Source organism: Myzus persicae, unplaced genomic scaffold (genome assembly GCF_001856785.1).
Source record: "Myzus persicae strain clone G006 unplaced genomic scaffold, MPER_G0061.0, whole genome shotgun sequence".
Classification (NCBI taxonomy): domain Eukaryota; kingdom Metazoa; phylum Arthropoda; class Insecta; order Hemiptera; family Aphididae; genus Myzus; species Myzus persicae.
The window spans coordinates 75,039-219,217 of record NW_019100626.1 but is presented as its reverse complement, the minus strand read 5'-3'; the positions used below and the strand labels follow the sequence as shown (position 1 = coordinate 219,217).

At 28.8% G+C, this 144,179-nt stretch overlaps 17 protein-coding genes and 1 long non-coding RNA gene across 30 annotated transcripts in view; 12 read left to right on the top strand and 6 right to left on the bottom strand.

The window, feature by feature from the left end:
* LOC111037546 (putative mediator of RNA polymerase II transcription subunit 12) overlaps positions 1-730 on the top strand; it is a 13,978-nt gene extending 13,248 nt beyond the window's left edge. For all 3 annotated transcript variants that reach the window (XM_022320189.1, XM_022320206.1, XM_022320198.1), the window contains one exon: positions 1-730. This exon is cut by the window's left edge and continues 628 nt beyond it. In XM_022320189.1, the coding sequence (XP_022175881.1) occupies positions 1-597 (597 nt within the window). In that variant the 3' untranslated portion in view covers positions 598-730.
* Positions 731-5,755: 5,025 nt separating this feature from the next.
* On the top strand, positions 5,756-8,241 carry LOC111037530 (cuticle protein 19-like). Its single transcript, XM_022320164.1, has 4 exons — positions 5,756-5,887; positions 5,970-6,080; positions 6,374-6,614; positions 8,101-8,241. The coding sequence occupies exons 1-3, from the start codon at positions 5,876-5,878 to the stop codon at positions 6,602-6,604; spliced, it is 354 nt and encodes a 117-aa protein (XP_022175856.1). The 5' UTR covers positions 5,756-5,875; the 3' UTR covers positions 6,605-6,614; positions 8,101-8,241.
* A 20,618-nt stretch (positions 8,242-28,859) lies between these two features.
* On the top strand, positions 28,860-38,812 carry LOC111037520. Its single transcript, XM_022320152.1, has 3 exons — positions 28,860-29,089; positions 32,055-32,201; positions 36,966-38,812. Exons 1-3 carry the CDS (start codon positions 29,075-29,077, stop codon positions 38,040-38,042), a joined length of 1,239 nt encoding a protein of 412 aa, XP_022175844.1. The 5' UTR covers positions 28,860-29,074; the 3' UTR covers positions 38,043-38,812.
* Positions 38,813-43,778: 4,966 nt separating this feature from the next.
* On the top strand, positions 43,779-45,032 carry LOC111037467. The gene has a single exon (XM_022320065.1). It carries the CDS (start codon positions 43,779-43,781, stop codon positions 44,124-44,126), a length of 348 nt encoding a protein of 115 aa, XP_022175757.1. The 3' UTR covers positions 44,127-45,032.
* Positions 45,033-45,049: 17 nt separating this feature from the next.
* LOC111037461 (nucleolar protein of 40 kDa-like) lies at positions 45,050-47,162 on the bottom strand. Its single transcript, XM_022320050.1, has 6 exons — positions 46,906-47,162; positions 45,959-46,114; positions 45,816-45,898; positions 45,610-45,739; positions 45,341-45,553; positions 45,050-45,115 (listed from the first exon to the last, which is right to left on the bottom strand). The coding sequence occupies exons 1-6, from the start codon at positions 46,939-46,941 to the stop codon at positions 45,050-45,052; spliced, it is 684 nt and encodes a 227-aa protein (XP_022175742.1). The 5' UTR covers positions 46,942-47,162.
* Positions 47,163-47,270: 108 nt separating this feature from the next.
* On the top strand, positions 47,271-51,802 carry LOC111037443 (zinc finger FYVE domain-containing protein 1-like). 3 transcript variants are annotated; one of them, XM_022320032.1, is made up of 12 exons: positions 47,271-47,550; positions 47,628-47,877; positions 48,020-48,304; positions 48,365-48,587; positions 48,652-48,863; positions 48,925-49,091; positions 49,649-49,777; positions 49,859-49,976; positions 50,675-50,845; positions 50,939-51,104; positions 51,169-51,297; positions 51,370-51,802. In XM_022320032.1, the coding sequence occupies exons 1-12, from the start codon at positions 47,537-47,539 to the stop codon at positions 51,594-51,596; spliced, it is 2,091 nt and encodes a 696-aa protein (XP_022175724.1). In that variant the 5' UTR covers positions 47,271-47,536; the 3' UTR covers positions 51,597-51,802. The 3 variants fall into 3 exon arrangements, with proteins under 3 accessions (XP_022175724.1, XP_022175715.1, XP_022175732.1); XM_022320023.1 differs by having other exon boundaries at positions 48,365-48,593; XM_022320040.1 differs by having other exon boundaries at positions 47,272-47,465; positions 48,365-48,593.
* A 4,984-nt stretch (positions 51,803-56,786) lies between these two features.
* LOC111037616 (lipoma HMGIC fusion partner-like 2 protein) lies at positions 56,787-71,491 on the bottom strand. 4 transcript variants are annotated; one of them, XR_002604896.1, is made up of 6 exons: positions 71,222-71,491; positions 60,429-60,588; positions 59,632-59,925; positions 58,369-58,482; positions 57,879-58,007; positions 56,898-57,007 (listed from the first exon to the last, which is right to left on the bottom strand). XR_002604896.1 is itself a non-coding variant. In XM_022320285.1 (5 exons), exons 2-5 carry the CDS (start codon positions 60,577-60,579, stop codon positions 56,865-56,867), a joined length of 702 nt encoding a protein of 233 aa, XP_022175977.1. In that variant the 5' UTR covers positions 60,580-60,588; positions 71,222-71,491; the 3' UTR covers positions 56,851-56,864. The 4 variants fall into 4 exon arrangements, 3 of the variants coding, with proteins under 3 accessions (XP_022175994.1, XP_022175977.1, XP_022175986.1); XM_022320285.1 differs by lacking the exon at positions 57,879-58,007 and having other exon boundaries at positions 56,851-57,007; XM_022320294.1 differs by lacking the exons at positions 57,879-58,007; positions 71,222-71,491 and adding an exon at positions 61,725-61,856 and having other exon boundaries at positions 56,851-57,007.
* Positions 71,492-76,664: 5,173 nt separating this feature from the next.
* Positions 76,665-83,477, top strand: LOC111037647 (leucine-rich repeat-containing protein 71-like). Its single transcript, XM_022320331.1, has 9 exons — positions 76,665-76,689; positions 77,111-77,195; positions 79,969-80,115; positions 80,215-80,371; positions 80,518-80,688; positions 81,803-81,887; positions 82,982-83,116; positions 83,178-83,281; positions 83,344-83,477. The coding sequence occupies exons 1-9, from the start codon at positions 76,665-76,667 to the stop codon at positions 83,449-83,451; spliced, it is 1,017 nt and encodes a 338-aa protein (XP_022176023.1). The 3' UTR covers positions 83,452-83,477.
* Positions 83,478-83,571: 94 nt separating this feature from the next.
* LOC111037696 (high mobility group protein 20A-like) lies at positions 83,572-87,826 on the bottom strand. 2 transcript variants are annotated; one of them, XM_022320417.1, is made up of 7 exons: positions 87,557-87,826; positions 87,001-87,120; positions 86,816-86,940; positions 85,535-85,666; positions 85,066-85,162; positions 84,792-85,007; positions 83,572-83,882 (listed from the first exon to the last, which is right to left on the bottom strand). In XM_022320417.1, the coding sequence occupies exons 1-7, from the start codon at positions 87,567-87,569 to the stop codon at positions 83,734-83,736; spliced, it is 852 nt and encodes a 283-aa protein (XP_022176109.1). In that variant the 5' UTR covers positions 87,570-87,826; the 3' UTR covers positions 83,572-83,733. The 2 variants fall into 2 exon arrangements, with proteins under 2 accessions (XP_022176109.1, XP_022176100.1); XM_022320408.1 differs by lacking the exon at positions 87,557-87,826 and adding an exon at positions 87,239-87,528.
* Positions 87,827-88,209: 383 nt separating this feature from the next.
* Positions 88,210-90,561, top strand: LOC111037714 (transmembrane protein 35A). Its single transcript, XM_022320440.1, has 3 exons — positions 88,210-88,454; positions 89,907-90,045; positions 90,146-90,561. The coding sequence occupies exons 1-3, from the start codon at positions 88,344-88,346 to the stop codon at positions 90,352-90,354; spliced, it is 459 nt and encodes a 152-aa protein (XP_022176132.1). The 5' UTR covers positions 88,210-88,343; the 3' UTR covers positions 90,355-90,561.
* On the bottom strand, positions 90,379-92,115 carry LOC111037706 (vacuolar protein sorting-associated protein VTA1 homolog). The gene is made up of 5 exons (XM_022320428.1): positions 91,818-92,115; positions 91,537-91,759; positions 91,204-91,478; positions 91,004-91,111; positions 90,379-90,826 (listed from the first exon to the last, which is right to left on the bottom strand). Exons 1-5 carry the CDS (start codon positions 91,918-91,920, stop codon positions 90,678-90,680), a joined length of 858 nt encoding a protein of 285 aa, XP_022176120.1. The 5' UTR covers positions 91,921-92,115; the 3' UTR covers positions 90,379-90,677.
* A 221-nt stretch (positions 92,116-92,336) lies between these two features.
* On the top strand, positions 92,337-94,718 carry LOC111037689 (protein FAM76A). Its single transcript, XM_022320396.1, has 6 exons — positions 92,337-92,674; positions 92,766-92,830; positions 93,010-93,223; positions 93,286-93,398; positions 93,482-93,707; positions 93,793-94,718. Exons 1-6 carry the CDS (start codon positions 92,579-92,581, stop codon positions 94,015-94,017), a joined length of 939 nt encoding a protein of 312 aa, XP_022176088.1. The 5' UTR covers positions 92,337-92,578; the 3' UTR covers positions 94,018-94,718.
* An 81-nt stretch (positions 94,719-94,799) lies between these two features.
* LOC111037680 (popeye domain-containing protein 3-like) lies at positions 94,800-101,641 on the top strand. 2 transcript variants are annotated; one of them, XR_002604902.1, is made up of 8 exons: positions 94,800-95,254; positions 95,354-95,482; positions 95,774-95,955; positions 96,380-96,616; positions 96,674-96,826; positions 96,886-97,036; positions 101,097-101,241; positions 101,384-101,401. XR_002604902.1 is itself a non-coding variant. In XM_022320378.1 (7 exons), exons 1-7 carry the CDS (start codon positions 95,161-95,163, stop codon positions 101,545-101,547), a joined length of 1,110 nt encoding a protein of 369 aa, XP_022176070.1. In that variant the 5' UTR covers positions 94,800-95,160; the 3' UTR covers positions 101,548-101,641. The 2 variants fall into 2 exon arrangements, 1 of the variants encoding a protein (XP_022176070.1); XM_022320378.1 differs by lacking the exon at positions 101,097-101,241 and having other exon boundaries at positions 101,384-101,641.
* A 4,593-nt stretch (positions 101,642-106,234) lies between these two features.
* Positions 106,235-118,044, top strand: LOC111037573. Its single transcript, XM_022320231.1, has 7 exons — positions 106,235-106,796; positions 111,757-112,455; positions 114,756-115,082; positions 115,585-115,696; positions 115,774-115,885; positions 116,027-116,251; positions 116,914-118,044. Exons 2-7 carry the CDS (start codon positions 111,974-111,976, stop codon positions 117,258-117,260), a joined length of 1,605 nt encoding a protein of 534 aa, XP_022175923.1. The 5' UTR covers positions 106,235-106,796; positions 111,757-111,973; the 3' UTR covers positions 117,261-118,044.
* A 2,579-nt stretch (positions 118,045-120,623) lies between these two features.
* Positions 120,624-130,696, bottom strand: LOC111037399 (putative ATP-dependent RNA helicase Pl10). Of its 3 annotated transcripts, none has more exons than XM_022319962.1 (14): positions 130,523-130,696; positions 130,225-130,333; positions 126,592-126,639; positions 126,294-126,513; positions 126,038-126,230; positions 125,725-125,946; positions 125,533-125,654; positions 125,189-125,459; positions 124,965-125,121; positions 124,599-124,901; positions 124,341-124,500; positions 124,137-124,255; positions 123,930-124,040; positions 120,624-120,737 (listed from the first exon to the last, which is right to left on the bottom strand). In XM_022319962.1, exons 1-13 carry the CDS (start codon positions 130,565-130,567, stop codon positions 123,937-123,939), a joined length of 2,073 nt encoding a protein of 690 aa, XP_022175654.1. In that variant the 5' UTR covers positions 130,568-130,696; the 3' UTR covers positions 120,624-120,737; positions 123,930-123,936. The 3 variants fall into 3 exon arrangements, with proteins under 3 accessions (XP_022175654.1, XP_022175647.1, XP_022175640.1); XM_022319955.1 differs by lacking the exon at positions 120,624-120,737 and adding an exon at positions 123,360-123,686; XM_022319948.1 differs by lacking the exon at positions 120,624-120,737 and having other exon boundaries at positions 123,804-124,040.
* On the bottom strand, positions 127,410-129,840 carry LOC111037422. Its single transcript, XR_002604881.1, has 2 exons — positions 129,643-129,840; positions 127,410-129,467 (listed from the first exon to the last, which is right to left on the bottom strand). It is a non-coding gene; the product is annotated as an uncharacterized LOC111037422 (long non-coding RNA).
* A 214-nt stretch (positions 130,697-130,910) lies between the features above and the next one.
* Positions 130,911-133,342, top strand: LOC111037411 (60S ribosomal protein L8). Of its 2 annotated transcripts, none has more exons than XM_022319976.1 (6): positions 130,911-131,041; positions 131,355-131,500; positions 131,771-131,912; positions 131,992-132,210; positions 132,945-133,147; positions 133,207-133,342. In XM_022319976.1, the coding sequence occupies exons 2-6, from the start codon at positions 131,363-131,365 to the stop codon at positions 133,279-133,281; spliced, it is 777 nt and encodes a 258-aa protein (XP_022175668.1). In that variant the 5' UTR covers positions 130,911-131,041; positions 131,355-131,362; the 3' UTR covers positions 133,282-133,342. The 2 variants fall into 2 exon arrangements, with proteins under 2 accessions (XP_022175668.1, XP_022175678.1); XM_022319986.1 differs by lacking the exon at positions 130,911-131,041 and adding an exon at positions 131,118-131,270.
* A 650-nt stretch (positions 133,343-133,992) lies between these two features.
* On the top strand, positions 133,993-141,862 carry LOC111037389 (protein PIH1D3). The gene is made up of 3 exons (XM_022319935.1): positions 133,993-134,808; positions 137,848-138,092; positions 141,542-141,862. The coding sequence occupies exons 1-3, from the start codon at positions 134,703-134,705 to the stop codon at positions 141,797-141,799; spliced, it is 609 nt and encodes a 202-aa protein (XP_022175627.1). The 5' UTR covers positions 133,993-134,702; the 3' UTR covers positions 141,800-141,862.
* Positions 141,863-144,179: the final 2,317 nt, after the last annotated feature.

Below are 144,179 nucleotides of genomic sequence, written 5' to 3'. Positions count from 1 at the left end.
TTGCAGTATCAGCCCACTCAGGTGCACCAACAACAGTTGAGATTGCCTCAGGGCCAACAGCAGTTGCTCCATCCTAGTCAAGTGCAGCAATACCAACAACAGCCGGTAAGGGTACAGCCGCCAGTGCACTTGCAGCAACACGTCCAGTTGACGCCGAACCAGCAGCAAACAGTCCAATATCAGCCACAACAGGCCAGAGTGGTGTCGCAGCAGGCGTTACCACCTCAATACATTCAGCAGCAGCATCAGCAGCAACTGCAGCAACAGCAACTGCAACAGCAGCAGCAGCAGCAACAGCTACAGCAACAGCAACAACAGCAAAAAGTCCCGTACCAGCAGTCCGTCATGCAACAGCAGTACCCGCAACAGGTCAACATACCGGCACATCCGTCGCAGCTGCAGATCAGGGGCAACGTACAGCAGCATCACGCGGTGGTACCGATGCAATATTTCCACCAACCAAATCCGGCAACCACAGTGGAACAGTACCGTCAACAGTTGCAGCTTCAGGCGGCTGAATCGCAGATATTCCCGGTATTTGTGTTGCCACCGACCAATAGCGTTTTCGATTTCGAAAGAAAACGTTTAAGGTTTTAAGGACATTTTCTAATGTAATATCATTGTTCCAATTGCAAAAACTCATATTTTGTTTAGGTTTGATTTTTTTTTCATATTGTCCCGCTGTGCATGAATATCATAAATCATAATTATATAATATGTACAAATGAATTTTTACAAAATATGTAATATAAATTAAAAACCTATAATGTATTTTAATTTGATGAATATAAATCTACATTTTGTATAACTGTAATTTTATTATTATATTATTACCTATGTATTATATTTTAAGACGACGCGATGATGCACGATAGTCGCGTTTCTCGCTACCAAGCAGTAGTTGTTATTCGTGAAAATGAACATATTTTTTGTCAACGGATCTACTGAATGTTTCGTTCAGTACAAGTTACGTTATGTATAGGGTACATAAATGGTAAAATCGCGAAAACAAACAGAACCTAGACGAATCAAAATAACAACAACGACCAAGTCGACGGCGTCCGTCAAAAAAATAAACAAATAATATTTCTACGATCTCGTGAATGTTTATAAAATAATATGACATGACGTCCCCGTGCGGCCCACTACATAATTAGATGATTTCGTCTGGCTTGAGAAAATCGAGATATTACGTAAAAACAAAAAAAACACCCCATTCTCGTCCGTCCCTAGCTAGCTCTACCCTCTAAGCTCCTCTTTTTACCCAACCCATTACCGACGGTACATACTGTTGCACGTTCCCCGTCGATGGGAGACTCACCTGCATCTACGCACTGCAATGGTACAATGCGTACAACGTGTGTGCGTGTGTGTGTTATCAATCATTGCGTGATGTGTTATAGGTTTCCGCGGAATAACACAAGGCCGCCGTGCTCAATCACGCCTTGTTAAATATATTTTGGCGGTTTGCACAACCCAGACGCAGTATAATATAACACAGTCGATGTGTATAGTTGTCGCGATTAGCCATGGCGTGCGGCGAATGATCCGTTCACAGTCAAGACGGCAGTTTCGACACATTTTCCTATCGTTGTTCTCTCTCTCGTTCGCCGAACTTGTCATGCCGAATTTATATTAGTCCGCAATTTGGAAACGCCGTGCCCGAATTTAATACTAATGCGCGTTTACGCCGCCGCGGCACGTTTATTAACGATGCCGTTAAACAAATCTAACCTAATTATAAATATCGAACAGTGTTACACACTTCCACGTTATATAAATTTGTGTGTGTGCGTGTATGTATGGGTAGGCTACAATAATATAATACAGTGCGTGTCTGTGTGATTGGTTTTTATTTAAATAAAAGAAGATTTCTTCGACCACACTACAATAATTTATTTAATAAATACATTTATTATGACTTATTAGCCTATAGGCTAGTGTCTCACCACTGAGAGTCCATAGAAAAAAAGAATACATATACGAGTACGCTGTTTAGCCATCCGTTTGGTCAAAACCAACACTACAACCATGCAAAAGTTTTGGTCGTAAAAATCTCATGAAGCGTGTTATATGTAAAGAGTGGATCATTAGGTTCTTAAAAGCTTATAATATGATTCCAATATATTATGCTCTAAAAAAACCTTAAAATATTATCTTAACAATCATCAAACTAGTATTATATGCTTTCTTTACTTTAAATAATTTAAAAATCTGTATACCAGTTATAGGTATGATAGAAACATATTATGAAAAATATATAGTATAAATTAACATTCAATTTTAAAAATTTATAATATTTACATTTTTATCATTCATTTATTGCACGCCCTGTAATAATAAGTTTAAATATAAAAATAATTATTTATTTATTTATTTTTATTTGGATTAAGGCTTCAACTACTTAGATTATTAGCCTGGTATTGTGATGGGGAGGGAAAGGTTGGTTGGAATACGTTTGTATGCGTGGCAAGAACGTATTGCTAAAACCCTGGGTGGTCACCCATCAGAGTGACGGCCGGAACGTACTCTCGGAGCGTTGTCGTAGATTGAGAGCACTACTACGCATCACCAAGCCAAGGAAAAAAATGATGCATATTATCTTTTCTTTAGTAAATTATTTAAATGCAGTCACACTTAAAACAATCAAAAAAATTAGGACATTTTCAATTCAATTACAAACAAATTATACACCAATTTCCATAATTTTTCATTTTTGAATTGTAAACCTTTTTTTTCGCGTGATGAAATATTTGTACTATAGAGAAATAAACAAATATGACTTTTTTATGAACAAATAACACAATACATTCTTAAATATGAAATTTTTAAAATATGCTATAATATGCAAAATACATTTTTTTTACGAACTATTCAACCCCTAGTACTTTTCCCTAGTACTTTTCCTCCTATTTTCTACTTAATAAATTGCTCAAATTATTTACCCCTGTTGGCCTGTTGAGCTGAATATAGGCAAAAAATGTATGCAATAACTTTTAAAAATCTGCTCTCTATAGTTGTATGTATATTGTATATTTACGCAATTTATTTTGATCATAAAATAATCAAATCATACATAGAATTGCTATCAACATACAGTATTTGCCATTTGAAGCTACTATTATTCAGTTGAAGTTAATTTTTATATGAAGTCAAACTTTCAAATAAAAAATAATGTTATTTTTTTAGGAATGCAGTGATTAAATATTTCATTAGAATATATTCAAATGTGAAAAATAATTCATATTTTAGTAATTAATTATACATTTATACATTTCTCCTACCGTCTTTATTAAATTTTTTCATCTAAGTACAATTAACATTTTTAATAATTTTGGTTGTTATTATAAAAATAAACAATATTCATCAATAAACTATCAAATTATATAAATCTTTAAAATCTATCTTTTTATCAATTCTTTTTTTTTGTGTAACTCGTATTGCAGATTTTTGATCAAAGAACTATCAGTATCAAATAATTGATATAGGGCGCATTTAAAACTGCATTAAACGTATCCTTGGAGAATATCTTTGGATGAATAAAGCTTGAAATTGCCCAGTATAGGTTAAAATTGTCTGCCCAAATGTAAAATAGTATGACTTTCAAAATGTTTAATCAAAACCAATTTCATCAATGATATTTAAGGATGTTGTAAAAATAAAATATAAATGTTATACATTTCTTACCTACTCCCTGTATGTGATTATATTTTATAAAAAGTTAATGGACGCCAAAGCATATTGTTCAGTATTAATAACAAGAAAAATATTGGTAAATCGTACCTATTGATTTCATCGATTTAAAATGTGAAGTGTTGACAAGTAATGAGACGCCTATAAGGTTTATTGCATTCGTGATAATATATATAATATATATACATTATACCTAATTAACAATTGTATATGGTTGAATGGTTATGCTTGTCAATATGAGTAATAGGTATACGTAGTCATTTACTACATTCAATAAATAGTAATTTTTTCATCATTGTCAAGAGTTTATAAGTTTTATTATCAATTTAAACGATATTATTGAAAAATTAATGAGAAAATGACAATGTAATTTTGAAGAAGAAAAATATATGTAGGCCGTTCAATTTTATCGAAGGTCACTAAATTACAACATCAAGCACCCTAATTTAAAATGTATACTAGAGTTATAATTACTAATTATCATAGAAGAATTATTTATTTACGTACACGTATTATATATTATATTAATTAACTGTTGATATTTATTTATTAGCCAATCGTCAAAACTCAAAATAAATTTTGCTATAATAGGTATTTATTTATTAAATTTCTTACACTATTCAATTTTTAATATAAACTGAATTAAATTGTTCAAGTTTTTTTCTCAAGTTTCAAATCCAAATTAGTTTTCAGTTAAAAACAAATTAAGTTGGGGTATAGTAAAATACTGAAATATGAGTAAAATGCCTACTGGTGATATTATGAGAGTGAGTACTTGATAGTTAATACATGCCTTAACATTTAAAACAAATGAATTAGTTAATTAATTATTACATTTCATTTTAAAGTTCAGATCGTATATCATCTGAGTATAGATAGCAAAGATTATTATTTGATCTTTACTCAATAATAATTTGGCAAACGATAACTATAGCTATAAAAAAAACGCCTTATCTGTAGTTGGCCTCTGTCACTAACGTGTTCTGAGGTCAGGTTTCGGTTAACATCTAGTTCCCAGATAGATGACCAACCCAGTTTTAGTGACCAATCCTCGCCCCACATACACGTGTTCCTCAACAAAACCGCAGCCTCCCAAAAAATGCTAATAGCCCATAGTTACTGATGCTTATGATCAATAATAATAATAAAAAACTTTATTTTGTTTTAAAATAATAAATTAATACAAATGTTCATCGCAATATCCATACATTTGTCATTATTATAATTTTAAATATAAACAATGACAGTTGATGATCAAAATATGCTGATTTCATATTAAAAATTATTATTTTAAAAGTAAGTAGTCGAATAGAAAATTTTACTGCAAACACTTAACTATCAGAAGATGCAGGTAAGTAGTATGGTAAATATTTAAGTTTAACACAAAAATGTATAACGAATACATGTTTTTCACTAACCAAAATGTACTCACTATAAATATATTAATTAATAAGTATTTTTTTTCTAATAAACCTATCATAGTATAGAATGTAAATATTATTTTGTGGTTCAACTGTTTTTTTGTTTAACTTTCAATATATCGTAATAACTTACGAGCAGTTCATAATAATGTTACATAAAATATCGGTTGATAACTATCACAATTTATTTTTAACTAGAAATGAATTACTTTATAATATGCTTGTGCAATGCAATATGACGACCCTACTTGCACGATGACATACATTTTACCCATACATACAGACGCACCCCGAATGGGGTGGATATATTGCTGCTGTGCCATACAATATTAATCTATTTTGAAAACCTTTATAAGCCTCACTATACTGCTCACAAACAAAAAAGAACAAAAAACATAATGAATAAAAAATAATAATGACTACAACTATAGTGAACAGTGAACACATCCTATGGACCGTTTCGCCATGTAAACAAAATACTGTGCGTTTATTGTACAGGTATATATTATACCTATAATATAATATTATATCGTTATGCAATGTTTGCGTTTGCAACACGAACCGATCGTGTGAAAAGAAGTGGAAGACTGCCTGGAACGACGTAGTTATATATAGTGTTGATCGCAGGACGGAATACAATAGATTCTCGCCATCAATCGATCTAGAACGTGTGTACAGTTCTTAGCCGTTTTTCGATCATCCTCTGTAATACGTTTATTATAATTTATAGTTACCTATCGTTTGTTTCAACGTCAAGAAAAATGTTGTCCAAGGTACAGCGTCAGATCATGTTCATTTGAGATAAATTTTGTTCGTCTATTAAACTATTTCTCTTTGATTTTTTTCTCGCCAAAGGTTATTGTCGGTTCTTGCGTCCTGTTGTACGTCAGTTTTACGGTCCAATCGTATCCTCAAGGTTACGGCGGCGGTGGCGGACACGACGACGACGACCACGTGGACTACTATGTGGGTATCACCATTATAATATGGTGTTGTAGTAAAAAGTGTAAAATCAAATATGCGGTTCACCAACCTTTTCCTATTTACCTATAATACAATATCATAATTATTCATAATAATGTGCATCGTGTCTACTGTCGGTCGTTCTAGTGCGAAAATCCGACATAGTTTTATCATTATATTATAATTTTTTTCGTTTCCTTTTCAAAACACCGAGCGTCAGACGGCGACGACTTCACGACTTACGACATAATTGCAAGATTCCCTAACGTGAGTGTGCATGTGTGTGTTTTCGGCAGGCTCATCCAAAGTACTCTTACAAGTACGGCGTACAGGACCCGCATACAGGCGACTACAAGACCGCGCACGAGTACAGAGATGGCGATGTGGTAAAGGGCTCGTACAGCGTGCATGATCCCGATGGTACTCTGAGGACCGTCGAGTACGTGGCCGACAAGGAAAACGGTTTTAACGCGGTCGTCCACAATTCCGGTCACGCCAACCATCCAGACCACTACGAACACTATTAAACAGCCAAAGGTGATGATACCAACAATTGTTACCTAAACTAAGTCCTCATATTGGCTCCCAGTAGTTGTTTTATTGTTTTTATTGCTTTTTCACGAGGGTTCTCCTCTTAATTTCCCGGGAAAACGCTTTAAAATTCGTTTCAGACTAATCGTCGTTCTTCGTTGCTTCGAGAAGAATATTTCAGTTTAGTCGGTCGTGTTTTAGACGTATTTATATTTATATTTTATAAACTCTCGAATTCAATTGGTAATTAATCGATTATTTTTGATTTGTTGTATAGCATACTGTATAATTAGTATAAATCGTTACTCATATAATGGAGGCTCGTCTAAAAATAGGTTTAAAGATGCGATTTCGTAATGAATTTTAACAATTTTAATAGATACTAGAATACAATCCCGGAATGAATGATATAAAATGGTTAACGGGAACTTAAGTGTTTAACATGATTTTATACTGTGTCTGTGTATTCGTAATCTATTAATCTATACCATAGTTTTGAAAAATGGCTAAGTATTTTATATGGGAAATGCCAATTGGGTTATTACTTATTACAATTAAAGTTTAAAATTATAATATTAATTTATTATAACTCTTCTTCTTAGAGTCCATCTGCTATTAAGACCATACCGTCACACATCCAACCCTTCAATTTTTTTTATCAGCAGCTCATGTTTTCTAGCCTAGTCCTGTGGTCCTCTACTCAGTGACTCTAGGTCCTTTTTAATTATATCACACCATCTCAAATTATTAAAGTTTTAATGTATGATTTACTATTTACTTAGGTAAGAAAGTTTCTTTGTTTATATTTGCAAAGTCTATTTTAATGCTATAATAAATAAAAGTCATCAGAGAATTTATTGTACTATTATTGATAGTAATTGGTCAACAATTAACGACCCGTAACTGTAAACTATATTTTTTTTATTTACTGTTTATAGTTACTTGAAACTAAAATTAATACTAATCAACTTTCAAACTATAATTATTATGATCATTTTTATTTTAAATATTTCGAACTTTCGAACTTTAAAGAATATATTTTTACCATTTGATTCAATAATTAATATAACTCAAGTACACTTTTCATAAGGGTTTTATATTCAAAGTCCATAAGCCTTCTAAGTTAGAATATAAAAATCTTTTTTTTTTTGTGTAATGTACCTTAAACAAGTTTTGAGTTAGTTAATAATATCTAATTTTAAAACACATTTTATTATGCCTGGTTCAATATAATGTTATGCTTTAAAAAAAATATTATTATGTGTTCCATAAATTCAATGTTTAAAATTAAATTGACTAAACTTGTTCATAATTATTTATTACATCATGAAAATATTTAAAATATAAAATTATTACTATGAGTTGTACATAATTATGTCTGTTATTGAATAAAAAATATAAACAAACATTAATATTTATGAAAAATACATCAAATAGGTACATTTAATCATTAATTTAAAAAAAAATCCTCATTAATAGATTTTACTTTCAGATGATCTACTCCGAGGTAATTATATGGTTTATAACTTCCGATAACTATACTCATTTTCCAACATAAAGGACACAGGAAAACAATTTATTATATAACAGTCTAGTCTTTAATTTAACATATTTGCTTTGACATATTTGTCAGCAAAATTATCACACATATTATACTTTTATACATATTATAATCATTATCATTATATTATTATTTTTATATTATTATTTATATTTTTTTTTACATATAACTTATAACTTAGTATCCTTAAGTACCTATGTTGGTATGTTAAAGTGATAGTATAATACACAATTATTATTACTATTACTCATTGTATTTATATAATGGCTGATATATAGGTAATACACCAATATTGTAATTAATATATGTTATTTTATAATTTTATTACCACAAATATATAACACATTTATTTTCAAAGATCTACTTTTTTTTCTTAACGAATTCATGTGTGACCGTTTTACTGAGAACTAGTTACGTTTATTTTAGAAAATTACTATTGTTATATAAGTAAAATAAATAAATGTTTGAGAGAAATATATTGGCTATATCTAATTGGGTCTTCACGCATGAAAGATAAAAATCGAAGACAGATTGGATAAACCAATATTCTGGTTATGAAATAATCACATAGTTCAACATAATAATGCTGGTTAAATAAAACCCCGGAAAACGTTGGTAAAAAGTACTTAACTGTATAGATATTAAGGCAAGTATGACACATCATGTGCTATGTGTAATTTTATTCCCATGTTATATTATTTTATATTATATTGTAATGGAATTATTTTATTTCGATACATATAATTTACTATACACATTACACATGCATAGTATAACTATGACACGTAAATAGTTTAAACACTTTTAAAGCGATTTATATAATTTAAAATAATTTTGATACAATTTCAATCGGATTATAACAATGTTTTTAATTTTTTTTTCTAGTTTCCCCGACTTAGTCATCTGAATTTATTGTTAAGTTTGTACAATACAATTTTTAATGTCAGAAACAATAGATGTCAATTTATATAATTCGAATAAATAAAGACAATAACATAATTACAACATTACAACAGTAACTTAAACAGTGATTTAGTAGATATAATAATATATTAATAGTGTATAAAATAACAAGGAATTAGAGGGGTATCTTATTATTTACACATGATTTTAAAATGTTGATCAATAAATATAATATTATAATTACTATTTTATTAGAGGTAACCCACGGCAATATAGGTTATTGGGTGTAAGATTGTATAGTAGGAGTTATTTTTTTATATTTTTTTGGTGGGTTTTTGAGTCGGTAGGGTACCAACCAAGGGTATGTATGTGTGCCATGTTTTGTCTCTAAAAACCCTGGTGGTCACCCATCTGAGAGCTAGCTAGCGTAGCGTAGCGTCAGAAATCTTACGTGATTGCAGTCAGTCACTGGGCCACCACCATGGCACATAATAATAATAATAATAATAAATATTATTATTATTAATTATATAGATAATAATAAAACACTAGGACAATGCGTAGTATGAATGAGTATAATATTATAATAATATGTTGTAAGAAATGGTGGCTTGAGAGAAGTGTCAACAAGTCTCAGTGAGAATATACTTCAAAGATATAAACTTGGCCAAGTTATAATATCTATATATAGATAGCAGCCTCTGCATGTAGTCCGTACTAGTGCGCCCTTGCAGAACCCAAACTGATTTGGAACTTTCCTCCATCCCTTGTGGGTTGCGTGGTATAACTCAAGTCACTGCAGTTGTAGCTTTTTCCAAAAACTCATTTGGTGTGTCCAATAGATTAAGATAGGTAAAATTAGAAAACACCACATAGGTATAACTATTTTTGATTACTTTTCGAAATTCTTAATAATAATCCTTCGGCTTTATATGCATATTGTACGTGTGTCGAAACAACAATTTACGCTACAGTATCAGTGTTAAGCCCCCTTTATCAGTTGCGTATAAAAACTGTGATGGATACTTTTTGGCTTTTGCCGTTAAGTTTATTACAATTTACTATACAAATGTAAATGAATTAAGTAATGTCCATTTGGATTTTACACGAGTTAATGCTACGAAAGTAGTTTTAATAACTATTCGATACTAGAATACCTATACACTTACGTGGTATGCAAATTGCAGATATGAATTCAAAGTTTATAACGTACTGCAGTTCTTCAAGCATATACGCCACGATACAAGGTAAGTACACAATACACACTTAGAAATCTGAAGTAGATTTAACACCCAGCGGTACCAGCTTAGGTCCAATTGGTGCAAATGCAATACCAGTTTGATGATAGTTGGGTTATTATTAATAAGCGTTCTACTTCTACACCTAACGAAAGTTATTGGGGCTAACTTGAAATACGTCATGTCGCTACTGGTTAAATCTTCCGGTATATCCAAACCTACGTTCTCTTTTTCACCAGTTAATATTTTTGAAATATTACACATAATTTGAAATCCTTTGTTTTTATTGAGAATTGTTTGTTATTTGTTATTAAAAGCAGTTCCAGCTGTACCTGTTAATTAACTAAACTTTGTCGAAGTATCTTGTACAATTTCAGTCAATAATACACGTTAAATACCCAAGTAAAAATAGAATAGTTTCCATGAAACTATACAAGTCATAGCTTATACAAATATATTTAATATTTTAATGTCAATTTAGAACAGATTGACCGAAATAATATAAATATTACGAAAAAAAGCATTTATACAAAAAAATTATTAAAAACATGCATTTATATGCTCTAGCCCATGAAGTAGGTATGCAAAAATATGCAAAATAAGATTTGATATTTGGATTATAAATAAGTCAAAACAAATTTTGGCCGAATCTATTTTATTATACAGTGTAGCAAAAAAACATGCAAATGCATTAAATTCACAGCCTGTTTATTAAGAATCAACACTCTATTAATGTTGTATTAACCAACACACTTGGTTAAATTAACAACTTCTGATGTTGCAATTCAAAATAAATAAATATTTTTGTTAAATAGATTAAAATATTATATGTCAATATTAAGTACCTATATATCAATTAATATGAAGTTTTATTGTTTAGTATATAATATATATAGCCCAGACAGTACGTATTCGAACACATTTATTTACAAATTCTACACCAAATGTAATTAGACAAATGAAATTACAAATATTTGGTATTCTTGTAAATATAATATTTTTATTGAAAATAAAATGTACATAAACATATATTTTCAGTGGTACAAAAAAAATGTATAATGATTATAACAGTATAGATACATACTTGTACTCTAAATATAATACAATAAAATAACTTAATGGGCTTAATGTTTCATATAATTAACTGTACAAGTATTTATAAGTACCTAATTTATAATAAAATACAAATTATAGTGCATATCGTAATGTTTACAATTTGCCATGTTCACTAAGAACTCTAATAAATGTAGTCTTCAATTCAGACAAATCATTTATATAATACCCAAAAAGATTTGTTTCAGTCTCATCATATTTCTATGTTATATTTATATTCGCATTTTCTATACACCAAAATATTTTGACTTGTGTTTAACTATTTATAGGCATATGAAATGTTCGATTATTATTATTATTTTTTTAAACCAATGTTGATAAAAAATGTTTCACTCTGTCAAAAAACTTGAAAATTGAATACAAGGTTCTTCGTTAGTGGTGTTTTATAAAAATTACAAAAAAAAGTTGAGCGTAAATCTACAATTATTTTTTATGAACGTTTGAATTTAGAATTTCGACAATATTAATAAAAATCACTAAAATTTTCAAATTATTTTAAGTTAGAAATTCGTAAAAAAAATTTTTTATACCTTAGATTTTAAAAATTGAGTACAAGATTCCTTATAAGTTTGTCTACCTTTATCAAAAAAAACTCCTACCCAAAAGTTAAATTAAATTTTACGAGCGTTTAAAGAACAAATTTTTACAAAATTCAAATCATTCATAGTTTACAAATAATTTTAGAGTTAAGAATTTTTTTTATTTTCAATCTAGTTGATTTGTTAAGACATAGATAAATTGGTGCTCTCTAAATAATAATTCTTTAATGAAATACCGTTTTCGATTTAAGAATTCATACGACATAATTGCGTGTTCAAATATTCAATTAATTAGAATTAATGTAAGTCGTATAGGTACATTTTTTTTTATATCAAAATATTATTTTTTATTGATTACAATTTAAACTCAACAAATACAAAAAAAAAATTAATTGTGATCCCTTCAAGACTCTCTCTCTCAGTCGTAAGATGTGAGACCTTTTTAGTGGCCTGCCTCACGTTGGTACTATAGTGAAAGACGGACTTAAAAGGCATCCCAATCGAATGGCAATTTGATTCCGCTTAGTATAGTCAGATAGCCAGTAGCCACCACTCTTATGATAAGATACGGCAGTATATATACATATAAGGCGGTCAGCTTAAGGAATTTATTATTATTCTGACAATTCAACGACAGTCTAGGTCACAACACTATTCTGTAATCTTTAAAAATAGTGTAAATTTTTATGTTTTATACCTATTGCCAGACATTTAACAATTAAATTATATAAATATTTGCATATCGATACTAACGTCTGTCGTCTAACACTCTAACACATGCCGTATTCATAATTTTTCGCTGAACCATAATAGCAACAGGTCGGTAAAAAACCAAATTTTGTATCAGGTGTCAGATGTATAACAAAGAAGTCGAGAGTAGAATTGAAATCTTGTTTTGCGTTGTACAATATTATTTTGAATCTTACTATTTTCGATAGTTATATCATTTAATTTTAAACGTATCTATTGAAGTACTATACCTACGTACTATACACCACACGGATTTTCAAAACCTCTATTTTGAAAAAAACATTTTTCTAAAAATAAAATTACTTAATCATTAATAAAAATAAAAGTAATTAGGATATAGGTAATTTCTAATTTCGCCAAAATTTTAGGGCTGAAAAAACTCATATTCACAAAAAGAAAAATGAAAAATGTTATTTTTTGGTACTATAAACTAAAAAAAATGTTGAAATTTTAAAGTTGTCGACCATAACTTTTAAATAAAATTAGATTGGATTTGTATGAAACATGTAAAAACTCATATAAGCGTTTAATGGTTTTTTTAAGTGAATAACTTCTTTCGGTGCTGTAGCGTAAGTCGGATTCATGGGCTTAACCATTGCGACCAAAATGCGTTACGGGCTTGGCTTACTCGATACAAGGGTCCAAGACTATCGGATTTTGATAGCCAGTCACCGTGTTCCTACTAGCTCAGTAAATATTCCGTAAAAGGCAAACTGGGCGAACTGGGCAAACTGGTCTTTCGACCGTCCGTCGAAAAACATCACTGTCGGTTTACCGCAATTCAACTCTGCATATACATATACATTTGTACAAATGCAAACAAAACCAGACGACAGAAGCCGGCTGCAATATCCAGTCGTCGATTTGGACCTTAAGTTTTCTATGGTAATAATAATTAATTCATCTTATCTTTGTATAATAATAATTAATTTTAATTGAATATTTTTTTTTTATCTTTCCATTATAAACTTAATACTTGGCCATGATGAATCTCATACCCTCTGTAAAGAAGTTTCACTTCATCAGCGATAACTATTGCAACTCTCACGATTTTTTAAATTATAACTGTTTGAACAACGGTACGATAATATTAAAATATTACTATTGCAATTACAATTAACAACTAAGCGTATTTGATAGCGATCAGTATAGAACATTGAAATTTATGTATATGTCACAGCTAAAGTGTTGAATTCCGTTATTTTATGAAATAACTAGGTAGTTCATGAACTACCTACGAATGTTAGTTGAAGTATGAAATAATACATGAAAATTGTACTTTAACTAGTTATTTCATAGAATATCTATATTTATTCAATACAATTTCAGTTTGATATCCGTCAAAGTATAAAATACATTAAAATTTAAAATATATATTAAAATATTTTATTTTACTGAATTAATTATAGTTATATTATTTATTTATTTGTTCGTGTAAGGCTATTATGGCATTTAGAGTTGCACAATACCTCTTTTTCTACAAACACATTGCTTTGTGCCACATTTTTTGGTACAAGTGCACTTAAAAAAACCCTGACCAGTTCCCAGTGACTGCGCAGTTGCCGCAGACCTTAATTTAATACTTTTATTTGGAACAGCTTCTACAGCTAACAAATTTTCTGAACATACTGTGAGCTGGGATCGAGCGTATAGTTGTAATAACACTCCTGTAACTATAATGTATAGATAGGTATCAAATAAATAAAAAATAAAAAATAAACGGACGTCAATCTTATATGATTTAATATGTTGTATTAAATTGTTGAAAATGTTAGAACAATATTTATTTATCATGATATTTTGTTATTTACAATTTGACACATTAACGAAGTGATGCCAGGGAATGTATAAAATAACTAGTTAAAGTATAAATTATGTACATTACCTATAAGCTTTGGTTATTTTATAAATTACCAGGTATTTCATAAACTAACTGATTCAACACTTTAACTGTAGCATATATTATATACCACAATATAGTAATGAAATAATCACCTTTACCAAATTAATTTTTGGAACGTCATAGTCGACGACCTTTCTCTTTGTCATTACTTCCCTAAAAATCAAGATAAGCATTAGATTAAAATAAATGATTATCCTATGTTGAATACAATTTTTTGGTATCAAAATTTTTTTAAGTAATATTTTTATACAGCATTAGACTACAATTTTTTACTCTATAAATTGTTATGCACAAGGTGGGTAATGACCTATGGTTTTCAACTATACCTGGTCAAATTAATTAAACCACATCTGGTCAAAAATGTGTGCTATTTATTTTACCTACATATTACTTACACAACCCTACACTATCCACGTTCTATATGTAAGCAAGTTAATAATATAAAAGTTGAGACCAAGTCCTTTCTGTTAGTATATAAAATTTATACTTTCATTGTGCAGCCGTAAATTAGTATCATTTCTACCCACTAGAGTATTCATTTTTGCCTACTTTAAACGCCGTTTTAGTTATTTATAAATTATCATATTCTGGGTTACCTATACCTTGTTCCAAATGAGAAAACACCAGGCGGCCACAGGCAAACCCGATTTTGCTACGTAAGTCTAGTATCTCCTCGTTTGGAATAAGGTATAGGTGTTTTCTATTGTATTTATCATTATTATAATTATATTCGTTTGTCTTAAATGTATAATGATGGATAATATAATGGATGTAACTATGTATAATGAAATATATTAGTGATGTTTTAATATAATAGAATATTTAAAAAAAAATTACATATTATGATAGTTTAAATCAATAAGTTTCAAAGTTAAACTATTTAAAAAATAACAACTTTTTCTCATTATTCACTAACCACATAATATAATAATATATGAGTTCAGACTGGGATATAACTATAATAGAAAAACCACCGATGTTTCGCCCTTATATAAAACTAGAAATATATGTTATTTTGTAATTTTAGTTAGATAGCAATTAATGGATAAGCTAGAACAATCAATAATATGTATGGATAATGGATATTACAGAAATAAATTAATAGTATACTAACAGAGTATGCTTGGCTTATAGCATTATGAATTTATATGAGGGGCCTATATCCTATAATTTTACAGTTTTACAACATAAATTCTAAAAATGTCACTAAAAAAATATGTAAATTAGACTGAACGATATGCTTTTAGCTTTGTTAAATTGATTGAACGAAAAAAAGTAATCACGGCAAATAAATGAAGAATGTTTTTAAATATATATTAATTTACCAGAATTCTAGATAATAGTGGATATTCTACAAAATAATAATAGTATATAATATTACACCATTATACTTTTTTAGTTTATTTATAAATACATAAATAAGTGGGACAAGTGGAAAACAAACAAAAAAGATCTTCTCTTCCCCAAATTTTTTTTCTCAAACCCTCGACGAATTTAAGTATGTGGAAGTGGACGGACGACTGACTTCATGTAAAAATATTATTAGTTTGTAGTATGAAAAATGTTTTTGTATACATATTATATACAATAAACAGGGCTCATGAGTTCATGTCCTAACAAATGACTAAATATGTATGCACTCATGTACTAAAACAGTCAAAATATACATTGAAATATGCCTTAAAAATTTCAGAAATTGTTAATTGAATTAACGCACTCGCACACACGTCGCGATAACTAATTGCTTAACACGGGCTACAAGTTTTATTTATAATAATTCTACGTCTCAAAAAATATATATATATTATACAATGCAAGAATATAAATTATTGTATTTTCATCAAATGATGCCCAATCAAATAGAAAAACGCATATATATTCAAAACAAAATTTCAAATACTCAACCATAGTAGCTTGAAATGGATTTCTATGTCACCTATCATTAATCCGACTTAACAAGATTGTTATGCAAATGCATTAACTCACAAACCCTGATTATGTATACATTCATATGTCAATGTAAATACTTCTTTGAACATGCTACATTGTGATTAAAGGAAAAATACTTTATAACCATCATCAGGGTTGATTATTTTAATAGAATTTTCGGTATAGATTATAAAATATAAGCCTCTTGTTTCATTTTTTGATTTATTTATTGTATTACTATTAGATTGTTGTAAAAATTATAATTTATTAATCTGATTTCAAAGAAAACTCTTATCAATCAGCTATAGCAGTGAAAAGATACTTAATGTCACTAATATTGACTTATAAGCACGGACTAAGATATCTTAGTCCATGCTTATAAGTATAGCAGAGAACGGGATTTCAGGAATTCTTTATAGTGTACAACTATAATTGGTTATTAAAAAAGTAATATTGCAATATTTTAGACATTTAAATTAAAAAAACAAGGCACACGTCTACTGTTTTTTTTTACAATGTGTCATATTGATAAGATATGAACATTACACATTCTAATATTCGTTGAATATTATATAAACTATAAATAGTATATATATTTTATAAATATTGCCTCTAGTCAATAATAATTATATAAGATCGAATTTGTTCAAGACGCTTATAATATACAGTATGCAAATTAATAAATGGACAATAGTATAATAATAAAGAAAATTAATACCATATTGATGCCTTGTATCGAGATTATATATCCAAATCTACCACATCCAAATGTAATAAAATACATACCTATACGATATACTTATGGCTATTAACTAAAGAGTTAAATTAATATTATTTTACAACAATAAAACACCGAAACAAACTATATTACAACATCGTCAACAGTATATTAAATATATTATAATATATTATATAATATTATACATTTTTTATGTTATTTAAATGTCTAGTCATTCAAGCGCATAATTTTGAAGTATCATTCGACATAAATTTTCATCTTAAAAGATGAATAATTATAAGCTAGTATAAAGATAAAATACAGATTGCAAAACATCTTACAAAATCTGTAACATTTGTTTCATCTATTTACAGACATTTGAAATTTAAAAAATTGTTTAGGCAAAAAAACTGATTTATTAGGTCTAAAAATTTAGTACAATATGTTTCTCTTAATTTGTTCTTAAAGTAATTAAAAAGTATAATAAAAAGTAATATAAAAGTATATCATATACGGGAGCAAAATTTAGTTAAATTTTGATGAAATTATTTATAATTAAACTTTTATGGAGTTTTGTAATATTTGTTTTAATAAAAATTTTTAGCTATTCCGTATTTAATGATTGTGCATACATAATGCAATATTCATAATATTTAACCTAATATTAAGCACGACCATTTTAATATCATTTTACGGTAGGTACGTTGGTAGGTATTGGCTTATAACTTATAAATTAAAAACAATAATATATAGTATAATAAGTAATATCTTAAAAGTATTATAATAATTATGTATTATATTATTATGCAATGTGTTTAGCAAAAATTAGTTCAACCTACGATATAAGGTACTATAGTATTTAGTATTATATTATGTATATATAAGTAATTTATAAAATATCCTTAGAAATAGAGACACACTATTACTGCTCACAATCGTTTTTCATGGATGCAATACATTTATAATTGAATTCAAACGTAATTCATTCATTACAGTGTCCTATTCAATGACAATTAACTAGGTATCTAGTATCAAACTCTACTACCTATAGACAGCGACTACACAGGTTTTTTTTAAAAATATTTATATAATATATTTATAATATTATGCACTTGTATTTCATTTTATGGAAATTATTACAACATAACATGTCATTTTATATAAAAACATTTTAACAAAGTAATTTATTGTTAAAATTATAATGAATGTATAGAGAAAATATATATTTTTAAGCGTAATAATTGATTAAATATTAAATTATTTGTAGTTTATACTTTTACTCTATAGTATAAACTCTATATAATAAATACCCACTAATATTTTTTTTGTCACATTAAATGACCATATTTAAAATTTAAATACATTTATGGGTTATGTTTATTTTTTAAGCAAATACATAGATATTTACCATATTTTTTTCATTTTTAACATAGACTTCCTTCGATTATACATAAACATTTATTTAATTTAAAAATAAACATTGTAAATTAAATTAAAAATAATTAATTCTACGCACATATTATACAATAACAATATATTTGTGTATCGATTATTTCAATATATTGAATACATAAATAATAAAGAATAAGTATAATATAAACTATATAATAAATATACTATGATCGTATTATTATGTATCACTAATACAAACAATATCTAAAAGTATTGTGTTCACTTTAAAGTTTAAGTGATTATTTGTTTCTTAATAGTTAATATAGGTGATGGACGATAGAATCAATAAGTCGATAGACAGATAGATCATAAATAAGCAAATAACCATACCTTATAGGTATGATGTGTACATAGTCAAAAACTTGCAAAGATAGATTTAAATATAAACATCAGTACCAAGCACCATTATTGGCTGTCTGCAACAGTGTTCATATGATAATCTTATGAAAAAGAGTTCAAGGAAAAATGTCATAACAAAATCAATCTAAACTCTAAATTTATAATTTATTTTGATCATTATTCATCTAAAAAGATAGCCAAACAAAAGTTTAATTTGAAATGTGTGGGCTTACTTGTATTTTTTGATGTCAAGATAAAAACGTAGAAATTAATCCAATGACCTACTATAATTATGACAGTAATACACGCAGGTAATAGTACACAATTTGTTATTAAAATATTTTGTCTAAAATAAAAAAACGTCAACTACAAGTCCGTCACTTATATTAAGTTATGACACTAGTTTTTAGTTATACTAAAATATATTATCAATGACCAATATTACTACGTTAAATTTATTAAATTTACTACTATAAATTCAATATTACTACGTTTAAATCATAGATTGTCACTTAGCTTTGTGAGAATTAAATTAGTCTTACACTCCAATGAGATGATCAATGCTATATGCACCTTCTGAAGATAACCATTAACAGTAATCTATATCAAATTCATCTCTTATATAAACTCACAAGTCACAACTAATATTCAAATACAATAATATTTTGAATATTGATACACATAAATTGGTTTTGGTATACATACACATACATATACGCTATATGGATATGCAATATGCTAAATAAATCGTACATAGATATATCAATAATAAAAATATTTGGTTATACGAATGAGAAAAACCATTCATCCGTATTTCAAAAGAGCGGAAAAGTAGAGCATAATAAATACTACTAACAAATAAATATGAGGCGCCTTAAAGGCGATGACAAAAAATGGTGCAAGTTGAAACATAATATACTATATAGTAATTGAAATATAGAAATTTTAAAAGTTATCAAGGAAAATAATGACTATGGATTTTAATTATTAAGTTAATTAAATCAACACACGAATATATTGGTACAAAACCAATACTTTCATGGCATATGAACAAATAATAAAAAATTAAATAATACCATGTAGGCTAATTAAGTCCTATACCTATTACCTATGTATATTAGTCTATACACAAGGAGTTTTAACCATTTACTTATGTGATTAATGTAAAACTAGTGCATATTGCCACAAGGAAATACTATCCGACATTGTTTATCTAGTAATTAGTATCTAATAATTATTACTAATTAATCTGTAACAAATTTGTATAACAAGTTTTGTTTTATCATTTTTTATTTATTACTTATATTACCTATACTATACTGGTACAGCTCGAAAATAAAATGATAGCTTTTTCATAATTTTATTGGATTTCTATAAAAATTTCAATTTTATTATTTTTAATTCTTCAATATTTGTCTTGACATTTTTTGAAATCTATTGAAAAATTCGATCAGTCTGAGTTATCATATATTTTTGAATGTTGTAAAATATTCCAATGTTTAATTAAAAATCTATACTTCGGGAATAATAAGAAAACTTGTTTAAAATACCTATCTCAAGTAATGAAGTCTTAACTATGAGACAAAACGAAAAATTAACAATCTTTAATTTTAAGTTTCTATGCTATAAGATAAGCTGATTAAAGCTTAACTTGCTCAAAACACTGTCAATATATTATATATGTTATATATGCTCGCAGCATAATATTATTCCCAATACGAAACTCGATCATCCTACTCTTATCCGACGCAACATTGCAGCTCAAAATTTAAAATGTCAAGCGGACAGGATGGTAACCAGAGGCAAAAGCATCCTCCCTCCTTTAAAAGTTGGTGACAATGTGCTGGTGTCAATCCCGTCGATGGATCAAGGGCGAGGAAATGCAGCAAACCGTCTTGCAGTTATTATAGAAGAAAAATATGACAAATTTCGTATCGGGACTAAAGAAGGGATTCTAAGCACATGCCGAACAGTTTGGTAGCTACCGAGTACTATTCTCTGACGATAGCAGACGTTCAACAAAATTAATATTCATTACGGGAACTTGTTAGATTGGGGTCCGTTGGTACCGGACAAGGCTATTGACGTTGTACTTGTCGTAAAAATTGTTCATCTACAAATTGCACATGTAAAAAAATGGTATGATGTGCAATTTGGCTGCCAGCCCGGCCATATACTTGCCAAAATATAAAATACAATACAAGTTTTTTTAAATTTTTTTACATGGTTTTTATTTCCAGTGTTTTACACACTTATTTAAATTCAATTATGTTTTATAGTTTTGGGTCTTGAAGATTTAACTCAATCAGCGGTTTGAGTTGCCGATTTCACGCATTCGGTAACAACATTGCTGATTTCACAAATTCGGCGTAACATATATACTATATTAATTATAATATCAAATATGTATTAATATAATAATATGCAGAAAGAATAAAATATAATTAAAACAAATTAAGTAGGTACAATGTACCTGGTACATTATCTTATTCCATTTAACTATCAATTTTATTCAAAACTAACATTAATATTTAATACGCAGTTGATATAGTACATAAAATAGAATATGATTCCATTTTTATAAATAAGTCCATTTTTAATCCTAATTACAGTTAATAAAATTTCAATTAGTATTGTAATAATAGTACTAACTACAATTACTGAAAACTTTATGTGTAATAGTAGTACCTAACTACTTAACTTATGTAATTTTTGTAAACTGTATTTTTTTAAAATTAAGTAGGTAGTAGATACATAGTACAATAGGTATATATAGGTTGTATGAAGATAATAATTAATAATTGAATAGCTTTAATTTGAAAAATAATAATTTATCATACTTATAATTATACTCGGTATGTTTGATAGTATTAAGTTTACCTATACAAAAAAAACTAATAATTATAACTTATTAAATCTTTTAGATATATTTCTAGTAGGTAATTGAAGGTTATTTACTTATTTATGTTCCAAAGTCACCGGAACCAATTTTAAACATTCAATTATTTTTAATTATTACATTATATATATTTACATTTATATGTAATTATTAGAAGTTTATAATTTTCAAAAACATTCTCAGTGGACTTAAACTTTCCAAGTAAGTATAGTATACGTATAATGCTTTATTTTTGTGAAAAATAATAATATCTCATTATACCTAGTACCTACATAGCTACATAATAATTCATAATTTTTAGGTGAGAATAAATATTTTTAAAAATGATTAAAATTAATGTAATGCAAATAGCTTGAACAATTATAAAATAACATTACAATCTATTATTATGTAATTCTTACAAATTCTATAACAACATGCACCATTGCATCAACATGAATTATTACGTATATTATAAATAAAATTAACATAATATAATAAATATTACGTGGTAAAACGCTATGTTGAATATTTTAACATAAGTATGTTTTTGGGCTGGGTTCAGATATTTTGATTTTCTGACTCAACCCGATTTTGGGTAACGTTTTCGTTGCCATGGTTACTTATTAACAAAAACAAATTTATGGTTCATGTATTTTCAATGTAGAGAAAAATCATCGAAAGCGTGCTATGGTCTTAAGGTAGAACCTACTACTTAATAATTTTTATGAGATTATACTACCTCAATATTTTCAAAATTATAAAATATCAGTGATTTGATGTGTTTTGGTTGTGGGAGTGTGATACATTCACGTGCATGAAGCTACCCTCATTCCCGACCAATAACAAGACCAATTTATTTAAAAATTATGTAGATAGTAATTTTGTAAATCATTTGAAAATATTGCAAATCATTACTGAGTCAAATATAAAGGAAATATGATCGATAGGGGCCAGATTCACGTAGCACCCACGTTTTGAAGTGCATAATATATCTATAGGTGTGATTGGCATTTTTCAATTAAATTGATCAGGGGGAGAGTCACCTTCACGAGCGTTCATGTGTCTTCAACTTCTATTAAAAATAAAGTGATATTATAGAGTCTAGTCTAGTCCATCATAAAATAACGGTACCCACATACTACATACATGATTATTTGTTGACAAAAAACCGTTGTGGTTATTGTTGAGTTGAAAATAGCGGTGCAGTCCGTTCATCGTTTTATCCATAATAATATAATATAATTAACTATAACTAATTACTTTATTTTACTATTCAAAGTCAGCGGGTACAACATATTAAAAATTAAATCTAGATCATGTGATTATTAAAAAATTAAACAGCTATTTGAAGTGTTGAGTAATAATTGAGTGAACTAGGTAAAATCATTTTGTCCTAATATTGTTATTTATTAATTATTACCTTAACAATTTAAAATCATAGATTCCAGAGAGTTGTTTAGACGCTGCTGAGTCCCACAAAGAAAAGCCACTCGTGTATATACAACTAAATATCAAATTTCAATACGATAATTATACATGTATATTTTATTATTATTGTAAGATATGAATTGTTTGTTTAAACTGATATTGTTTATTTTTCATCAAATAAATCATATTTTATGATAATGTTTAAAATATCCAAGGATTATTTTACACAAAGCTATGCGTTGAAGAACATTGAATGATAGGTGTATAAAATATTTTATTTTTAAAGTGATAAATTCGATACGAGTATTTAAAATAAGTCATAGTGTGAAAATTAGTTCAGGGTTTTGCTAGGTAGTAAGAGTATTTTCTGGTGACAAACTCATTATTTTACTGTTCTTCGTCTATATGATATTACCTAGGTATAAACTGTACCTATATGAAAAAAAGTGAAACCATGTACAATATCAATGAGTCGGACCAGGATGACCTTATCATCGATTTTGATGTGTTGTGAAACTTGTGCAGACTACTTAGTTATACGATTACTCAAACATTTTCAGGAAAGGTTAGCCACGAACCCACGGTCATAAATTACCCTCATAATTCAATTTGATTGGATTTATTTATCAGTGAAATATTAAGTAATAAAGGTATATTATTTTTGTTCAAACAGTACAATTAAACATATTTTATTCACAATATTTAAACTAATTACTTCCTTTTGTTTGTATAAAATATTTCAAACTTAATAATTTTTATTGGATATTATGAGTATTACTACTTTAATCAATATTAAAAATAACCAACTAAAACAAAAGCATAACTTTTTAACAAATAGTCTTGTATATAATTGTATTAATTATATGTTAATATCTATGTACAACAAGCCTGCATACATTTTAATATTGATAACATTGTACACATTGAAATAATTTAATATTATTATTATTTTTTTTTTGAAATTAATATGTCATAAGTAATAAGTTACAAGGCTTTATACATACTTTATACATAATCTATCATAATACGTGTAGTGCACGAATATTTGGTGTGTAATAATTGAACATCTGCAACTATCATAATTTACAATACACTATTAGCTGTAGGTATCTATTTCTAAACAAAATCAATATAGGTATAGAACCTGTTAATATTATAAAGTCATTTTTTAGTCTCACAAGTATAATTATTATATTATTACACTAATATACAAATGTGTATTTATCGTTAATCACTGAACATAATTTTGGATCAGTATTTCGCTAAGTTTTCTATGTGACTAATTCGGTAATTTTTTATAATTTATATTCGAAGCTATATACCTACTAATCAGACATGCCGTTCTTTGTCCACTGTGACAAAACGATAATATTTTGATTGATGAATGTGTAAAATAGCCCTCCTATGGAGTAGGACAATTACATTGTTTTTAAACATGGCTATCAGGCCGACCACCTTAGTTGAATGATAGGATACGAATACAGTCATAAAAAATTATATTTCTTAAAAGTCCATTAGACACGATGTTCATCAAATCGATACAGAATTCATGATTCATATTCATTATAGGGTACAACCTAAATATTAACTGGGCTAACCTTATAATAGCAATTCAAAAAATTGCCGTTCGAATAAATATTATTTTTAAAAATGAGTTTTACGCATTATTTTTATATTAAATATACAAATATTTATATCAATTTTAAATTTTAAATTTTGTAAAATATTCGATAAAATGTATTATTTAAAATATGGTTCAATTTTATTTTTTCATAACAACTTACACTTAAAAATTATTAAAACAGGATATTAATGAGGCAATGAACATAATGGTTTGTGTTGACAATATAGTTATTAACTATGAATGCTCACTACTTTTTTCTTCTTCAATAATGCAGTTATTCAACATTTAATTTTTATAATTTTTAAATAGCTATACTTCAAGAACATATTTTGAATTTTTGAAATTTTTTTTGTTTTACTTAAGAAATATTATATGAGGATACAAACTTCTGTTTTTAAAATGATAATCTCCCTTTTCTGAAATATGTAAATTATTTAGCAGATTATTTTCTTGAAAATGTTAACTTATCAAAACCAAAGTTCCTATGAGTAGTTCTTTAGTTACTGAACTGACTGTGTCGTCCTGACCATGGCCTCAGGCCGCAAACTCGCACTGAGCTAACTGTTTTTTTTGGGGGGGTCTAGTAAATATTTTTTTCACTTGGCGTGATCCTGATCAAGTGGTCTTATAGAGAGTAGAGACTTCATAAAAGTATCTTTTGAATTTATTGAATTAAGTAAGTATACATAGGTGGAGATCTTGTGAAATATTAAGGGGGGCTCAAATATTTGATGACAAACAGACCAGTGGGGGCATTGCCCCCACACCCCCAACAAACTAATTTTTACATTAGATTTTACATTAGATCACTCATAAAAAATTGTTCTCGTTGACTCGTTATCATAACAACTTAAATAGTTACAAACATAAAAAAAAGAATAATTAATAAACGATTTAAATTTAAATATTTCAAACATATTTGAACTAAATTATTTATTAAAAATCTAAATCACAATCTCAAAAGAAATGTATTCCCAAGAACATAAGTAAAATATAATTTAGTATAAAATGGTCAATACGGTTAACGATTCATTCAATCGCGATAGACTTTACGATAGGTTTAATACAGCTATAGCGATAGTCCTATAATAGCTATCTTTTCTCGAGAATTAACAAAAATTAGGAAAAGAAATAATATTTTTCCCATCTAAAATAGAATGGTATAATATGTTATTCTATACAGATGGCCAATTGGTACACAACATTTACAATATTAGGTATATAAACACAATATAATATTATTGTGAATTGTGACTTAATTGTTCGGTATTTTACCGTAAATAATAAATTTGTAAATAGTGTGTATGTAATGTACTAGGTACACTTATATAATTGTGGATATAAGAATATAAAATGATGAAAAAAGTTCTGCAAACTGTACAAAATTACGGTATTGTTTGTTTATATTCTTAGGAGGTCTTTAACTTCAAATAATTTATTTTGGAGGGACTAAGCCCCCGTAAGCCCCCCCCCCGATCTTCGCCTATGTAAGTATACAAACATTTTTAAAAAAATGACCCACTAAATTCAGAAGTTTGCAAGCCAAAAGATAGGAAGAACTACTAAAAATCTCAAGAATTTGAAAATATGGTCTTCTGATTATTTTGTTAAAAATCGTGTAACTTTAAACAGCTCTATTTTTTTACCAAAATACTTGATGATAAATAAATGATTTATGTATTTTTAAGTGTAGAGAATATATTCAAATTAAGAGTGTGTAATGAAGAATATGTTTCTATGATTAGTCTAATAACTAATAAGTTGCTCTCCGTGTGTAACTTATGTTATGACGATCCCAAAATATAATTTAAAAAAACACGATTTTCTTATTATAATCAGATTATTAATAGATATAGTAGGTAGGTACTTACATTTAAAATAAAACCCAAGTGAATTGTACACAGTATTTTATTGTTGTTATTATAATTAACTATTAATTCTTTATTAGTTACCTATCTAATTATGTTCCAAAATAAATAACAATTAAAATTGATTACTAGGTTTGTATGTTTTCACGATGGTTCGTGTCTGAGGTTAAATAGATGACATTATGATCCCGAGAAAGCGGGCTAGGTTTTCGCAATATGTATATAATTTTTTTTTTTTGATAAGTACCTAAGACTTACTCGGCCATTCAATCGACCTTCAGATTTGTTGATCCGGAAAGCAATATTGCCTTGACGTCATAATTGTTATGTCATTGAAAAACGGACAAGGACATTAGAAATCTGCAGGGTACTGACTTAAGCAGGGAGTATATGCATACATAGGATCTGAGAAAATTGAGTCTTAAGTCTACCAAAAATATTATTTGAACATTCTAATGGAATGTCAACAAATGACTAAATTTGAAAAAAATTTAGTTCGTATATCATACTGTATTACATTAATCTTCAAGTTCTAATTTTTAATAAAAACGTTAAATTTAAATGCGTTTCACACGTTACGAAAACTAGAACAATACTCATAATAATCTCCACCATCCAAGTTATATTATAGTTTTGAAGTATTAACTAAAAAAATCTCGCACACGAAGAATTAATTAATTATTTTAATTTAATATAATATTATTATTCACTATATAAATAAACAATATGATTCATCAATGAATCCTTTACTTCAAATTAAAAAAGATGAGCAATGCACTCTGCTGTAAATAAGGTCTCATAATAATATGAGACATATTATGGGCAACTGCAATGTATAGGTTAAATTCGAATTCAATGGTATAAAATCATTGTGTATACGTTTCTGAGTGAAGACGGTCGGTCAGCCTATAATACTGAGTATATTTTACCATAATATTGTTATTTAAGCCCCCCCCCCTCTGGAATATCTAACTTCATATATTATAAAAATCCGGCAGTACCCTAACCTTAGCAATACAATATTGTAGCTCCCTACCCCCGAAACAAAATTATGGCTATAGTACTCCAGTAGGTTGAATTAATTTTTCTCGAAAACATTGCATTTTAAAAACAACTAAAACTTGATTCTTTGTTAAAATTTATAATTTCGCCCAAATTGTAAATTTAAATGTCAATAAAAAAATTATGTTACATTGAAAATTATAAAATAAACTTTTGATGGAAATTTCAAGTACCTTTTTAAGGGGTTATTCATTTTTGAATTATTACAATAAAATAAAAATATATTTTGATGAGAAATATTTAATTTATGGCTGAATATCCAATGTCAATTTTTTTTTACTATAGGCGCTTATAACATTTTTTTTTTTTGAATTTAAGCTCAACATTATTTTAAAATTCTTCTTCTTCTTCTTTGTATTCTACCATTACGATCACACATTCAAACATATCTATCGTTCAACCTTTTCATTTTATTTTTTAAAAATTTTTTTAAATTATACTACTCAAAACTTATGAGAAACTTAGTATTATACTAAATCTTTCAGAAGTACCAACTAGATCCACTTTTCACAAATAACTATCAAACTATCGGTTATGCTTCTGCAGGTTACGATGTAGAAAAAAATACGAATCAACCTATTCATTTTAAAAGCTCTAAGCGATTGTATTTAGTATTTAATAAGTTTTTAAAACGTAATAGCGGCCTACATATTTGGATATAGAACTGATATCCCTCATGGGCGATAAAGTTATTGATTAGCTGAAATGTTACACGCATCAATACGAAATTGATCATCCACATCAGTCATCATTGTCTCAACACATCGCTCTCATCTGTCCTAACTCCTAAGAGCATTCAACCGATAGATAGACCATTTAAGAATTGAGTACTTCATCATAGCGGGTCATCGTTTTTTGTTCTTTCATTTTATTGTTGTTTGGGTGCCAATATTTGGTAGGAGCAAGGACGTGAAAACAAGCTAAGAAGGAGAACTATATATTAGTGTCGGCGGGAAATAACGTCATGAATAGTCGCGTGGAAGTGATTGGACGTTTGGTTTGAATAATTTATTACATTGTTATTATTTTTTTACACGTGTTTTTGATTTGATTTCATATTGGTTAAAAAGTACTTCTCAAACCGTTTATTTTCTTTAAAATGTTATAAGATTTTAAAATTATTTGTTATACTTTTATACATTCCGGAGACGTGGAGATATGAGAGACCCTAAGGTTTGTAAAATCGTTTTCGTATATTTAGTTGTATATTAAAAATAAAAACAAAATAAAAAGTTACGTATATAAATTTATAATATACAATAATTGTTGTATAAGTTAAAAACTATAAAATATTTATACTATAGGTACATTCAATCAAGTAACTTTTTTTATTGTAAATTATCAAATAACATAAATTTAAATATTTTATTTTATTTTAGGTACCAGCTATTTTAAGTTTTAAATTTTATTCATCGATATTATATTATTATAACATTTTTTGATTATTCTGTGACTTATTAACACTATATTTGTTTCTGACAAAGAACCTATGTATTTTGGTAGGTACATTGTATAATTTAATTTAATATTAATAACTAGAATAAATAAATAACAAATATACTAACAATTTCTATATGGATCATATGTTGATAATGCTTCGTAGAAAATAAATTAGTGTTACTCTTTATTAAGAAGCTAATGAGTTAAGTAAATAAATATATCTACGTCCTACATAGTAATTCTTCATTTTGTTATATATTTCTTGAATTATTACTATAACTATAAACATAATTATTTATTTTATAATTATTACTAAGCTACTTTTTGGGTACATTGTATATACAAACATACAGTAACAATTGCATTATTTCTATTCGACAAGTGATAATTTTGTTACAAATCAAATTAGGAGGCAACTACTAGACATAAAATAGTAAAATAATATATAAAGCTAATTCTTATAATTTGTTAACAAGTTATCTGATGTGAATCGATATAACACGAATTATACAATTCAACGAATAATAGTTAGGTAATTTGATAATAGTATAAAATATAGATACTTATCTAACTAATAATAAAAAGAAAAAATGCCAATTGTAAAATATAATTAAACATTTTTGATATGGTTGCATATGATGAAAATATGAGTTTTGATTTGTTGATAACAAATCAATTTTAAGGGTAACTGTAACTAAACATATCTATGTTTACGATTATATCGTGTATTGCACATTAAATAACCTTACAATCGTATACATACATTCCTATAAATAATTGTTTAGGTCCACACTTGTTGATAATATGTTAATTCGATACAGTGTTTGTGAAATATTTTAATACAAATGTGTTGCTTAATAAGTTTGTTAATTATATTATTACTAACTTAAATACTTTGAAATACTTCGAAATTAAAATAAAATCCATTTAAATGTTTACTTAAGGAATAATAGGCCCGGAGCCAAATTTTCAAATTTTCTGCAATTCTATACAATTTGAAAATTATATTTTATATAATAACTTAATTATAATGCTTTTCTATTAATCTACTGTCCGGTGCTAATTTAGAGGGGATTGATACGATCTATTTCATCGAAAAAATGACTTCCCAGGAAAAATTCTAAGGCCTTGTAGATTTTCAGATTTTGATAATGATTTTATTTATCTGAAATAAGAAGACTTCTTATAGGCCCCATTGAACTCCCTTTTTTTATTTTATTTCAAATAATGGTATGTAACCATCTTTATACATAGGTTAATTGCAACTGTCCATGAGCTAAAAAAATAAAATAACCAAATTTGGTTGATTTTACAGAACAGAATCATTTTTGATCCATCTATTTTTGTGGACAAAAATATGAAATTATTAATATAAATAGGTTTATGATAGAAATCTAAGATAAAAGTGTTTTATATAAAACATCAAATTATAATTGTGTCTTGAGTATACAATGGATAATACTTTCAAAATCATTGTTTGAATTTACACAGCCACAGTGTGAATAATGTAAATCAAATTACAGTAATAAATAAATGCTACTCATACAACTATAAAAATAAAAACTGACACAGAACATAGTTATTTAAATTTGTCGGATTTAATATAAAGTGTTGATATCAAAATACTTTAATCGGTTAAGATTTAACTAGGCCATAATGGTATTAAATAGAGTACAGTATGCCAGTATGATAATACAATAATATAATAATTATATTTATTCTTAATTAGATTTATTAAAATAGGAATCAAATTGTATTGGCATTGCGTATTGTTTTGTGGGATGCCAATCAAAAATTTAGGCTTCAGGTACTATATTACCTAATCACCAACTGTCAAAAAATAAAATAAAATGCTGCTTGTTACTATTATAATTATTAAGATATCATTCAGTCAGTTATAGCTTCTATAATAATTATATCGCAAAAAAAAACTTTTCCAAATTGTATGATACTACAGCCTATATTACAGAGATCTGATGATCTGTACTCGTGTTCAATTGTCGTTGTGTACCTAACCTAACACAATACAGTAGTTTTTACTCTAGTCATTGTGAAATATATATTTCTTGCCTTGCTTAGAATCTTATATCTGAATTAAAAATTAAATCAAACGAGAAAATGTTTAAACTTAGATTTCAAATATAGATGATTAATACGTAATAGGTTCGACTACTTTATGTTTGATTTACTGAACTGTGCACAATTTACAATATATAGAAAAACTAATAATTTAAGTCTGTAATTTCTAAACTGAATGCAAAATTAAAACATATCTTAGATACCTACAATAAATTTTTAAATGTATCAAAAAACAAGGTTATTGACAATAGCAAGAGTTATTAAATCAGATATGGTTTTTTTAACAGCACACAGACGATTTGAATTTTGAATCTAACTTAGCGGAACTGTTATTAATCTATAATTGACCATCATTGACCTTATAGCTACGTAGGTGAATTATTAATTTCGTTATTATTATCAAAATATTTTTTTTTATTTCCATGGACGTACAAACGTTACGGATTAATTCAATTATTTTTATAAATGAAGAAACGTAGGCCAATAAAAATACTTTACATTTCATTTGTTGCAAAATAAAAAATATTGATTGAATCATCGATCACAATTATTTTGCGACATTAAAAAAACTATGCAAATTGAAAAAAACATATATTAATTTGATGATTATTTATTTCAGACGTTATTATTTGTTTTTGGGCTATTCTTACAAACATGTTTAGCGGAAAACGTAGAAACCACTAAACATGGATATAACACCGATTCAAGTGATAAGAAGGTGTCAAAAAGAGATTATTACGCACCAGAATACAACCATGATCATTATGTAAGTCTATACAAAATAAAAATAAACACCACATAATATGAACATTTATTTCAGGTATTGTACTAAATATATCATATTATATCTAATGCAGGAGCCATTAGGGAGCATAATATTTTCCCATAAAGTTACGATAAAACGACACGGTAGTCAGATCTATATACTTTTATAATTTATAAATGCATTATTAATACACTAGAAAAGAATAATTTTATACTTTTATGAAGTTGTAAAAATACTCAAATACCTACGATGGAGTAACCAAGTACTTAAAAGTTACTTAGGTCTAATGAACCTAAAGGTTCGGACTCGAATGAATTATTGTCCTAACAAAAACCTATAAAATGTACTTATATACTTGAGTAAATAATAAATATTATGTTTTTATTAAAATATTTTTTTTAACGTGTTCCTTATTCAGAACCAAAATAGTTTACAAATAAAAATATTTGTCATTAAATAAGTACTATTAAACTATTAAACTATTAAATATAATTAAATCAAAATCAAAATTCAAATATTATTAAAACAGTTTGAATAGTCGGATAGACTATTTTTACTATACTCATCTACTTCCATTAACTAAAAACCATACATAAATTAGTACTTACCTATAAATTTGTATAGTAGAAATGTATTTTATCGAAATATTCAAAATTATGATTAGAGGTACCTATTCATTATTGCATTGAATAATTATCAATCATCTTTTGATATTGTCTATTTTTAATGAATTATGATTATTATATCTCAAGTAGGTACTTTACTAGTTGTCAACAGGTATCTGCAGAATGATCATTAGACATCCACAAAAATTATTGGCGCATACCTTAGTAACCATTTCACTTACGAGCACATCTTCTGATAATTTCTCCTGCAATTGTCTTACTCTTCTCCCCTCGTTACTATGTTTTATATTCGGATTGGTTTCTAATGTCCGTGATTTTCTACCAATATATAATATCATATTCATATAAATCGTTTCTCGGAAATTAAGTTTAAAATAGATTTTAGCATTACTTTATTAGTTATTAAATACTATTATTATTCATTATCGCATGTAGTTGTAGTGCCCTCAATCTGCAGTATATAGATTATAGGTACATGCAAATGTATTATAGAACAGCTAATTGTGATTGGCGTTGTGACAATTTAATGATTTGATTTCACAATCATGTATAGTCATAGGAAAATAATGTATCGATCGCTCAAAAATTAAATATGAATAAAATCTTTGGAAAAAAATGTGCGAATTATGTTTTAGTAGTTTTACGAACCGAAGTTGCGTGAAAGAGCGTGAAATTGATGTGTTTCAACATTTTGTAACGACTACTAATTTACGCGTATCGAAAACATAATAATCGTCAAGTTAAGCATTTAGGTGCATTTTATTACTGTATACAATAATAATATTTACGAATAAGTTAATATTAAACTAAACAATTTAACAACCTATCAAAGTAAGCACGCCAAGACTCACATGTGTCGTAAAAGTAAAACATACACATAGTATGTATAGTTGTTAGGTACTTGGTACGTAGGTAGGTGAACTGGTACATAATAACAATGTATACATATACAAACGGCTAATATAATAGGTTTAATAATATAGTATATAATAATATATATAGGTAAAATCTTTTGTTCACTAAAAGCGTGTATTTTACCGGATGGCGTCGCTTATTAAAAAGCATTTTGAACGGATTATAATTATTATTACAATACATTTAAAACCCTGAACGGCTGAACGTACTATATAATATCGTATATGATACACAGTACATAATATAATATATAATCCGTCGTCACGCCATATAATAACATAATACATACAATAATTCAAATGGACGTGTGTTTCGCGGGTAGGTACATAAAAAAAAGTAGACATCCGTTTGACTAAAATAATATAGAACATAGTAATATTAATCGTTGTACATGGATAAAATATACATATGTTAGTTTACACATATTAGCTAATAATAATAATAATTTAGTATTATGTAAAAATACACGGATTTTTTTTTCGTATTGACCTGGCCGATATTGTGATTAAAAAACTTACTCAAAATATAAAAAAATAAAATGTATGGTATAATATTATGATATGTTTGCCGTTATCCAACCCATAGTACCCCTACCCATAAACTAGTACCTCACCTATAGTTGGCTCAGCGGAGGTGACATTTTTTTTTAACGAAGTAAAACAGCAGTTTTTGAAATTCCCGACGGAACATACGCAGACAAGTGGGTACAATAATATAATAAGATACACTTTGTACATTCGAAACGCACAACAAAACGACGTCCCCGCGGAGACAGAACACAATGTATGATAATATAATGATATAGATGTGTGAGCACAATACACCCATATAATTTAATATTTTATATAGGTAGGTATACACTCGCACGAGCCGGTGCCTATATAATATTATTGTTAATAATAGTAATATTGTAATGAATAATGATATTATACAGGTGTAATTGAATTATTAGCACGCGTTCTACTTGAGTACTTGACGCGATTTACCAGTCACACCATCGTCGTCCGCATTTCGTATAATATAATATCAGCTATATAGGTATCTCTTGTAGTTCGTACCTATACATGCATTTCACACGCACGACACGTGAATATTGTGAGACAAGTCACTAGTCGGTGACGGATTAAGACAAAATACATTACATACCTACTACTCACACTATAGTCACACTACCTCTATTATGCGTAATATTTAAAGCGTCCGCGTGCTTGTATATTATTTATCTAATATAATATATTTTGTTTACATATTATGACACGTTATACTGCCCTAGTTGTGAAATTGTCATATTCACAAATTGGTCAATTTTTGAATACTATCCTGTCAAATTAATTACTTATAATATCGTGCTACCGTGCATAGATAATATTTGTAACGTAAAAAAAGTATAATATTATTCAAGCGTTGCGCATTTGAAATGCTTAAAAAACAAATTTTAATGATAATTCTAACTAAAAAATATAGGTTTATATTACGCATAATAAATAATATAGATACTGATATCTGGTATAGATACATATAATCATCAAACATAGTATTGGTTTTCTTCTTCTTCCTTTTCTTAGATTAATCTATGTCAAGTAAAGATAAAATATAAGCAGTAGGCACCTTTAGCTTTTTGGGAATGTTTATTGGCGACAATAGTTATGCTAATTACTCCTCCCATTTTAGTGGTTCATATTTTTTTTTTAATTTAAATTAATATCAGTGAAATTACTGGGCCACACTTAAAGAAACTCTTGTAGAGGCCCAGGCTTATATTATTTTGTATATATTCTTAATAATATAGGTCCATATTGGAAAAGAAAATACGAAGAAAGATTAAAAATAAACAATCTTTTTATTTTTAAATTATATTATACTAGGGACTCCTCGAGTTTCGGAGATTCACTAACCGTGTTATCCCCGTCACATTTAATTACGTCAAAACAACAATGTAATATTATAAATGTAGCCATATAGGTACCTAACAATATAATTGTTTTATTAAATAAATAGATTAAAGATGCTTTTTCAAAGGTAGTTATAATTTAGAAAAATATTAGGTATGATTTATGTTGGATGGTTCATTAGGTCATCGTTGACTGGGTGCCCTAACAATCTATAGATGCTTCTGGGCCTAGAGACTAGGTAAAACCATAATATCTGTGCCTGACCAATGACCGTTATATTATACCGTATGGTATACCTATTTATTATAATTTATAATATTATTGGCATGGCTTCTACGGGTGTTATCTATGGTTTGTATTTTTGTAAGGTTCTTAGTATAGTTTGGTGGAACGACCATATTTACCTATATAGGAGTATACCATGTTAATGGTTTTGCAGTATAAAGGAAAACGTTTAGGTGTCTAAATTCTAATTCTAAAGCACAGTTTAAAAACAATCACAATATGGCAGTTTAAAGGTTTAAACTTCAAACACTATAATATAGTCTGACATATAAAATTTTCCGAAAAAAAACTTATTGCAACATATTATTTTTATAGTAGATATTTATTTCAATAACCGTGAAATTTAATACATTAAAATTGACTGATAGAATTATATCGAATTTAAAAATGGCTCGCCCAGTCGTGCCATGCATATAGGCACATATGCAGTGTAATACATTATATTTATAAAATACCTTTTTATTGTGTAGTGCGGATCGAAAATATAAAATTACCTATGTGCCATTATCAGTGGTACCGGACGTCCAGGCCAATTTTCTAAAAGATCTGACCAACCGAAAAACTAGTCCCAATACACCATAGTACATGTAGGACTATAGGTATACAATTTTTTCCTGTTTTTAGTGGTCATTGTTTAGTGGGCGGTAAAACTCGAATTAGGCAATTGCCAATTAGAAATATCGACTTGACATGTTTCTGGTGAGAAAGAAGAATGTATTCCTAATTCATAGTATATGTAACTACATATAAGTACCTACCTATATCGCATTATAATACCGACAACCTACCTATAAATAATATTATTAAATATTAATGTTTGATTTTAAAACATACCTTTACACGCTCCATCCTCGACCACCAGAAACAGAGTTATTAAAAGTCTGTAACATACTCAAGGCATTAAAGAAATATTCTCAGAAAAATAGGTCTGAAGTTGTGGCCGTCGCCACAGATTCACCATGCCAATAACATATATATCGCCTAAAAATATAAATAATAATGTTTATGGTTTTTTTTTTGATTTTCACATTGTCCGCACCGCGCAGTCGTATCCGGCTTACCGCTTCGAGTACGGAGTCCACGACCCTCAAACCGGCGACATAAAAAAACAGTACGAGGAAAGGGACGGGGACACGGTGCGCGGCTACTACAGCCTGGTGGAACCGGACGGCTCGATCAGGTTGGTCGAGTATACGGCCGACGCGAAAAACGGTTTCCAGGCCACGGTTAAGAAGATCGGAAGTTCGCATCACCCGACCACGGTGACCCATCACCTCAACACCGCTAATAGCCACCACAGCGGCGAAGGCGGTTATGCGCCCAACTACCACGGAAGTGATCTGGACTATAATCACCATCTGCAGCAGCCGTCGTTACCGACCGTCCACGACAGTCATCAGTACGAGCCGCCAGCTTACTTGAATCACTACGAACCGCCACAGTCGCCAGCTTACAACGGTCACTACGAACCGCCGGTGCACGGTTACGACAATCAGTACCAACAACTGCCAGTGCACGGTTACGACAATCATCAGTATCACCATCAGCAGCAGCAATTGCCGCCGTCCGCTTACAATCATTACGAACCGCCGCTGGTGCCTGCCGTGCACAATCACTTCCAGCACCCGCCGTCGCCCAGCCCGGCTTACGATCACTACGTACCACCGCTGCAGGTGGTTGTACCGGCCGGTCACGGCGATCATCACTTTGAACAGCCGGCGGTGCATCCGGAACCGACAGACTTCGAACACGGTTCTCCGCTGCCACCGCTCTTCGCCGCTGGTCTGCCCACCGCCCACGGCGACTACGGCAGCGCGTCACCGGAAGAATACTATCCCGCGCCCCTGCAGTTTCCGGCCACGTCTCACGAGACCCACTTCGAGTGGCCCGCCAAGAGTGGTAGCGACGACGACGACGACGGCCATGCCGACGGTGACCTAAATCATCGCGGTCACCTGCAGGACGAATACCGATTTCCGATCGCCAAAGAGCATAGTCATCTGCAGGGCGCCGCGGCCAAAGTGGCATCCGGCGAACGGCCCGAGTATCTGAGAAAGTATTTCGAACCCAACTACCGAGGTCACGCCGCCGGCGTCAACAATTTTTACGACGACGACGAATGAAGTAATGTATTGAAGTGTAAGTTTGCTCGTAGTATAATATTATAGGCGAGCTCACAACTTACCAGCATAATGTACGTATGTGAAATGGTACGTCAATGGTTAAGTGCACACATTTTTTCATTTTTCGGAAATCTCATTTGAAATTTGTTGGGAATTTAATATTAAATATGTTTTCACTACAAAATTTATGTTGTAATTAATTTGAAAAAAACTTCTTGTAGAAGAAAGGAATACAAATATACAATACAATAAAATTAAATTAAAATTACACCAAATACCTACCTATTCTACATGTGCGCGCTTAACCGTCGAAATAATAATTAGGTACCTACAGTAGTTGTTAAATATATAAATAGTGCAACATATTGCCCGACCCAATAATTTCTTTTCGTTTCAAGTACTTGTCTATATTAATTTACCAACGCTGTCTCGTTTTTCTTACCAGTCCGTTGTATACGATTCGTATCTAAAAACGTACACTAATAAGTGATATTTCTAAAATATAACACTAGTACATGAGTACATTAATTTTCATAGAAACAATTTCATAGAATTGCATACGAATTATTATCCAGTAATTATTTTGCAACATGAATTAAATACAAGCTCTTACTTTTTATTAATTATGAAAATTGTCAAAAATAGCCAACCAATGATCCGTAAAATACTGTAAGAAAAAAAAATTGTGGACGTTGAATTGAAACGTCTCATTTAGACGTTATGATATATATTATATTATTATATTATTCCAAGATATATCGATTGCTCCAAATAATTGTATAATAATATAAATTAAAATAGTATTAAGTATTAAGTAATGTAATCAAGTCCGACTTACGTGAATGAAAAACCGGAGAAAAACATTATTCTGGAGGAAGGCAATGGCCATGATGTTAATTTGTTGCTTTTTTGGAAAATAAAAACCTGTTAGTCCTATTCTCTGGATCTCATATTTTATATACTATATACGACTCGAAGAAAATGTTGTATAAATATATTTATATCATATTCTGAAATCTATGTATACAAGCCCAAGTGCGGTTTTTGCACCTCAAATATAAAACACTACCTAGTTGGTAATTAATCATAATGTGATCATTTTTTTATTGCACTCGACATTTTTTTAAAATTAATTTCAACTATATTCTCTCATTCGAATCTGACACCACTGAGTAATTACCTATGTCTATATCATAATGTACTATAATTTCTAGCAATATTAGGTTTTGTAACAAATATTTATCAATTTTTCATGGGAAAAATCATTATTGACGAGAGATGATAATACAATAATGTAATTAATAATTATTTTAATATAATATTTTAATTTATTGTAAGTGATGGGGACAAGATGTCAAGATAACTAGTATACAGAATACAGATGTGTATTCCAATGTTAAATAATTTGTGATACAATTGATTGCTGTAGTTATTTTATTAAAACTGCATTTAAAAGATGCAACATACCTAATAATATCATAGACAAACACAAACTTTTACATGCTGTATTTGAGTACCATTTCGGCATTTCCTATCAACTGTTTGTACAATTAACTATATGAAAATTTCTACATTTTACTACCTCTTGTAAGTAGGTAATAACTGTTAACTTATATTATGTTCGTCGCAGGGTTAAATAAAACATTTACATTTAAATATTTAATACTATATGCATATACATTATATTATGATAATTTTAATTCGTATAAATTTTAATTATTTATAATAAGAATTTTATTAACACTATAAATTATATATTATGATGTATCATATTACAATTTATATTGGTATCATAAAAAGTTGACTGTGGAATGGAAATCGGACAAATCGGTCTTGTCCTCTGTTGTACCTATTATTAAACATTTATTTTATTTTATTTTTTTTTTTTTTATTTTAATCGTGTTACATGTTCAATATATCGATAACATAGGTAGTACATTATATTATTATTATGTACATGTATATTACACTATAAATAGTATATAACCAATATATGGGACGTTTGTTTGTTTTTTATTATATTATTATTGTTACTGGTACTTAAAATTTAAATACCTACCCTTATGTATTAGGTACCTTAATTAATAAACAATTTTTCTATGTATATATTATTAGTATTTTTGTACACATTATTGAAGTTATTAATAAATTGACTATAGTCGAAATAATTTTGTTGGACTAGCCCGGCTAGGTAACCTAACCTAACCTACCTTAAAAGCGGATTTCTACTATACTCGGGTGCCGCGTACACGAAAAATGTTCAGGTATGCCCAAAAGCACGTTAATGTTAATCGTGTGGTAAGTTAACCAAACCAATCAATCACAGCAAAAGGATTTGTATGAACGTACTCGCGTACCGGAAACACGCCTTTACTGTTTATAAATCCTCTACCAAGGTAGTAGGAACCTATTTAACAGTTCAACCACCTTTCTTAGATAGTTTATACGTAACGAGGTCAACCCGACCACGTGTTACTTTACTAATCACATAAAATATTTTCGCCGTTCCCAATATGACAATGATTACTGCCAATACTTATGACTTATCAATAGTGTCGCCGAAATTACAAATGTAATAACTAATAATACCATGTCCAATTTCAATTATTATAATAATTATAATGATTTGTTTGTGGGATTATAAATTTTTTTTATTGGTACAATGAATGTATTCAACAATATTATTTTGTTCGCAGCGTGACATTAAAAGGAAAATTTAATTATATTAATCCGTTTGTCGAGTTGAACTATTCAACAATTGAATGCATCATCACTTTACACCTATACTCATTACTCGATATGAGTGGAAATCAGACATCGAAAATATAATTACCTATATTACATATATTGAGTATAAAGGATAAATGATTTTTAAAAATATCTTCATAAAATCCGTAATTCAAATTTAATAATAATATTATGGTGTACTAAACAAGTATCCGGAACCGATAGAAGTATAGAACCTGATTTATGTATTTATCCTCCGTTAAATACCTAATGTATTTACAAAAAATGACACCTTATGGCTTAATCTAATTGGTTCACATTGTGTCGGTTAGTAAATAAAATATACTGAAAATAAACTATAGGTACTTTATAATATTTTGCTGTATAGTGTATATATTATATTATTATCCTTTTTAAAAAATAAAAAATTTGTTGGAGTTTGGCTCAAAGCAATTACATATTATTAAACCGAACATGGATCCTACAAATATTCGGGTAAAAAAGTAACAGGTCTTTGGAGAATCCTCATCCGGCGGAACTCACTAATTCGTATATACATATTTCACAATAACTCAGGCTCCATGAAGTCATAATTGCCTTGATGTTAGAGGTTAGACTGAACCAATATTTTGAATCAAAAATTAAATAATTAAATCTTGATTTTGGTTTGTTATTTCTACCTATATAATCAATACTTATTTTGCGTAAAATAGGTACTCTTTAAAAACAAATCTAATAATTCAACGAATCTCATGGAAATCATACAGTTACTACCAATACACAAGTCTCCTTACTATAACGCATAAGTCTACAACCACTTCTTGAAAGTCCGCGTAAGTTTGTACTTGTAATTCTTCATAGAATAATTAGTGTGCCAAATCTATCATAAAGAACATTGATACCAATAACTAACCAATATGTTAGACTTGGTGCTATACATTTTTTCAAACCGGGAAAGCTTAATATGCTGGTGTATAAAAATAAGGATTATATCTTAAACTGTCAGAATAAATTGTTGGGGTACTTTCAAAGTAATTTTTGATTGATTTGGCACACGAAGTTAAACAAATATATGATGTATGAAACCTTAACCACGAATCAACGAATTACAACAAACAAAAATGTTCTATGAAATACTAAAGGGCCAAGGTGGACTAGGTAGTTATGTAAAATGTTTAATTATTGATTTAGTTACATATAAATAAGTTAATGCCTATTGCTCCTACTACCTATACTACTTAGTACAGGCTACAAGCAAGTTCTTCAGGTAATAACGAATGTAATTGTATTATTGAAAAATTACTATTAAAATCGTTTAGATCAAATACTTTTATTGAAAAGCAAAATATTATAAATAAAGGGAGACCTACACCAACACTTCAGGATTTGAAATCAAAATGTAAAAACAATTTTCGTTACTTTAATCCTTCTTATTATAATACTAACAAATGGTTGTCTGGTTGTCAAAAAACGCAAAAATTATATTGCTGACCGTGTATTTTATTTTCGCATGAATCAAATACTTGGTCTAAGTATGGCTGTAGTGATTTAAACAACTATCACAATTTAAAACATCGTCATGAAACAAACCGCTCTCATATTCAATCATTAATTACTTTAAAGAAATTTGGTAATATTAGAATAGAAACATGTCTTAGTGATGCATATAAACAAAGCATCGAAAAACATAATGATTCTGTTAAAAATAATAGGTACGTTTTAAGTCGATTAATTGATGCTACATGTTTTTTGGCAAAACAAGAGCTCTCATTTCGCGGACATGAGGAACAAGTCACCTCTATCAACAGTGAAAATTATGTTGAGTTAATACACTTAATGGGTACACTCAATCCAAAATTAAGTGGACACCTATCGACGTCTACGGTTTTTTCTGGACTCTCTGGGGACATACAAAATGATCTCATTCAATCGATTTCTAATATTTTATTAAAAACTATCAAAAACGAAATTGAACATACAAATTGCATTTCTATAATTATGGACTAAACAACAGATATTATGTCCAAATCTCAGTTATCTACAATTTTACGATATGTGACTAACGAAGGGGTAGAAGAAAGATTTTTGGGATTTGTAGATGTCAGTCATGATCGCTCTGCTAAGTGTTTAGCTGAGCATGTTTTTCGTTTATTACATGAATATAAATGCATAGATAAATTGGTTGCACAGACTTATGACGAGGCTGCCGTCATGTCAGGACAACATAACGGTTTACAGACATTAGTTCGCTCAAAATGTAAAAACGCGATATTTGTACATTGTTATGCTCATAAATTAAATTTAATATTAAAACAATCTGTTATTCTGTTGATTATATAAAAGAATGTAAAATATTTTTCACCACGCTCTCTGGACTTTCATCATTTTTCTCAAAATCAACAAAAATAATTCATGCACTTGATCAAGAAGTCAAAAAGAGATTTCCGTCTGTGGCTCCAACACATTGGAATTATAATAGTAGACTTATTGAAATGATGTCTGAGTACAGAGAAGAAGTTTTAAATCTCATGAACTCAATCATAGAAAACGGTGAAAAATGGGATAGTGAAACGTTATTATGCGCTAAAGGATTTTTTCATATAATTCAAGATTTTGACTTCAATTTTTTTCTTTTAATATTTGGAAACATTTTACCTCAAGCAACAATACTTTTGAATATAATACAAACAAAAATATTTGATATGACTTATTGTAATAAAAAAGTATTTGATTTTTTAAACTATTTAAAAAATATGAAAAATGATTTTGAACATATTTGGTTGAAATCGAAACAGTATCATACAGATTTGCTGTTAAGATCAAAAAGGCAAAGAGTGACTGAAGTATCTGTAGATAGAAAAACTAATTACCAAAGACTCTATTTTGAAATCATCGAAATTGATTTCAAAAATTAATGAAAGATTTACAGAATTAACTCAACTAACATTTTTTTCTTTATTAGATTTTTCAAAATTTGAACAGTATATCAGCAAATTTCCTACAATTGCAATGGACTCGTTGAAAAATAAATATGGTGAACATTTTGATTTTGCAATTCTACGTAGTGAGCTTTCTGTTATATACTCATCAACTGAATTTCATAAGGTTATAAACATTCATGAACTTTGGATGTATCTCAAATCTACTGGCTTATCAGATAGCCTACCTCAGGTTACAAAATTAGCATCATTGATTGTAACCATTCCAGCAACAAATGCAGGTGCTGAAAGCTCATTTTCCTGTTTAAAAAGAATAAAGACACATCTCAGAAACTCCCAGTCCCAAAATAGACTTTCAGATCTGTCTCTTTTGACAATTGAGAAACGATTGTTGACAACAATTCAAAACCAAAATTAATTTTATGATAATGTAATTGACGATTTCACTAAAAAAATAAGAATCAATTTGATGTATAAATAAAATATTTTTATTATTTATGATATGTTTTTTTTAAGTAAAATTGTAAAATGTATAACTAAATTAACTGCATGTACCAGTGTAGAAGGAGGGAGGGTAATTAATATGTACCAGTGCTTACGCTCACTCACAACCCACGCCACGCCACTGCTGAGTAGTATTAGTATACCTACTACTTATTAGTCTGTACTCCGTATTCATTATATGGACTGATTTTGTAAAAAAAGGAACATTATTTGTAACACGCCCACTTATTGAATGAAAATGTATGTAACGTGATAAAAGTTATGTCAGGTAATGTAAATGTAATTTAAATAAAAATATTTAATATAACGTGTAACGTAATTTTATTAATTTTGAAAAGTAATTACCCAACACTCCACTTAGTAATATAACATTATTCTCAAGAACCATTGAATTATAAGAAAAGTTATCGATGAGTGTTATAAAAAACACAAGTATTGATTATACAGATGGGAGGACGACAACAAATAAGAATGGCATCTGGTTGAGTTATAAAAATTATTAACGAACAATTACCCAAATTATTTATTAAAATAAACGTAAATTAGGCGTATGACAATGGATAAACTAGATTAGGCTATTTATTGAAAGACAAAATCTAAAACAACGATTTGTGATCAGACACTTTAAAAACTGTTAGGTTTGATTGGTTAAATTTAAAAATTTAAATTTAAATTCAATTAAAAGATGGGGAAATTAATGAGTCAACTACTTAGCTTATTCACTAATAAAAATACATTAATAAATAGAATAAATATTAGCTTTTTAAGATAAAATAAAATAAACTAAATTATTAATCAATAAATTATATGAAAATTTGTAGTATAAAAAGTATTTTCTTAATTCTTTTTTCTTTTTTTGTGTTTCTTTGATTTTTTTTTTGAACTTTCATCAGAACTGGAACTCTAAAAAAACGATATTTTTTTTAAACAGTTCAATTGAATTAAATCTCAAATCATCAATTCTCTGGAGCATGGCCAATAGGAGTTAGATAAGATTTTAGGAGATCAATCTGACTAATAAAGGGAAAGATTGCCAAAAATGGGGTAATCTTTAGATCAGATTTTTTTAAAACTACAAAATCTGACTTAACTCCATTTTGACAACGCAACAGTGAATTGATGGCTTACATTTGACGAAGATGACGATAAATGTCTTTTCCTCTTCTTTTTTTTCTTTGATTCGCTAGATTTTTTCTTTTTTTTCTTTTTCTTGTTTTTTTCATTTGTTGATAAGACATCTTTGTTCACTACTTCAGACTTTTCAGATTGGATAGGTACTATGTGTAATGCCTCAGCCTCATCATCTTCTGGCAAAAGGTCATATATTTTCCCAGATGTACCCTGCAATTAACATATTATTGATAATATATTTAACTAACTATAATTAAATGTCATACTTTAAAACAATCTTTGGCTAAATGTCCACCAGTCCCACATCTCACACACTTTGTGTTGTAAACTGCATCTAATTGAATTGTTCTTTTACCCTTGGAATTGGGTTGAATCTTTCTTCTTTGTTCATCTTGACTAAATGATAAGGCATAAATAATAGAAAGTATTATCATTATTTCTTAATTTGATCATTAATAAAGTTATAACTCACAACATTTGAACTCCATTGGGATCTAAATCTCTGCCGCTACCTTGATCAACGAGTTTCATAGAAAGAGAAATCTTTCCATCATCCTACATCATAATTTATAAAATTATTAATAAAATACTTGCATAACAAATTAATTAACTTACTGTTCCAATAACTTTAGCCCATATTTTATCACCTTTCGATAAAACATCTGTGGCATCATCCACAGGCACTCTAGACAATTGTGTGCGATGTACAAGACCTTGTTGCTTATTTCCTGGTATTCTAATAAATGCCCCATAATTTTGGACAGAGGCAACCTAAAATTACAATTAAAAAATACTTAATATACTATATATTTTAAGTTTCTTATCTCTCAACTATTAATAGTATTTTAATATATTATTTTAAAGTTACGTAGTAAGTACCTAAATTCCTAAAATAAAGTAAAATAATACCAGGTTAAAATATTATTTGTAATATTACAATAACAAAATTATGAGTGATTGTAGTATAAGTAGTATAAGTACTAGGATACCAGTATATACTATATATTATTACAATACTCTTATAAATAATGCCTTTTCTCTGTTTGCACCACATTTTATTTATTATAATTTATACAAAGCGAATTCTTTATTATTTGTACCTATTGAATAATAATATAAATTTAGATTACAACTTATAAGTATGGTGATTTGCAATATTTTTATTCAATACTTTTTTTTAATTTGCTGTAGGTTTTAAATCATGAGTACCTATAGCTTGGTTTTTGATATTGTGAAAAAATTTCAAAAATGCCCTTAAGACCTGGCTCCAAAAAATTAATTTTGATAGATAACATGCAATACAAATAATAAAAAATAATTTTATACAAAAAAAAAAAAATGGGTTTACCAGTGTTCAATTAATCAAATAAAATTTACATCCATATGTAATAGACTAGTAATCGTGTGATTACCAGGTTATTTCTGGAATTATTTTCATTCAAATTGGTCCCAAAAAAAGTGATTAATTTGATGCATAACATGATTTATAGAACTAACTATACTGAAACTGAAATTAAAATTTATAATTTAATTTCCAGATTCAAACTGTTTTAAAAACTTACTTCTCCTATAAATATGTCATTTATGTTTAAAGACATTATTATTATTATTATATAGCATTAGTAACACACCAATACTAATAAATAATAAATAGCAATTAAAACATAAGAATATCCAACTATTTCAACATTTTCAACCATTTCAATTATCAGCAAGATCCAAGAAGCCAAGAACCGTTTGTTAATTGTTTAGTGTTAACGATTTTTATTATCTTACTTTATATTACTTAATAATAATTAATATTTATTTGGAACATTCAAATAATCAAAACATGTTATCATGGTAGATAACATGATTCAGAGATTCACCTTGGTTCTTATTATAAGTGATAACACAAGACTATGATAATCTGATAAGAATATTTTTTTTACGCAGAATTTATATTTCATTGTTTATTTTAATTTTTGTTGTTCCTTTGTTGCCTGAAATGTAGCTCTTCATATTATGATTAAAATAGTTTATACCTCATAATTCATCATCACTTAACATAATTTACTTTGTTACCTGAGCGTTATCGTTAAACATTAAACTGCAAGTGCACGACAATAAATGCATTCATAAGGTAAACATTTTAATATATTTTCTCAATGATGATAATATTTACACTTACTTTTACCTGTGTCGTGTGTAGCCATGAACGTATATAGGTAAAAAATACTGCGTAATTTAGCAATATATAATGTTGAAAACCTATGTTTTACCTTACAAAATTCAATTATTTTAGAGATGTCTTGTCAATGGATGACAATTGTTATGGTCGTTCAGGCCATTTGAAGAACCAACACAAGTTACCAGCCATTATGACCCCTGTCAGTACGATTTCTTCGGCTCACAGTGATTTTGGTCTACCAGATGTGACTCTAACTTCACATTTTACATCATTAAAACTTACTCCCGATTACAATGACAGTGACGAGGAAGGTGATGGTCATTGTCATAGCTTTTTACTTCTCGATGAGAAAGAAAGACTGAAGGTATGATTAACAACAATAAGGAAAATGTTGATATAATTAACAGATTTTTATATCACATCTTATTTAATCCCATATTACCGTTCTCATTTTATTAGATATTAATTAAACATTTAATATATTTTTATGATATTCATTTGCATAGGTGTCTAGTGTTGAAGCGTTTGTAAAACGTCTCAATGGATATAAAAGTACTAGTCCAGTTAAAGTAATATCTATATTTGGAAATACTGGGGATGGAAAGTCGTACACATTGAACCAATGTTTTTTTAGAGGTGCAGAGGTATTTCGCACATCTTCTGAACAAAAAGCGTGTACAGTAGGAGTTTGGGCAGCATTTGATCCATCCTTAAATGTTGTGTGTTTAGATACAGAAGGATTTTCTGGATCAACTGCCCATAATAAACAAAGGACAAGACTTTTGCTCAAGGTAAATTAAAACTAAATAATAATTTGCATTGAAATATTAAATATTATTTAATTGTTCTAGGTCTTAGCAGTATCAGATGTAGTTATATACAGAGTTAAGGGTGAAAGATTACAAGATGATATGTTTAACTTTCTTGGTTCAGCATCTAAGTCATATATAAAACATTTTCAAAAAGCCTTACTTACTGTTTGTAATAGATCAATTGATCCAATTAAATGTGCTGATTCTGTAAAAGGACCAACATTATGTATTTTTCATGAAACTAGAAACACTGAACCATTAGGTTGTTGTAAGTTTTATGTTAACCTTTAAATATATACCAATATTAAGATCTATGTGTTTCAAAGATAATGGTAAAGATGTCTCAGAGCAGATACAAGATAGATTTCATGAGTTACAACTTGATATTGATGGATTTGCATCTCTTCGTTACGTGGGAATTCAAACTATAATTCCACCAACAGATTTTGGTCAAATTAGAGAAGTACTTAATGAAGAAATTAAAAAAAACTGTAATCGACCTCAGAGGTCTCCTCATATTGTTTATCTCACTCTTAAGGTATTGTAATATATTAAATTATACATGTTGTAACTATAGTTAAAGTGTGTTGTTTTTCTAGGCATTGAACGACAAATTTACTGGCGTTATTAAAACTTCAATTGAACCGCTCTTTCCAGACCAACATTTAACATGTCCAACTGTATGCCAATCTTGTGAACAGCGGTGTTCAAATAGTGTTGGACATTTAAAAGATAACATTCCCCATTCTAACAATTCTAAATGCAGGTAATTATACTGTGTTTCAAGTTCTATTATGTGTTTGTTTACTCTAACTGTTCATTATTATGTTTAATATTTGTATGTTTGAATTATTGTCAGAGAAAGATTAACTAATAGAATGTAAAAATAATAGTGTTAACACATTAACCTTGGCCTCGAACACAAACATTTTGTAACTTAGCTTTTTATATATTATTTATTTATAGTTATTTGATACAATTTTAATTGTTATAAAATATGATTATTCTGTCTTAATTATTAAGTTATAACTTTATATTTATAGTAAATGTATGTCGTATAAGTCATATATATATATATTTATATTAATGTTAGTTGCTAATTTTAGCTGAAAAATCAGTGATAGTTTTAAATAATAATGTATTGGTTAAGAAATGATTCAGTTTTGTTCAGTTGTGATGTTCAGTGAAATTTAGTTTCTAGAATAACTGATTTGATCCTAGAGAAATGGGGGGGGGGGGGAAGGAAGGAATTTACAAGTTCGGTTTATTTGTATTATATCAATTATAAATTATTATATTAAAAAAAAATATATTATGTTTCAGGTATCAGTCACAATTTGAAAATTCTGTTTATGTTTGTAAAGTTTGTGCAGACAATGGAACACCTGTTGTTGTTACAACAAATTATACTAACGATAATCAAAATTCTTGGCTTAAATATGCCTTGTCTGGGTAAATATTCCTCAAATTTGAAGGATGATAAACTAAATATACTTAATTTTATTGTACATTATATTGTATTATACAATTTAGGTATACCATTGATTGTCCAGTATGTGGTTTAATTTATCGTAGTAAACAGTATTGGTATGGAAATAATGATCCAGAAAAATCTGTTGTTTATACAGAAACAAAACATATCTGGCCTGGTGTAAGTGTTAATATTTGTACATAAATTATATTAATATACTTTTTTTGTGTATTTTTTCCAATTATTTAATTTTTTTCGATACCTACTGAATAAACTGACAATTGTCAATAACAGAACTGTAATTTACGTGTACCATGAAAATGTTCAAATACTCAAGTAATTTTCAAGTACTCAAACTCAAAGAATTTATTGTTCCACTAAAATTATTTTCAAAGAAATACTAGCCCAACTCTATTTAAATTATAACTGAAGACCAGATTTAACTCCGTTAAAAATATATCAAAGTTACAATAAAAATGTATTAAAATTTGTTTATATATTTGATCAGATTTAATGTTTCTAATATCATTAAAAAGTTACAATATTTGTTGCATATATATATACTTAACACATGAGTACTTGACAGTTAAATGTATTCTTTTCCACTTGGTTACTACTTTACTAGACTTATATAATTAATAATAGAAAGTTTAAACTCTGTGATATATTATTTAGTGTACAACAAACAAATAAATGTATAGACTACGAATTGAGGTTTATTCATTTATTTGACTACATACATTTTAACAGTTTTAGTTAATAATGTGAATTCCTAGTTTGTCGAATTTCCAAACTATCCTTCTATAAATCTATATCTATTTTTTATATCAAACTAACTGAGATCATTCTTTAAATTATGTATATATGTATTTGTTTAGATGGATTTACCTTCTTCGTTAAGTATGAATCCCGCTAGAAAAGTGTTAGATGGAGTAACTTACCTTTCTGAAACAGTTGCTAGTGTTAGTTATGAACCATCCCGCTTGTTGTCTTCTTGGGTTGCTGATCAATTTGCACCTAAATACTGGAAACCAAATGCTGAAATAAAGGTACTATTTATGTTGCATAAACAACTTTCATTATTATTTTTTACCTATTCTCATATAAATTAATTATAATTAGAGTAATTGATATGGTATTAGGAATGTATTGTCTGTAAATTACAATTTTCTTCAACATCGATAAAACATCATTGTCGAGCTTGTGGAGAAGGAGTTTGTGACGAATGTTCTAAGCGAACATTGTGTGTTCCTGAAAGAGGATGGAATACACCTGTTCGTGTGTGCAATTTTTGTTATAAACGATCTGGTTTGTTCACTATATTGTCTTAAGTTATAAACTATAAAATTCTATTATTTTAAAACATTCATAGGAAGTATAAGTAGTAATTGTTCAGATTCATCTAGTCGAGGTGATGAGAACGAAGTTGGGGCACGTAAGTTTAGTGAAGCTGTAGTTCAAACATTATCTTCTGTTGCTTCTGTTCTAGAATATCCAAAAAGTTAGTGTAATATGTTATTATTATTATTTTTATTGTTTAATAGTGCGGTGTTTAATTAATCTTGTTTTTTAGATCTTATTAAAGATACAGCTAGACCATCTTATTGGGTACCTGATAGTGAGGCATTGGAGTGTTATATATGTAAATCAGAATTCGGATCTACTTTAATATTGCATCATTGTCGTGATTGTGGCCATGGAGTTTGTTCCAGTTGTTCCAACCATCGGAAACCAGTCCCACACCGAGGTTGGCCTAACCCTGTTCGAGTTTGTGATTTATGTTCTAACCAAGACACATAAGTACATTTCAATTTTTTTCTTTTTTGCAATACCTTATATAATATTTTTTTATTACCTTTATTTAATTAAATAATGTGCATATTTTGGTATTCCAAACTGGTTAGTGACTTAAGAAATTGACAATTTGAAATGCTAATTGCCAGTGAATTATTATTATTCCTTATGTATTGTTCATTTTTTTTTTCATTGCCAAAAATACATAAACAAATTACTGTGATAGGTATGATTTAAGCTAGTCCTAAGTGGTTTCCTTAATTTCTTGGTGGTTCTATTAGTTTTACTCATTGTTATGATAGCTCCATTATGAATAATTAGTATTAACTACCATAATATAATATATTGTTTGTTTTATTTTATTAAATATTCGTTTATTGACCAATTTACCAATTTGTACTTTTTATGATATTCTAAAAGACAAAGTCTGTGTTCAACAAAATTGTAATTACTTAGATAATTAGTTATATTATTATAAATTACCAATTATTTATAATATTAATAAATCATTGAAAAACAAAGTTGTATAATGTATATTCTGTTCTATTGCTATCTTTGTAACATCAAACCAATCTAAAAAAGTAGTTAAGTGGGTAACGCTCTGCTGTACGTTAGGTGTCTATAGTGTCATTGTAATGGATGTGTTAAATTTGAATTCAATAACCATTGTTATGAAAAACAATTTTAAGTGATGACAGTCTATCAGCCTAATTATATTACTAAATAAATGTTATGATATTAAATTTGAAAAAATTGCGAAAAATTTGATATCGACATTAGTTAATTAAAAAAAAGTAATATGAATCAAAAATTTCATATGCCTATTAACGCAACTAGGGGGAGGGAGGGGTGCAAAAGGGGTCTCTAGCTCTCCCAAGTCCTAATTTAGAACCCCTTGTTTTTTAGGTATAACTATTATAAAAGTAAAATACCATAAATTTTTTGTTTTTAAAATATGAAATAATTACCGAAAAAAATCAAAAACCATTTTATTATATATTTCATATATTTATTCGTTAGGTGCCTACCTATAAATGATAACATTTTCCACATAATTGATATGGATGATAAACATAATGATACATGGAAAAATGGATTGCCGACAATAGGTGTAGGTCCATCAAAAAGGTCTAAATATATATTGTATGCTATGGTTGACTGCAGTGACGTAGCGAGAAACTACCTGATAGTCCTTGGGCCATAGGAGTAGACAGAGGCCCTCTTTTACATAAAAATTCAATCAGAATACAAATATTGATTATTAAGGGCTCAAAGTCCGGACTTTGTTGGTCGGCATTCGCAGTCTGGCTTTTTTTTATATATAAAGTTAAATTGTGATAATCAGAAAGTCACGTTTCTCGCCGGCTCCTATTTTCCGCACAAGGAGTAACACAGTGACCGCCCGTCAAAATCAGATTGTCTATTTCGGTGACGTAATTGAGAACTAATAATAAATTTAAGGATTGTAAGGAGACGACAACATATGACGTATAAATCACAATATTTTCATCAATAGGTTATAGAGCTGCTGTGAAGCCTGCACATGTTAGTGGCTGCCTCGGAAAAAATATTCTTAGAATAGCTGTGTATGAGTTATGATAATTTATTTGTATAGCTATGGCCACCAGTTTGAAAAACCCACGACGTACATATTATATTATTAGATAGTAAACAAGATAATAAGCGCTACCTTATTTTTTTACGTATTTCAAATCAAATCATTTTTTAACAAATATAATGTAAATAAAAAAAAAATGTTCATTATTTTTTTTATGTTATGCTAAAGGTCCTGTGCCCCCCCCCCCCCCAACTTGAACATACTTTGGGGCCCGGTGGCTAGATACTCCACCGGTTGGTCGTCTGTGTATTACTGGGATAACCTCCCCCCCCCATACGTTGTAGATATAGGTAATATCTTAATAATACCTAAGTATATTAATAAAAATCGTATTATATACATATATTTGGTTCTTACCCAACAATTTGAAGTATTGAACATTGTAGATTTGTAACTTGTAATGTGTGTGATTATGAAATTTTGATGATAGAGGGTGTGGGGGAGACAAAGCATTCCACGGCTCTGGGAGGCATTTACAATTACCTATATAGCATACCCCACATTTTAGGGGTCTTGTTGCGCCTATACGCTGATATGCCTATATAGTGTATATAGCTCAACATGAGTGAAAATATTTTTTACTATACTAAATTCCATTTATCTCCAATAATTTTTTTTAGAGTTAGTGTTATACCAAAAACCAAAATTAATATTGTCGAAAATCGATCATACATTTTTTTTTTTCATTTTTGAAATCTTCTATAGGAATTTCAAATGTTGACCTCCCAAATGTCCGATTGCACCAACTAGATTTACTGTCCCATCAGAAAATACTGTGGTTGGAAGTCGAAGCAATATTTTGACTTCTCATCGTGTAGGCAATAGGTACTCGGGCACAAAAAAAAACATATATCATTGTAAAATCAATAAATACATTCATCCCCAGAATCTAAAATCCAATACATTATACGAGTAGTTAATGATTAATAGCTGAACTCAGCATATAAAATGTATTTCTATTTTCTATGTATGGGTCTATGGGTTTTCGCACGTAGCTAAATCCAACCATTTACCCCTTCATATTAATTTAAATTAGTAATTAATTACTATAGTGCATTAGTACCTACCTTGAAAAAGCTACATAGGTACGATAAACTAGATAAGTCAGTATTAAGCATAATATTAATAGTATTGTAGGGTACTGGTCTATTGGTATGTAGTTCAGACAGTTCAGTGCACCACTGCACAATGTGCTGCACTACTGCATGTTTTCATGTCGTATAAACATTAGGTACTTCTACTATAATCTTGTCTGCATAAGCATATTATATATTATTATTTGAAATTGTGTAATGTACTTTTTTTTAAATATTGCAGCTGCATAATAAAAATTAATGTAATGTTATTTAACTTCAATGAAAGAAGTAGGTAAATGACAAAAAAATCACATTTTATAATCTTGTGCAACACACAGTATTACAGTTAATATAATATATTATAATATATACCTACAATGTATTAAATAGGTAGGTTTTTATTATGTAATAAAAGCGATCTAATATAACATTATACATAATATAATGTACATTATAATATTGCACATTTATTATAAATTATAATATACGAAAATATCGCCAGAAATTATTTATTTCATTATAACTTAAATCCCGTAGCTGTATGTGGGTACTTGTGTTACCATATATTATACATTTATACATTAAGTATACAGGATGATGATTTTTTTATTAGGTCACTTAATATTTCGGAAACATTTTTGTCAATTTTTACATAATTTTAAGTAATTTCAAAATAACATTTTCCATAGAAATCGTATATTTACTATTTTAACAATCATCTTTTTTAATTTTGTTACTTTTTAGAATGAAATCGCACATTTTTAATTTCATATTCCAAAAGAGAATATTTTTGGCGTATTTTGATGTACCTACCGAGGTTATGGGATAGACCTAGGGGTCTTGCTTAAAACCTAATTAGATTTTATATTATTTTATTATATCATCATCGTCCTTCGATTTTCATAAATACAACGGTTGTGTGTTTGTGTCTAATAGTTAGCATTCTGGTCAACGTCGTTGTTATTATTATTAGAATAAATGAGTTAAATTTTGTTTCCTTATGTTTTCCGAATTTATAAAATATAAAATAAACGAAACTGAATAAAACTCAGAAAATTGGGTTAGATAATCAACTTTTAGAAAATATTAATAATTAAAAACGGCTAATTTTCCAAATGTATATAAAATGCTTCATATATCACATTCTGTTTCAACAAGTTCTGCATCTTGTGATAGAACATTTTTAGCAACGCCAGATCGATTCTCTAAGTTAATTATTATAGGTATCTAAAGAGATTTTTTTTTTTTTTATTAAGCTTCGGCAACTGAGGCCATTAGCTGTAGTAGAATTTGTATTGTAGGTTTGTATTGTATATTTTTTGGGACGGTAGGGGGGAACACGTGTGTGTTTGTTTTTGGCAGAATTTCGAATGGGGCACCCGTAGGTTTCTGCCATGCCCCGGGGGTGGGGGATGGCTTAAAGAGATTTATCAAATGTTCTAAATAAAGAGGATTTTTAAAACGATTTACTTATTCTGAGCGGATGCTTAAACTGTATTGACTATAGTTATATTATAATAATGTTGCCCACATAAATGTTTTAACTTTCACTTATATTTTAAGAAAATTAAAATAAAAACTTGAATAACATATTTTAATAATTTAATGTTTACCTAATCTTTCCACTTTTTAAGATTCGTATTATACACACAAAATACCATAATAATAAAATAAAATATTAATCGTATTTATTGTCAATTAATGAAACAGGTTTTGGTGGTGTAGGGAGTGGAGCCCCACACTTAATTTACTAATTATAAAAATGCTAGGGCTAGAGCCCTCCTAATTTTAAGGTCTAGTTATGGCTATGCTTATTAGTTAAAACTTATAACTTACTTTAATTATAAGCTAATTAACAGCTGATTAGAAATTCGATTAATATACATTTGAACATTTCATAATATAAAAGTACCTACATTGTAAATTTTCTTCGACATAATATGAAATCAAAAATGTATGTTGTCATTCCAATACCTAAGTTCAAAACTTAAAAAGATGTTGATGAGAAATGAAAAAACATTATTTTTTAATAACTTAAATTGGGTAAAGAAATATTTTGAAAAATGTTAAGTTTTAGAAACAATAAGTACTTATGTTCAAAAAATCACCTTATATAATACCATGGTTAGGCATTACAAAAATGTCTATGGTAAATAAGTATTTATTATAATAATATATCATTAATAAGTTTAATTCATATAAATATTAAATAGTACCAAAATATAATGCGATTCAAATATGTGGGCAGAAATGCAGAATTCTACAGTATCATCATAGCTACATAACCACGTACCTATAGGAAATTGTAAAAAATATTAAAACGACAGGATTAGATTAAAAAAAAATAACAGAGTTGGTTCGCTAAAAATGTGAGTAAAATTATTTTTATAAATATGAAAAAATAAAAATACAATATCGCTTACAAATATTTATCGTTAGAAAATATAAAAAAATTGTTGACGTAACAAAAGCATTAAGTAGGTATAATAAGTATAATGTTGATACCTATTTATTATAATTAAAATATTATTATGTACATATGCATGGAGTATAAAATAAACATTTATAAAACAACGTTATCTATAGTAAAAAGACAATATTTTCTCCTTGTTCGAGTTGAAGTGCTACTTTGTCGCTGGACGTTGCTCGGTCCGCTGGCCCCGACAACATGGCCGTGGCGAAAGTGAGAACAATACCAAAAGCTGCAGTGTACAAACCTGATCCTATAACATCGCATAGCAAAATATATTATTTTAAACGTAACGATAAGGTAAAATCACAGTTGGCTATTTTCTATAAAAACCGTTCACATATATTATGTTTTTTTATATGAAGAGTGTCTGCATATTCAGACACGGATCCAGAAGAAACACCTAAGGGGGGGGGGGGCAACAGTTTTTTTAAAATAAAAATTACAATATGGAATCTCTTTCCACCATGAACCAAGTTAGTACTACCTTAGTTTGTGCACCCCAAAATGATACATATAATAATATATTATATTAACAGACATACATGTGATTTGAAATATAGTAATACCAGGATATGTAGATTTATTAAAAAAATTGATATAATATGTTTGGGTAGGGGGGGGGGGCTGAACCCTTACATCTCCCCCCTGGATCCGCGCCTGTTCATATTATTATATCATGTATTCATTTCTGCCACAAGTATTGTTTCAGCGTGACAAAATAAAATCACACCACAAATGCAACTAGAACAGCTCAACCACACAGAACTATGCTAAGAGTCTTCAAAATTAAAATAATATATATATATTAATATTATTAATTGGCTCATTTCGCAGTGTAGGAACATCTTACCTCCCACTCCCCTTAAAATGTAATAAAATCTCTACCCGTGAGGTAGACGCATGAATGCATATGAATTTATAGTAGTAGTCCGGGATCAGGAAATGAAAACATTTTTTTTTTTTATTAATAAAAAACATTATTACTGCTACGACGTTCTTGGCAGAAAAGGCTTTATAAAAAAGGTATGTCAGTTATTTGTGTTTCACTGTCGTTTAATCATAATACATATTCGAACGATTAGGAGATAAGATACAGTAGGTACCGCGCGGCGCGCACCCACCTGATTCAATCTGCAGTACTCTGTATGACTGTATATGTATCTCGTATCTTCATCATAGATGATTTAGCTTAAAATATTACCTCCGACATCTGGGTAGATTCAATATTCAAGACGTTCAAGTACAGTATTCTGAATTCAAAAAGTAAAAAATGAGATGTTTGGGAAAACTTCAGGAACCCTAGCGGTCTGTTGTAAATATAATGAAATAAACAATCGTATTTTTAGTTTTTACGCTCCATGGACCAGGGAATTCGTGGAACATCGCGGTTGTGACGTAAGAGACAATTTGATTTTTTTTTTAAATACTTATATCTATTTATGAAATGATAGACACCTATATAGGTGGTGCTCGTGTTTATGCTAATTTGTACAACTTAGGGATAATTTCCTAGTAATTCGTTTTCTACATAATATGTGTTATCCAATGTTCTCGAGTTTTGATAACCAGCTAGTTGTTTAAATTTATTATTAAACTCGTTATAATTCATACCATTCGTGCAGTCAGCAGAGACAAAAGGCACAGATTGAGTTCCGCACAGCAGCACCACGCGTTCCGATCCCCAACCAGCGGCGAAACAAATTACTCCTATCAGATAGAGTAAAACTGAAAGACAAAAATAAACAATTCGTCACACGTAATTATACATTATAATATACATTATAAATTCTATACTCTTATATCTATAAATTCAGCAAATATATACACAATACACACGAATTCATATGTTATTAATGTGAGGTTCGCATGATATATTTATAAATATTGCCTATTCGAAGCAGTCTGTCGAGTTTTTCGCAGGATTATTTTATACTGGAAACGTGAAAAGGCTAGTCTAATAAACAGTCAGTAAGTTAAGATAATTTCAACTTATCAACTTAACTTACTAGTTTGATGTTTTAATTAATTCATTTGCCTCTATTTTCTTATTTGCCAATAAAGTCATTTTGAATTATCATATTATCCGGAAAAATATTTTGTTTATAATAGTATTTTATCACCGTTTATAATTATTATAAGCCCGTAGAATATAAAAAATATTAAGAATATTATTTTTTATTTTTTATTTATTTTTATTGAACTTAAGCCCAGCGACTAGGGCCATTAGCTGTTGTAGGGGTAAGGTTGGTTGGTTTTTTTTACGATTGTTACGGTAGCTAGCAAACACGTGTATGTGTGGCAAGGCTTTTAACTACTATGAACCCGGGTGGTCACCCATCCGGGAAGTGGGAACTAGTAGCTCAAGTAGCTGTGGCCATTACTTACTCCCAGACCCCAGTCGTATTCCGCGACTGGCAGCAGCCAACGCGCCACTCCGAGCCATATTAAGAATATCAATATATAATATATTATACTCGTATGTTTAATTATTTACAAAGAATTTCGTGTTTATATTCATAGGTAAGACTAATTCATTATCATATTATAAAATGAGAATAAGACTAACAATATAGGGGAACTTGACGTCTTGACGTCGACGTCAGAAAGACAAGGTGGTAGTAAAGGTATATAAGTATATTTATAAATGACAATACTTTATAGCTTATAATATCTTCGAGATGTAATAGGTACGCCGTCTGTAATATATAGTCACCACTAGGTATCTTAGGTATGGCTGCACGCGAAATACGGAAATTTATATAATATTACACATAACGCGTGTGCCATATGCCCACATGCGCTATGTTCGAATACGAAATACTTTCTGATAGTTCTACGATAACCAGACAATATATTATTATATTTGATTATTACCGGAGAGTCCTTGTCCGGAACCAGCTATCCCGAACACGCTTTTCTTGCTTATCGATTGTTTGCAAAAGCTGCCCACGGCCATGGCAGACATTAAAAAGCTGACGAAAACGCCAGCGGACATCAACACCAGACCGACCTTCCACACGAAAGGGAACATCGACGTATCCGTGGCCAGTCCTTCGACGGCGAACGAACCGCAGTGCTGGTTGCCGTTGATTTTCGTACACCGGTAGTAGATGCCGACGGATGGACGGCAACGCACTTCGTAGTATGGCGAGTCCGAGCTGTTATTTGCTGCGAACAAAACAATCCGACGGGCGACGGTTATCAATAATTGCACTGAAATGATGCAGTACGCAAGCCAATATTTGTGAATGCACCTATATCGTGCGTATGTCGTGTGCGCATTATTACAATGTCGTAGGACATGTAAGTAGTTTAATGATATAACATTTTAGGCGCGTGTGGTATAGATTATTCATTTTAATGCTATCGGGTAAAATTTAGAAAGGTTTAAAGATATTAATTAAATAGTAATATTAATACTTAATAGCTACAACGTAATATATATATATATACTGTTATAAAATGTTATAAAATGTTTTAAACGATTAACTCCTAAAGTCTACTTGCTGTTTCAGTGTTTCCCAAATATTGAATATAGTAACTTGGAAATATTGGGAAAAATGTGGCCTAGATGAACAAACATGTATCCAAGGCCGTCCATGTGGTTGGATACTGTATATTTAAGCATACTAATATTAAATGCAATGCGTGTTTAATTCTCATGGACTTACATTCAATGGACAGCGATTTGTTCGATAGACAGTTGTAATCAGTAGGTCCGACGAGCCATTTTGGAGAGTAGATGGCCGTGAATAGAGTAATGGTGGACACCACACTCAACGTAGCCCACAGTAGGCTTTTGGCGGTTAGAATGAAATACATCTTCTCGGCCTGCACATACAGATTAACAATATATATTATATACTTTGTATTTTATTAATTTGGTAATCTAAAAATTAACATTTTTTTTTCTACCGAGCGAATATTTTATCTTTAAAAAATAAAAATAATATGTATAGTAAATAGAGTATAACAATATTATTATACAAAATGCAAATAAACATGAATAATATTAGTAATTAGTGTTGAGTTCACTTTGTATTATCTCTGATATGGCAGACAATAAATTGGGTATCGCACAAACGCCGCGGTCTTGCTCATATATACAGTATACACAATATATATATCATGTACTATATGTATACATAGACATGTACTGCAAACAAAGCATATGCGAGGTAAAGGGCCTCGGGTTATTTTACCAAATTAAAAACGTTAAAACCAACGTCACAACTATATTGTACGAGTATATAATATAGCGGCTCTCGTTTGATTACTGCGGCGAAACCGCCTTATTTTATAATACTACACAGTACATAGATATAAATATAGGAGGTGTGCGCTGCACGAAACCGGCCCCTCCGATATAATAATAATATTATATGGTCTACACGTGTTCGTGGTGCCAAAGTGACGTTTGCTACACATCGACTACAACAATTCACGTCTATAACTGTATATAAGTTTAATACTTTTATAACAAACGATGACGTTATAATGAAATATATCGGAGACCCTCTAATAGATAGAAAAAAAAGGTTTTCGCCGTTGTACCGTCTGCGCACATAACAACAATAATAATAATAATATAACCTATTGCATCGTATACAACCCATACATAGGTACATTTGTATTATTTGTATTAAAATGTGTGTGTCGAGTGACTCATGTCTCGTAATATATATATATATTTATGTACTTTCTGTCGTGTGTAATATTATATACCCTCTTATTGCGTTTACCTCCATTCGTCTTAGTCACGGACGTGAGGCATCCCGACCCTGCGCGCGCTCATCAACCCTCGAAAAAAATGAATTCCCCCGACGAGCGGTCGAGACGGTCTGCAGCGCGCACTGCACCTGGTTCAGACCGCTCAACTGCTGCATGACGAGCGATGTGTGTGAACTGCGCTGCTATAGGAAACCGGCGACAGCGATAATATAATAATAATAATTTAATTATATTACCTATGCGCGTATAATGATATACGTTCCCGTCCCGTTCCCATATTGTTTTAAAATTTTGTCCATGTCCGAAAACAACACCGGAACAACACGATCGGAATTTCCTTTTGACGTTATTACTATAGGTGGGTACCTATAATATAATGTAATTATATTATACTGCTCGTGTATCTATAAACAATACGTTTATATTGTCGTTATTCGACCGTTCATCATAATATATATATATATATACATACATACACACATACACGAATATTATACATGCGCCTGCACTTGAGCGTAGATACCTTACCTTACCTATACTGTGATTTAGTTATTAAAATAATACGCATATACGTATATACTATAATGTGAGTATAAAATAATATATTAGAGAGAGGCAACTACAGGCCACTCGGCTCGAATCATAATTCGATATTATTCTGGACGGCATGTGGCGTGCGGCCGTGATTTGAAAGAGAAAAATATACACCCGAATAAAAAAGGAATTAAAAATGGCGTTTAAATATTCACGGCGTAACAGGAGACCCTTAATGTGTTTTTTTTGTCCGTTTTCTTAACCGGCTACATAATGAACGAAAGAAAATTAAAACCAGCTATACGATATTGACGTCTTAATTTACATCAGCCAACCGGTATATCACAACGCACTGCACATAATATTATTGTTTATTAATATGTAGAAGAGAAGAGTAGAAGACTAAGGTAGCCGAACAACATATTATTATTTCACTTGTCGACCCGCGTGTATCGTACACGGTTCATCACAGAACAATTAATGTACAATACAAGGTAGTTCTTTTAAAGCTGAAAACTCATTATTGAAAATAGTATTAATAATTTTGGAAGTAGTTTTTAATTTTTTTTAAGTTGTTAATACTTTTTTGAAAGAAAGCATACCTTTTTTAATTGCATTTCATAAGCATTTAAACTTAATCAAGGGATTTTAAATATTTAGACTCATAAAAAATATATTTCGTTTCGGGGTATAAAATTTCGTTCCTCTAATTAAAAATTATAAAAACGATGACGGTAAAAATATTTTTTTTTCAATAATGTTATTTTGTTATGACATCAAATTTTCTAAAAAACAAAATAACATTTTTTCTATAAACGAACTTTTTGAGAAAATGAGCGTGATTCGTGAACCTTGCGCACCACCATCATGCCGATCTAAATCGAAAAACGAGCGTGACTATGATGCGCAAGAGAATCACCTTGTGTCCGTCTATAAAATTGTAGTTCTAATCTCACGTGCTGTTCTTCTCTGTTGCCCAGGGCTACATCAATATAATTTACTATTATAAAATATTATAATAATACCTACCTACCAATATAATAATTTGTGAATTATTTTTATACTCTATTATAGATTATGCGGTCCACACGTGTAAAATACGTAGTACTCAATGCCTTACACCTGTGTATTAAGGTGGTGCACTGGCGCGTGCTGTGCATTTCATCGAAATAGTTCATATAACCACTATGTATATAGTGATTAAGCCTTAGACCATAGCATTAATCACTATGCGCTAGGATATTATGATCTAAGGAATAAGCAAACCCACGTATACCTGTAGCGGTTATCACAAGGAAGTCTCATAAATCTTAATACCTATTAGTTATTATAATAGATATACCGTATACACTATGGTCTATGTCTAATGTCTGTACAGTATTACAGTATAGGCACTGGTATGGGGTATACTAAACTATATTATATACGTATGACGCGTACTGTTCAGTTTCAGTTTTTTTCTGAAAACAAATTAAAAGGATATAGGTATACGATATAAATACGGATGTGTGGGCAAAAGGTAAGAGCAATATATTTTGTTTCACATTTATTACAGTATGAAAAAATTCTATTTACAACTCCAAATTGTTCGTCCGGAGTAATTTTGGTACATCAACATTTACATATTACAATTTACAATGGAGAATAAAACAGTTTGGAAAAAAATAAGCATTATAATATTTGTATGGCTGCGTGCCTGAGTGTAAAGCAAATAAAAAAAAAACATATTACATATACACATATTAGGTAGGTATAGTTGGTATGTACAACACTATCACATGGTTATCGTCCTACATCAGAGTTGATTGTTGAATACAATGTTTCGTTGTAATTCATTGTGCGGTCCCAAAAGTGTCATCGTGAAAACTGAATTAATATATTTTAATATGTATACGATAAAAGTATAGAGATATGTATCAACAAATACATCACTAAAATATGTTGTGAATTTATTGTTTACAGTGTAAACTTGTAAAATGCATTTGACTCTGCACACGATGGACTTTCTAATATTTATTTTATGAATGACGGACAATGACAAACCACTGCGCAAAACTAAATGAGTATATCTAATGTATATGCATTTTAAGTGTAACTAAATTATACATATCCGTTTTATATATATCGATATCGGTAGAGTCAAATTTAAAATCCCTTACTACATAATATGTAATATACATATTATATTGATCGGGAATTGACAAAATATATTGATTTTATCCAGATTCTAGACTTTAGAATCTAGAGTATTCAATTCGATTTTGATGCGTAATTATTCAAAAAACAAGCGTTGGGAAGTGATCTAGAGATAAAAATGTAATAAAGTCTTAAATAGTATTAGGCGATAGCTAATACCTTTACCTAATACCAATACCTTTCGTTGAAATTGAAACAAATCGATACATTTAATATGAATTAGAATTGTGAAGCTGTAAGTAAGTAGTCATTGAGTATAAATAATTTGTAGTATACAACTGCTTAAAATAATTAAATACCTACCCAAGTTTGTCGTGCAGAGTTAAGTTGTGAAATCATTAGTTTTTCTAGTCTGTTTTCCACACTTATCATAAGTTATAATAAATGTACAATAACTCACTAAGTTGTATGCGTTATATATGTATATATGGGTGCTTAAAAGTATACAAATAACATACATACAATTAAAACAAGAGTCAGACAATACATAACTATACATTTACAACAAATGATTATTAAATTAGGTTTTTACATATTTATAGGTAGATATCGATATTTTAAATTGTTATCGTCAATTGTCAATTAATATCAAGTTTGTTTTTGTTAATCGTCTCTACGTCTAATTACGAATGAATATTTTATCCGAGTTAAACACAACTACCGGGCACTGTGCAACTACGTCTGCAGTGCACCTGAGCAACCGGTTTGAAATTTGAAAGATCACATACTGCTGGATAAAAAAATGTTACCAGATGGAAAAGAGAGAACGATAAAATACGAAATCGAAATCGAAAATATTTATCATTACAATTTAAAACGTTTCATATGCCTACCAACAAATTTATACATAATATAAGCTAAATATCACACACTCGCTCCCTCTCTCTCTCTCTTACACACACTCACTCATTCATCGTTATATATTAAAATCACAAAACGTATGAACTTGAAATTTGGAATAGTGGTTTCTATAATGATCTAGATGTATAATAAGAAAGGATTTTCCGATATTCTCATTTTAAAGAGATGATCTTAAGATTCACGATGGAAATTGAAACTTTTTTCGTATTCATAAACTTTGCCTGGTTATAATAGTAATAGTAGAAATAAGTATTTTTTTTTTTTGTAAATAAATGGTTGACATTGGTTACTTGGGCAGATCAGGAAAGCGCATGCATCAAATTGTCACACTTATGGCCTCGAATAAAGAAACTATATCTTAAAGACTTAAAACCATATTATGTGGAAGTGTGTAGCTTTTATACTCAAAAACCGCTCAACTGAATTTGAAAAAAATCTCAGAGAAGTCAGAAAAGTTTAGCGAGTAAGTAATTTAGCTTTAGACTACGTTGAGAAATATACCAAGTACTAAATCCGATCCTTGACTTGCGGTCGCCCATCTAGGTCGAATAATTATACAAAGCTAGGTACACTGACGTCGATTTGTCAGGCAACCGAGGGAACACTAAAACTGAGATACACTCAAACCGAGATACACCTATAAGTAATTATTAGGTATAGCGTGTAGAGTATAGAACCTACTATATAAGATTGGCCACAAAAAAACTGCACACGGGCAAAACCAGGCTATTCAGCTAGTTTACATATACTTATAACAAATGGCATATAGTATAATAATATAATATCTTCAAGTACCGACCGCCTTTAACTAACATTAGTACACTTTTAAAACCATGTTTCAAGTTATTTAAAATTAATTGTGTATAAAAAAATAATAAGTTAACATTGTTTACATTATCATAGTCAAATATAAAATATCGTATTCCATTTGAGTTATTAAAATTTTAATACCTAAGAAATAACATGTCATCATATTTTTTTTTTAAATAATAGATTTTTATCATTTTTTGTAAACATGACTATTTTATCACAATACATTTTCAAAGTTGAATGTTCTGATGATTTACTTATTAAACACATATTTGGATTACCAAGGGTTCGCCGTTTCGAATTACGGGGGGCACCTAACTATCATCGAGAATTCGAGACCACTCAGCTGCTACCGCAGTAATCTTTGTATTTTACTTTTAAACTCATATTTATTTTTTATGGTACAGAAGGTATTATATTTCTCAGACTATATAATAGCGATTAAAAACTGGTTAGGTACTTAGATGTAGATTCTCCTATACAGTTATATACTAATTATAACTATATAGTATATATTAATATATAATTATGATTACTTCAACATATAATATATATAACTATTATACAACCACAAAAACCATTTTGTTCGTTTAACTTGTGTGACGAATATTATTATATTATTTTGTTAAATGCTAAAAATAAGAGTTTGGTGAACATCAGAGGATTTTCGTTTTACTAATTAATTTTCTTAATTGAACCCAAAACTTATACGACAAACGGGTGGTCTCGGACTTCTCCTAATTATGCATGTAGACGTTTACAGTCTTATAATATAGTAATATTATTATAGGTACCTGCAATAGAATATTATATACTTGTATCCTAGGCATATATATTTATCAAACATCTATATATAACTTAAAATAAGGTGTCTGGTGAAACATACTACTGTCTATTAGCTGATGTTCTAGGGTATAACATTATATACACACGTATACAGTGTACAGTGAACGAACATATTGGAGCAGCTGTTCATTTCCGTGTACAAATATTCGTCATTTAAGTTATTTTAAGTTATTTTATTCTCTAGTCATTGTTAGTCTATACTTAAATGCACTGACTACTCAAAAAAATGGTCCTAGAGCATTGATTAAATATCAATAATTCAATCAATGCCACGATCTTTTAATATAAACTAATATACAAATATGATTTTACTGTCAAATTTACAGACAGTCGTGTAATAAAAGGTGCCAAAATTAATATTTATAGCATTGACCACTATATCTACATAATATATACTTAACTTATAATATTATTAAATCATTATTCATAAACAAAAAATGTATATTGTAAACTAATACAAATATAATATTTTAATGCATTTTGCAAAATTAAACATCGTGCGTATTTGTTCTATAGCCAGGTGGCCAGAACTACCAATTTAAAATACATATCCTACGCAGCGTTACATCCAAATCCTTCTTCGTATTATGTATCTATGTACTCGTAGCCATAATAATATAATGATTTTTAATGAATTAAAATTATTTTTATGTTGACTATCTAAATCATTAACAATACTTATTTAAAGGTTAGGTTATACATAATATTAGGTTTAATGTATATGTTTATGATTCATGGTCGATTCTAACATCCATTATAAATACAATTATGCCACTATAAACTATAAAGCATAATCTATTATAACAAACATTTACTTTAAAGTGTTAAAACAGTTTTTAAACAAATATTTTTTTAAAACGAAACGCTAAGCTAAACAAGATAGATTCTATTTTTAAATAATTATAATATTCCCACGCGATAACAAAATTATATGGATTATATAACATTATCTAAACAACTAATAAATAAGATTAAATAGTAATAAGCATTTAAGTAAATTTTATGTGCAATGTGCAAAGAATATATTTATTTTTTAAATTTTAATTAGCTTTTGTGTATAATATTATAGTTCAACAATTACACAAAGAATATTGTATACCTTACCTAGTTTATAATATATTTATATACCAATCATATTATGATAAATATTTGTAAACAATTATACGAATATTGTTTATGTGCATTGTGCATAGTATACATTCAATATCTATCAATGCATTATAAATCTATATGAGTAAGATTAATATGTGTGTAGAATAAGATGTTAATTATTATTCTTTTTTTCGATTTATCAGTTAAAAAACAGTCTTTTTTACAGTGGATTAGGATAGGTGCATAACAATCGAGTACAGTTTGCGTTTTTATTTATCAACTATTACTATTATTATTACAATTTACAGAATAATTTTCCATTCAAAATACTATAATTTTTTAGGTCTGTTTGGCTGTTTCATACTTTTGTTTTTCGAACAACATATGTTTACTATCAATCACTCATAATGGTTCCTAACCACTTAGGTACTTCCAATGTCAAATCTAGTTTCGACTTTACTGTTGACATTTACTCGTAGTTACTAAGCAAATTGTTTTTGTTACGTCTTTAATGAGTATATTTTGTATTACCTACCTATTTATTACAAATTGTAACAATATTATCATCTCCAAGATTTAAAATATTTATTACCTATATAATACATTAACATAATATAACGATGCAATCGACATCATTAAGACGTTTATCAAAAGGTATTTAAACTATAATTATTCATAATATATTCATATTTAGCATACATGCAATAACAATCGTTAATTATCAAATATATTTAGGTTCATTACAATTTTTAAAACAGTAGTATCTAATTTAGTCAATATTTACTTATTTTAAAATTTGTTTTATTCCTTAATTAGTTAAGGGCTATTATAACTTATCACAGTTTATACGCCCATATTATATTAATGGTTATATGATGGAAAAAAAAATAGACTAGGTAATCAAGTTATTATAATGTAATGCACCTATTAGTTTGTTTTATTGTAATTTGTTGTACGCATGGTTAAATTATTCAAAATTAATTTATATATTACAAGGAATATAATATTATCTTTTGGTTTGTGTTATGCACCTATACATGTACTATTTAACATATTTTAGAGTAAGTATCTGCGTCCTATCTAAATAAAACATTATACAACATATGTATGGATAAGTGAGAATTAAAGTCTTTTATTAAAAATAAAAATACATTGATGATAAAAGATCAACTGGATTCACAACTGAAAAGTAGTAAAAAAGAAACTTTGAGCGTGATCTTGTCTTAGGAATGTAATTTTATTTAGGAACACATAGATTAAAGTGCAGGATCACTTTACAATGTGGGTATTCTACACTACACATTTATTCAGGGATTAGTACAACAATAAGGTACATTTTATATAGAATTTGGGATCCGACAAGAAAAAGTTTACTCACAAAAACACAAATACATTTAAGAAAAATGAAATAAATAACAATACAATAAACATGAAGATTATGGGTACTTAACTCGTAATATTTTATAAGTTATTTAAAAAAATAAAATACTATTACCTAAACATAATAAATTACGTTTAGTCATAAATCATAATGATTTTTTATATCTGTAACATAAAAACCATATTGATTTCGTTCAACACGAACTACCCACTTAAAAAATATAATAACATGTTGACATATTTATCGACTTCAATCCTGAATCTTTTCATAAATTAAAAAATAAGATAGGTAATCAGTATTCACCTATAAATATTAAATAATATAAAAAAAGGTACAAACATTTTTTACTGCGGAAAGATGATTGAAATACACTATTTAATTAAATATACGAATACTCCAACAAGATGATTCACCAAGCATGCCAACTCCTCCCTTTTGTTCTATAATATTGCATTTATTCAAATGTTGAAAAAAATATTTAGAACCATACTTTAGAAAGAGCGTCATTTCATTTTTCACTTTTTGATGTGTAGATGAAACATCCAAAGCAAAATTCGAACGAGTAGGTATTATTATTACCAAGTTATTACATTTTACACACGCTAAGAATAAAATTCCTTAATAGCTAATGGTTTACTTTTATATAAAATATTTAATATATGTAATATTTACTATTATGTAGTCTTCTAGTTTACTAAAACTTATTATACTTCGGTAGATAATTTTTACAAATTGTAAGATTTTAATAGATTAATATTATTTTACTTTAATTATCGGATCACTACAGCTCATTTATCTTCTAAATCTGATAACATGGACTATAATTATTCTTAGTACAATAAAGTATGAAAATTCGAAACTATTCGTTCAAATTTCAATTTAGGTTAGGTTACATTTTTAAAAAATTATATGCTTGACAATTTATTGTAAATATTTACTGTTCTAATTTAGAAAAAAGTTAGTATCGCCAGTTGACACTTTTGAAATGTCAAAAAAATTTAAGTATTTGGAAATATGATCTATAAGTATTATATACTTAAAAAATCAGAATTAGAATAAATGTTTAATTGAACGAAGAAGTGAGCACTGAGTTTGTTCGGTAAATCACTCTGTATAACAGGATATGTGTTGATATAATATTATCTTTACATTATAGTCAATGGTCAGTATTTATTTTTAATTTTCAATATCATATACACTTTTTAGCCACGTTATTTTACTATACCTACATTCTACATTCTAAATACACATATAGGAGTGTCTACTGCAATTTATGAAACGAATAGGTACTAATATTATAGTATATTTCAAAATGGTAAGTAAAAATAGAGAATTGTATGAATAATAATTAATAATAATAATTCTGGCGTGAATCTTAATACGTACCTATTGTATATATGAAAGTAAATATATTTTGAAGGGTTGAAATTCGTTAAGTTCGCACAATAGTATACTTAATAAAAACTTATAACTGATGATAATTATTAAACTTATTTTGTAGACTTGTAGTGATAAAAATCCAATCGATTTTAACTAATTAATTATAATATATTATTATATTATACCCACACTTCGTTGACTGTCATATACGTAATATAATACACAATATGTTATTGTGCTCGCGTCTAAAGTCCGTTTTAATTTAATTACCTTTGATTCCTCTGACTCACGCTACTGATAAATAACCACCTCGTCCAGACGATTTATGAATTATATATTATATTTTGTTTTTGACACACTTTGACATTTAATTACCAAACACTATATTATAATCTAGTACATTTTAATAACATTTCCGAAATATACGACGAACGTGGTCCGCGATTACAACTGAAATGTATTACTAGTTACTAATTAATAATTACTATGATACGAACTTAAGGCCCATTGTTAAAATCGTATACGGTAATGTATTGTTATGATGTGTAACTGTGTATAGCGTGTATAAGTAAAACTCTATGAGCCATGAGGTGCTACCTACCTATACGTAATTAAATATATTTTTTTATTTACCGCGAAACTGCAGCCGACGAGCGTCTGTCGAACGAAACCCACTGAAATGTAATGAATAATGGTATTCGAATTGAATATTTAAATTTTTAGTTTCACTACGAAACGCGCACTACATTAACTTATACAATCGTTTGTTATTACCAAGTACATTATACAAACGCGATAACCGAAAAACTACGAACTCAACGACTGCTGTCCCGTGTACGCGGCGCACCGACGACATGCCGTGATCGCGCGTCGTGACCGAATGACTGGGTTTGCGCGTGTGCATCGCCGGCCGCCGTCGCGTATAATGTAATATGCATATTATAATAATATTATTATATCATACTCCGATACTCGTATATTACATTATGAATGGGTTGGTGGTTTCCGCTGCTGCCGCCGGTATACTGTGTGTACTGAATAGTGAATAGTGTATAATATGTAGTACGTACCTTTATATATGACTATATTACTGCTGCAGCAGTGAACAATACCATGACATCGTTTGGAAATGTTTAGAAACATTTATAAACAATTTTTAACAACGATAATGTTTTTAATAATATCCGAAGTCGCCAACTTTCGTCCAGCGTGGGTCTGTCTGTTAAACGTATTATTATATATAGCTAATATGGCTGTACCACAATAACAGCCAAACTATGCATGTATATTGTATATGATACAAATTTTATATTTAATTGAAAGAAGCATGCATACTTTACAAGAATATTATTACTCACGCATTGATTATATACATACTCGAAAAGTCGAAACGATAAAAGAGGAAGGGAATAAAATAAGTAAGAACGTTATAAAAATTCATCTAAACCTACCGCGATCATTTGCTACATCATTACACATATTACATGTGTGTATACATTGTGTAAAAAAACAACAACAATAACAACTACGAACGAAAACAAAGATATCGTTATAGGCCGTAAAAATTGAAGACTGCAGCCGGTGGTCAGAGCTCAGAAATGTATGCAGCATAACATTATACATTATATATAGGTACTATACAATACGTCTACACTAAACGCGGTATAATTCGGTTAGGTGACGTTTGAGTAATAAAAAAAAATTAAAATTAAACTAATAATAACGAATATATTATATATTTATGTGTAATATAAGATATAACGTGCCGTTATAACACCTTAATTCTTGTCTCTGGGATTTTTTCTTCCTTTTTTCTTTGAGCAGGACACACATGGACATGGGTATACGCCACGCCATGCGGGTATGTTAAGCGATACCACCTGCTGCAGAGATGATCCATGAAAAACGTACATATATATATGTTAATATATGATATTATGTACATAGTAAAAAGAAATTAAACGTTTTCCTCGCCCCTTGACACACTGCTACTGGTATATACCAACGCGCGCTGCAGACTCGCCAGGCCCGGTCGGGGTAACATATGTACGCATATATACTACGTATAATGCGAGCCGGGAAAAAAAGGACCCCTTTTTTGTCCGATGATGGCCGACTCACTTTTTACTATATTTAATATTATACGAGGGATTGCTTCTATATAATTTACGCCCTATATGACGTATACGCGAGCACTGCATACTGCAGGGTCATAATATAATGGTTATATACGTCGTGTTTGTTGTTTCGCTTTACCCATGTGGATTATAAATCTCCGTCATCGCCTTATAAATAACTCCGTTAACGGCGGTCCTACACATATATATATATGATCAGCAGAGCATATAACGTACAGAATGTTGTCGCCCTATACGATAAATATTAAACCGAACTGTTTATGTGGAACCCAGATGAGAGATAATAATAATATGAGGACAATGGGATAAAAATTAAAATAGACAACCGAGTTAAGAAATAATAATAATTAATATTCATTCTGTACCTATCTACCGATGGCGAGCATAAATTATTAACATATAAGACGGTTTCTTCCATAACTGAATTCAAACACGGTTAAGGTCGCAAATATGCTATAAATTATAATCGTATGACCATTCGCCTTAAATAAGTGATAAACCATATAATATATTTATGTAAGCGCAGTAGATACGCGTGCCAGTTGTCACTTGTCAATATACAGCCAGTATATACATCAATATGTATATTCTATACTAAGCGAATTGTCGTCATAATTTTTATCACTTCAACACTAATTCATTTATCCATATTTAATAGATATACCTATTATGTATTTTTACTTTTTTTAATACTAGGGGCTCTGCCTCCTGCCCGCTTCGGTAGACAACCCACCTGAAGGCTTTTCCCCTGCTCGCTATTTGCTAGTTGACCCACCTTTAATCATTCTTTTGCTAGCCAAAAGAGTTTATAACTAGAATAAAAAAAATGCATTAAACATTATTTTAATTTTAAATTAAATATAACACACACATTACTGAAATGCTTCATCAATTACAATATTGTCAATTGATTTATTTTTATTCAATTCTGATTCACCACGACTTTTACATGGCGAAAATGTAAACAAATTATTATAAATTTGCATCTAGGGGGAGGATCCCCCTTTTCTATATTTTTATGTGAGTATATAAGAAGGGCGTGGAGGCACCCATCCATCATTTTAGCTCTTGTTGCGCTACTGTATTTGTATTAGAATACTAGTCAGTAGTCACTATGGCTGTCCACTGGAAAAAGTTACATAAAATCAAGTGGACAGTTTTACGCCTGTTCAAAACTCCAAAAATGTGTAATTTTATACCCTGCAGGCTAGAATTTATTTTTTAAGTTGTATAAATATCTCAAATATCAATGAATACATTGTTCTATTACACGTATATACTTAGTAGATAAACGAATAAAATTAATATACCCACTATGTAAGTATATAAAAAATTTTAAAAAATATAAATAATAATAATAATAATGAAAAAAAAAATATTATATGAAGTTTTTTTTGGAGAATAAAGACGAAAAAAATGTTAAATCATTATGAAACTATCAAAATGTTATGTATTAATTCATTGATTCATTTGCAATAGATCTATGTGTTTTAAATGAAAATTTAAATATTGTAAATATAGTTTTCTAGGTTTGACGTTCGACTGTTCAAGTAGTTATACCTTTATAGGTAGATATAATAGTAGGTACAAAGTATTTTGAAAAGCTGTAATAGGAAATAGGGTTATATAGTATAATAGTATTTTTTTTCAATACTAGTGAGTAACGAGTTATTATCATAATAGGCCTAAATCAAGTTTCAAAACTTTATTGAAAACATTATTTTTCTAAGATTTGTATTATATAAAATATGATTTAAGTATTAAGTACCCATAATATATTTACCTAGCTATTAGATACTTATTCATATTTTATTTTTTAATAAAAATTATTTATTTTTCAAATCTAATTTTTCTATTCGATTTCATAATTCATGCAGTAATCTATAATTATATATTTATATATGCTGGTAAGATTTTACATTTAGTCTTAAGTATATATTATACTGTCTACGGTACGACATATAATGAGTGACTGGGCGATGTCTACATATGGTCACATTATTAAATAAGTTTAAGTATTTGGACACGCCTGGTCAAAAACCTAGGTACTTCAAATTAAACAAAATGCTCTTTGTGTAGGTATAGAATTTTGTAGAAAATGAAAAAAAAATAAATGAAACACAATAGGTGATGTATATTATTATGTTAATTCTTTTGATTGTTATACTTTATGCACTAACTTAAATTATCGTTTACAAATCTGTGTGCGGTGTGTGTGGGTTTGCAGATAATAAATAAAACTCGTATCTATAAATAAGTATCTTTTATATAGTAGGTACCTATTTTATTATAAAATATGATTATAATTTACGAATATATATATCACTCATTGTTAAGTACAAAATAAATAGATCAGCATTATATTTTTTTAAATATTTTATTGTGTCATTCAAGTGACACAAGTACTAGTACACAACACATATTTAAACCTTAATCTATTAAAATTGAAAATATTATGTCATATGGAACATAGTTTGTACAGGTATCTATATATTCTCGTCACTATTGAGTATTATTGGTACTCGTAAATAGTTTTCAAAGTATAATTTAAAATATGTGGTTCATTAATAATTTACTTTATTAGGTAGGTACTTAAGTTGTACTAATTAATAATTATTAATAAACTATAAATTGGCAAAAAACATAATGCATTATAGGTACATACACCTATACCTATACTATTGGTCATTACTCATTAGTAAATTGGGCATCATGTAAGTGGGTATCTACCTAAAAATTACATAGAATGAATCGTATCTAGCATAGGTACCAATGTACCTAATATATTATGACCAATATATATTATAATTTATTACTTATTTGATATTTTGATCAATAGGTACTAATATATATTTAATATATACTATATATAATATTATATCTTCAGTTCATAGTTTTTTTTAAAAATATCTATAATAATTAATTATTTATTATAATAAGACATAGGTACAAATAACAAATGTAACAATATGTAATATTTAGTTCAAAAAAAAAAAATTAAATTAAAATTAAATCGATTTTTTAGTACTAAATAATATGCTTTTTTTGATAAAGTGAATTTGTATTCAATCAATATTCAAAATTAATTAACCATATATAGATATACTGTTTTTGTTTTATTTACAATTTTAAGATTCTGAGTGAAGCCATAGTATAAAGAATAATTAATGAGGAATAATAATTATTTCTTATTCCATGAATGGAACGACACTGAATTAATTTTATTACGATAATGAGTATTTTTTACGCTTACATTTTAGAAATTCTGTAAAAATTAACAACTGTAGAGACTTTATTTTCACTAAATATTTATGTACAAATTTCTAACATAAAATATTATAATTTTCAAAATATTTAATTTTTATTGTGCAATTTGTGGACATTTGAAATTAAAAAACTTTTTTCGTTTTGCTTGATTTATGTATGATAAAATTATTGGTTGCAAAAAAAAAGCTTTAAAATATAGAACAGTGTTCCTTCTTGTAAGTTGTTTTTACCGAAATTTAAAAATATTGAAAATTCATAATACATATAATAGATTATTACATTTTTTTAATAAGCTTTCAAGTTCAAATTTTTACAAAATTCAAAATAATGAAAATACACAAACTATTTTGTTGTTAAAATGGTTAATTTAAACACACAAAATTTGATAAAAATAATACAAGATACCTCATAGATTACCTTGGCTGGAATTAAAAAAGGTAAGCCTTAAACCCATCATTCACCAACATTTTTCAATCATTGAATCATGATTCATGAGTTATTGAAGTTTAAATTATGATAAAATTACATAGATATTCTCACAAAAAATAACAATTTCTTCTCAAAACAGTCAAATGATTTTTGTTACATTGTTAAAATTAAAAAAATATCAATCAAAGAAACTTAAAACACTCAACTTTTACTTAAACTATGATTTACATTTACTGCATACAATGACATTTTCAAAACATTTAGACAGTGAATGAATACAATTCATATTCAGATATTCTAATAAATTGGCTTTTTTCAGTTAATTTAAAAATAATACGTCAAGCTTTAGTTTATAAATTATAATAACAAAATAACGTCATGACTTGTATATTGGCTTTTTACTGATTAGGTACAGTTCCATACTGTCTTGGGCTTATTAAAATCGTATATGAACCCTAACCGTAAACAGTTATTACCCAAAAGGCAATTAGCTTTTGACTACTTAGCTATATTTTCTTTTTAGGTAGGCATGGCAAGTTTAAAAAATTGTTTAATAGTTATTAACTTCTTTTACGTACATGAGTATACTTACGAGTTACCTGAACTATAATATTTAGATTCCTACTAAAAAAATTTTAATTTTAAATACTTTAAACTAATACACTTATTATTATTTAATGCAAATTAGAAAAGAAAACCGATAGCAAAATGCGGGTTTACGCAGATGTGAATTGGTATGAACAAGAAATATCAAAAAATATTACAAGACTCAGGTAATATTAATATATATCTACCAATACTAACTAAAAAATGAAATGTATAAAGTCAATCAATCATTGTAGTAATAACATATAGTCAACTCACAATATATAACAAAGTTTTTTTGGCCAAAGCTTTCGCAATGTAACACAATTTTACAATTTCGGAGCTTGTTATTACTAATTTTTAATTTTAAAACTAGAAATGTTCTTCATAGATAATCATTGAAAACAAATACCAATAGAGAATATTGAGTTTATCATTGATAATCAACACATTTATTATGTTATGGAAATCGATCGGTTTTCCCGCTTTGACAATTAATTAGAAACATGATTTGAATGTATAATCACAATCCCCATATTATTTTATTTTATACGTCCATCTGAAAAGTAGTAATATATTATTGTTATAAATATTTTTATCTTAATTATTGAGATTGCAATACATTTTTTGTAGATAAACCATCATTTACAACTAATTGTACACATTTGAACGCGACAACGTCTTTTGATAATATAGTTCTAATACGAATAACTTTTTGTAACCTACCATTTTTAATCCTTTTTTATGGTCAACATGACAGAACATGACTGGTGTTCGGCATTACCTAGTGATTGCAGTTCCCCCCATTATTAAATTAAACTAAATATGTAGCTGTTTGTAGTGTGTTGATTTAAATATTGATAAATCTCATTTTAAATAATTTTGTTGATTTATGCACTTAATACAACGAACTGTTTTCTCGGTCCCTTGAAATTTGTTATATTACGACTCGACTGTATTAATATCTAAGACGAAGGTTAAGGTACCTACCATCGTAGCATTGTACCAATCTAAATTGCATACTGTAAATTGCAATACAAACATTAGGTATATAGTCTCATAGCCCATAGGTACCTACCTAAATATAAGTACCTATATTGTGCAATAAACCGCAAACTTTTTAGAATTATCATTTATGACTTATGTAGGTATTTTATGTGTTCTACATTATAATATACAAACCTTTTTAGTCTTACCTATATTTTTCCATATAAAAAATGTGCTAAAAAAGTTACATGGTACGCCCACAGAACAAGGCGTTTTCTAAAGGGTACCTATACTTGTAACTTGTGTTATATTGTTATATGTGGCCGTGTAATAACTACTAACTACCTACTTAGTAGTGTACTCAGGACATTAGGGCAAGATTCAAACTTTAAGAGATCGAAAGCAAAGATTTTGGGGCCTCTGGGTGGTCCACGATTACAATTTCATACTGTGTGTACGTGTGTATACTACCTATGTATATTAAATTTTTAGTTTTAATTATAAATAATAAAATAAATAATTATATTTCATAATTATTGTATCAATTCATACAGTAATGTATCACCCATTAATGTTATAAGTATAATTATATAAGATAATCTAATTATAAAAACGAATACATATAAATATATTGTCCAGTACATCACCACAGAATATATCACTTTCAATGCTCACAAGTCACAACTGATAAACAATGTACACGATCTTGCATTGTAATTTTCAGTCTTTTCTGTTTATAATTTCTTGTCTTGAAAATGTGTGTTCACCTTACGCTACTTCGATAATATTATATTAATCAATTATGTACCTACTTATCTATACTATTTGAATTTCCTAAAATAACATTTTTTATTTTTAAAAACTATTTTTTTCTTAAATATAGAACCGGACCAGCCCATATTACAATTATTATTATAAAGTGGTAACAAACCTGCAGGCGCTGTCTCCGTCTTACAAAATATGCATGACACAGCAAACTGTACGTTCTGAATAAAGCATTTAACACCGTTATGTTTAATTTTAGAGTGAATTGATCCATTACCAAATTTACAAGTAAGAATATAATCTAGTCGATGACGTAAATTTTTTTTATACATCAATTTTAAAGCGCTTAGCACTTTAAGAGCATTTTAAAATGAACAAACAATTTACCATATTGAAATTCTCAAAACTTGTTTTAAAATTAAAATATTAAAAAAACCTATGCCATCGACTTGATGATAATATTCCTACTTTTAAAAGGTAATAGGTTAATTCACATTTCACTCTAACGAGTCCAACGTACAATTTGCCATGTTATACGTTTGTAAGACTGAGACAACACATGTGGATATGGCATCCAATTAAAGCAGCATATTATGCCTTTGATTCCCTCCCGTCAAATCCGGCACTAAGTGTACCACTGTTTAAAATAATATATACTATTGTTTTTTTTGTGTAGTTGTTATCAAAGTGCTCATATGAATACAATTTATAAGTACCTACTACCTATTAATATTAGGTATTTCAAAATTAATATAAGTTTCGGTATATTCACTATATCCAGGACTTAAAAATGTAGCAGTTTAGAGTTAGGTACCTATAGATTTTAAACAAAGTTTTTCCCCGACACTTATAGACTATTTTAGCAATTAAATAATTTGAAAAATCTTCCCCCTCCTTGAATCATGACTGGATCTAACCTAACCATATTTCTACCAGTAATTTCATTATAACCAGTGGTTGAAATAGCTCAAAATAAGCGAAGGGATAGAAAATGTGAATTATATAAGTGGAGGGATGCTGTCCCTCTGTATCCCTCTTACTTCGACCACTGATTAAATTTATCCTAAAGTCCCACAATCTACATTCCTACCAGTCCTACCTTCACAATTTCATAGAACGTGACTAAGTTCTATGACATCACAATCAAGTTTAAAAGTAAAAATAATATAAAATTAAAATTGATTATGAATACATTATACATTTAAATAGCTTAACTAACTTCAATGTTAACCAAGAAGTATTGAACAATTTAAGCAAGTATCTAAAAATGGAGGAATGTCTTGTTAACGAACTAGTACTCGACAGAATTAATCTGTCAAATTTAAATTATTTATGTTGCTTAACACCAGATACCAAGTACCTACCTTTACTTATACCAAATATATAAACATTTTTTTTTTTTTGTAAACGTAAACACGTTATTACCATGACAAAATTACTTTAATTACATTTAAGAGTGAAAAAATTATGGCTGAGATTTTGTCAACTTAAAGATAAAGGAGTTAACTATCTTTTGGATATTTTGGATGAGACAAGTAGAAATACTCAATTGAATGCATTGTACTTAGATTCCAATAGTATAACATGCAAAGGAGCTAAACAAATAGCACAGGTGAATCACAATTATATATCTTATTAATATTTTAGGTAGGTTTTACCTATATAATATGCAGGACGTAGATATTCAATAGATTTAAATTATAAATAATTATTGATGTATTATTAATATACTTAACAATAATAAAATACATCCTTCAGGTTTTAAGAACTAATAGAACATTAAAATCACTTTCATTGGCTAACAATTTGATCAAGGATGAAGGGTCATTTGTTTTGGTGAGTGTATTATCTACATTTCAACTCAATGATTATGAAATCAATTGGAAATCTAAGCAAGAACAACAAAGAAATAGGCTCTTAGAATATTTGGTAAGTTTTAATAGTTCATACAGTGGAAATTCCTCAAAAAACTTTCATTCAACATCTTTGAGAACCATAACCAAATGTCCAAATAAGAACCAAATTAATCTACTTCTACTTAGGAGGACGTGATACCCGCGTGTGTTGTCTCCGTCTTACAAGTGCGTAACATAGCAAATTTTACGCTCAGCAGAACACGTGTAGCTCTGTTAGTTTAAAAATTAGTGCGAATTGACATCTTATAAAATCTAAAGGTAAGATTATTATCTAGTCAACCTTATAGGTTTTTTATTATATTTTAATTTTAACGCGAGTTATGAGTATTTTAAAATTGTAAATTTTTTATACATCTTAAAATACTCATAACTCGCGTTAAAATTAAAATATAATAAAAGACCTATGAGGTTGACTAGATAATCATCTTACCTTTAGATTTTATAAGAGGTCAATTTACACTAATTTTTAAACTAACAGAGCTACACGTGTTCTGCTGAGCATAAAAATTATGCTTTGGTACGCACTTGTAAGACGGAGACAACACATGCGGGTATCACGTCCTCTTAACAAATTTGCCTATAATACTAAGTTCAATGTATATTTTGTTGAAAATATTAATATGAGTGAATAAGTTTCAATAATAGTTTTCCTTTAGTACTTAAAATTTACTTTTTTTCAAAATATATAAGTCGTTATACCTATTTAATCAATGCACTATAAGTCAGTACCGTAGCCAAGATTTTTTTCAGGGGGAGGGAGGGCTACAATATTTTATTGGTAGGGCTATGCTACTAACAGGTATAGTAAGTTTATTTTGGAGTGGGGCTTACACCATAAAGCCCCCTGTCTACGGCATTGCTATAAGTTATTATACAGTGCATATTAAAGTACAAATTATAGGATACAACATACACAAATCTGAAATTAGAAAAAATCACATTAGCATTTATTGTAAGCAATTAAAAACAAAATATACATTTATGTTTTTGTTTAAAAAAATTAGTTTTAAATAACTTTAAAAAATTAAAATATAATATATTATGAAATAGTAAATATTATACTAATATTTTATATTTTCAAGTATGTTTTCAATAATTAAATTATTCTGAAACAAAATTTGTTTTAGACTGATATTCTAACTAAAAAATTAAAAGAAAAAACTATTCCATCAAATGGTAGTAATAACAATAATGGGTTATCATCAATTGGAGGTAAGAAAATATTCTAATTTTATCACTTTTTTTTTTAATTACCTAGTAAACCTATAACTATTTATTGTGTCATACCAATAATAACCCTTTTAATAAAGATATTTTTTTATAAACTTATTTAAAAAGAGCTATTATACTTAAAATAGTGAGAAAGTGGGTACCACTTTGCTGTAGATGGTGGCGTTTGGGTCACTTTTTTGTGTTTGATGGAAGCATTAAATTTGTAGAAATTCAATATTAAAAAAATTTAAAAGTTAAGTGTCCATAAATAGCTCAACAAATGTTGAAATTGTTATCATGTACAGTAAATATTAATATAAACATCTGGTGAAAATTTCTAGATCATACAGTTATTTAGTTTTTAGTTACACTAAAATTGAATGTCAATTTTTGTATAAATTCCACTTTTTTCTGATTGTTTGAAAACGTATTGGAAATTTTTTTAATTTGGACCCCCAAGGTAACTTGAATTCAATTTGCTAGCAAAAGCCACTACCAAAGTTAAAAATCAAAGCATTTTGACTGTCCCAAAAGGTGGTTAGAAAAAAAAATACGTCATTGGAAATTTAATATATTTATTGCTCTGCTCAGAAACTAAAATGAGTATGTTGTTCGATATAAATACTTATTTAGTTTTCAAAAAATTTAAAAACTTGATGTTCATCAAGATCTGAGTCAAACTCTCATTGCAGATATAATGCTTGATTTTGAACTAATACACTATCTTCCTTGAAAATGTTGTTGCAAATAGAACTCAAGTGTCAAACATAAACAATTTTTACTTTACTCTGCCTCAAAGTATAAAAACCGGGCGAAATTCATCTCTCACATAACGGCATAGATATTGTACAGTGGAAGGAGAAAAAAGTGTGTAAGAACTGGTGTATTCTACTTTAAAACAGAGCACAGATTGAATGGATAGTGTTGTTTGTTAACATGAAGTTTAAAATATAAAATCCATGACTGTCCACTTTCAGAAAATCTATATATTTAATAGAATATGTATTATAAGTTTATAACATGCACTATATGAACATAAGTACAATACATATAAAATATTAAGATATTATGTAATACATTTTCATTCATTTTAGTGGCGAATTTGAAACAGAAAGCTGAAAGTATGATTGTCCCAAACACCCACCCATATTTAACAGGACAATTATTTAAGAGTGGTTTGAGTTATCATAGTCCAGGAAATTTTAAAATTGCATATTTAAATATTTCATGTATTTCATATGACAGGTATAATCAAAATATTAAAATGCCTATTAATATTTTATTTAACAGATAACCGGTTTAGTTCAAACATTTTAAGTGTTATAGAACAAATAATTCAGTACCAACAAAAAGTTTGTGTGGCTAAAGAAGGACTAAGAAATTTAAAAATTGAAGTTATATAATAATTTAATTTTGATGTAAATAGATTTGATGAATATTTATTTGTTCTTTTTAGGGTTTTGATATGAAGCAAATAGAAAGGATAAACAAACTAATTGAAGGAAAGCTACGTCTAGAAAATAAAAATAAAAAATTGAACTATATGCACATTATATCATGTTAGTACATTTAATAGATCTCAACTTAATGATATTTTAATCACAGGTTTTTTAAGATACATTATATTTTACACATTTACAGAGTTTATCACAAGGAATGAATATCCCAATTTGTTTGAGATTAATAAAATATAAAATAATTTAATGTTTAATGTTTAAATAAAAAAAATATTATAGTAATACTATCAATAATGATCAGGTATAGGCGTATTACATAAAATAATATTAAAAAACAATATAATTAGATAACTTATAATTAATTATAGTTTAGTAAATTAAAATACAATTTATTTTAACACTGTCAAGTCCAAATTAGAAATACCTTTTTTTACATCTGCAATCCAGGAAGGATGAGTACCAGAGTCCGTTGTCAGAAGAGTGTTTAAATTAACCATGAATGAGTCAATGGTCTCATTGGTAGGGGATTCAGTGTCATCTAAACAAAAATATATGTAATAATAAACAAGATTATACATATATTAATATATTTTTTGCCTGGATCAACCACTAAGATGGCAAAATTTATTTTTGTTCAATATTATAGAATATACATATTATTATATTTTGTCATTGTGGAAGTGTTATACTACGGGCAGTTAGATACTTTAGACAGCCGATCCTTTGACAACTCCCAATTTATTATTTTTCATTTTGCACAGTTGACAGGGCAAACTAAAATAATTTAGATGCAACTTATCATTCTTAGATGATCTAAATAATGTGCGTAGCTTATTCATTTCTATAGTCGGTCAATAAAAATAAAGTTTAATATTTTAGAGTACCAGTACAATACGAATAAATAAAAAATCAATATATTTTTTAATCATTTAAACATTTAAATGTTGTTTCATTATCAGTTTAAATAATGCCTTTACCACTATATCGTGAATTTATTTCCATTATTAATATTTGTTTTCCTAATTTAACACTATAATATGTAAAACTGTGATTGTTAAAAATAATGGTTTTATACAAAGATTATTTGAAAAAAAAATTTAAAAAACCGGGGATAGTCACATAAATATGTGTATCTATACCCTTCAGACTGTAATTAAGAAGATGAAAATTGGAAAATATTTTGGAACTTAAAAATAAAAAACTGTGGAAGTGTTATACTACGGGCAGTTAGAACTTTAGACAGCCGATCCTTTGACAACTCCCATTCATTATTAATTTTGCACAATTGACAAGGCAAACTAAAATAATTTAGATACAATTTGTCATTCTTTGATGATCTAAAGATTGTGCATATTTAATTTTATCATTATTTATAAGATAAATATTATAGTAGTAGTACCTAGTAGTATAATATAATAGGTTTATTTTATTAATTAGAGATATTTACCTGGAAACGCAATGTTATCAAAAACGCCCAGAAGTAGAGATCGCAATTTAATTAAATACTGTTCATATTTTGAACATCCAGCTTTGAGTTTTTCATTGTTAGCTATTAATTTTATAGCTCCATTATTCATGTTTCCAATATGTTTGTCTAAGACAGATACTGCTTGTTCTTGATCTGTTACTGTCTTACGGAGGTACCTTAGTTCACTTTCTCTAGCTATAAACAAAAATTACAATAAATAAATTAAAATAAATAAAATAAAACAAATACTTACCTCTATTGAAGTTTAAGAATTCTTCAGTATATATAGGTATATTACAAACTGTATTATTGTTATCACCGAATGGATTTTCTTTTTCTAATTCTTGATCCTAAATACAATAAAAACATATATAATTAATTATTTATTTTTTTTATTCAAATCGGTCATATTATACATTTTTCATGTAACAATCTTTATTCAAAGCTTCAATACACAAAAAATATACAGATTTTTGAATTCATCACTATATTAAAAGCTGAAACTTCAAGTACTAAGTATTATTTAAAATAAAGAATTTTTGTAACAGACTAATGAATAGTTTCTTGAAAATGATCAAATATTTTGAAAAATACTTTTTTTAAACATTAATATAATGAGGTATATTTTGTATACTGTCGAAAATATGTCCCAAATATTATATTAATTTTTAACATATTATAAATTGTATGTGAAAATAATATAGTTGAATATTTTAACTAACTTTTTGGATAGGGGTTTTAACTTTTTTTTTCTTCTTGTGTTGAATAAAATTTCTGTATGCATCAGTCTTTTTGTAAACAGCTAATTCTTCAACATATTTTACTCGTTCTTGTTCAGCAGCTAAAAGATATTGCTAAAATAATTAAAAACAATAAAAAATGTCTATAGAAAAGTAATAAAATTTACCTCTAATGATAATTGATGGACAATTTTCTAAATATTTATTTCTTTGGTAATTAATGGTCAATACTTTATAATATATTATGAAGCAATTACAGTATAACTTCCATAAGACGCTCTTTAAGGGACCAGCTCAAAATAACGTCCTATGAAGAAATTGAAAAAAAATCCTAGGTGGTAGGAATATCCAGTTTATTTGTTTATTACAGTAAAACAGATTTATATTAATTATTTACTATACAATTATCTAGTTTGTTTATTTATTTAAGTTAAGCAAGTTTATTAATTACTAATTAGTAATTACATAGATATGTATTATAAAATACAAATAAATCTACATAATTTTTTTCACTTTTTTTGATGTGCTATGAAAAAAAATTTCTATTACATAACTACCATAGTAATTTATCATTAGTTGTTGATGAAAAGAATGTCTTATCCAATTACATAAAGAAAAACCAAGTGTCTTAAGAGAAAGCTACACCTGCATGTGTTATTCTATCTTACAAATGTGCAACATGGCAAAAACTGTTTTGTGTGGGACAACTAAGAACTCTGTATTTATAGTATAATTACAAAAACTTCACAACGCATAGAGAAGAACTTAATCTGTGTAGAAGCGTTTTTATTATTTGGATGACATAAATATAATTAAAGTTACCAGTTGAAGAACATAAGGTATTTTCTGTTTTTTCATTTAATTATTAAAAAATATTAGTTTGTGCTATCAAAAAATCAAAACATTACGATACAGATAGTCTTTCCTTATTTGTTGAGGAAATTCGGTATATCTACTACACATACAAGAATATAGTTTTCCCAAGCAAAATAGTTTTTGCTACGTTGTACATTTGTAAGACACAACACATGCGGGTGAGTGTAGCGTCTTCTCAACTGGTATTTTTTACATAAACTATACTCTATTCTACTTAAGAACATACTTCAGTGGCCGTGATTTTGTTCCAAAGCACTGGTCTAACAATGCAGCTGACTGCCGTCGAGGTATGTTCTTAAATTAAACAGAAAAGTATAGAAAATGTTCTGGGACTGACAGAAAACAGAGTCTCTTACAGAAAAACATCTGAAACATATTCTACTGTACTTGTTTCTTATCCGTTGGCAACTGGTTCCATTCAGTCGCTAATACTTTGGTTATTTCAGCAAATGGTAAATTGGGATTTTCAGAACGAAATTGTTCACGCCTGTCATTCAAAAATCGTATGTATCCTGAAAATATAGGCAAATTTTTATTTATTTTTACAAACTGAAAACATTTGTATTGATTACCAGAATGTGGAGGTCTTGGAGCTGTTTTGTCACGTAAACACTTTTTACGTTTTTTACCTTTTACATTATTTTTATCATTTTTTTTTGGCATGTCATTTTCAATGAATTTGTCCTCTTGACCTATGATGTTTAAAAGTAGTTAATAGGTATGCAATGGCACATAGGTACCTACTTTAATATCTTTTTTTTTGTTTTAATACATTTATTTAATTTGTACTATTTGTATACAAATATTTACAATTAGCACGATGAAGGGATACATGGTAGGTCATCGGCCATGGTTGGCTTGATTGAAGAAGTTATTCAATGATAACACTTCATGGCAGGATAGTAGTAGTTAGTGGACAAGTCAACTAGTTGATTAGTAGGTCACGGCACCAGCTATGCTTTAAACCCCGGCCAGGGTCACCCAGAATTGTTCGAGAAGAGACGTTTTGGATGAGCGGGTTTCGGAGATTTGTAAGTTTAAGGTGGAAACGTTTTTACAGGGTTTTAGCGACATTTAACTTAAATATCTAAAACCAATTATTAAAATACAAAATTAAAACTTAAGTACCTGATTTGTCCATAGTCCTACCTAGTGTTTATAGATGTTTGTTCCAATAAAATTTAAATTAACTGAGGATAATGATTAATGATAATCATAAAAACCTTAAAGTCTAAAATTATTGATTTTTACAAAATAATAGACATTACTAAATACTGTAGTATAGAAATATATGGTAAATGGAATACTGGATACACCACAGAAAATCACATAAACAGTAATAACAGCACACACAACTTGCACTGTACCTATTGTCCTATTACTGTAATGAATATTGAATAGTAACAGCCATTCAGTACTATCACTTATCAGTATCCAGTATCCACACTCCACATAGCCACGAATAAACAATATTATTTTTTGTCAACAGTGTACCCAACATAAACAACTAGGGTACAAGAAAACATTTTTATGCTCAGAATATTCATGGTAATATGTTCAAAATGTTTTTAGACTTTTAGTGGTCAATTCTAAACATTCAATATTTTCAATAATACGTTTTCCTTTAGTTTTTACACTTCACGAGTTTTGATTTTGCATTGATCGCTTATTGTGCAATACAGATTTATTGCAAAATTTAAACTCTAATATTTACGTTATTCAAAAGTTGATGTTTGATTAGGACACACTGCAAAACATATTTCTTTTTGCGGTAAACTGTAAAGCACTAAAGCGTAGGAGGAGTCCCTGCGGCTTGTAGATCTTTTTGACAAACTAAAGTTTTTCATATTAAATTTAAATTCGTAAAAGTAGCTGCAGTGTAGTAATTTTAAAATAGATAGTCATAAATCCAGATATGGGATCAATAGTTCTAAAGAGTCTTTCGGTTCTACTTGGTATTTTTTTCCTATTTGTAGGTACTCTGAAAATGAGTCCTGTCATCAGTAAAGAGCTGCACAAGGATCTCGTAAGAAATAATTTATGTCAATAAATAGTTATTACTATTATTAGGTATAATATTATCTATAACATGATAAGTGTTTTTGGGTTTATCAAGGTTTAAAATTTAAATAAATTGGTAGGTACTGAGAATTAACAATAATTTACTACTTATTTCAATTGGATATTTAATTCATATTTACAAAATTTTAAAAATAGTTTTAGTTGCTTAAAAATTAGAAACCTGTATTTATTAAAATAAACAATAATTTTGTTAATGTTAGAACCCATTAAAAAAATAATAATTTTCTGTTATATTTCTACAGGATTCACAAAAATTCAATTTTAATATGTAATAATAAATATTTACCTCTGTATTTAATATTTATTTAAATTTTTTGTGATAGTTGTAATTCATGTTAGCTTACATGTTTATTCAAATATTTTAACTTAATTGAGATTAATAGAACATTATTTCAAAATATCGTGAATTATGAATGTAAATACATTTTTTCTTTAACCTGGAAACCATATAATTTTCCTATTTAAAATTTAATTAATCTTGTAAAATTAAATTTATGTTCAACTAATGGTAAAAGTTCATATTACTAGGTACCATTTAAAAAAAAAAAATTATAAATTAATTGTGAAGATGAATTATAAAATAATATTAGATATTCCTTCCTGATATAATTTTTTTTTAATTGTATTTAATTTATGGCGTTCTTATTAATTTGTATAACATACCAAAGTGTCATAATTTTTAGACAGTTATATTGATTTATTATACCTAGTGTTTAGGTAAGAAATATTAATTTATAACACTAATTAGCTCATTGAATCAAAATGATTTAGATAACTTAAATGGAAACTTATTATTATAAACATGAATATTGTATAGTGTTTTTGATGAATCTATTTGTGGTTAAATGTGCTGCTTGGCAAAATGCCCACGCATGAATTTAAAATATTTGGCACTAGCGTAAATTTGTTTTAAGATTCTACCAAAATATGTAAGTATTTATCAATAGTTTATTCAGAAACTAAGAGGTTTTAAAAAATATTTGTATGAGTTAATTATCTCTATATGGCTATTAAAATGTTTTGTATTGTTTATTGAGAAGTAGGGGGCAGGTACCTATAATGTAATTAATACAATATTTAGAATAAAAATTGATTTATTCAAATTGTAAAAAATGGTTTATTGCTCTTCTTTCAACACCTACTTATATACTATTCATAAATAGTAATTGAAAGTTATTAAATGATTTGTCAAATAAATATAATTTTTCCAAATTATATTACCTAATTTGTTATTTAATATTAATTCGCTCTTTTATATAATGTACCAAAATATTTAACCAATTGACTTGAAAAGTACTTACATCTATGTAGAATGCATATTTATCTTATTTGACTAAAATAAATTGACTGTTATCAATGATTATTATAATATATCTAAAAGTGTACTTTATTTCAGCGGAAGGATTATGTTAAGTATGCCAAAGTATTTCCACTGTCAAAAATGATTGACTTTAAAGTGCCAGCCAAATGGTACAGAAGAGCTGTCGGTGGTACTGAAGTATTAAGTGGTGTTTGCTTGGCATTTGTTCCTTATAGTAAGTATTTGACAACAAAATTAACTAGTGTTTTTAAACCCACTTAATGCTTATATAAATATTTAATATAATTTATACGGTTAATTTTTTCTAATTTAAGGAAATGTTAAACAAGGGGCAAACATAACTCTTTTGATGTCACATTTATTGGCTGTTTATACTCACTATGCAGCCAAAGATAAATTTGAACGAATGGCTCCTGCACTTGTGTTTTTATTCATGTTAGCTGGAAGATTGGTTATTGATTATCAACTGAGACGCAAAGAACTGGCAGAAATTGCTGAACCTAAAGCTCAAAAACAAGAATAGAAAGAAAACAATTTTCCCAAACTTAGCTCATTTTTATTAAAATTTTTGCACATTAATTATTGTAAGGATTTGTTTTAACTAAAGCTTGGGAAACACAACCCCTGTTCCATCCCTCCAAAATATGATAACAAATTTTTGTGTTCATTCATTCTAGTCATTTATGTTAGTACCTATGTAAATAATTTGTGTGTAGGGTGTGAATTAATTTATACTTAGATTTTTTTTTGATCAATTTAAACGTCATGTATATTAAAAATAAAAATAATAATTTAAAACAATGTATACATATTATGAATACTATTATAATAATTAGTAATTAATAACTATGAATCTTCACCAGTTGTTAGTAATTTCAGTGCTTTTTGTAAATTTGCAATAGACTCAGAAACATCATCGTAGGTTAATGCACTAGCAGCAAACTTGCAATATTTCTGTGCTTTAGTGATTTGTGACGGTGAAAGTTGTATTCCATCTAAAATGTAAAATAACTTTTATTTTTCTGTAATAATAATTAAACCTCACCCAACTCAAAATTTACTATTGTTATAAGACTTTTAAAAATAAAATATTAGATACCTATTCAGTTTGTTAGGTTAGCTACACTTATATTTTGAGCGTTTTTTAAATTAAGAATTTAGGAAAATTTCACCTCTGAGTAAGATTGGTCTTCCTGACACAATTGGTTGTATTTCTGTTGGACTGACTGTGGACGTGTTTGGTATTTGTTGATACTCATTAGGAGTTGATGCAGGATAATCTGAAATTGTACATTGTATTATACTTTATGCAGGGAATTTTACTATGAATTAGCTTTATGATTTCTCAGTATTAGTATAAATATCTATTAACCTTCGTATGTATGTTTAGTAGGCGTTACAGGAACAAAATTATCTGTAGGTTGTTGAGTGACTTCTCCTTGGTTAGGAAAGTTGAATCCAATTTGTCCACTTTCTGCAGCTGGTGGTCCAGGTGTAGGAGTCTCACCATTTTTCATGCAGTTATGTATGTACGTAGCCTTCCATTTTGCATATTTTTGAGTATTTGTGATCTCTTCGGAAACATCCCCAAATACACTTAATACATCCATAAGTAGTCCAGCAGTGAAAAACAATTTAACTATATTCCTAATAAAATAAAATCACACTTAGAAAAGAAAAAACGATATAAATTATTCCTACTTACTTATTATAATTTGCCTGACGATCCATTCCATCTGCAAAATTAAACATTTTTATTGCATAATTTTCTATGTGTGCTTGAGCAGCAGTCTCATTTATGATCATGTCATTATCCTTTAAATTATGTTTTTGTTTCTCCAACCAATCCATTAGAGACACTAAAAACATTTTCGCGTCTTTCGATGATTTGTCTAAAGTCAATGCTGCTTGCAAGGCATAAAGCCGACCTAGGACAAAAAAATTACTATCATGCTCATTTAGATTTCTCTATGCCGAATAACTCACACCAATAACTGATTATTGGATCTTTAGAATCGTGTTCTAAAGCGATTTTTAGATGATGTTGAATCTTCTTCAGACTTTCCGGACATTCGGGTATTCCTGCCATCCTGTCTAAACGATTTAGATTCTTCGAATTGAATTCAAAAAACGAAATGGAATGACATTGTGTGTAAACAATATAAATTAAAAAAATATATTAGTAATGTTTTCAGTTAATGATCTTGAATGTTGATAGTAAATTTGTGACCACTGACGAGTAAATGATGACTAATGAATAGTCACCAAGGAATACAATGCACTATTCAGGAACTGGGGGACACATATATGATATATTATTATTATTAAAGTTATCTTGAATCTTGATATTTGTTAATCAAATCACAGAATAGCCTGCTGCTGATATTCTAAAACAAAATAAGACGACGAACAAAATGTATGATACGATATCATTATGCGACGACTCGACTCGTCGTTGGCTGCACCGATTTTATCGTTTCGATTGGTTGGCGCGTTGTATCCGTATCACAATCCTAGGATAATTTTTTTTTTGTGGATACCTAGTCGCCTGTAGTTGAATTGACTGTTCTTATTTCTTAAACACATTGTAAACCGTAACTTGGGCAATTTTTGTTTATTTTATCTACGTACACAAATAATATAAGGGCATTGTGTATTAGTTTGAATTTTTTTTATTTTGTGATACGCAAACAACATTTTTCATTTGTCGTTATTACTGTGCGTTGTACAAATAGCTTAGCTTCGACATGAGTAATAATAATAAATCGGCATTATTTGCTTGCTCAAAGTGTTTCAAACGGTATTTGTATGAAGATTTGTCGTCTGGGCAACAGCTCTGTAAAGTACGTAATTTAGTGACATTTTTCGTTTTACCTAATCGCCATTAGACGATAAACAAACGTTTACATAATATGCCATTATTGTGTGTTTTAGGAATGTCGAGGATCATATCCTGTAGTCAAGTGTACTTATTGTCGGTCCGAATTCCAACAGACTGAGTAAGTAGTGACACAAATTAATCTTACTTCTAAAAAACTAATGATTGTCATAGACCCTATTAAAAATGAATTAACAAATCACTTAATTTTATAGCCGTAAGCTTTGTAATGAAAGATTTTAAAACTGAGTACTTATATGTGTGTTTCAACAATTTATAATTATTTCTTAATATTTTTAGTAAATCAAATACAAGTACAATTTGTAAAAAGTGCGAACAATTTGTGGCTCAATATGGTAGACCAACCGCATGTAGTTACTGTAATATCATAGCTGCATTCATTGGCCAAAAATGTCAACGTTGTGCAAATTCTGAGCGCAAATATGGCCCACCTGTGACTTGTGATCAATGCAAGCAAAATTGCGCATTTAATAGGAAAGATACAGATTGTGAAGTAATAATTAAATAATCAACATTTAAAAATAATTTTTTTTCTTATGATTTATTTCATTTTAGTTGCTTGATGGAAAAGTATTATGCTGGTTATGCACTTTATCATTTAAACGAGCCCTAGCAAAAACAAAAAAAACTGATGCTGAAATGAAACTATTAGTAAAAAAACGTGATGGGTTAGTATTATAGTTATTATAGTTATAACCATTGTGACATTAGAAAGTGTCAAGTTTCATATAAATTAAATATTAATTTTCAGGTCAAAAAATAGTAAAACTAAACATACAAATGTAATGAAACTAATTGATGATAGTGGTCCAGATTTTGCTTTGCCTCCACCATCAAAAATGCATCGAAATTCTCATAGGCATGTCGATGTAAATTCAGATAATGTAGTGGTTATTACCGACCTCAAAGAACAAATAGCCATGTTGCAAAAACAATCTAATCAAAAAAGTTGTCAACTATTAAACAAAGAAAAATTTGTAAGAGATTAATATATTTTTCTACAAAAGAATAAACATATTTGTTTTGTATTCATGTTCTAGTAATTTACAATTTATTTATTAGATAACCGAATTGAAAGCCAAACATTTTACAACGGAAAATGAATTGCGCAATAAAATGAATTCAGACAAAAAGGAGTACAGTAGAGAAGTTGAAATGTTGCATAGTAAAATCAAGTGTTTGCAGAAAGAAGTTGCTACATTATCCAAAAGTGGCGGTAAACGTGGTGTACATCTTCGTAAAGAACACGATAGTGGTAGTGGTACTGATAGTCCATCTGTGACATAGTTTTAGTGTTGTAAGTACTACAAGTTAATATTGTATTTGGTATGTACTTTGTGATTTATTTAGTGATATACAATTTTTTTTAATTTAATCATTGTATTGACATAATAAATATGTCATCTATACAATTTTAACCTATTTTCTGTAACTGATTAATTTATTAAGAATTATTCTTAATTAAATTCTGTTTTAATACATTTTCCTTTTACTCCTCTACATTTAATAATTGCTCATCTGAAATACTGTTAGTAAGTAGCTCTATATTATAAACTATTACATAAATATATTTGATTTTCTGTACTTTTTAATTTTAAAATTATTACCTAATCATAATTTTTTTTTTATATTATGAATGTTTTTTTTTAATTTTAAGTTATTTTGAAGATAAAAATTAGATGTTTTAAAATTAACTACTTACCTATGTTTAATACTGGGAAAAATTTAAGTAAACAAATTTTTTATATATATTTATGTACATATTTGTGTATTGTCGGCGGCCAAATGAACACAAACTAGATTTCTATAATAGTATGATTTTTAATTTATCCATTTGTGCAATTATTTTTAATTGAATTGTCATAGAACAATATTTGTAATAAAAAAAATGTGATTTAAAATACATGTTTTAATAGTGATTATTGAGTATCATTGTGAATAGTATTTTTCTGCATCGTTTAAAACCGATTTTAGTGAATCCAGGTATTTATCCAACCATTTATATAAATTCATTAATCATAATATTTGCATCTACTTATTTAAAATAGATACTCACATAAATTATTTAAGGAAAAGTGTTAACATTATTGTTCCTATAATACAAATTGTTCATTTTTAAGTCATACTTACTAATTTCTATTATGCAAAATCTAACTATTATGAAATAAAAGCTATATTATAATAAAAACATTGTATCATTTTGCAACCCTTCTTGCAACCCTGCGTGATAAGAGAAAAAAATCAATACCTGTAATCTGTACTATAAGCAGTACTGGCACCAGCCTATGCTCTGTACTGCTAGAGACTCTGCACTTAAAACTAATCCCGATATAGTCATAACAATAAGTTTAACAAAATAGAATAATTATTCAATTTTAAACTTATAACTATACTTGGTTTTAAAGTAATTTAAAATTTGTTTCTTTCATTATGACTTCTTCTGGTTTCGGTCTTTCTATAATTAGTATACCATCAGTTTTTAATGACACTATCACTAATAGTACGTCATTTACTGAACATACAGGTAAGTTTAACAAATTATACAATGCTTCCTTAAATTAATTTATCCATTTATTGAATAAACCATATAATGTAAAAAATGTTTTCAATCTATTTTATGTAGTTTGGTGTATTGATTGGCGACCGTCACAACATTGGATGTTTCAGATAGCTAATGTTCTGTTTTTTGTAGCATATTCTGTGCCAACTAGTTATTATGGCATATTATTTATGCACTCAACTTTAATTGCAGGTACAGTCCAAAAAAACATTACATTTATGTTATTTTCTTGTTCGTTATTTGTCTAAAAATTATTGTCTTAACCTCATTAATCTTATCTCAGTACCTATACTCTATTCAAAATAAGAATAATAGTTAGTCAGATGAGTCCATTGTTTTTTAATGAAGCCATGCCCTAACACACAAGTAGGCTGCTGACTACCATTTTTATTTTGAATAGATTATGGTATCTACCAAAATTACCTTTCAACAAATAAAAAGTAGATGAGTATTTGATCAATAGGTTCTTAATTTTGGTTTTAGGTTTTCTTATACTCATTACTTGGGCTTGGAGAATAGTGTGTGCACCTGATTTATTCACTTGGAATTTATGTTTTCTTTTTATTAATATTCTACAACTAATTTATCTTATTTATCAAAGAAGACCGATTAATTTTAATCCAGAACTTGAACAAATTTATCGCAACATGTTTAAGCCTTTTAAGGTAAATTATTGTCAATAACCAAACTGTATTCTATTTAAGAATAAACCACCATTCATATGAAAAATTACCAAAGAACAACATCTAGACATCAGGGCTTTTAGCTCTACTAATGGTCATCATAATCAAGGCCGTAACTGGAAAAAAATTTCGGGGGGGGGGTCTAACATTTTTTCTAGGTATAGTTTTAGTATAGTTAAACAATATTCACCGCTAAAATGTTTCTACTTTTAAAAATTTCGGGGGGGGGGGGGTCCGGACCCCTGGATCCCCCACCAGTTACGGCCTTGATCATAATACATGTATGAATTGAGACCATTACTCATTCACCACTCATATTATTCTTAAATGGAATAGAGTGTAACAATATCACATTCTCATTATAAGTATGTGTTGTTATTTATTATTGATTTCATTAATTATATAGATAACTAGAATTCAATTCAAGAAATTGGTGAGTGAACAATTTGCTCAGATTGTTACTTTACACATAGGTGAGGCTTATGCTATGCAAAACATTACAAAAACTGATAGACTTGGACTGCTTATGTCCGGAAAAGCAAATGTTCTCCAAGATCATCAACTTTTGCATCCCATAGGACCATGTGAGTTTTTGGATTCTCCTGAATTTGAAAGCAGAGGGTCTTCCGAAGACAAATTTAAGGTGGATTTTATCTGTCTTTCAAAAATATGATTTATTATTAATATTAACTTCTTCCAGGTTTCAGTAATTGCTGCAACAACTTGTCGATATATATTTTGGCAAAGATCAGCATTAGAATATTTGTTTGTGAAAGAAACATACTTAGGCACTGTATTAGCTACTTTAGTTGCAAAAGATATAACCATTAAACTTTACTCTATGAACAATAAAGTAGAACAATTAATTTTTGCAACTAAAACTGTTAAATTAATTTTATTTTTCATTTTTAGATTATGACAGATAAAGGATCACATTTAGATATCAGGTTACCAAGTATTACTCCAGCCTTAGCATCAAAAGAATGTAAGCCACCAATTGTGAAAACATTAAAAAAACTAGCGGTGATTTCATCACATTGTCCTATAACATCTATACCAGCTGGTAAATGTATTTCATAAATTTTTAATTTGTGTTTTTGCATTCAGTTAAATTTATTTACCTACCTTTACCTTGCGATTGTCTAGTTATAGAGCATTTATGACTGTTATCTAAAAGTAAAAATTTAAATATTACTACATTACATGAATGAATTAATTGATTCTTTATTTACCTACTATAGTGACAAAAGACACTTTGTTGTAGTACAAACAATTTGTCAGGACAGTGAAAAACATTTATACCAAAGTTTGTATTCTGTATACTTTTATTTCATTTATGCCGCCCTGTTAGTTAAATTCTTGAGTATTTAAATTTTTTTTTGCATTCTATAATAGACATTTTATATGTAGATACTAGAAATCTAAACAAATTAATTATATAATATATGTTTATAGCTTTAATTTCAGAAGTAAAATGATAATAATAAGTAGGTATGAGGTACCTACTTATATTGATCTACAACTCATAGGTACCTAACTCTTAAGTTATAAACAAATAATTGTGATATTAAAATAGTCTAATAAAATATAATTTAATAATATTTATTGTACGTAATATAATGATGTTCACTATTTGTTATATTTTAGTCGAATATGTATGTGATAAATGTTAATTTATTTGATGGCTTTGAATATTAATTACACATAATATGATAATTAATTTGAATACCGCTGTGTATTGGCTATATCTAACTTTATTACTGTAAACTTAATCATAGATCATCTGTTACTAAAATAATAATTCTAACCAGTAGACATATTATATTATAAATATTAAATGTAGAGTTACAGATTACAAAAAATATTAAATTAGTAAAATAGCCATCATGTACTTAGGTATGTATATTACAGCTTTATAATTACACGTTTGGGGGATCAATGTTTGATCGTTGACTGCCATAAGGTTAGGCTAAGTCGAGTCGAGGACGCCAGAAGTAGGTGCAGTTGCACCCCCTAAATCTTCAAGAAAAAAAATGTGTATTGAAAATATTTTATTTTGCATAATTATTAATTTTCTATTATAAATTATAATACTTATTTTTTAAATAATAACTGCAAACGTCTAGGTTTTTTTCGAAATTCTTCAACTGAATTTTCAGTGAATTTGGTAACCTCTTCTAATCTCTTTCTATGTACACTCATTATACATAATCAGGACAATCGGTCATCACCCATACTGACTCTGTTCCAGGTCTTCACACTTTTCAAAGTACTAATAATGAACGACAAACGTTCAATACTGCAGGTTGTTATTGAAAGAGTTGCTCTGACATTGATTGAGTCGGCCACAGCCAGATAAAAATCTTTTGGCATTTCGATTAAATCTCAGTATTCAATAGAATGTAATGGTTTTGTATCATTTTTCCACATTTCATACCACGTTGTGGCTTTAGTTATAAAATGTGATGACAAAATGTTTCCATTTAGTTTTACAATATCATTTGATATGCAAATAAACTGTTCTTTACTCATGTTTTTCATAGCATAGGGCATGACAAATTAATTAATTAATTTAATTTGTCATGGCATAGGGAAGAAGATCCATTAGAGAAAATGATTGATTGTGAGTTCTGAATCTAGATAAGGAACGAAAATTGATATCCTGAAAAACAATTCATGGCTTGTAGACGGATGATTCAATCTTTGAATCTGTCGTGCAGCTACTCGAGGGGGACGTATTTCAACATCAAGTTCTTCGGTGACAAACGTCTAATTATGATTCAGATTATATCGTATGGTGTCAATATAGAGGATATGTCAGTTGTCACAAGTATATTCAGTGTATAGTGTATACATCGGTCACGGTTACGCATGCAATACCTAAGCTTTCGAGTTGTCGATCATTATCGGATTTTTCAGACAAAATTCGTGGCGGCGCCTATGAGCCGAGTTAAAATTAAAATAATATTTGGATTAGCTAGAAGGCATAAATAAAAACTGATATATTTTTAAAAATATTTGGTATTTTTTTATCATGTTAGTGCAATTTATTTAGTAAATGGGTACGAATATAAACTAAAAATAATTATAGTAAAAACATTGTAATAATACCATACTCCCCGCAAAAACCTATTAATTGTAAACATTTTTATTTTTCTAAAATAATACTTGTTATATACTTGAGTGATAAACATATGAATAATATATTTAAGCTTATTTTATAATAAAAAATAATTCATATTAGGTTCCTACTGCAGCTGACGTTATAGCAGCTTGGCTGGCTGCCTTCTTGTGTGAGATTCCTACCTCCTACCTAAAAGTAAAACAAGATTTTATTAGTTTATCAGTTATTTCCAAATTCCTAGCCTGTGGATGTAGATGATAATATAAAATATTTTGTTTTTACCTATATTGATTCCTGCAAGTGTATGTTGTGTGTTTATTGAGTATTTATTTTGCAATTTTAATAAATTGTAAACTTTGGTGTTATGTTGTATTTTGCATGTATAAGTGTATTTTGCATCTGACTATCTATATTAAATTTGTTCAATATATATGTTTTGATGTATTGTGTTTTGAATACTTTGAGTACAGTAAGCTACCGATCTGACTGGTTTGTTCAGGACGGCGACGAGGTTTGGTTATCTTCAAACGATTAATTTTATAGATAATTGCATCTATTCTTCATAGGTACATTATTTTAGACTGACCCAATGAGGGTTTAAATATGTGTATAACATTTTATGGGAGATTGTAAACTCGGCCCGAGGAAAAAACATTTTCAAAAGGTCGATGGTAAACTCGGCCCAGGTTTTTTTCAGGTCAATATTATTTAGATGTAAACTCGGCCCGGGTTTTTTTTCAGGTAAAAATTATTTAGATGTAAAAACCATGATTTTTCTTATAATATTTTTGAGAAACATTTAGCATTACCCAGAGGACACTACGAGGAGGCGGTTCTCATTATCCTCCAAAAATTATTTTCATTTTTATATTATTATTCATAGTACGAAATTCATTATTTAAATGAAAAATGTAATTAAAATGTTATGATATTAAATAATAATAAATGTATTCATATAAATGTATAAGTGTGAAAATGTGTAAAAATATAGTAAAAAATAAATAAGTAAAATTGTAGTGTAAATAATGAGTGAAAAATTGTAGTATAATAATATATAAATCTAGTTTTTTTAAGTAAAAAGCCATGTATTTTACATATTCACTCACTGATATATCTTTATTTTTATATTTTGTAAGTGTTCTTTCTAAGAGTTCTTTTTTTTTTTTAGTTTTTATATTTCGGAATTTAAATGGTGCATCTAGGCTGTTGATTTTAATGTACGTTTCTGTTTGTTCTTCTTTTAATTTTGAAATGACGGAATATATATTGGGGTGAGTGGAATTAAAACTTGAATTAAAATGCGCATGAAATGATTCACATGCATTATTTGTTGTTAAATACGTTTCAACTGATGCACTGGCCCACATTTCAGGCGGAAACATAGAAACTTCTCCTATGTATGTTTTCGGGCCGAATTTACAATCGATTTATTTTACTACCTGAAATTTCCGGGCCGAGTTTACAATCTACCTATTTTTATTACCTAAAATTCTCGGGCAGAGTTTACAACAAAAAATGTAACTTCGGGCCCAGTTTTACATTTGCCCCATTTTATATCATGATCTATGTACATTGTACATACATTTATGATTTTATATTCGACATATTTCAATCTTCAGAATAGGATATTATGATCTATTCGGTAATCGCCTCATTGCCGTTCTGCTATTCACTATATTTTTGTATAAAAAAAAATGAAATAATATAAAAGCATTTATATTTTGTTTGGTACATCGTACATCTAATCAGAGAATATCATATACAATACAACTTCATATGTCACATGTAAAGTTGGAAATATTATAAAACTATATTTGTTACAATAATTAGTTAGATGCCTACCTTATTTTTATTAGACCTAATTTAATTACGAATACAAACATTACATTAACAATTTGAAGTTAATAACAATATGTTGTATCTATAATAATAACATGTACCAATATTTTTTTCATTTTTATAACCGTTTTAAATTATTTTATTAAAAAAAAAATTACAGGACTTTTATGATGTTCAATTTAACGAAGAAAAAATAATGAAAACAATTTTTTTAAATAATGTTTTCGTAAAACTAATGATACATGAAATACCTAGTGTAGTAAATTATATTATTTTTAATACATTAGTTGATAAATCACTAATCAGTAAGTAAATAATAAAAAACAAATATTTTTAAATATTTATTAGTTTACATATTTTTAATACAAATAAATTACTTTAGCTAACTAGGCATTTTGATTAATACAAATAGAAATTGTTAGGCTTGGTTTTATTTATTTTTACCAGTGAAAATCACCAAGTGCGATACATTGATTATGGATAAATGCCAAACGACCAACGGAAAATTCAATCGCATGAACTTGGCCAATGAAATGGGTAACACGGGAGTGGAAAATTGGCTAGAAAAAACTTCAAAATATCATAGTTTGGAAATGGCAGATGACGAATAAATGATAATTCAATCATTAGCTATTTTTTATATAATTTATTTTTTGTTATCATAAACAAATGTTTACTTTAAAAATATACTTTTATTATTTTCAATTGTATTTTATTCATTCCTGAGTTGGTATAACTATGTTCGTATAGGTATGAAATTTCACTGTAATACAAAATAGGTATGCGTAAATTTCTCTTGAAAATTATATCAGTATTATAGAAACAGATGTGTGATAAATATATTTTAAGAACCTTCTTAGCACCTTCTCACATATATAATATAGATTTTAAGGTTCTATATATAATGTTTTTAGAGCCTAAAACTAAATTATTATATTTAACCATACATATTTATCTTGTATTCTTAACATTTTATTGCTTATTTTAGACTTGAGATAAATGGTAATAGCCTAAAAAAAATCTTCGGTACTCTATTGAGTAGGTAGGTATATCGTATATAATAGGTGCATCTTAATATCTTATCTATTATACGGTCTTATAATATTGTGGTATTGCATTGATATGAATATATGATATACCTATGTAATATATTTATCGGAAGAACAAACATAATATATTATTATTTATATTTATGTCAGTTATGATTCATTACTATTAGTGAATGATGATAAGTGATAACTATGAACTACCACAAAGTTATCTACTTGCGGCCGGTTATTCAGCGAATTTTTATAATGCTCATCAATCAATGTCAGCGCATTTAATAAAAACATAAATATTTTGTTTTTGCTGCAATTGCTAAAAAAATATAATGATATACTCTTTGTTTGATACGTTCGAAGAAAAGTAAATAAATCTTTTCAATGCTCAATTTACAAATTGTATGGTACAATACATGTTACTATATTATACTATATTACTATGGACCTTTTATCATTAGCGCACTCAAAGTTAAATAACTCAAAAACTAATCGTGTGAATTTTGATTTTGATAGGTCAAACATTTCAGAAAAATGATCTACTGTATAATTTATAGTTTAATAGGGGTGTTCTAATTCATTTGGAAAAAAAAAGTTTGTATCCCCGTAGGACACTCCTTAAATATTATAAAAATTCTCAAGAAAATATGGTCTAAAAATATATTTAAAAATTAAAAAAACTCAGTTTTTTAATAACTGCATTAATGCATCCCTGAAGAAAAATAGGGGGTGAGCATGATTGGTGAATCAATCTGTATATTACTATTAACTATTAGTTATAACTTAAAATTTCTTTCCAAGTGTATATTCAATGATGTTAATTTATAACCCAATTATATTGTAAATAGGGGGTCTGGTACCATACATTTGGTAATGTCATGATAATATTTGTCGAAATTGTTGGTAATAAATAATAAATAACTTATACACTATTTTCATTCATTTCTAATGTAATATTATATCGTAGTACAATATATTGTTACTAGTACATATTACCTAGGTAAATAAATTGGAAGTGATACTAATTGTAATAACTGATAATGTAATATAATACTGTTTTAATCCTTTTTATTATATTTTTTGAAACGGCTTAATTATTATTATTATTTTTATTTTATTTTTATTTTATTTTAGAACTTTCAGCTATAGCCTATAGCTATTAAAGTTCGACAATTACGAAAGTATACTATAAAATTAGAATTAAATTGACATGATAAAGATAATTATGATTAATACCATGACTGAATTATTTCAATCATGATTAATACAAATAATGATATAGGGTATAACATGATATCGTAACAAAATTATGATTAAAATAACATAATAATAAAATATTTAGTATCAACAATTACAGTTTAGATATATACGATTTTGCCAAGACACGCAATTAAGGAGATAGGGTATTTTTAGAAAGCTATGTGTTCAATAGAGAAGATAAAAGAGAAATTAATGGAGTGATGAGGGAATTAAATTGCGTAATAAATTGGGATAAAATATTGGAGATAGGTTCAGAGTTTAAATTATTTGGCTTAATTATTAATACACTTTTTTCAAACGTATTTATTTTAGACCATGCTTTTTACCTTGCATTTTTTTCTTGGATCTTTTTTCCTTTGACTTTTTATTCTAATATAGGTAACTTGGAAATCAGCGGGGACTCTGCGAATGACGACACTTGAAACGCTGCTGCAGGTATATGTATTTCTAATGAGTGCAACAAGTTTTACGATTGTTGGGTACTTATTCATAGTTGTAGAAACAAAACGTTGTCCGTGGATAGGCACTCGGTGTCATTAGAAATGTCCTTATAATGATGATCCCCTCGTTGGGTTTATTTCGGGCACATAAAATGTCGCTGCCCATAAACACTTCACAGTCTCAGAAAAAATAATATAATAGTTTTTTTACTTATATAAGAATTGTAATTACTGCTATTCGTTATTACTTATTTCTAAACTTTCTAGTTTATTATTATTTATTGTTTTTTTTGTTTGTTAAATTAAATGCATGGCTATTGAAGACGGAAACCTTAGGTGTACAGTATAAAATATAAATTTATAATCTCGTGGATAGAGAAAATGCAAATGAGATCAGACGATAGTAAAAAAACTATCAAATGCCAACACTAATATAATATCAAAACCTATTTGCAACGTGCATGTAAATGTATATAACTCAAGTTAACTAGCTGAAATCTGTCTGCAATTTTTTACACAAATTGAGAAAAATAGATCATTTTGACAGTTTAAAGACGGGATATCAATACACCTACGACCAATCTACTTTAATTAAAAATTAATATTAATAACTAATAAGACGTTTTGATGATGGGGCGATTAAAAAAACTGGAAGGTTATTATTTTATTAACATCGTTTACCTATACCATTTTACTTATATTATTATCAGGGTTTTGCACCTGAATCATTTATTTGGGTTTCGGATATTATAGCAGATGTATTCGGGTATTCAAACACCGGAATAAAAAAAGTATACACACGTTTGGGCGATAATAACCGTTATTATTTCGGTTGATAATGGTTAATACGAGTTTTTATTGTAAGCTGAGCCCTTTAAGTATAGTTGTCTTGAGTAGGTACAGGTATCAATATTTACTATAGATCATTGCTGATTTAAGTGTATTTGCTTCATCACAATATTATTTATTAATTTATGATTTGGTATACATTTTCTTTTAATATTTTTCAAGTTTAGATATTTAAATAATTGATAAAAGGTAATTAATAGTTATTCTATAATCTATACCATTCTCACTAAGAATTGTTTCAATATTAGATCGTCATGTAACTTGTTTGACGACCACATAAACAAAATATTCTTATTTCTACGCCAAATAGATCTGTAATAACTCAGAATTATTTTTGAAATAATTATTGTGAAAAAGCTTTAGACAACTTAAACTTCGGACTCAGTAATATACAGCTTAACATTTTAGTAAAAGAAAAGTGGTCTGCTACAATTTTTATAGATATTACAAAAAACTAAAGGAGCTTTAGCTCCTTTTCCGCTCCTTTAGTCCTTCCCTCACTGCATGCGCATGTGAATAAGTGATGGGATATTAATATATTATATGTTCTTCGATTAAAAGTTACCACCCGACGAGGTCTAACATTTTGAGGCTCTATAGTCTATATCGTTAGTTCGTTTTAATATCAGTGATGTACTGCACCATTTTAGGTACGCGCGTATACACATAAAAAATAATGACATCAATTTATACCGACAAACGTCATATTGTATTATAATAATAATACACAGCGCCCAGTAGAGTTGCGTGACGTCACTGTGAAGTCATAATCAGCCAGTCGGCCGTCTGCTTGGTGCGCGCGTCGGTCCGGGCCCGCCGGGAAAATCGATGCGATCTGACGTGATATCGTAGGTATATATGTACGGAAAACACGACATAAACATGGTGGCGCATACGAGTGGACTGTAATTGTGTACATATACATATAGATTGGTAGTACTGTTATTATGGTATAAGGTAAACATCATAGGTTTTTAGAATATTATGTAAAAAAACAACCGGCACACATGATTTTGGATTAACTTTGGCAAAAAAAGACTCACAATAATCGATTATTAATTTTTTTTTTGGAGATGATGCCCCACGTGTTTTTGAAAAACGGCAACCACGGTCGTTCTGGTTCATAATCATTTCTAGACCTAATATGCTGACAATATTTACCACATCGGCATTTGAAGTTTATTGTTTCGTGAAAAATATTGTTTATTATTTATTTCGTGTACACATTTTATTCTTTTACGCATGTATTGTAAAAAGCGAAGATGGTGGTATTAAGACATTTTCTAAAAAAGGGAACAAAAAACGACCGAACAATGTCTGGACAACATGACACACGATGGTCAAAAAAGACACAATAACGTCTTAAACGGGATACCTAATATGAATTGTAGTGGATACGGGTAAAAAAAGTCTGTTCAAAAGGACAGAATACAACTTTTTTTTAAAAAATTAACTATTTATGAAGTATATCAAAGAAAAAATTAAATAGATCAAAACTGATTTTATATTTATATTGATATTGCCTACTGGTAATAACTTCAGCTTATTTCATTTCCTAATACCTACAACGTCAACATCTAATAGTGGTATCAAAATATTATTCATAATTCTTGAAAAATAGTTAATTTTTCCAAAAACACTCTAAGAAAATACATACTTTTCTAATCATTAAACTGAACATGATTGTATTTGGAAAAAAATCGAAAGTGATTATCAATAGGAGTAATCACATAAACGGTTTTCTATTTTATTTTATCTATATCGATAGGTACTACTCAATAAATAAGTGATCAACCAATCTCAAATATATTTTGTTCGGACTTTTTTCGCCGGACTTTTTCACCCAAAGGTCGTTAGTACCGCATTATAGCCTGTAGCGTGCGTATTATCGCAGCGGGTGCCGCCTTGCCCGCACAGCCGCCGAACCCGAACGCTGCCGAATAATATTATCACGCCGTCGACGGTGGCGACGTCACGGGCGGACAGTGTTTCGCACAACGCTGCACAGCACTCACCACCGCCGTCAGCGTTTCCCAACGACATTTGGATCCACAGCTTTCGGTCTCTTGGTGACGGAATTATTGTTATTGAATTGTACATCTACCTGCCGCGCATGTCGTCCGAGATCAATTGCCATCAGCGTTTCGAACGCGTATGTCTGTTTTTGCGCCCGACTTGCGGTCGTGTACGATATGACAAAACGCGATAACTTCCATCGACGACGCCGACGAGACGACGAAGACTTCGCGGCCTTCACTTCCCTGGCAATAAGTGAGTGACACAGAATATTATTTGCTTGTTGTACGGCAGAGATATATTAAGTCCAGCTATAATTAAGTTGTAAATATGCGGATTATTGATTTAAAGCGTGTGATGGTAGGTATATTATTATTATTTATTTATTTCAAAATCAATGGTGAGTTTAATTTATTTATAGTGTAATCAGTAATAATGTATCAAAATTGCATAACCATTGCGCCGCGTTATATTATACGATATAATATAATATTTCCATAAGTTATTTTTCTATAGTTAGACAAATCGTAATATTATAGTTAATAATTATTTATTATAATGTTATTAACTATAAAGTCTATTCATATATTATAATTATTATTTATTACTCTGTTGTCAAAAATATGTTGATAACAGAGTTTATTGAATTGTATTCTTATCATATTATTCCACAGAAATATAATGTGTTACAATAATGTAAATCTGTACATTTTAAATAAATTATTTCTTTACTGTGTTGGCTTTAAAAAAACAGTCGAACAAAACTTTGACCTTATTGCTGTTGCTTTATTCTATTGTATATTCGTGTATAGCCACGATTCCGATACTATACTTTGCGTGAGAATTCGTAATTGACTAAAGCAGACACGCGCAGTTAAGAAATATTTTAGAAAAATGTATGAATTAACGTTCCATTAAATTTACTTGAATTAGTATAAAAGTACCTAAGCATTCCTTTTTTTGAAAATTATAGTTTACTATATATACTTTAGCAAAAATAGTTTCAATATGTAATATTATTACGAGTGAATTCGTTTAGACTTAAGAGGTTTTACCTAACTAATTTTAAGATATTATATAATATGAGGGAGGGTGGATGTAGTATACCCGATCCATATTCGATCGGTGGCATAGATTTTTAAAAACTAAGTATAGAAAGTATGCGGTGAAGGAAGATTATTTACATAAGACTCGTTTTTTCAACCGACATTTGTTTCTTAAAATAAGTGCTAAATGTACTATACTGCAGTTTTCTAATATACATAAATTCTTTCTAAATCAAACATTGTTTTAAAAAAATCAATGCATTTGAGAAAAATGTGTTTTATACTGACATACTGACCTAATGGCTAGTCGTATAGGTACATAATTATGCAACTGCAGAAACCAACCGATACCGAACTTCGCATTTTATTCTTAATAACGACCTAAATAAGAGCGTCGTAAAAAACCTGACCTTTTTAAAATGTCGACAAAACCCAAGATAAATAATTCCTTTCCGATGTGTTTTCATAACAGCTACTTTGGTCACAAAAATAATCTATACATATAAAATCCAAATACCACTTAGTCACTGAGTCGCTATAACTCAAAAACTACGCAACGTACGAACTTGAAATTTGGAATAGAGGTTCTTCTCATATTTTCACCGTGCACTAATACAGGATTTTCAAAAATGGTGCGTTTTGGTGGAGTAATTAACAATTATAATTATTCATCGCCAATACGTATTGTTCTGCACGGCAAGGGTTCATGGCGGCCCGCGGGTTTCCAGCTACCTGCAACTTATCCTTTTTGTCCATCATGAAGATAAGAATTGTTCCGAGAAGTTATAGCAGGGATATATTGTAAATATGAATAAAACAAAATTACATTCAGGCGTAGCCATTTAATTCAGCTAGTTGTTTAATATGAATAAAAAAGGTACACTATAAATTATTATTATCAGCATATAATGGTTCGAAATCAATTCTAATGATATGTTTTTAATTTAGAGGTAGGTACAATAAACACTAACATTTCATAATCATTCAATGCACCACACCTAACTATAAAAGTAGTAAAATTATTTTACATTTTCTGTTAACTGTCACCTATCACGATATTTTCAAATAATATGCCAATGAAATTTATCATAATTTTAACTATCTGATATGCATGCCTTTATAATCATGATAACTTTGTTCAGTGTCTTATTTTAACTAACTAGACATTAATTTACGTTTATTAAAATCTATTTTGATACATAATATAATAATGTGTAAGCAGTACAAGCACGGAGGCAGGAGGAGAACTTATTAATTTTTTTACAACACAAATACAATATATACATTGATTAATCAATGGTAGTATTCAGTAATTGGCACACACATATTTCAGAAAAATCATGTTTTTTCAAAAAAATTAAATTATAGAAATTATATAAACCAATTGAAGAAATGATTTCTTTGGGGTTAAAGGGAGGGGGTATAACTCTCACCTCCAATCCGGCTAGAAGAATTAGGTATACAATAATAATTACTTGTATCAATTATCCACCGAATTATTATATATTCATTTAGTAATATGATGTATTTATTAGTTTTGTATTGTATTGTTGTTTTTAGGAAAATTAAAAATGTTTCAGTCGTTAACTGTGAGGACTTGGGGGGTGGTTTCTGGTAAAAAATTATGTCTAGGAGTTACAAAAAAAAAAAAAATGTACAAGTATAGGTCAATCAACATAATCGGTGAAAATAAAAAAAATAACGGAAAATGGTTATTTTTACTCAACATCAGTTTTCATCGACATCGATTATGCTATAATTCAAATATGAATAATTTCATAAGCTTAAATTAAAAATAAATTATATTTATACTTGCACTATCTGTCTCAACGGCGTTTCTTCTAATAATAATAGTAATATAATATGTAACATGCAATGCCAATTATTTAGAAAAACTTCTTTTCTCCAATAGGAATTGAAAAAATATGCTATAAGCCTATAAGCACCCTCCATTCCTCCAAGTCTCAAGGAATCTGAGGGAATTGAAAACGGTTGAGTAGTTTTTGAGTCTACTAACTTTGGATGAACCAACCCGATACCTGTACGGCTGTACAGGCTGTACAATCCAACTTCGTAAAAACATGAAAAATTATAAAATATGTAGGTTATACAGTAGAAATCGTTTATAATGATGCTGAAGGGATGAAAGAAAATTTGTCGTAGTAACCAATAGTCATAACTATCAATAAAACTTAACTATGTTATGTATGCATTTTTTCAGATCCTTTACCTTAAGGTCATAAAATCAAATATGTCACTACAAATGGTGTCATTTTAAACCATTTTTTTGTACATACATAGGTTTTGGTGTATCCTAATTCACTGGAAAAAATCGATTGGATAACATCGCTTTGTAAACTATAGCTTATTCGACCGAGATGGACAATTCGCGTGTGGTAGATCTGATATTCAGATGTAGCATTTGGTATATAATCTAACGTGGTTCAAATCATTCTACACTTTCCTGATATCTCTAAAAACAATTTGAAGATCAAATTAAGATCTTATTTGAAATCCTCACAAAATCGGTTAACTTACTCAAGAAGGTACTTCTATAAGCTACAAACACACATTCAACTCTCAAATTATTTGTTCAAAGACATAATTTCCGTGCTTGAAACTATAAATGCGACAATTTGATGCAACAATTTATATCAAAAAAAAGTATTAATTTTATCCTATTATTATTATAACCATTTAGCTGTATACTAATAGAAACTATTAACAAAAAAATGTCCATCTTAAATCTCAAAATCCTAGATTGACCACCTCTCCGAGTAGGACATACTTGGTCCAATTGAGAATCCAAACCACTAAGTGACCCACTTTAACACACACAAAAGTTTCATTATAATCGTTTCTAGGCAGAGTTTAATGTCGTACAGACGTAGGTAGAGTATAATTATGTTTATAAAATATTTTCAGACTGTATTTTAAATTTTCAAATATTTTGGTTGTTTTAGTGCTTTTATAAATATTTAATGTTTTTCATTCTATTAATGTATGATACTTTTTTTTTTTGAAAATTGAATTCAAGGTTACATATAAGTTATTCTTACAAACTTCAGTACTTAAAAATATCAAAAAATACAGTCACTCTTTTTTAAAAGCGTTTACATTTTACAAAACACTATGAATTTTAATAATATAATCAATATATAATCAATAGGCGTTTACACATTTATTTTTTGTATTTTTTATGTGTAGAGATGATCTTTTCACTTAAAGCATATAAGTTGTTGAGGGTATTTTAACGCAAGCAATTATCATTAAAACTTATTTTACTCGTGTCTGCATTGCAGTGTATAATCAAAAATAAGAGTTTTATACTTTTATAGGATAAAAACACTGTAATTTGTCTAATAACAAGCGATAGCTACATTGCCATCAAAATGAGAATTATAATAACATTCTTTTCTTTTTAACTATTTTAAGTGATCTTGATTAGATGCACGAAACGTAATTGGGGAAAATGTGGACAAATTGTGTGAATAGGTATAAATCCACGGTTAATAGTCATTAATTTGTTATATGTATTAATGTATTATATTTTAAATACAGTGTAGCCAATATGTTTTAAATAAGCTAAAATATAGTATTTTTATTTTAGGAAAGACAAAGCCTACGAGCCTGTATTAAATAACTTTTCACTTGGAACGCTGTTTCAAATCGTTGAATTGAGGTGCTCAACCTCTACTGATTTTTTCTCAATTCGAGTACTGTATGTATGTAAGGTACCTACTACCTATGCAGTAACTAGTAAATAGTAATAACTAATAACTATACAAAAACATACAAAATTTACAATTAATATTATAACATATACGCAGCTACCCCTTCTATTAATGTATTTATTTCTTAAGGTTTAGGTTAGATATGCCGACCTTATAATATTATAAATAATACACAATATTTAACAATACGCGTTAAATTACCATACTGTTTACCTGTATATACCTATATAATATACCTAAATCTATATAATGTATAATATACTGTTCGAAAATTCACTAGAGCGTTTTTAATGAATTGTCCAAATGTATTATAGTTACAGATAATATCGGTCATCAGCTTTTCATCTCAACGTTTGATAATAAAGTCTTATCTACTACTAACAAAACAACAATTTTATTTTGCAGATTTTTAAATAAAATATTTTTTTTCTTTAGAAATTGCGACGGACACACCTGCAGCGGAAATAGGGGCTGTACTGCTTCAGGCTATACCGAAACAAGCTCGGAGTGTGGACTTGGAGAATACCGGATAGTACGTTATATAGGATTTCATAATATCGTACAATACATCGAATATTACAACAACTACGTCACAGAGCTTTGAGCAAGTGCCGCGGCAGCTGCAGCAGGACGTCCGGTCGGCCACTCGGTGATGGGGCATCTCAATCACACCGTCGAGTCGGCAAACAAAGCGTTCGCACCACCACCTTCTGCATCGCAGCCTCATCGTTTGTCATCGGCCATCACAACTTTGGGGTACGTGATCGGCACCACCGCTACGACCGGCCGCGACCTGCATAACGCCAACAGCAGCAATAGCAACGACCGCGGTGCTGGAAATTGCACCGGCGCAACGTCAACAATCGCACCGGTGACGGCCGCAATGCAGAACGGAACGGCTGTGCCGGACCGGTTGGCCAGCGACTACTATTACTATTACGCGTACGACAACACTACCGAGACCGCCCTATTCTATCCGCTCAATGGTTCTGCGGCTGGCGGGCGGACGGGGCCGTTTAAATCCAACTGCCAGTGGATACCCGCCCAGCAGAGCCTTTTCCAGTTCTCCAACATTTGTTTCCTGACCGCTTTCATAGTTCCTAGGAGTTACAAGTTCAGCGTGTTGTCACTGAGGTAATTATCGTTACAGATCCGTGTGCTACTTGCATATAATGTTTAATGTACTCATAGTATACCCACTACATTCCCTAATATTCCCTCATAAAAGTCCGGTATAAAACTCCCAGCGTCACAGTGTCAAATCAATATTATAACATTTAAATCAGATTTTCTTCAACTGCAACGTAAAGTAAAAGTTCTGGTTTAATGGTATGTCAAATAATACATTATTTTTATTTTAGTAATAGGTACCAAGATGTTTTTTATCTAATTTTTTTAAAAAATATAAAAATTGAGTAGAGCTTCATCAAATAGTTATTTGTATTATACAGAGTAGGTAAGTGTTTGATGATATTCGTTAAAATAATAGTTAAAAATTATACGTTATCAAAATTCTAAGGCAGATCGATCGCATTCGTTCAAATTAATATCGCCGAATAGTAAGGTTTTAGACCCTGAGTGAAAAAGCGATGATTTTTTTGGTTTTATAATGATGTTTTTTTTTGTTTATATAACGATTTATAGTAGCTAGTCAAAATATATTGATTTTAAACTTGTTAGAATACTTAATTTTTCGTTAATTACTTAGTAAAATAGGCTGACAAACCGATCTGAATCGTTTTTTGCATACAATAATTTATCATTGAATTAAAGTTTAACATTTACATTACAAAAACTTACTCAATGATCAGGTAAACTCGAAACCTACTATAAAGCAATGTACATCCCTTTTAAAAAAAATGTATGCTTATAAATCGAAAATTTCTTTTGTAGATTTGTAGGTATACTTTAAGGTAACTTGTGTACTTTTGGAACCTATACCTACTACATATAGGTATAATATAATTTATACTATATTATCTTATCATATGATGATAGATATATGGTTTTTTATTTTTACAATACCCAGATTTTGCATTTTGTAATTATAACTAAGTCTAAGCCTAAAACTTCAACAGATGAATAATGAATACTTACGTATCTGAAAGTATCGCGTCAAATGCTGAATTAGATGAGATAGTGTAGTAGTTTATACTCGATGCGTTATGTTACAGTATTCTTTAGACTTTTGTATTATTAATGGTGTCATACATATAATTGAAATGTGTATGCGGATTTCAGATAAATCAACCAACACACTGAGTTTCGAATAAATATCTATTTTAGACCAAGTCGGTACTCTGCGCCATCAGTTATTAATTATAATACGCGGGTATAGGAAACACATCTTTGATAATTAGAATTTGCATCAGTAATATATTATATTATTACTCGCAGATGTAATTGTCAAAGTAGGTACGTCTTAACTTTTTTTTAAAAATAACTGTAAGTAGATTTTAGGAACTTCTAAATGTTTTATTTAACTGAAAAATATTTATACTTTGGATCTTTTGATACTGTTTCAAAACAGTTCTTAAATATTTTACCTCAATTTGAATTATATAGTATATAATTTTCGAACCATCTACGAAAATATGGTTGTTCAATAAGTACGTAAGTCTTTTATACATTTATGGACTTAATTTTTCGGTTCTTAAAAGTTGGAACAATACCAATTGGCAATTAGTCTTTTACTTTAAGTTTCATAATTATACATACAATTATGTATTATAGCTGTCATAATTCATGTTTACATAATATTTAGTTTTGAAACATTTTAGTTGCGACTGTGAGCAATTACATTATAAGCTACATATACCTACTCTAAAGTCTACACTAGTTTCTAAATTAATATAACAATCCTCTGTAGCAATTTGTTAAAACGAAAAGTTTTAATGGTTACAATTTTAGTTTTTAAACCAATCAAAAGGACCAAGAATAAATCAAATAATTTTGGATATCTACTGATTAACATGTTAGAGTTAATCTATTCTCCTCCATATGTATGTAGATAGTAGATACCATAATATGCGAAACGCGGTATAAAGATGTTTAATTTATTTGAAAAACTAAAAACTAACGATTCATTAGATTCTTAGTTTTTATTTAAACATATAATTATAAATTATAAAATTATATTTATATTATGATATCTTAAAAAAGTACAATATTTAATATTATAGGTACCTATGTCATTACACTGTTATATAATATTACACCATTTGCATTATATCGTCAATTTAAATCATACTTATTAAAAATATAACTTTTTCGTGAAATAAAAATCCAATCAAATATAATTGAACATTTTTGTGTAATAGGACTATACATATTATTGATGTACCTAGTCTAAATGGCAATAGGCTTAATACGCCTAAAACGCATGACAAGCAAAACAATAAAAAGTATATTCACCTTAAGTCTATGTCGAACAGGGCGTTGCTGTTCTTAGGGTTTCTGATGTCGGGTCTTTGGGCGTCAACGGACGTGTGCGCGGTGGATGCGTTGCTCTGGTACGGATCACTGGCTTTGATAAACGCCGTGCACACGCTTAAACTGTGTAAGAAGCTCATGCCACCCGCGCTATCGGTCGAACTCATGGAATTGTACTTGCGGGTGTTCAAGCCGCTCAAAGTCAGCCAGAAACACTTCCGGGAGCTAACGCGGGAGGCGGCCATCGAGGAATTGTCGCCTGGCGAGTGTTATGCGGTCGAGGCAGTGACGCCTTGTGATCAGCGACTGTCCATTCTACTCAGAGGCAGGTGAGTGATATCGGTATAATTTTGCAGCCATAACATGATTTTATAGGACTCAGTTTGTCAAAATAAACAAAATAACGGTTTCAGTTCTTCAAAACAAAATATAAAGTATTTCTAAATTAGATAAAAACACATACCCATGTTAAACATGACTTAAGAGTTATTAAGTCATTTTTTAAAATAGGACGTTACACCCGTATGCGTTATCTTTGCATAAGTTGTACAAACGCATTTCATAGCAAATTGTACGTTCTGAAGAATCCATTTAACTCTCTTATGTTTAATATTAGAATGAATTGAGTAAAAAAAGAAGTTTAAAATAATATAATATGTTTACAGCTACCTATATAATAATATATTATATACCTACCTAGTATAAAGAATTCTGTGCAAAATAAAATTAACTTTGTGGCTGGGAATAAAAACGAATTACACATATAATTCATTACGATGGGATTAACCTTTCTGTAGGTACACAACATTGAAATTGGTTTTATATGCTTAGGTGTGGTGTTACTTGCGAAGGTACACAGTTGCACAATATCAGTTCGTATCAATTCATTGATTCACCCGAATGGATGGCTTCAGCTCTAATGCACGGAGAAACTATGTTCCAAGTAGGCCCGTTACAATATAGTCTTAATATATTATATATTATTTGTATCCATTTATTGGAATCGTAATACATTTTTAGGTAACGATAACGGCTGCTGAAGATTGTGTTTACTTGTGTTGGCAACTTTCAAAACTCAATCGGATATTTAAACATAGAACTCAATTGCACGCTGTACTTGCTAGTATCATAGGTAAGTCAGTCATTTCTTTAAAATTTGATATAATTTGACAGAGGCCATAGTTCGATCCTTGGACGTCAGGGAGGAAAACCATACAATTTATAATTATCGGTATTTGACTATAACGAACTTTTGGTCACGTGTGCACTGCAGGCAAAGATATAACGCACAAAATGTACTCGCTGAACGAGCAGCTTGGCCAAGCAAAAAGTTTCGACGACCAAACGCGTGCTGCACGCAACGACCATTGGCGGCAAGCGATTTACAGGAGCGTCAGCTTCGACGCCGTTAACACGGGAACTAAAGGAACCGTTAGGTCGAGCGCTTGGAAACGATATAGAGACCGAAAGGCGTCGTTATTCGCGGATCCCGGCGAAAGTAAGTGTGTTATATTATATAGCTATAGATATTAAATACAGTTAGTTCAGTTTTGTAAGGATTTGACATATCCCGTTAAATCCTCTAAACTTCTAAAGGCTAGACTATATACTTATACTTATCAATAATATGCGTACCTACATACAGGGCAGGAGTGCGACCAATCGTAGTCAAATATTATAGTGGCCCAAATTAGACTCCTTCCTTCCCTTCTCTACCACGAGCCCAAATTAATGATAAAAGAGCGGCCCTCGATGTTAAACACTATCGCACATTTCGCTACAATCCAGCCTGCTTACAGTAGGAATAATACTAGATTGTATAAACCTATACTGGCTATACTAAACCTACATTGATTAGCATTCCAGTAGTAATTAACCAAGTGACTCCGCTGATTTGTCACCATATTATATCTCAATCCCTCGGAATCTTTCCATTTTCTTTGGGCGGGATATTGTTACCCACCTCTCTTACACCCCAGGCGTTGCACCCATGTTCAGTGATTTTCAGCGCATACTTCAAACATCATTCTAGGTTTCTTTTTATGAGATGTGAAAACTCTAGATCTAAATTATTAACCAATTACGTATTGTCGAAATTCGAGATTGACCAAAATGGTAAAAAATACATGATAGTAATTAAACGTTATACGTTTCGTGTAGGTCCGGTGCACGGTCCGCGAAGGTGTTGGATACCGGTGTTGACCACGCAACTTTCGGATAGCACCACAGCATACGCCAGCATGGACGGGCAATCGTCTTCGGCCGACGAAGAACGCGAACCAATGCTCCCAGAGGACCACCAGTCGGACGATATACCGCTGTACCGGTTGGGCAGACAGCAGCAGTCAGCCGCCGTGTTGGCGTCGATATCCGCGACTGTGCCGGAAGCAGCCGGCCTGGAGCTCAACGCGGACGCGGCCCAGCGACCAAGGCGCCTCAGCTCGTTGCGACGTCAAAACAGCAGCGCGAGCAACAGGGAAGTGATATTCGACGAGACGGTACTCTAAAATGGCGTACACAAATTGTTATTTTAGGGATCCAGGCTTATTGCATTTGCATATTTTTTCCTGTCTGTCCATTTTACTGCGAAATAATTGCTATACATTTGTTTTATGCTAATAAGAATTTATTCGTGAATTTTTAAATAAGCAGTTTTGGGCATTTATTTTCATAATAATTATATATTATACAGAAATTTTTTGTATTTCACACATTTGTACGGAAAATAATAAATTTATGAACTTATGATTTGTGATAAAAAATAAAATCTAATAACACGGTACACTTCAATCTTGTAGTATTATTACTTCTTAGTGATATTGTAAGAGATTTTCATAATTCATGTGTTTATTTACTCGTACACAAATGTATATCTGCACGGAAACGCTAAAAGCGTCGTATTTTATTTCGAATGAGTAGAAAATAACCATAATGATCAAAGCTGGGCAAGTTAGTATAGTTTTTCAACTTGTTTATTCATAAATAATTTTATATATTAAGATTATTGAGCCTTAATTATTGTTGATGATTTATGACATTAATAAAATTAATTGAATAAGGCGGTGACATACCACTAATATATGAGTCATTTACTAAAATTACCACCACGGCACCTCCGCATAATATGTTAACAATAAATATATTATGATAAGAAATGTAACAATGAACACAAAATACTATAATTTAATTAGTAATTATAAAAAACTATACAATATACATCAATGATTAATTATTATCCAGTATTCTTAGTCTAGACCTGCCATACTCAACCTTTTTTTTTTATTTGGGCCACATCAAATATTTTAAAATATTACGCGGATCACCAGTCGAAATGAACGGAACAGGGATTAAAAAAAAGTGGGCACATTGTTGTATGGTTTTGTATTTTCCTGGCACTAAATTTCAAAATTCGATGTATTCTTTTTGTTCTCGCTTTTCTTTGAAAATAACTTACAAATTTACATATCGAGCTACGGCCAGTTTAGCTATAAGATAAAATACATAAAAATCCTTAAAAAATATAAATAGTGAAAATACCAAAAATATAATCATCCTTATCGCAATCGCGTAGGACACACTTTGATTGTTCTGGTACACCTATTTTATACTTTTATTAGTCTTGACATTTTTTTTATCAATTCAATGAGTTCTGTTAGGGCCACAGGTTGAGTATGGCTGGACTAAACGGTATTCACCTGTGTAATGGAACATTAAGATTTTCGCAGGAAATACAACAGGCAAGTAAAACAAGCGGTCCCCGGCTCATTTTTAAAGCCCACGGATATAGTAACTATAATGATTAATGAACAATTAATTGAAAAAAATAATTATACAATTTTCATATTTTCATTTCGTGTTAACTCGCAACTATGTTAGTGAATTATACAATGTTACTCTTCTGTCTTACATTCTGATAAACTGTAATTGAATAAGTACCTATTGCAATTTGTAAGTAATGAATACAATGTGGAGAAAAATTTTTTTTTCGATAAGTTTGTATGTGCGGCTTAGTAAACTATTAAATATATTTGATTAATACTTTGAATTTTACATGCCTAGAACACAAAACAAACAAGTTACTTTTTGTATTTAACATAATATTTAATCAGACAATTTCTTACATTAAATTATACCCTTTAAGTTAAAAAAAAGTCATCTACTTTTTAACAAAACGTTAACTTTCTAACCAGTTAGTGGTCTAGTGCCCAGCTTTTGACAACAATGGATGGAAAATACATTGAGATTGAGTGCCCAGTGTTCAGTTGTAACTATTATTGGTTTAAAATCATTATCAGGAATGATTTCAATTTGTTTTAATAATTGATTTTATTTTATCACGGTCTATTGTAATATAATATAGGTCCTTAAATAAAGTCATTTCGTTTCAGAATGTAACGTCATCAATGATAATGCCCAAAAGGGGGTGATGGTATATTTAAAGGAAAAATAAACGAAACATTCAATTAAAATTCACGTCTTCATAATTATGTTAAGACATTTTTAGTATAATTTTATATATTTTGCAATATTCCCAAATTAAAAGCATATTCTTGGAAGTATCTAACAGCTTTTCGAGCTTTATTAAGTACATTCGTCATTTTGATTTCATTCGACAGTACCTCTGTTAATTATAACTACAAATATTTATCTTAAAATATATTATATTATATAATGAACCTTTTCATCAGTTCTTGGCTGTACCTTTTACAACAACTGTACATGACGATTGTTGTTTAATAATAATATGAATGTAATTTTATTGTACTTAAATATATTTTATTCATTGTTCTCGAAAGTCTGATAACAATGATTTCTAAGTCTCAACTTAAATTATATGTCTATACATATATATAAATATACAATGTATATAGTTAACATAAAAATAAATTAATAATTAACACCAAAGGATTGACATTACTAAGTAATTATTGTGAACAAATGTATAGTAGGTATACATAGCTTATAATAATACTATGATATTGTGATTTACAAGCAGAGTGCAACAATTTAACTTGGAAATAGGTAGGTACATGTGGTAAATACAAAAAATTATATTGTCCATTTTGTTGCTGTAGTAATTACCCAATATTCCCAATGATTAACATACCGATTTCTTTTTTTTTTTATCAAAAAAGCCAGTTTTTTAGATCACGATCTAGTCAATGGTTTTATTTTAAAGTATTTGAAAGACAAAGTAAATTATGTTCCTAAATACTTATTGAACTCGTCCATTATTAAGAAACCTAATAATATTATAAAATTATTTCCCTTAGTTGATAATATTTTTTATTTTACTAAATGTCTGGCTGTCGTGCAATCTTTGAAACGAATATAAATTGTATACTAAATATCAACGAATTACCAATGAGTCTATACTTAGTAAAAATTTTAAAATTCAGATAAATAAAGTAAAAACGATAACTGTAAAATATTGTTATATTTTGCACAGTGCACACTTAAACCAAATCAATGCATATTATAAAATTGAAAAGATCATTTTTACAATAAATAACTGAACTGTTGATGTGCATATAAAGTTAAAACAAATACTTACCTTTTTTTTATTTTTATTGATGTATACAATGTTGATCAGTAAAATGCAAGACAATCGCAACAAATGGATATTCTTTATGTACAAGTTGTCAGTAGTAATATATTCAATTTTTTTCTTAAATGTTAGCATGTAATACAATATTATATGTATTATATGCAAAATTAAATTTTTGTGATGACTTAAATTTAAAATACTGGAGCTGAGCACTCATAAATTATATTTAAATGTCTTTGATAATGCTTACATATAAAAACAAAGTTTATTGATGTCACTTAATTATTGTTATATAAATCAAAAAAAAACATGTTGTTAAGTGATGTGTTATTTTACCTTGTGTGATTACCATTTATCAAATATATTCAATTAAATCTTTTGGATACGTTTCTTAGATTTTCAAGTGTTGACATGTTGTATTGTTCAAGTGAAATGTCTTAAAAAGTATATACAAATTATTATTTTCCATAAAATGCTCATCACCATAATAAGCAATTATCACAAAATGTGTTAAAAATAAATACTATTTCACATTAAATTGTTGAACTTTAAATATTATAATATATAATAATAGTATGCGTAGATAACCAACATATTTTGTGCAGTCATGTATTATTTTAATATATATATTTATGTTGCTCTATATTAAACAAGATTCTAGAATTAAAAAATACTATTATGAAATATGATATTTTATAGTGTGTTATATTGAGATTCGAGGCTCATCTTTCTATATCTCTGAACATTATTCTATATCGCTACACAACTTAGGCAATCATATTGAGACTATTATTTATAAGCTCAGGTTATAATTAGATAGAAAATAACGACAGTAATATGACGAATGATAATGCTGTATTAATTCTGCTCATAAGCTAAAAGCTTGATATTTTAAAGATAAAAAAAGTGTGGAAGTGTTGTTACTATTAAATAAAAAAAGTTATAAATAAATTACGAGTGCGTGCATTTTTAAATATTATTAAACTATTATATTGGATAACAATTAATAATAAACTATTGAACTTGTATTAATGTGATTATTTTTTTAAAAAGCAGCTTTTTATAAACAAAATGTTTTGTACACACTATTTCCATAGAATTGATGGAAAATAGAAAAATTAAATGTGTTATAATTGTTGAATGTTATTTATAGAATTAATAAAATTATACTTAAAAACAAAAATCAAATTATATTTTGAAAATGCAGTTGTTATTGTTTTCTTTTACCTTAATTTTCCTTATTAATAATTCAATGTACAAGTTTAAGAGGACGTCATATTTGCATATGTATTCTCTGCTTTACACACAACATAGCAATTGTACTCCATTATATTTATTATTTAAGTTGATTGGCTTATCACCAAATGTGCAGATAAGAATATGCTACTCTTGAAGTAGGTTTTTATTGATATATTTTTTTAAAAATAATATTACACTATTTTGGTTATAAAAAACTGTAGTTAACTGTGCTGAGTGGATGACGTATGGGTAATTATTAACATTAGTGTATTTGAGTCTATAGTCGGGGAGTAGGAAAATTTGAATGCCCCTACGTTTACCTGTAAAGCACCAAATAGCATTTTTTGATAGTGGTATCCAAAACATAAAATCAAGATTTTATTTCATTAAATTGTTTATAATATGGGTGTTATTTAATTTTTTATATCATGAAGGCTATCTTAATTTTTATAATAGATTTATTTTATAATGCATGATGATAAAAATTAACATGACAGTAGAGTACTGTTGAGAACCAATGGTCACAACGGTGGGTATGAACAACGATGTTCAGTAGTCAGCGCTCAATGCTCGTGCCCCAGACTAATCTATATCTTATGTTGGCCAGATCAAATGAATGGTTTGCTCTCAATCTGCACACATGTCAATTTTTTTTACTATTATCAAGCCACTTAAAAATACATAAAATTGAAGATTTTAATTTTGTTTCATCAGCAAATTTAAATAAGATTAACAAAGTTGATTCAAGTATCATTTTTTCTACAAAATTAATTAATTAATGTATTTTTTTTTTTATTTAAGTGTTTGGAATATTAAAAATTGTTTGAAATATAAAATTTAGATGAAATGGTTTTATCAAAATCCATCAAACCAAAGTCCTATAATTTTGTTATGCAGTTGGATTTTAAGTTCAAAGAACAAAATATTAAATAGATATTTGAGTAAAAACTGTTATGACAATATCTGAAGTATCAACGACCTTATAATATAATTATTCCATAATGTTTGCATGTAAATATTTAAGTCTAAATCAATAAAGGGAAGAAATTGTTAACCACAAATAATATTAATTGAAAATGATTAAATAACAAAAATAAGATTAATTTAAAAATTGGAAAATTTGTATGTGATACAAAGAAATATCAACAAGTTTTTATTTGACAAATACATACTGATAGGTTACACAAAAAGGATTAACATAATATTATAAACACAAAATATGTGTCATCAGTTTAGTTTACAAGTTACATTTGACACTTTTAAATAATAATCAATGATTGAACTATGCTAAATAATATATCAGGTGAATTTAATATTTTTCTTTCATTCCTTATTAGTACAAATAAATATTCATATTTGATATCTAATAAATTTAAATACAGTTTTACAGAATACCCGAAAAATAAATATATTTAACTAATTAACTGGATGGATGACAAATATGAATGTGAAATACTTTTTTAAACTTTAAGCATAAGTGTGAAGACAACTGTGTGTTTGAAATTAATTAATTTGTTCAGATTTTATATGAAATACAATTATGGGTTTTAGTTAAAATTATTGGTATTTAGAAATATTTTTGCTTAATGACATCAAGAATAATGAAAATACAAGGACAAATTCCATTGGTCTCAACTTTACTTGTATATTGAATGAAAAATATGAAAATAGCATTATGAACAATACAAAATAGCTAAATAAACAACAGAGGTATTATATAATTTTAATGTACTCAACAAGCAATTGAATAACAAACACCCAATTGTCAATACGCCATTCTTGGAGTATAAATATCACTTACATAACACCCCACCCATTGAATAAATAAATAATACTCTTTGATTATTTAGATTTATAATGCTAGGCTATAAGCAATAGGTAACTAAATAGATAGGTAATAATTTAAAACTAAGATGAAATACAAAAGTGATTATGAATTTTATTTGTCTTACTCAAATTCATCAGCTATAAATAAATTAATATAAATGTACAGCATTTTGTCATAATTATTTAATGTAACAAATTTGTATTATTACACTATGAATAGAAATTACAAATAATGCTTAATATTCTTTTTCCCTTTAAATACTCATTTTAAATGAAGATTTAGAGCTATATCTCAACATAATATTAGATGATTTATAATCTAAAAAAAAAAAAAACAAAGCTTAGAATAAAAAATAAAAAAAATAAAAACATACTTTGTTTGAAATCAAATTCATTAATACATTTTACATAAATAATGAATTTAAACTATAGTGTAATGACATTCAACCTAAATGTAAGAGGCATATCAATTCATAAAAAACTTTAATTCACTTTTTTTTTCTAAACTTTATAATATATATATTTTTTTTATGTATCAGTTATGATTTATACTTTTATTTACCGCGTATTTATGACTGAGACCACCAATCTTGAGTTGAAGAATTTCCATTGGGAGCTGCACCACCACTATTGTATGATCCTCCATAATTACCACCACCATAAAATCCACCTCCTATAGAGTAAAACAAAAATTAATTATACATAATGTTTAATACTATGAAAGGGTAACAATAATCAAATTTGGTAAATAATATTAGTATAAAATTACCATTGTTACTGCCACCTCCATAGTCCCTACGAGGTGGACCAGAACTACCACGTGATGGTGGCATACTGCTCGTAGTACGATAATCTCGAGAACCAAAACCGGCACCGCCAAAACGACTTCTGCAATTTTTAAGATAAAAAATTTAATAACTTAAGATACTCCTCAATTTAAAATAATTTAAAATATAAAAATTGGATAACATACCCTCCTTTTGCTCCATTACTTCTTCTTCCACTGCTCATTCTGAAGTCAGTAGCCATACTTTCCAACCATCCAGGTAATTCCTGTTTCGATTCAGTTATCAATTCCATTAGGTCTCTAGTTAAATTGCGATTTTTGTCATTGAAAAAAGAAGTGGCCAATCCTTTAAAAAAAATTATAACCATTTGTTAATATAGTTAAATACTGTCAATTAAATTATTTAATTTTTAGATACAGTACAAGAATTAAAATAGAACTCACCTAAGTTTCCCATACGGCCAGTACGTCCAATACGATGCACATACTCCTCAACATCTGATGGTAAATCATAATTAATCACATGTGTTACGTGAGGTATATCTAAGCCTCTAGCTGCAACAGCTGTAGCAACTAAGACTGGTGTATTCCCTGATCGGAAACTTTTTAATGCATCTTCACGTTCTCGCTGAGTTCGGTCACCATGAATAGAGGTTACTGGATAACCGTTGGAATACAAAAATTCTTCCAATGAGTCAGCGCCTTTTTTAGTTTCAACAAACACCAATATCAAAGACTCAGCAGGTTCTGTAATCGAGATTAAGAAAATTATAAAAATGAAAATAAAAAATAACATTCAAATTTACTAACGTGATCTAATTGGAGTAGCATTTAGTAAATCTAATAAATAGGATCTTTTGTTTCGGTCTTCTACCCAAACAATTTTTTGTGTTATATTTTCAGATGTTGATCCAACTCGACCAATAGCTAAGAAAATATAGTTGTCAAGAAAATCTCTAGCCAACATCTGTAAGAACATAGATAAAAATGTTTATGAAAGAATGAATAATTTTAATATAATTAATTTTAATTACTTGAATTTCTTTAGGGAATGTTGCAGAGAACATCAAAGTTTGTCTATCACCTGGAGGAGGCATAGAATCCTTCTCAACAATACGTCTTATTTGTGTTTCAAAACCCATATCTAACATTCTATCAGCTTCATCCAAAACTAAGTATCGACAAAAATCTAACCCAATTTTACCTCTCTCTAACATGTCTACTAAACGGCCAGGAGTAGCCACTAATAAATGACACCCCTGTTCTAGATCACGGATTTGGTCCATAACATGTGAACCACCATAGCTGTAATAAGAATAAATTTATAATAAATAAATTATTTTTATATATTACATAATTAATTTTAAAAAAAACTTACACAACACAAGGACGCACTCTAGAACGATATGCAAACTTCTTTGCTTCATCATATATTTGGGTAGCTAATTCACGAGTAGGAGCTAATATTAAACCAAGAGGATATTTACGCCTTGATTGTAGCTGTTATAACATTCATTTTAAGAAAAATATTAAAAAATAATTCTAAAATAATTCTTAATTATTGTCAAACCTTAGGCCCAACATTATATGCGGCTGGCCCTTTTTCATAAATCTGATTAAGTATGGGAACCAGGAATGCAGCAGTTTTGCCTGATCCAGTTTGGGCACAGGCCATAACATCACGACGGCCAACAATAATCGGTATAGCATACTTTTGAACTGGAGTTGGAGTATCATAACGAGTCAATGCAATATTCATGCGTATAATATCTGTCAGCTTAATGTCGTCAAACTAGAAATAAGATGCATGAAAAAAATATTAATAATCAAACTTGATACACATTAAAATATGTTATTATCGAATTTGATTATATTAAGCTTACTGTATTAATATGGGAGGGTATATCTTCACCAGTTGCTTCAACTGGAATATCTTCATATTTATTGAAGTTAATGCCTGTACTACTATTTCCAAAAAGTTCTTCTTCCAAACGTTCATCAGGGGGCAGTGGTTTTGTCCAATCTTGATTAGGGGCGCTTGATTCATCCCAACGGCCTCTACGATTTTCCCCTGATCTATAATCATTATCACTGTTAAGAATTGTTGAGAATATAATTTAAAATAATAAAATAAACAACCTTCTTCCATCACGTCCACCACCTCCTCCTTCTTGCCACCTGCTACCCCCTCCGCCACCACCACCTTGATTGAAACGCGACCAATCGCCGCCATCTCTATCATTGCGGTAATTGCCTCTATAACCACCTCCGCCTCGTCCGCCACCATAACCGGAACTCGATGATCCATTATAGGAGCGATCTTCATAATCATCTCTTCGGCCACCACGGCGATCGTTTCCTAAAAATTTTTTATATCTAATAAGTTAAAATGTTCAAAATATGGAAAATTTTTTTTAAATAATGTAGTTTTAAAAACCTGATGGTTGGCGGGGTGCGTTAAAATCTCTGTCGTTAACAACACTTTCTGTAACAAAAAAAGAAAAAGAAAATAACTATTTATGTAACAATTCAAATAAAACACACTGTTCCAAAAATCATGTTAAAGAATCTTAAGAACACAATACGAAGAAAATCAAGTTTTTTATATTTAAAATTAAAGATAGCAATTATTTAATATAATTTTTATAATTCAATGAGATAAGGAAAACTAGAAGAACCCAGTCAGTCATATTTTGGTCACTAACTATCTTTCACCGAAACTAGAATAAAAGACACTGGGAAAGAAAACTTTTCCAGTACATTTAATAATTTAAATACATACATGTATCATATACAATATAGTTTTTATGGGAGTAAATAACCTTCATTGTCAAATATAAATTGGTGAGACTGTGAGTATTTTCTATAACAGTGATCATATTTTAACATAAATGTAAAACACTGTTTTAGTCATTCTTACTTCTAGTATTTTTTATGTATTATAACTTCTGGGTTCAAAATAAAAATTACATTTTTGAAATATGATTTTATGACTCAATTACTATAGAATTAATAATATCACTAATTTTTAGGGTTCATTAAATTAAGACCTAATAGCTTTTTTATTATTTTACACTAAAAAACTTATTTCATATGCACATTTCTAATTTAAGCTTAAGACACAAATTCAATTGCTCTTGCGGTACTACTCTGTTTATCTAAAAAATATCATGTGATATTTATTCAATTCAAGTGTTGTAATTTTATTGAAGACAATTCCTAAGAAAATTTCGAAGGTTTAATATTGATAAAATTATTATTTTGTTTGATGGGGAACGAGGTGAATACTCAAAATAACTAGAAAAACACTCAGATACCATCACTATAATATAGGAAGTTTAATTTATATATGTATGTATATATATAATATACGTGCATTTTTTCATGATTGTATAAATTCAAAAATGAAACTGCTAACTTCCATACTATTTTAAGTTATGTAAAATATTTTATGAACAAAAAAATGTCAAACCTTACCTAACTCAAAGAATTAAAGAAATAATTGTCTTAGGACAATTGGTGTACCTAAAGTTGATCCCATATACCTATCATATATGGCCCAACACTTTCATAGTGCTATGGTAATCAATATATTTTGTACTAATTACTAAAAAACTATCATTTTAACTTCAAATTATTATTTTGTTTGATGGGGAACGAGGTGAATATTCAAAACAAATAGAAAAACACTCAGATACCATCATTACAATATTGGAAGATTCATTTAAATATAACAAAATATAAATTCAATTTTAGTTCATGATTGAATGAATTCAAAAATGAAAAATTCTAACTTCCATAACCTTGTTATGATAATATATTATACAGCAAAGCTCAACATATAATTGAATACTTGATGCAGTAAACCCTTCAATTTACATTTAAAGTGAAATTGTTTTTTATTATTATCATGAGGTTTGTGATATGAATTTAAATTCATTTCTAGGCTTAATTTTAGACTATCTTTAAAAGCGTGGGCTATTATTCTTTAAACAAAAATTTATTTTGCAAAACATTGTTTAAAATAGGTACAAATACATTTTGGGAAACGCTTACTTTGGTTTAAATGAAAACAAAAAGCTATAATAACAATTACTCTATGACAGTTTCAATATTTATTAAACATAGTGATTACACATTAACATTATACATAAGATTGATGTAAAGAAATTATTAACACCAATCAATAGGCTGGACAGTATTGACTCAGAAAACTAATGGAATTTTTCTTTATTAACAATTAGGAAATTAGGATGTTAATTACTTATATCTCAAGCCATGGTACCAAATATTGCACACTAAGTTATTTATGAGAGTAGTTTTTATTTTTAACTAATCCATTGAAGGTAGGTACACTGGAACAAATTTAAACAAATTAAACGTTATAATATAAAGGAAACAGTATAATATCATGATTTATATTTTAGTAACGATATAAATGTATAGTGCCATAGATAGACTATGCAGTGTGTATACAAACACGGATTTCAATATTAAGGTATTTATTGAAATAAGAAATGTTAGTATTTTACGGATCAATACAGAGTTTGCTTATTATTAACATTGACTAAATGAGAACATAATTCAAAAGTGAGGCAGAAGTAAAGGTATAATTTGGTCGATGTAACTTATTAATAGGATAAATAAATATAAATGGAGAAGAAACTCAACCTACATTAAGCCAGTTGTTTGATATAAAATCCACTTTACAAAAACTGATATGCACAAAACATATGGGTATTTGTTAGTATTTAAAGAAAATATTTTTTTAGTTTGTAGGGCTCAACAAATAGCTGAAAAATTAACAAGCCAGCTTAAGTTGTTCAAATAGTTTCTCAAAACTTTGATTAGAAAAAGATGTCTTGGTTTTTATAGATCATTAAATTATTAAGAGGGATAGTTGAAACATATAAGTAATAAATCATATAGAATTACAAATATATCTTAATAATCATTGTATCATATTGTTATTGATAAATGTCAAATATCATAATCATGTATTTCTATAACAAGGATGTAAAGTTGCTAATAAATGAAATTAGCTTTTTACAAGCTATTGTTACTGTATTATAGTAGTGACAATCCTGTATTGTCTATAAATACATAATTTATTTCTTGTAACCATGGTACTTACACAGTTAAAAGATAATTTACATTTCATGGTTATGATTTTAAGTTATAGTGATATATTTACTTATATTAAGTAATTATATAGTGTTGTTTATTTTATCTTTTGCCAATCTACAATATAATTTTCATTCAACTATGAATACCTATAGTTGAGTCTTGATAACCCGAATTGCAAAGAAACACCTATAAAAATTAATTTAACATATATTCTTCAAGTTACATTTCACAAATATAATGGCCATAATGACTGTTACTTGTAGGTGTAGGGAGCCACAATAGGTTTTACTTTATTTTTCTCCAAATAGAATTGATAATTCCCCCCCAAAAATGGACAAAAAAGGGGACTTTATTTATTTACCAGATGTAGAAGAAAAGTTCCCAAGGTTTTTGAGTTATCGCAGCTTAACTACATATTTAACTAAAATAAAAAAAAATGTATTAAATTAAAATTCATCAAAACAACATTACAAAATGGTAGATCTGTTAAAATCAAATAATACATTCAGTTATTAAATAGTAGTTATTCTTAATAATTTATAACATTTTATTAACTATAAATGTTTATACTTGTCAAATATTTAATGTATTTATTAATAATCAATAAACAATAACAAAATACCTAAATAAATTCAAGTATAATATAATACGGTATGTCAATTATGTGGCCTTAAGACACTGCAATATTGTATGAACTATAAAATAAAAAAAACCAACTATAGGTAATTCTTTTGTTTGAACTATGATTTTGTGTGATTGAATTTAGTAAAATGTAGTTGTAAACAAAAACAAATGCAAACAAATTATCAATTATTAAAATGTTAAAATTATGACAATGAACAGAACAAAGAAAACAGTGTTGCAATGCTGCAAGTGTAGACGAATTTAAGAGAAAAATATAATATTTCAATTCATCTATTATGGTTAATAAACATAAAATTACCGGATTCTACTGCTTCGGAATTATCCGGTCTGTTCCTCAGATGAGGTGGAACGTACTTGCTTGGAGCCGAACTGGGCTGTGAATTGCCCTGCAAGTCCAGACCAGCAAACTGGAAAAATAAACCAATAAAACCATAAGAATCATCACATACGGTTAATATGTTTCATGATAATCAGTCAATGTAAATTAGCGGCACTATTCTAAGACGGCGGTAACCTAGACAATGAAAATTCGCACGTATCTTAACCTAGTTGATGGTCAGTTGATGAACATTGAAACGAACAAATGAAATTCTTACCTGCTGCTCTAGACCTGATCCATTTTGATTGGGTACATTACTCATATTATTACAAATCGGCGACGATAAATGCGTTGCTGCACTTGCGAGTGTAAATCAACAAAACGAACGTACAAAAATTAAATCGCTGTAATGAAAAGTATTATGGCAAATGCCAATAATGGCCGACTAGATTGAAAGGAGACAGACAGCTGATAACCTTGAATGCGACGTTACCATCATGCCGGTTATAACCAAAAACAATTTACTCTTTTCTTGTATTCCATAAGTATTTTAATTATATTATTGTCATAAATTGGCGAATTGTCATAAGAATTAAATTTAAATTGGTTAAAATGAAGGATTTAATAAAAAATAGTATTAAATTTAATTTCTTTTTCTCAACGAACATTAGTTGGCTGCACTGGATACTCGAGGCACGCATCACGTCCGTGTGCGTCCGCACTGATTACAATGTTTTTTTGATTTCACGAGTCTTTCCTACGTGAAACAGTTCCTCGAGTAGTCATCTTGTAAAACGTAAGTACAATTTTTCATCCTTATTTATCTTGGCAATCCCAATTTTACAGACAGATATCCGTCTTTGGTTCGGCTTAAGTTCGTATTGCGATCGAAGTTTTTTGTTGCCCCCAACTTTTTTGAACACATCAACCGGTATTCGAATCTGGTCCGAAGTGGTACGGTCCCCGGGTTTTTAGTATACATAGTCGGGAGATTGATTGTCTCGCGTCGATTTAAAATAATTGACGTAAGTCGTACCTAAGACGGTTTTCTGGATTGTGGATTCTACTCTTGGTTTGCTGATGACTGATTTGACATTTATGTTTTACAGGTATCACAATGGGTAGGGTTATTCGTGCTCAGAGGAAAGGTGCGGGAAGCGTTTTCCGTTCCCACACTAAACACCGCAAAGGCGCCCCGAAACTCAGGAACTTGGACTACTCGGAAAAATATGGTTACATCAAGGGAGTCGTTAAGGTAATTAACATGACATTTTATTTGTTATACGGATGTATGTGTTTTCACATAATTCATGTTTTTATTAGTACGAATTCATGTCAATTATACAGCTTAACTTTAGAGCAAGTTAATTTTCATACGTAAAATGTTAAGTTTTATACCTCCCTTAAAAATTATATATTCAAAAAAAAACCTTAATCTGCACTTATCATAATTTTTCTTTAATTTCCACCAAGTTTTTAAATATTATTAATGTATAATCTATAGTTAATGATTTTTGTGTTGTAGGACATAATTCACGATCCTGGTCGTGGAGCTCCTTTAGCTGTTGTTCATTTTAGGGACCCATACAAATATAAGACAAGAAAAGAGTTATTCATTGCACCCGAAGGTGTATACACAGGTCAATTTTTGTACTGTGGAAAGAAAGGTATGACATTGTTATTAAAGAAATGAATAATATAATTATTACTCTAACAACCTTCTTGAATTTGCTTGGTTACTTGTAGCTAAATTGAACATTGGTAATGTTATGCCTATTGGTGTAATGCCTGAAGGTACCATTATCTGTAATTTGGAAGAAAAAACTGGTGACCGTGGCCGTTTGGCTCGTGCTTCTGGTAATTATGCCACCGTTGTTGCCCACAATCCAGACTCCAAAAGGACCAGGGTAAAGTTGCCATCTGGTGCCAAAAAAGTTATTCCATCCAACAACCGAGCTATGATTGGTATGTATTACAGAGTTAATGCAACAAACAACATATTTTTATTGACTTATTCAGCAGGGTTTATGTTATAACCAGAATAATATTTGACCCTTTGCAAATAAAGTGTTAGCTCAAAAATGTGCTTTATCACTATAGTCACAATACATTATTCTTTCATATGTGTTTTTCTAACACATTATAAGGCATATGTACTGTATAGAGTATAGAACAGTATCTTTAAATTCTTGTCAATGAAAACTTCATATATTTGTTGTCTGTCATTTAAAGAGATGAGGGTGTTTGACAGATCAGTCTCCATGCTTGAGATAGTTCACTTTAATAGAATTCTGAATAGACTAAATATTATGTTAGGTTAATTCATTTGTCAAGTATTTTAATAAGTAATAAAATCTATGATGTTTTAGACATTTGAAACCTGATAATACTCAGTGAAGTCAACATTAAATACTGAGATTTTTTGTACTTCAACTGGTACTTAAATGTTTTTAGACAATTGGTTTGAATCTATGATGTTGAAATTTATAGACATTTGAAACCTGATTTTAAGTGAAGTCACATTGTAACTGAGGTTCAACCTATTATGATTTATTTAAACATCAGAATTACTGATAATTTATATTATGCTATATTGTTAAAATCCGACTTATGTTAATTTAAAAAAAAACCATTTATTATACTAGATAAATTATGCTTAAAAAGTACCTATTAGCAAGTTTGTAATTTGTATTTTAAAGGTCTGGTCTCTGGTGGTGGACGTATTGACAAACCTATGTTGAAGGCTGGACGTGCATACCACAAATATAAGGCTAAGCGTAATTGCTGGCCTAAGGTGCGTGGTGTTGCTATGAACCCTGTTGAGCATCCTCACGGAGGTGGTAATCATCAACATATTGGTAAAGCATCCACAGTCAAGAGAGGAACCAGTGCAGGAAGAAAGGTAAACATCATTTTTTATATATTTTTATATTTACTAATCATTCTCTTATTGTGTTTTAGGTTGGTCTCATTGCTGCCAGGAGAACTGGTAGAATTCGTGGAGGTAAAGTGGTCACCAAAAAGGGTGATGATTAATCTGTTTATTGTCGTGTTTGTATTAAATTTTACAAATAAAAAAAAAAAATAAAACAACAAAGTTGTGTTTATTTGGTGTGACCTTTTTTAGCCAATTAAATAACTGATATTCATATTCCTTGATGTAAACGATTATATTAGTCTATAACTTACAATTAATGTTCAATAAATATAGTATGTAAATTATGCTATATTTAATACTGAATTCAAATAGTTGTAATTAAAGAGCAGATTTTTAGGATTTTACATATTCTTTTTGGCTATATGCAGCTCAGCGGCATTAATTAATCTGGGCCAGGGGCCATCTTTTCTGGATGGTTAAAGGTTTCACCTATGGATAACTTAGTTTTATTTGTGGGTAAACAACACGGGGAGATGTGGTAGTATTGTGATCAACGGTTCCTGGTTTTTAAACTGTAGAAAAAGACTTAATAATCATAATAACTTTTTCAGTATGGAAGATCTTAGATAAATGTATTTTACACGATGCAGCATATTTTATAAATAAAAGAATATATTCAGCCTATGTTTCATATTTAAGAATATTCAGTATTTATTCATAGGAAAACAGGCATGTTTTGTTCATTTCAAGAGTCAAAATATTTTGTCAAATGGAAAAAACGGTTAAAATTTCAAAACAAAAATGTATAAAAATTGTTCTTAATTTTCCTTGATTGCATTTTAATAATTTACCAGAGAGATAGAGTATTAATTGTTTTCAAGTTCAAACGTGTTTTTTCATGGTTAGTGTAAATATAAATTAATAATTTTAATTTAAACAATATATTTACATGATGTGTTTCTACTATGACAGGTACTCAGATTTTTTAGATCATATTTTGATCTTAAGAACCTTAAATCTGCTCTTTAGTGAAGATGATAATGTATATTATGTCTCTGAAGTGTACTTAAATATGTGTTTTATATATAAACTTTTTGGGTTGAGGAGAACTTATTATTTTTTGTTAGATAATAGCTATTAGTGGAAATTTACGACCATATTTATTTGTCGACCGATGGTATTAAATATTAATGAGTATATGTACGGTCAAATTTGCCATTTTATGTACAATACTAACTTCTTGCTACCCATCAACAGTTTGATGTGGATATTGTATTGTTCTAAGATTGTATGTTTACTATTTGTTTTATGTTTAAGAGCTTAGGTTTCCGCACTACCAAAATCTATGAATAGTCATGGGTTTACTGTATGATGGAATTTCTATAAAGATAGTTATACAAATATATTGCTCAAAGTCCTTGTGGTTCTTAAAATGTTTGTATGAATACAAATTAAAACCATGGCAACAATTTCAACGTAGGTTTATGTAAGATCACAAGTTGTATCAATATCACTAATATTACCTCAATTCATAATTGTACTTTCGAGTGTATTGTTTGTAAAATAATATTGTGATAATATGGATTACATTGATTTAAAAAAATTAAGTGAAATGTTGGAACCACCATCAGCAAATTCTTCGGATAGTGAAGATGATCTTCCAAAATCATCTTTAGTGCAACTTTGTAAGTATAGTAACTACCTACCTTTATTAGGTATATTATTCTAATTATTTTTAAAGCCCAACTTTGTATAATATACGACGACGTGTAGATACTAGTTATCCACTTGCAGCCTTTATTTCACACAATTATTTCCCCAAAAACAAAACAACACGATCACCCCCTGACGTAATAATATAATAAATTTATCCGTATTCATATATAGAAATTATTTTCGACTATAAAATTTAAAAAAAATAATGGGGATGCATTCCGAAAGTACCTACCAACTAGATCCGATTTGCTACAAAAAACTTGAATTGAATTAAATTATCAGAGCATTTTTTATTCTGCTAAAAATGTTCTGTCACAAATACAAAGAACGCATTGATAAATCAATCCACAGGCTTCCTCTATTTTAAACAGGCTCTTGGATTTACTCCTTTGTATTTCGTAGACATTGTTAAGTATAAGCAGCACCGATTTTTAATATTGCAGTCATTTGGGTAGTTTTGATCTAATATAATATACTCGTATAAAATTAAACCCACTCATAATATCCATTTTATTTACCGGGTAGCATAAAAACTCGTCAAAATCGGTTCATTCGTTTCGAAAGCCTTTCCCAGACAAATAGTCAATAGACATATGAAAGAGGGTCTATGTATTTTTAATATTTTTCAACTGCTATTGTAAAAATTTATCAGGACCATTGCATAACATTTTACATCTTTTTGAACCAACAATAACATTTTATTGACATTTATAGAAAAAAAAACTAAAAAAATTAAAAATGTACATAAACAGTTCACAACGAATCAAAATCATTTAAACATTTTACTAAGTATAGGAATTGATAATGATATGACGGAAATTTCAAGTCTTTACGGTAGGTAATTCTTTTTTGAATTACTACAGAAAAAGATTTAAAAAGATACATTTTTATGAATTCTTAACTTAGGTATAATAATTTGAAATTTTTCTTGATTTTCACGAAGTTTGTCAAAATTTAAACTAAATTAGCTTCTAAATACAAACCACATTTTTGGGGAAGGAGTAGCCCCCTAAATTACGCTTATATAACTTTACAATTTGGTACTTTATAAGTAAGTCTACACATTTTTTTTCCGGGTAACTAATTTCTACAGAAACAATCAAAATCTTTCATTGGGAACACCTCATTCGAAAAAATTTATCTTAGTGCGCTATAATATGGCGGTACAAAGCAATGGTGCAACGGCACCACTAACTTAAAATTGTTTACAATTGGCCTAACATTAATACTCCAGTGCGTCGTCATAATCAACTTATACATTATGATTTTATGTAGGTATAGGTGATATAAATAAAATTTTTTTTTTCAAGTTTTTGTACATTTTAGGTTTATCAGGTTTATTGATTGGGTATACTTTATTTACCTTTTTTTCAAATAATAGTGAAATGGCTTTAGCTGGTTGCTTTAGTTGCTTATAAGATTTTAATTCTTTGAATTGCTAGCTATTTAAAAGTTACATTAGTCGTTATGAGTTTCAATTAGAATTATAAAAGGGAAGGAATGAATATTTACATAAGTTTGCATACGTAAATAGGTTACCTACATTTTTATATAAATATATTTTTTTTAATGACCTGGTGAAATGCCAAAATTGGCCTGCCTAAAAGTTTGCACACCCAGAAAAAAAACTGAAATGACGCCCCTGAGTATTGACAAGCGATTTCTCCTAAATTTCAAAATGTATAAGAGTTTGAGTCCTTATAATATCTTTAAAAATCTCACATTGCCCCCAGTCAATTTTTCAAAAGATTAACATTTTATTTTGTAATAAGCTATTTATAATTAAAGAAAAAATATAATTTAAGAGGATGTTACCCACTTGTTTGTTATCTCCGTCTTACCAACTTACGATATGGCAAATATTCTTTCGTCCGCTTGTTTGAATAGTGTGTAGTTTTAATATTAGAGTGAATTTAAATATTATTAAGCTTTTAGGTAAGAACATTATTTTTGCTTAAGCGTCGGCAGATTTTCGATATTTTCATTTTCAAGTAAGATACGAGTATGTGAAATAACACAAATCAAAAATGCTCATATCTCGTTTGAAAATTAAAATATCCAAAAATCCACCGACCCTTAAGCATAGATAATGTTCTTACTTAAAACTTTGATGATACCTAGGTCAATTAATTTTAATATCAAAACTAACAGCACACTATTGAAACTAGTGAACGAAAATATTATATGTCGTACGTATGTTAGACGGAAACAACACGTATAACGTTATATATTTTAAATTTAAATACCTACTAATACAATATAAAATAATAATAACTTTAAGTACCTACCTAGTTATGTTATATATTTGATATTTGAAATTAGTTTTTATTCAACGTAGTTATACATTTCACTGAAATCAGTTATAAACTGTAAATTATAGAAGAACTCTCCCTCAGAAAAACGCCTCCTTCAAAATAAAAAATGCGGCCTAAGGGGGCGGTAGCACCCACGTTGGGAAACACAGGTGTTGGAGTTGAGTACTGTGGAAAAGTCGGTTTCAAGTAAACTTCATAACAAATTCAAGTATGTTTTCAGAAATTTAATTCTATATATAGTCGATACGATTGCCATAAGATTTATTGTGGTATACAAGACAAGTATATAACACAGACGGGATAGGTTTCTCTTAAATAATTATTATTATTGGTGGCATTATCCATTAGGTAATTTGATTTAAAATACAATTAATTTTAACAGGATAAAAGTAGGTGGGTTGTAGGTAGGATTTATAAGCTCAGTAACCTATACAGTTATTATACGTCCAACGAAAATGTTATCTTTGTTTCGAGGTCCTTGCAGCAATATGAATTCAATTACTTTCTTCTTATTAAAACGATAATAGTCACTAGGCAGTAGCCAGTAACTTTGAACTTTGTGGTAGCTGGTAACCAGTTATGGGTGTTATTTTAAATTTATGAAAATAGTAAGTCAAATTATATTTAACAGTTTTCTTTTTTATGTTGTATACTTGTATGGTACATCTTAACCGTGGCTTATAATTTAAATAGGTCGGTCAAAAACAGGAAAAGATACAACAATCTTGACAACTGAATCTATAAAGAAAACTGAAGAAAAAACTAAAAAAAAAATTGAAGTATTACAGTCGGAAGAAGAAAAAGCTAAGAACATATGGCTAGATGAAGAGATCGTAGCTGCTCCAGAAGCTATTGACGTCGTTTCAGACAGTAGAGTTAGACCTGAATATGATGTAAAGTATCAACAATTTGTAGGAACAGAAGATGCGTTTCTACAAGTAATTCAATTAAATAAAATATTTTGTGTACCTAACTTAGTGTTTATTACAGCGTTTATACTTTATACTCTAGGTTCTAGGTGAACATACATTATTAATAATTTTTAAAGGTTAAAATAAACAAATAGGTACTAACTATTTATTGATGGGTTTTCGGGGTGTTATGACCATTATTTTACCAACATCTTACATTCATGTATTTCAATCCCTATTAGGTTATGTATATAATAATACTATATAATATAGGTACCGTCGGATACATTATACAATACTATACCTACTTGCTACTATGCAGTCAATAGTCAATACTGCATAATATAGATGCCTAGTGCAGTACTCATTGCCTACTATAGATAATACGTTAATACTTTTAGTGGCTGCGGTATGATGGTTCTTTATTGTAAGATATCCAAAAATAATACATTTTTTTTATTGAACTTATCTGCAGATTATGCTTGTAAAATAAAACAAATAACAATTATTAACAACATACAAATCTAAACCTATTTTTAGATTAACTATTATTGGCATCGAATACTTTTATCATTTTAATATGATTTTGAAGCAAAATATAATGGATAAAAGTAAAAAGTAAATCTAAAACAAAAATTTCATTTTATTTTGATAGATATATTTAGAATCAACATTATATGAAACCTATATTTATGCATAGAAATAACATTTCTATCATAATAAGAAAAACAATAGTCTTATTTTATAGGTATTACCATTGATTTTACATACTATAGGCATATTTACTCAATGATATTCGATATTATTTTCGATGGTTAGTAAATATTAATATTTAAATAGCGATGGATCGATATGAATAAGCGTATATTCTATAAAAATAATTATATACCTAAGCTTAATATACATGATAATATTTTGTATTATAAGTTTGCAAGTTAATTTGAGTTAAATCTGGAACTTGCTATTAATAAAATCATATTATTTATGTTGAAGGCTCTCTTTTAATTTTGTTTTTATTGTATACTGCAGTAACTATTGACCTATCATTGTAACTTAAAATGTTAACAAAATGTTTAAAAAATTTTGCAAGTGTTTTACTGATTTAGTTTTATTGTTATAAAAAATAATAGATATTGATCGATTGTATTAATACTTCAATTATATTTACCTAATTATTAATTTGACGTTTTGAATTAAAATGATGAATGGCCTAATGGAATGAAAATTTCTTTTAAATTAAAATTGTCTTGTATTACATTTTATAAGCATCATATACTTGTACGAATGTAAAACAAGTGGCATAGAATTATATAATTTTTAAGTCTACAAAAATGTATTAACAAAAAAAGATTCTCCATTCTATTAATATTCAGTTAAAAGTATTTCGTACATTTAAAATAACTTGGGTTAAATTTTATATTTATGTAGATTTTTATTGTCCTACAGGCTACACCATTGTAGGTAGTTATAAGTTCGTAAGTCTAAAATATTAATTTAAAAAATAATGTGTTTTCAACTATGTTATTACTTATAATTTTATCAAACTGTTTCTCTATTACGTTTAAGCACTAATAACAATATTAATGTAATAATAAATTATTTATATGTATCTAAAGATTATACTAAAATCATATTTATGATAATATATGGACTATTGTTAGGTATTAGTGGTACCTATTAGATAAATGTACGGCGTCTAAAATGATCTACAAAACAAAAGTATAATATTACATTTAAAAAGAATGACATAGGTATACTCTCTTGCACAAACAACGTCTATATATTATTATTAGGTATTTCTATAACCATGTAAAGTTCATAACTACTATAATAATAGTCAACAACTATGTGTCTATATTGTTTTTGTTTATAGTTTATGGAATGTGGATATATGGTTGGTATATTTAAGTTATCTTTATCATGGTATTATATTTTTATCATGTGTTTATTATGAAAGATTACAGTGGTCAAGTTTAACATAATATAATTATGTTTAATTTTATTAAAATATTGGATTCTATGAGTTAATATCATTTATTTGTTGGAAGAAGTCAGAGAGACCATCTGATTATTATTACTGTGTACCTAATTGAATGTGACATTTGTCACATTCTTTTCGATTGACCTAATCTTTTATTTGTAGAGCTATTCTTTTTTTTCGGTTTTCTCTGCTGTATTTTTCTCTTGATATTTTTTCATAGTCAGAATGTTTCTTCTCGATAATTAGTATTTGTTTTTAAACTATTGATCTACCTACCTTAGTATATGATTTATCATAAATTATTAAATATTTGGGTATAAAATATATACATTTATGTAATTGTGCAGGTACGTATTTATAATTATAGCACATTTATATTTCAAACATTTTTATATCTATTTCAATATTATGTGCATTACAAACCACCAGTGACACTAAAATTTTAATTAAACAATTTTCGTTAAAATAATGAAAAACATATAAATATTTATTTATTTATCTATGTTTTATGAGTCTAATTATTATTTTTCATAAATAAGAATATGTGTATGATAATAATAAAAATTGTTCGTAAATAATGAAACCAAAATGTTAGGAAAGCTTTTTCTGCAGCGAGCGTTCTAAATCCCTAGTTTCAATTGTAGATCGTTTTTTTTTCATAATTTTAGTGTGGTGGTATTGCATACATAATAAGTTATTTTTGTGTTAAGAATTTAAGATATTGGTCAACAAATTGTATTAACATTATATTTTTTAATTTATAAAAATTGTGTCAGTGGTTAGTGGTTATCAGTTTACAATCATCACTATCACTCCGAATTGAAAAAAAACATTTGTTTACCCATAGATAATTTAAGAATAATATTATGTATAGTAATGTAATATTATATATTTAATATTTATATAATGTATAATAATATTTGAATGTATAGTTGTATTACTCTAAGGTAGGTATCGCGTATTTGAGAACCAAGATAAGGACATATTGGATTAAAACATAATGTGGATAATCTAAAATCTTATATTTTTCTTGGTTAGGCATTAAACATAAAAAAGGTCGAGAGGGGGGGGGGGGGTTATCTCCATCATTATCCCTTCATAACTTTAGCACTGAGTAGGACAGTCAATATTTTAAGTGAAAAGCTTATATGAAAAGTATGTAGCAAACGACGTTGTTCAAGTCTTTAGTCTTGAAAATGACTTAGTTTCGTTAATAAATGATAAATTATACCCAAGCGAATAATAAACCAAATTATTCGTGAACTGTGTGTTGTCGTGTTGATAAATAAATATCTTTGGCGTTCTGTAATATTTTGAGTTTTAAATTAAACTTATATATTTTAATTGTATAAATTAATTTATAAATTACACCTGTTAATGTTTTGAATACGAACTCTATTTTAAATGTCGTGTTGCAATAAATACTTTTTTTGTTTTACATTTTGCTTAATTTACAAAAATTTGACGTAATAATAAAGCTTATAATTTTTTTTAGATGGGACCAAAGACTCCACTTACTTCTAGTTGTGAAGCGATGGTGATTGAAGTAAAAATGCCTGGAGACCGTATGCCAGGTATTTGTACAGATATAACAGAAGACGCTGTTGATATCCGCAGCCCTAAGTATAGATTGCACGTGCCGTTTCCACATAATGTGCACAAACAAATGTCGAAGGCTTCGTGGAACTCTTCGACCAGTACTCTTACAATAACTGTATTCCTAAAACGTGAATACGACGATATCAATTTCTGATATGTAGCCATAAAAATAATATAGGTTATTATTTATCAATAAATTATTCGATATTTTTTTTATACCGAAATATTTTGTTTCATTTTGAATAAATTCAATATTTTCATTTTTACGATGTTCAATTTTAGTATGTTACAATAATAGATACATTTTCGCTGAGAATATCGGCTACCTATAGTAGACAAACTGATAAGAGGTTAAAATATATTGATCTCATTTGTCTACTATCATAGCTTCAACTAACTATAGCCCATAGGCTTATAAGAAGGTTATTCTTAGGGCTTATTTAACCCTCTGTTAGTCTTACGGGGGAAAGCAGTGGAGTAGCCAGGATTATGAAATGGGGGACAGGGTCAAAACACCCGGGATGGCTGGCTACGCCACTGGGTGTACATATGTATTAATCTGAATGATGGTCGGACAATAAATAGTATTGGGATAACACGCATAACTAGGACACTTTGAATAAAATGATCTCAACTCTCAAGTGTTGGTTTATCAAGTTGAACTATTGATTGTTGATACTTGATATCTTAGGACATCATTTACTATGAACGGAGTAATGCCCATCCCATCAGTATAAACAATTTGAAGCACATACTTAGATAAGTAAACGATATTTTTCTTCACACATTCAACATCATAGATTGAGAATTGTCTCCTCTAATATGTGCTTGAAAGTATGATTGAATGTGCATTGAAAAGTAATAAGTAGTAATGATTTATCAGTATTTATGGTCTCCGTCTTACAAGTGCGCATCAATTTTAGCATATCTTTTTTGTATTGTTATTTTTAAATGTTTTAATATTAGAGTGATAATAATTATTTAAAACTAATGAACCTTAATTATAACTGTTGAACTAAAATTTGATATGTTTCACACATGAACATTTGGAGACAACTCATATACATCCATACAGGTTAAACGTCCTCTCAAAAGGAAATTTTTTATCATTTTTTAATAATTTTTTTTAGTTTTATATTTTTTGTACAAATATTGGAAGATGTTGAGATTTGGAGCAACTTTATAACATATTAAAATAATTTTGTTTTGGACTTCTTGGAGCATAACGCCTGGAGGGTAAATTATTTTGCAAATGTATTTTTAGGAATTTTTAATTTTAATTTTTTGTTCTTAATGTTATTTATTTTAAATTTTTACATCATTTCTCTATATCACAGGATTTTTTTGTAGCTTTTGTACAATGGTCCGGGGGGAGGGGGTGTGGCATTTTTCTTCATTTATTAATTGTAATTACTCTGATACTCATTATTACACCCACATATTTATAATAATAATTATTGTTTTTAAATTAAATTGTTTTGAGGCCACTTTAGTGTGTTTTTAAGTCTGAAATCCTACCTCTACAGTTATTACATACTACTTTTACTTTAAATCATACATTCGTGTTTATTATTTTAATCACAGTTAATGGTAGCTGCCAACAATCTACAGTTTCTTCAACTCGATGACATATTGACATATAAGAGGATGTCAGATTTTTCACTATTTATTTTTTTCATTGTCCCACGCACAACAAAACAAATGCATGATTAGCCAAACCAACCCGGGTTGGTTCTATTACTCAAATTTCGTACTGGCCTAAATATATATTTATAATTAGTAAGGTATAGCCAATAGGCAAACTTAAACTACATGTCTATATTTGATTTTAAGAAAATGATTTTTGTTGGTACATTGGTATGATTATTATATATAATTTTACAGTTTATGCACTGAACTATAATATACAGATTACAGACGGTATATTATTATTGTTGCGAACAGTTAATGTTTATTAACACATTTTTTTTTGCATAATTTTTTTTATATTTTTAAGTTAATATATAATGTATATATAATATATATAACGACGTCTCCAAGAGCCACTTTTCAATTTTCATGTAATATTAGGCGGGGGTGTGGGTCAAAGAGAGAAAAAAAGTAGTGCTCCGACATCTTAATCGACTTTTTTTTATTCTATCCCATATAAGTCCAAGGTTGTAAACCTATAAACTTGGTAGTTTCAGCTTAAGAGTCGAGTAGTCTTTGCAATTCAAGATCCTTTTCCTGCGTATTTGGCATTGTTAACCTAAACTATTCCACCTCCACACTTCTTATTCTCCCTTCTCTCACAACTATGCAGGTCTCACCACACTCTTCTTTAGTCTTCTCATCCCTCTCTTTCCCTTTAAACTTCCTTCTATAGCCACTCTCACTAGTCTCACTACCTCTTACCATACAGTGACCGAACCACCTCACCCTAGTCTCTCTTGTTTCACTATTTGCCACACTCACATTCCTTATCTTCACCATCTCATACACTTCCTATTCTCGGAATCTCTATAGTACCGACAGGTCATCGTGCCTGAAAATCG

Coding starts and splice junctions, on each gene's coding strand:
- LOC111037616 (XM_022320285.1), bottom strand. CDS start 60,579: ATGTATTTCATTCTAACCGCCAAAAGCCTACTGTGGGCTACGTTGAGT. Junction 59,926..60,428: donor CAAATCGCTGTCCATTGAAT/GTAAGTCCATGA, acceptor TTTTGTTCGCAG/CAAATAACAGCTCGGACTCG. Junction 58,483..59,631: donor TTCCGGACAAGGACTCTCCG/GTAATAATCAAA, acceptor TTTGTCTTTCAG/TTTTACTCTATCTGATAGGA.
- LOC111037411 (XM_022319976.1), top strand. CDS start 131,363: ATGGGTAGGGTTATTCGTGCTCAGAGGAAAGGTGCGGGAAGCGTTTTC. Junction 131,501..131,770: donor ACATCAAGGGAGTCGTTAAG/GTAATTAACATG, acceptor TTTGTGTTGTAG/GACATAATTCACGATCCTGG. Junction 132,211..132,944: donor CAACAACCGAGCTATGATTG/GTATGTATTACA, acceptor TGTATTTTAAAG/GTCTGGTCTCTGGTGGTGGA.
- LOC111037399 (XM_022319962.1), bottom strand. CDS start 130,567: ATGAGTAATGTACCCAATCAAAATGGATCAGGTCTAGAGCAGCAG. Junction 126,514..126,591: donor CGCACCCCGCCAACCATCAG/GTTTTTAAAACT, acceptor AAAAATTTTTAG/GAAACGATCGCCGTGGTGGC. Junction 125,947..126,037: donor TACCCTCCCATATTAATACA/GTAAGCTTAATA, acceptor TCTTATTTCTAG/TTTGACGACATTAAGCTGAC.
- LOC111037443 (XM_022320023.1), top strand. Junction 47,878..48,019: donor ATGAGAAAGAAAGACTGAAG/GTATGATTAACA, acceptor TCATTTGCATAG/GTGTCTAGTGTTGAAGCGTT. Junction 51,105..51,168: donor TTTTTGTTATAAACGATCTG/GTTTGTTCACTA, acceptor AAACATTCATAG/GAAGTATAAGTAGTAATTGT.
- LOC111037467 (XM_022320065.1), top strand. CDS start 43,779: ATGGACTCGTTGAAAAATAAATATGGTGAACATTTTGATTTTGCAATT.
- LOC111037520 (XM_022320152.1), top strand. Junction 32,202..36,965: donor AATACAACCATGATCATTAT/GTAAGTCTATAC, acceptor CGCACCGCGCAG/TCGTATCCGGCTTACCGCTT.
- LOC111037530 (XM_022320164.1), top strand. Junction 6,081..6,373: donor ACGACCACGTGGACTACTAT/GTGGGTATCACC, acceptor TGTTTTCGGCAG/GCTCATCCAAAGTACTCTTA.
- LOC111037461 (XM_022320050.1), bottom strand. CDS start 46,941: ATGTCTTTAAACATAAATGACATATTTATAGGAGAA. Junction 46,115..46,905: donor ATGACATATTTATAGGAGAA/GTAAGTTTTTAA, acceptor TTGTAATTTTAG/GTTGCCTCTGTCCAAAATTA. Junction 45,899..45,958: donor GGGCTAAAGTTATTGGAACA/GTAAGTTAATTA, acceptor ATTATGATGTAG/GATGATGGAAAGATTTCTCT.
- LOC111037647 (XM_022320331.1), top strand. CDS start 76,665: ATGACATTTTCAAAACATTTAGACA. Junction 80,372..80,517: donor GAGCTAAACAAATAGCACAG/GTGAATCACAAT, acceptor TACATCCTTCAG/GTTTTAAGAACTAATAGAAC. Junction 83,117..83,177: donor TGCATATTTAAATATTTCAT/GTATTTCATATG, acceptor TTTATTTAACAG/ATAACCGGTTTAGTTCAAAC.
- LOC111037689 (XM_022320396.1), top strand. CDS start 92,579: ATGAGTAATAATAATAAATCGGCATTATTTGCTTGCTCAAAGTGTTTC. Junction 92,831..93,009: donor TCCGAATTCCAACAGACTGA/GTAAGTAGTGAC, acceptor TAATATTTTTAG/TAAATCAAATACAAGTACAA. Junction 93,708..93,792: donor TATTAAACAAAGAAAAATTT/GTAAGAGATTAA, acceptor TTTATTTATTAG/ATAACCGAATTGAAAGCCAA.
- LOC111037389 (XM_022319935.1), top strand. CDS start 134,703: ATGGATTACATTGATTTAAAAAAATTAAGTGAAATGTTGGAACCACCA. Junction 134,809..137,847: donor ATCATCTTTAGTGCAACTTT/GTAAGTATAGTA, acceptor TAATTTAAATAG/GTCGGTCAAAAACAGGAAAA. Junction 138,093..141,541: donor CAGAAGATGCGTTTCTACAA/GTAATTCAATTA, acceptor AATTTTTTTTAG/ATGGGACCAAAGACTCCACT.
- LOC111037696 (XM_022320408.1), bottom strand. CDS start 87,272: ATGACCTACCATGTATCCCTTCATCGTGCTAATT. Junction 86,941..87,000: donor TCCAAGACCTCCACATTCTG/GTAATCAATACA, acceptor CTATATTTTCAG/GATACATACGATTTTTGAAT. Junction 85,163..85,534: donor TTAAAACCCCTATCCAAAAA/GTTAGTTAAAAT, acceptor TATTGTATTTAG/GATCAAGAATTAGAAAAAGA.
- LOC111037714 (XM_022320440.1), top strand. CDS start 88,344: ATGGGATCAATAGTTCTAAAGAGTCTTTCGGTTCTACTTGGTATTTTT. Junction 88,455..89,906: donor AAGAGCTGCACAAGGATCTC/GTAAGAAATAAT, acceptor ACTTTATTTCAG/CGGAAGGATTATGTTAAGTA. Junction 90,046..90,145: donor CTTGGCATTTGTTCCTTATA/GTAAGTATTTGA, acceptor TTCTAATTTAAG/GAAATGTTAAACAAGGGGCA.
- LOC111037680 (XM_022320378.1), top strand. CDS start 95,161: ATGACTTCTTCTGGTTTCGGTCTTTCTATAATTAGTATACCATCAGTT. Junction 95,255..95,353: donor GTCATTTACTGAACATACAG/GTAAGTTTAACA, acceptor TATTTTATGTAG/TTTGGTGTATTGATTGGCGA. Junction 96,617..96,673: donor CTTCCGAAGACAAATTTAAG/GTGGATTTTATC, acceptor AACTTCTTCCAG/GTTTCAGTAATTGCTGCAAC.
- LOC111037573 (XM_022320231.1), top strand. CDS start 111,974: ATGGGGCATCTCAATCACACCGTCGAGTCGGCAAACAAAGCGTTCGCA. Junction 115,083..115,584: donor TCCATTCTACTCAGAGGCAG/GTGAGTGATATC, acceptor TTATATGCTTAG/GTGTGGTGTTACTTGCGAAG. Junction 115,697..115,773: donor ACGGAGAAACTATGTTCCAA/GTAGGCCCGTTA, acceptor ATACATTTTTAG/GTAACGATAACGGCTGCTGA.
- LOC111037706 (XM_022320428.1), bottom strand. CDS start 91,920: ATGGCAGGAATACCCGAATGTCCGGAAAGTCTGAAGAAGATTCAACAT. Junction 91,479..91,536: donor CGTCAGGCAAATTATAATAA/GTAAGTAGGAAT, acceptor TTATTTTATTAG/GAATATAGTTAAATTGTTTT. Junction 90,827..91,003: donor AAGACCAATCTTACTCAGAG/GTGAAATTTTCC, acceptor TTTACATTTTAG/ATGGAATACAACTTTCACCG.